The following is a 144,179-nucleotide window of genomic DNA, read 5'->3' on the forward strand; positions in this document are numbered from 1 at the left end:
CCTGTTGCCACAAATAGCATGAATATTGTCTTTGAGGGCCTCCCTGCTGCGGACCAGCACAGCAGCAGGGGGAGGTGCAGCACCTCCCTGGTGGCGCGGGGGTTAAAGTCAGCGCTATCAAGCTATCACCAGCCACTGCAGCATGAGTTTGATTCCTGGCCAGGGAGCTAACTCATATGGTGCAGGAGACCCCTCAAGTCTTGCCCACTGCTTCCCTCAGCAGTGTATTTCAGTAGATCCAACTTTCTGTGCCCCATTCTGTCTCTGGTGAATCCTCTCAACCCTGCACCTCTGGCATATACCTCAGTTCTTTTTTTTTTTTTTTTAAAAGATTTATTTATTTATTTATACAAGCAATGGGTACAGTCAGAAGTGTGGGAGGGTGAGAGAATTCACCAGAGCCAGAGCCGGGAACAAAACAGGCAGACTGGCGAAACACACTGCTGAGGGGAGCAGCGGGTGCAGCAGGAGAGGTCTGCGTGCCATGTGGGACCTCGCCGGTGGCGGGGGAATCGAACTGGTGCTGCAAAGGCTGCAGGCAGCTTCGCAACCCAGCCCTCAACTGCTGCGCCACCAGGGAAGGCCTCTACCCCAGTTCTTATATGCATAACTGAATAAAAATAAAACCTAAAAAAATATATGTATATTGCTTTTGATTGCTGAATAGTATACCTTTTTTGATGTATTCATTTGAGCGCATTTACATTGTTTTCATATCTTAGCTATTGTAAATGGTGCTGCAATGAACATAGGAGTACAGGTTTCCTTTTGAATTAGTATTTTTGTGTCCTTTGGACAGATTCCTACGAGTATAATAACTGGTCGTTTATTAGATCAATTTTCAGTGTTTTGGAGAACAGCCACACAGATTTCCATAATAACTGGATCGGTTTACATTCCCACCAGCAGTGTAAGAGGGTTCCTTTTTCACCACATCCTTGCTACCATTTATTTCTGATCTTTTTAATATGGGCCATTCTCACCATATACAAGGTAGGTGGTATCATTGTGGTTTTGATTTGCACTTCCCTGATAAGTGATGTTGAATATTTCTTAATATGTCTGTTGCCCATTTGTGTTTATTCTTTGGAGAAGTACCTTTTATAGTTCTACCCATTTTTTGATTGAGTTTTTTGCTTTGTTTTTGTTGAGTGTGGAAGCTCTTCATAGATCTTTGATGCCAGTCCTTTGTCCATTGTATGGTGTGCAAATATTTTCTCCCATTCAGTAGGGGGTCTCTTTGTTTTGGTTGCTGTCTCTTTTGCTATATTGATGATTTTTAGTTTGATGTAGTCCCCGCTGCTTATCTTCTCCTTTACTTTCCCTGTTTTTAGGGATGATTCCTCAAAGATGATATGAGGTACATATCATGAAGTGTTTTGCCTATGTTTTCTTCCACGTATTTTATGGTATTAGGTCTTACATTCAAGTTTTTTATCCATTTTGAGTTGATTTTTCTGTATGGTGTAGATCATGGTTTAGTTTCACTGTTTTGCATGTGGCCGTTCAGTTTTCCCAACAACATTTATTGAAGAGGGTTTCCGTGTTCCAATATATATTCTATGCTCCTTTGTCATAAATTAGTTTACCAAATATGTGTGTTTTATTTCTGGGCTTTCAATTCATTTCCATTGTGTGTGTGTGTGTCTGTTATTTTTTTCCCCAATACCATGCTGTTTTTATTATTATGGCTTTGTAATATAGTTTGAAGTCTGTGCATGTAATACCTATGTCCTAACCTCTTTTAGTCAGGAGACCTTTGGCTATTTGGGGTGTTTTGTGATTTCATATGAATTTCAACAATATTTGTTCTATTTCTGAGAAGAATGTTATTGAGATTTTTATTGGAATTGCATTGAATCTGAAATTGCTTTTGGTATATGACCATTTTGATAATGTTAATTCATCCAATCCATGAGTGTGATATGTCTTTTCATTTCTTTGTGTTTTTGGTTTTTTTAATATTTAGCATACAAGAGCTGAGGTGTAGGCCAGAGGTGCGGAGGTGGTGAGAGGATTCACCAGAGACAGTGTAGGAGCAGAACAGGCAGACTGACTGAAATACACTGCTGAGGGGAGCATTGGGCAGACAGGAGTGGTCTGTTGTGCCAGGTGGGTTAGCTCCCTGGCCAGGGATCGAACTTGTACTGCAGTGGCTGCAGATGGCTTCATAGTGCTGAGACTTAACCCCTTGCACCACCACCTGGGAGGCCCTTCTTATATTTCTTTTAACAGTGTTTTGCAATTTTCCTTCCATTTCCTTTCACCTCCTTCATTAGATTTATTCCCAGGTAGTTACTCTTTTTTTAGTACAATGGTAAATGTGTTATTTTCTTAATTCCTTCCTCTTCAGGCTGATTGTTTGCAAATAGGAAGGCTACTGATTTTTCTTCATTGATTTTATAACCTACTACTTTACTGAATTGGTTTATTGTTTTATTAGATTTTCTGTGACATTTTTAAGGTTCTCTCTATACATTATATCATCTGCAAAGAATTATAGTTTAACTTCTTTCCCAATTTGGATTTTTTTATGTCTTTCTCTTGCCTAATTGCTTTAACTAGGACTTCTAGTATTATATTGAAAAGCAGTGATGAGGGGCCTGCCTGGTGGTGCAAGGAGTTAAGCCGCAGCACTATGAAACTGAGCACAGCCACTATAGCATGAGTGTGATACTCAGCCAGGAAGCTAACCCACATGGTGCATCAGACCTCTCCTGTCTCTCCCTCTGCTCCCCTCAGCTGTGTATTTCAGTCAATCTGCCTGTTCTGTTCCCCACTCTGTCTCTGGTGACTCCTCTCACCCCCTGCACCTCTGGCCTGTACCCCAGTTCTTGTAAGCATAAATAAATCTTAAAAAAAAAAAAAAGAGGGACTCCCTGGTGGTGCAAGGGGTTAAGACACAGCACTATGAAGCAATGCACAGCCACTGCAGCATGAGTTTGATCCTCAGCCAGGGACATGACTGACACACATGGAGCAGCAGACCTCTCCTGACTCACCTGCTGCTCCCCTCAGCAGTGTATTTCAGTTAATCTGCCTGTTCTGTTACCCACTATCTCTGGTGAATCCTCTCACCTCCCGTACCTCTGTTCTGTACCCCAGTTCTTGTATGCATAAATAAATCTTTTTTTTAAAAAAAAAAAAAGAAGAAAAGAAAAAGTGATGAGAGTGTATATCCTTGTCTTGTTCCAGATCTTAATAGAAAGGTTTTCAGTTTTTCACCATTGAGAATGTTGTTAGCTTTGGGTTTTTCAGATATGGTTTTTATTATATTATTATATATATTATTATATGGTTTTTATTATATTAAGATATCCAGGTGTTTCAACAATTTTTATCATAAGTGGATATTGAACTTTGCCAAATGCTATCTTGGCAACTAGTGATACAATCATATGGTTTTTATTTTTATTTTTGTTGATATGGTGAATTATGTTTATTGATTTTCAGATGTTGAACTGTTCTTCAGTCCCTGGAATAAATCCCAATTAGCCATGTTGAAGCATTGTTGAATTTGGTTTGCAAAGATTTTATTGAGGATTTTAGTATTTGTGTTCATGGTGGGGAGTGGCCTGCAATTTTCTTTTAGTGTGTTGTCTTTGGTTTGGTGTTAGTATAATTTTGGCTTTGTAAAATGTATTTAGTAGTATTCCTTTTTTGCTCAATTTTTTTAAAGTGTTTTTGTAGGATAAGAACTTGTTTCTCTTTGAATATTTTGTAGAACTCACTTGTGAAGCCATCTTGTCCTGGGCTTTTTTCTTTTGAAAGGTTTGATTACTGTTTCAGTTTTGCTGCTTGTAATTGGTTTAAGTTTTCTAATTCATCTTTATTCATCTTTGGATGATTGTACAGTTATAAGAATTTGTCCATCTCATCTAGATTGTTGAACTTGTTTGCATTTAATGTTCATAGTAACTCAAATTATCCTCTGGATTTCTGCTGTGTCGTAATTTCTCCTCTTTCATTTATGATCCTATTTATTTGAGTTTTTCTCCCTCTTTTTCATGGTGAAACTAGCTGGAGGTTTGTCTAGTTTGTTTATTTTTTTTTCAAAGAGCCAGCTTTTGGGTTTATTGTTGTCTTTGACTTTTATTTCTTTTATTTCTGCTTTAATTTTTATTATTTCCTTTCTTCTACTGCCTTTTGGGTTTTATGTTGTATTTTTTTTCTTTTCTTTTCAAGATTTATTTATTTATGCATACAAGAACTGGGGTACAGAACAGAGGTATGGGGGGTCAAGGGGTGAGAGGATTCACCACAGACAAAGTGGGGAACAGAACAGGCAGATTTACTGAAACACATTGCTGACGGGAGCAGTGGGTGAGTCAGGAGAAGTCTGCTGCACCATGTGGACAGCTCCCTGGCCTACCGACGTTAGAATTCATGCTGCAGTAGCTGTATATAGCTTCACAGTGCTTTGCTTAACCCCTTGTGCCACCAGGGAGTCCCCTGTATTTTTTTTTTTTTTTCTTTTTTCTTTTTCTAGTTCCTTGAAATGGAAGATTCGTTTTTTTTCTTTGGGTTTCTTTCTTGTTTCTTGATGTGGACCTGTATTGGCTATACACTTTCCTCCTAATACTGCTTTTGTTGTCTCCCCTGCATTCTGGAAAGTTTTGTCCTCATTATCAATTGTCTCAGTGTATTTTTTTTTTTTTAGAGGCATGTTTTATTTATTTATTTGTTTGTTTGTTTTGTTTATACATGCACTGGGTACAATCAGAAGCGCGGGAGGGTGAGAGAATTCACCAGAGCCAGAGCAGGGAGCAGAGCAGGCAGAAGGACCCAAGTACACTGCTGAGGGGAGCAGCCGGCGGCAGGAGAGGTCTGCGCGCCATGTGGGACCCTCCTCCGGTGGCCGGGGAGCAGCCGGGGATCGAGCCGGTGCCGCAGAGACCGCGGGCAGCTTCGCAACCCAGCGCTCAACCGCTGCGTCACCGGGGAGGCCCTCTCAGTGTATTTTTTAATTTCTTCCTTGATTTCCTCATTAACCCAGTGGTCTTTTAGTAGCACGTTTTTCAGTCTTCATGTAATAGGAGATCTTGCTTTCTTTTTGTTATTGACTTCTAGTTTGATGTCTGTATGGTCAGAGAAGTTACTTGGTATGATTTTGATCTTCATGTACTTGTTGATATTTGTCGTGTGACCCAGTATGTGTTGATCCTGGAGAATGATCTTTGTGTAATTGAGAAAAGTATGTATTTTATTTGTTGGGGGGTAGTGTCCTATATATCTCTGTTAGTCCCATGTGGTCTAGATTGTTATTTCGGGCTACTTTTATTTGTTTACTTTCTGACTTGTTTATTTTTGTATTGGAGAGAGTGGAATGTTGAAGTCTCCTACCATATATGCATTTTCTCCAATAAATGTTTTCAGAGATGATAGTAATTGTCTAATGTATTTTGTTGCACCCTCACTTGGCAAATATACATTGATGGTTTTATGTCTTCCTTGTGTATTATCTCCTTGATATTATGTTGTGTCCATCCATGTCTTTTTATTTTTTAAAGAATTATTTTTTATTTATGTGTACAAAAACTGTGGTGTAGGCCAGAGGTGCAGGGGGTGAGAAGATTTACCAGAGACAGAGTGGGGAGCAAAACAGGCAGATTGACTGAAATACACTGCTGAGGGGAGCAGAGAGCAAGTCAGGAGAGGTTTGCTCACCAGGTGGGTTAGCTCCCTGGCTGGAGATCAAACTCATGCTGCAGTGGCTGCTGATAGCTTGATAGTGCTAAGACTTAACCCCTTGCGCCACCAGGGAGGCCCTCCATCCATGTCTTTTGTCTTCTTATTAGCTTGAAGTCTAAAAGGATGGCTGGGTGCCCCTGCCTGCTTTTGGGTGGCAAAAGAAGAATTGTAGAATTACTTGTGGAATTGTTTTTTAACCCTTTACTCTTGGTTTATGTTTATCTTTGGAACTTAGGTGTGATTCCTGGAAGAAGCAGAAAGTTGAATTCTGTTTTCTGGTCCAACATGCTGCTGTCTGTCTTTTTGTTGGTAAATTTAGTCCATTAACCTTTAGAGTGATTATTGATACATGGAAATCTGTTATTGCCATTTGTTCATTGTTTTGTGGTTCTACTCAACACCTTTTTCAGTTCTTTTTGTTCATTCCTCTGTAGTTTAAGTATTAAGGGCTCCTTGCAATGGGAGTTTGGTAGTAGCAAATTTCTGAAAATTTTGTTTGTCTAAGTAGGTCTGTATTTTTTTCTCATATAGGAAAGAAAGCTTTGCCCAGTAAATTATTCTTGGTTGGCATTTTTTGCCTTGGGTTTTTTTTTAATATGTCACTCCATTCTTTTCTTGCCCATCATGTTTTTTCAGAGAAGTGTGATTTAGTCAAATCGGTTTACCTTTATAGGTTACCTGTTTCTTCCCCCTTAAAAGCTTCATTATTTTTTCTTTCTTTTGTGCTCTTGGAAGCTTTACTACTATGTGTCTTGCTATAATTTTCCTTTAGTTATGATAGTTTGGCATCCTTCTAGTGTCCTATATGTCTGTTTTCATTTCCTTCTTAAAGTTAGGGAAGTATTCTTCCATTTCCTTGAATAGCTTTTCAGCTCTATTCTTTCTCTCTTCTCCTTTTTGGGTTCCTATGACTATTATATTTCCTTTCCTCATAATATCAGATCATTCTTGAAATGTTTCTTCATTTTTTTCCTTTGTATCTCTTTCCTTTTTGGTTCTTTTCCTATCTGTATGAAGTATTCAAGAATACTTATTCAGGGGCCTCCCTGGTGACACAGGGGTTAAAGTCTCAGTGCAATCAGCTATCTTCAGCCACTGCAGCATGAGTTTGATCCCCGGCTAGGGACCTAACCCACAAAGTACAGAACTCTCCTCTCTGGCCTCCTGCTCCCCTTACCAGTGTATTTTAGTAGACCTACTGTTCTGCTCTCCTCTGTCTCTGGTGAATCCTCTCATCACCATCCCGCCCCTGTACCTCTGGCCTACACTCCAATTCTTGTATGCACAAATAAATAAAATAAATCTTTTTTTAAAAAAAAGAATACTTATTTGTTCTTCCATATTACCCTATTTTCATGGCTTTTTCCAGAATTTTTTACCTCCTGTATTAATCTTTTCACATCCTGCCGTTCCTTTATTTTCTTATTTGAAGTTTCTATTTTGATCTTCTCTTCATCTATTGTTTCTTATAGTACTCTTTTCCTTCTCTGCATCTTCTTGTATTTCTCTGATTTGTTTTTCTGAGTTTTGTTTATGTGTTTGAGATCTTTAATTTTCTTAATTATGACAATTTTGAAATTCTTCATCTGACAAGAATAAGAAATCTTCTGGGTCTCCCTGGTGGCACAAGGGGTTAAGACAACCTATGAAGCTGTCAGCAGCCACTGCAACAGTTTGACCCCCAGCCGGGGAGCTACCTACATGGTGCAGCAGACCTCTCCTGACTCACCTGCTGCTCTCCTCAGCAGTGTATTTCAGTCAGTCTGCCTGTTCTGTTCCCCACTCTCTCTGGTGAATCCTCTCATCCCCTGCATCTCTGGCCCACCAGCAAATTGGATAGGGCCAGAACAGAATGTGGTCAAAGAAGCATCTTGCTGGGCTTCCCTGTTGGGAGCAAGGGGTTAAGATGCAACCTATGAAGCAATCCGCAGCCACTGCAACACAAGTTCGATCCCCAGCTGGCCAGGGAGCAACCCACATGGTGCAGCAGACCTCTCCTGTCTTGCCTGCTGCTCCCATCAACACTGTATTTCAGTCAGTCTGCCTGTTCTGTTCCCCACTCTGTCTCTGGTGAATCCTCTCACCCCCGACACCTGTGGCCTGTACCCCAGTTCTTGTATGCATAAATAAATCTTTAAAAAAAAAGATTAAGAAATCTGTCAGTTTCATTGGGTTCTGGAGTTTGATTTTCTATGGTGTATTGTTCACTGAGGGCTTCTTTGGTCATTTGTGTCTTTTCCTTCTCCCCATTGTTTGCTTTGGATTTGCTCTGTTGTAGCTGGGGCTTTTGTTGTGTATGTGTCCTCCTCCACTGTTCTGGGTGTTTACTTGTTGGATACAGCTACTGGGGTCTTAAAGCTACTGGGGTCTTACTGGGGTGGTACTAGAGCCTTCCCCAAACACTAGGCCTTGTTCTGGTGGTTGGGAAGACAGGGGGGATATTGAGTCAAGAGGCTGAATTGTTGCGACCTCACCTCACCCAGGAGTGGTAGCATTAGTATGATCCCCAGCCAGGCCCTCAGCATTCAGTAGATCTGCCTGTTCTGCTCCCCACTCTATCTCTGGTGAATCCTCTGAGCCCCCTCTGACCTGCATCCCAGTTCTTCTACACAAAAATAAATAAAATCTTTTAAATTTTTTTTTAAATGTGAATGATTAAAGAGCTAAATCAAGAAAGAATGCCATATCATTTTAGATCATATTGTTAGGGGGAAAGGATGTCCTGAGCTAATTACATACAGGCTTTGTGGACTCCACCTGCATTCCAGACCAAAGCCATCAAGACTTTGGGAATGACAAATCCCATCATTACCAAAGGGAGGGTTGCTGGGACCTGAGGGTGGAGTTAAGCAGTCAGGTTTGGTATAAAACCAGACACGTGGGTCTTGGGTTGCTCTCTTGGCCTCATGGCTCTTGGCTCTTTGCCAGCTCTCAGCGTGCCATGGGGATTCCAGGTCAGCAGAACAGGTAGGACGCATTCATGAGTTTATCTCCCTCTTTTTCTCCCTTAGTTATTCATTTCTTCATTTTCTCTTTCTTTTGTAAATAAATCTTTTTATTAACCTTTCATGTGTACCTGCAGTTGAGTATTAGTAAGTCCCATTTAAGCATGCAGGTGAGGACCCACAATCAGGCAACCTATTTTATATCGGGGTTGCTCTGTAACAATATCACTATTCTGTTTCAAAGCTTCAAAGTTCTCCATTGCTGTTTAGTTAAAAACTCCAATTCCTGGGCCTCCTTGGTGGCGCAAGGGGTTAAGACACAACCTATGAAGCAATCCACAGCCACTGCAGCATGAGTTCGATCCCTGGGCAGGGAGCTACCCACATGGCGCAGCAGACCTCTCCTGACTTGCCCGCTGCTCCCCTCGGCAGTGAATTTCAATCAGTCTGCCTGTTCTGTTCCCGACTCTGCCCACTCTGTCTCTGGTGAATCCTCTCTCACACACACACACACCCGCCTCTGGCCTGTAACGTAATTCTTGTATGCATAAATAAATAAATCTTTAAAAAAAAAAATCCAATTCCTGAGCCTCCCTGGTGGCGCAGGGGTTAAAGGCTCAGGCTATCAAGCTATTACCAGACATTGCAGCATGAGTTCCATTGCTGGCCAGGGAGCTAACCCACATGGCACAGCAGTGTACTTGAATAAATCCCCCTCTTGTATTCTCCACTCTGTCTCTGGTGAATTATTATACCTCCGCACCTCCGGCCTCACTCTAACCTTCTTCCCACAGCAACTGTTGCATTTCAGGGAAGAAAAGATGTCTTGTCAATAAATGGTTCTAGTGTTACTGACCTCTATAAATCAGGTTTATGGACCTGATGCCTTGTTAAGATCAAAATTGCTAAAACATCAGTGCTTGAAGCAAAGAAAGATTTATTGCAAATTGGACAAGCAAGAAGACAGGAGAAAGAAGAAAAGCACTTGAACTTGTTTCCCCAATTAAAAAAGGAAATCAGGTTATATAGGCATTGGGGTCAGAGTTGAGAACAAAGGAATTAAATTTTATTGACTGAAAAATGGGTTAAGGATAAAAATGTGGAACTGATTGAAGTTTATTGTTTAGTTCCAAGGCACGTCATACATAAAGTGCAAAGAGGCTTTTCTTTAGATAACTGGCATTTTGAATTTCTGTTGCTGAGTAGCCTCTTCCTGTCCTGTGAGCTCAGTGTCCAGGTAGCCTTGGAATTCAGCTCAGGGTGTCAGATAAATTGTGTCTGTAAGTACTAACCTCAAAAATTACAGTTTACCTAAGTTTTTTCTTTTGTACTCTCAAGATGTACAAGCAATTTAAACTAACCCTTTAGATTTGGTTTTACTAGGTAAATTGGCTATCCATATGAAAACATGAACCTTATTCCCTATATCATACCACAGCCAAAAATGTACTTCAAATTGATCATAGACAAATATGAAGTGTAAAACAATTAAACTACTAATACCGAAATTTCAGGTTTTCAGACCTAGTCTCCCAGCCAGGAACAGACCCCAGGCTGCAGTGGCAGCGCTGAGTCCCAGCCACTAGACCACCACGGGTTGGTGTCAGGAGGAACTTTGCAGACGCTCAGGCAAGCAAGCGAGAAAAGGCAGCTTTGTTTAGAGAAAGAAAAAGTTTATTGAGGAGAAAAGGAATGGAAATAAAGTGGGACTCCCAGGCCGGTGGAACCAGGCCAGGGAGGGGCAGGGAAGCCCAAAAGGAGCCGAGCCTCAGGGAATATATACCCTTTTTCCCTGATTATTCTAAAGCTTCACCAGTCTCTTTGTGATTGAATCAGATATCGGTGGTCTCACTCACTGCCTAAATGTATCTGTGCCCAGAACTAAGCCTCTGTGTCCCAGCCCTTAATTGTCCTTGTCCAGGAATGTCCTGTTGCTCCTAGTCCTAGATTGTTTAATTATTCCCCTTTGGAATTTGTTGCCCTTATCTCTGGAGCCTTCCTTAACTCTCCTGAAGTTCCTGCACTGTCCTTGAGGATGCCTAATTATCCCTAACTTGCCCTAGGACTCACTACCATAAGAAAACAAAGGGAAATATTTTCATGACTTTGGGAGAAGTAAAAATTTCTTTTTTTTAAGATTTATTTATTTATGCATACAAGAGCTAGGGTTCAGGCCAGAGGTGTGGGGGGTGAGAGGATTCACCAGAGACAGAGTGGGGAACAGAACAAGCAGATTGACCAAAATACACTGCTGAGGGGAGCAGCGGGCAAGTCAGGAGAGGTCTCTTTGCAACATGTGGGTCAGCTCCCTGGCTGGGAATCGAACTCATGCTGCAGTGGCTGCAGATAGCTTCATAGGTTGTGTCTTAACCCTTTGCGCCACCAGGGAGGCCCAGAAGTAAAAATTTCTTAAGGAAAACCCAAAACGTAGTAAACATAAAAATTAAAAATGGCTTATTAAATTGGCCTTCATTAAGAATTTCTGGGAGATGACAGCAGCAATAGCAACATATTTCCCTGATTACCAGGAAAAACAAAGCAAATAGAAAAACCAAAACCCATGAAAAACGTTTCTACAACAATAATTGGCAGTGTTTTTAAACTCCAAAATACAAGTGGATAAGAATAATTGGCACAAATTCTAAGTGTTATCAGTCCTCTGTGTGAAAGACAGCAAACCAAGGGAGTACCAGCAGGTGTTCCCTGAAAGATAGAACAAGTCAATCTGAAAATAGCTGAAATTGGAATGGGGTTTCCTAATTCATTAACTGATGAGTTAAGGGGCCCATTGGAATACCCTACAAACTCCTGAATTGGAACTGGCCCCTTCAAGGTCAAGCCCACCTCTCCTCACCCTTCCTCAAGAAATCAAAATTAAAAAGTTTAGGGACAAAAGATCAAGTGAAAAGAAGTCTGGATAAAAGTGTTAAAGGGGGACAGAGCCAGCTTATCTCAGAAAGAAGGTGACATTGTTCAACACTACAAAAAGACAACAATTAAAGAGCTCTCTGAAGGACAAGCACTTCCTTAAATTACAGTTCCTAAGTATTTGGGAAAACTAAGCTCACCTACAAAAAGCATCAGAAAAATCAAGGCCAAATTCCATAGAAAATTATTATAAGAAAGGGCCGCCCTGGTGGTGCAAAGGTGGTCTCAGCACTATCAAGCTATCTCCAGCCACTGCAGCATGAGTTAGATCCCAAGCCAAGGAGCTAACCCCATGGCTCAATAGACCTCTCCTATCTTGCCCACTGCTTCCCCTCAGCAGTGTATTTCTATCACTCCGCCTGTTCTGCTCCCCACTCTGTCTCTGGTAAATCCTCTCACCTCCTGCACCTCTGGCCTACACCCCAGTTCTTATATGCATAAATAAATAAAATAAATCTTTAAAAAGAAAAAAAAAACTAAGGTGTGACATTGTGGTTTATAGGAAATACACTCTTGTCATTCTGTAACAGGGTGGTCTCCAGGAATGGTGGAGGTTCCAGGTTTCCTGTCCCACCCAAAAGGTGGGTGGAGCTGAGCAGGGAGAGAAAAAGCTGCAGAGGAGACAGAGAGAGGAAGGAAGCAGGATGGAGAGCCAGAAGGAGACCTGGAGGAGACACATGGAGCAAAGAGACACATGAAGAAACTATGATTGCCTTTTGGTCATGGACCGGTTGAAATAGATGTGGATGAGAGACCCATGGGGAGTATAACAATGGCAACTTTTATCTTGATTTTGATTTTGCTCTTTTCCTCCCAGACTTGTCTGGTTGTTTCTGATCCTTTTCTGTGGGTTCTCACTGGAAGGTGCTTTAGACTTGTGGCAGGCTTTCGGGCCTTGCTCTGGGACAATCCCATTTATGTGGACTTTCAGCCACAAGTGGTAACTTTGGGTACTTGATTTAGAAACTATATTCTTTGCCTTTCCTGTATTGTTTACTAATTGTATTAAAGCATACCCACTGGCTTAAAGGTTTCTCCTCTAATATTGTCATGTTAATGAAGGTAACTGTTGGAAAACTCAGGAAGATGGTTACCCTGGATACCAACTGAATGGAGCTTTAGAACTTCCAGGCCTGTCCCTCTGACTTCTGAGGAGGGAAAGGAGCTAAGGTTGAGTTCAATTGCCTATGATGAGTAAGTTAACCAGTTGTGCCTACTTAATGAAACCTCCATAAAAGACCAAAAAGTTAACCAGTTGTGCCTAGTTAATGAAACCTCCATAAATGACCAAAAAGGAGGGTTCATTGAGCTTCCAAGTAGGTGAACATGCAATTAGGAGGAGAATGGCGTGCCTGGAGAGGTCATGGAAGCATTGCACCTTTTCCCCATGTTTGCCCTATCCATCTTTTCTTTTTTTTTTTTTAAGATTTATTTTATTTATACAAGAGCTGGGGCTACAGGCCAGATGCACAGGAGGGTGAGAGGATTCACCAGAGACAGAGCAGGGAACAGAACAGGCAGACTAACAAAATACACTGCTGAGGGGAGCAGCAGGCATGACAGGAGAGGTCTGCCGCACCATGTGGGTTGTTCTGAGGCCAGCGGGCATCGAACTTGCTCAGGCTCTGAGACCAGAGACACCAAAAAGCCCCAAAAGGCCAAAAACCAAGAGCTATAACTTAACAAAGGATAGTGCCTGCTGTGAAGTTATCTGCAGCATGAGTTCAATCCCCGGGCAGCCAGGGAGCAACCCACATGGCGCAACAGACCTCTCCTGATTTGCCCGCTGCTCCCCTCAGCAGTGTAACTACATTCTGCCTGTTCTGTTCCCCACTCTGTCTCTGGTGAATCCTCTACCCCTCACCACACACACACATCTGACCTTTACTCCAGTTCTTCTATGCATAAATAAATAAATCTTTTTTAAAAAAGGATAGTGCCCCATAAGAGGACCAGTTATTGTCTGTGGGTTCTCACCCATACACACAATTGCAAGAGACCTTAGACTCCAGGAGCAACAACCATGGGGTTTATTTTACAAACAGGCAAAACAAAGAGCTTACTGTATCCACAAGTGGCCGGCTATCTGACCCCAGGTACCATCAGTGATGGTCACCACTGGTCACCAGGAATATTGGTCAGCACTGGCCAGTAGTGATGGCCACAACAGAGGTGGTATCAGAGACACCCAGTGTTAACAGCTCTTTGTGAGTTGTTGGGTTGTACCAACAATAAACAGCTCTTTGAGACACGAGGCCCAGGGCCTTTGGTGCTCCTTTCAGGCAATGTCAGAGACTGAGGCCCAGTCCGTGATAGAATCCTTCCACTTCTCTTCCCTCCTCGGAGGTCAGCTACTCGATGTGTCTTTTCTTCTTCTGTCAGAGGCTGTAACTGTCTTCTTTTCTTCAGGGGCTGGCAGCATTGTCTCTGGGCTGGCATCTTCTTTCCTTCCAGGGGGCTGGTGTCATCTCTCTCAGCTCTCCCCCACCCTGCCTTATATCCTCTTTCAGGGTGCCCCACCCACAAGTCTGATTGGACCATTTTTCAATCCTGTGGCTGATTGGACCATTTACCAATCAACCCAGACCACCTGTATAGTTCATTCAACAACCCAGGAAGTGCCCTTTACATAAAAGGGTTCTGAGGAGCAACTGCCACAACTGACCTGTGGTGAGAGGCTGGGTCCTGGTAACAAAAGTCTGATTGGACCATTTAGCACCAGTGAGCTCATAGCTCGCACCTGATTGGTCCATTCCACAATACAGGAAGTACACTGTTACATCAAAGTTCTCTGAGGAGCAACTGCCACAACTGACTCATGATGGAGTAGCAGGTTGAAAGAACCCCACTGCTTCTGCTGGCTCCCAAGGCTGAGGCAGCTGGGTTCCAGTAACACTCATTTGTACCCTTTGTTATCCTCTGTAATATATTAGTGATCTAGTAAATGCATTGGTTTCCTGAGTTCTGTGTACTGCTCTAGCAAATTAATTAAACCTGAGGTGGGTAGCCTGGGAAACTCTGATTTATAGCCTGTTGGTCAGATGTAGTGATAATAATCTGGTTTGAGATGGGTACCTGAAGACTGGGGATGGGTTCATGGGGAACTCTGATCTATATACGGATTGGTCAGAAGCATGGGGTATCTGGGGTATGCCACCACCACCTAAAGTAGAGGACAGCCTTGAAAGAGTGAGCCCTTAAACTGTGTTAGAATTGAATTGTATTCTCAGACACCCTGTTAGAGTCCGAAGAATTGCTTGTTAGAGTTGGAAAGTCTCAGTACTCACATACTAGTTGGAAATTAAACTGCAGGACTCCACCAAATATGAACTAAGAAACAGAAATCCAAAGACATAATGAATGGGCCTCCCTGGTGATGTAGTTAAGTCTCAGCTGTCTCATGATATCACCAGTGTGGCATATGTTCATTCTCAGGCCAGGGAGCTACCCACACATGGAGCAGCAGACTTTTCCTGTTTCACCTGCTGCTCCCCTCAGCAGTGTATTTCAGTAGACCTGCCTGTTCTGCTTCCCACTCTGTCTCTGGTAAATCCTCTCACCCCGCACACCTCTGGCCTGGACCATAGTTTTTGTATTCATAAATAAAAATAGGACCTCCCTGGTGGGGCAGGGGGTTGAGTGCAGCACTGTGAGGCTATCCATGGCCTTTGCAGTGTAAGTTAGATCCCCCACCTGGCTGGGAGCAACCCACATGGTGTGGCAGACTTCTCCTCTCTCGCCCGCTGCTCCCCTCAGCAGCATATTTCAGTGCATCTGCCTGTTCTGTTCCCTGCTCTGTCTGGTGAATCTTCTCACCCCCCTGAGACTCTGGCCTGTACTCCACTTCAAAAAAAAATAAAAATAAATCTTAGGGCCTCCTCGGTGGAGCAGGGACCTAACCCACTTGGCACAGCAGACCTCTCCTGTCTTGCTCCTTGTTCCCCTCAGCAGTGTATTTCAGTAGATCCACCTGTTCTGCTTCCCAATCTGTCTCTGGTGAATCTTTTCACCCCCGCATCTCTGTCCTATACCCCAGTTCTTGAATGCATAAATAAAATTTAAAAAAATAGTGCTGCAATATTCATTTTACTATAGTTCTTTTTGAGTTAGTCTTTTTGTGTCCTTTGGGTAGATTCCTAGGAGTTAAATCCTTGGGTCATATGGTAGGTCCATTTTTAGTGTTTTGAGGAATCTTCATGCAACTTTTTGTAGTGGCCAGCCATTAGCACCAATAGTGTAGAAGTGTTTCTTTTTCTTCACATCCTCCCCACCACTTGTTGTTTCTGGTATTGGATAATTGTGGGCCATTGCCACAAATGTAAGGTGGTATCTCTTTGTGGTTTTGATTTGCATTTCCCTGGAAATAAGTGATGATGAACATTTTCTCATATACCTCTTGGCTTCTTTGGAAAAGTGCTTATTTAGCTCTGATTGGGTGAAAAATAACATGGCACTCTTAGACTGTAATCCCAGAAATTCAAATACAGGTTTCTTGTGGGTTTTGAGCCACCACAGTCAGAAATATTACCAATGGCTTTCTGAGAAAGAATACTTATTTCAAAGAGTTGGAGAAGTGTCCTTAAACATTAGAAAATGTTAGAAAGGGGGCATGTTTAAACTTCAGATTTCTGATATGTGGCCCTGAAATCTGCTTATAACATATTCCAGAAAATTTTGATGTAAGCTGCTGACAGATCACACTTTGAAAAACACTGGGTCAGAGGAACAGTTTCATTAACATGTATTTACATGGTATACATCAAGTACATGACAGATCTTGAGGGAGAAATAGATGAATCCACTATTATAATTGGCTTCTTAAAAATTTTTTTTTTTAATCTTAAATTTTATTTTTATATTCCCCCATACAATTGCAAACGCCCCATTCTGACCCCAATCCTTCCCCTCCCGCCCCCACCCCCCAAAAAGTGTCTCTGGTTCATAGTTTTTTGTTGATTTTGATTTTCACTTTCTTATATTCATTTTCCTGGTCCCTTATTTAAGTTTTCTAGATTCCTGCTATGAGTGAAACCATCCGGTATTTTTCTTTTTCTTTTTGGCTTATTTCGCTGAGCATGATCCCTTCCAGCGCCATCCATGTTGCTGCAAATTGCATGTGTTTATCTTTTTTGAATGCTGAGTAATATTCCATGGTATATATGTACCACATCTTCTTGATCCAGTCATCTACTTTTGGGCATTTGGGTTGTTTCCAAAGCTTAGCTATTGTAAACAGTGCTGCTATAAACATAGGGGTGCAGGTGCTCTTTGGAATTGATGTTTCTGTGTCCTTTGGGTAAATACCTAGGAGTGGAATTGCTGGATCATATGGAAGCTCTATGTTTAGTAGGTCCAGAAATCTCCACACAGCTCTCCATAGTGGTTGGACCAGTTTGCACTCCCACCAACAGTGCAGAAGAGTTCCTTTTTCTCCACATCCTCGCCAACATTTGTTGTTGCTAGTTTTTTTAATTTTTATCAGTAATGGGCAGTTCTACATGCAGAAAATGACTAAAGACATAGGTGAACTCAGTAGCACCATTACTCAATGTATGTAATTAACATCTGCAGAGTACTTCATCCAACACCAGAACACACATTCTTCTCAAGACTACAAGGAACATTCAAGATAGATCACATTCTGGGTCTTCAAATATAACTTAACAAATTTAGAAGAATAGAAGTTATACAATGTTTCCTCTCAGACCATAGTGGGAATAACCTAGAAATTAATAACAGAAGATAACCAGAAAACCAAAATGAAGAGAGATTAAACAACATATTTCTAAATAACCCACAGGCCAAATAAGAAATATCAAGGCAAATGGAAAAATATTTTGAACTAGTGATGATACAAATACACCTTATCAAAATTTGGCTGATGCAATGAAAATAGTGCTTAGAAGAAAATTTATAACATCAATTTCATATATTATAAAAGAAGAAAGATCTAAAATCAATTATCTAAGTTTCTGTTTTAGGAAACTAGGGGAAAAAAGCAAGTTGAAGCCAAAGTAAGAAGAATCATTAATAATCAGAAATGAAAGAGGAGACATACATCACTGCAGATCCTATGGATATTAAAAAGGTAATGGAAAGACTATGAGGAACCACTCTGCCCTCAAATGTGATAACCTACATGAAATGGACCAATTCCTGCAAAGGCACAATTTGCCCAAAAGTATGCAAAAACAATTTTTTTTTAAAATTTTATTTATTTATGCATACAAGAATTGGGGTACTAGGCCAGAGGTGTGGAGGTGAGAGGATTTACCAGAGAAAGAGCAGGGAACAGAACAGACAGATCAACTGAAATCCACTGCTGAGGGGAGCACCAGGCCAGTCAGGAGAGGTCTGCTGCACCATGTGGGTTGCTCCCAGGCCGGGATCGAACTTGTGCTGCAGTGGCTGCGGATGGTTTCATAGGTTGCGTCTTAACCCCGTGCGCCACCAGGAAGGCCCTAACAGACAATCTTAATAGGTCTATATCTGTTTTAAAAATAAAGCAATAATTGGGCCCCCCTGGTGGCACAGGGGTTGTCTCAGCCCTATCAAGCTATTGCTCCATCCCCAGCCAGGGAGCCAAACCACATGGCACAGCAGACCTCCCCTGTATAGCCTGCTGCTCCTCTCAGCAGTGTATTTCAATAGATCTGCCTGTTCTGCTCCCCACTATGTCTCTGGTGAATCTTCTCACTCCTCTTACTTCTGGCCTACACCTCAGTTTTTGTATGCAAATAAATAAATTTAGGGCCTCCCGGTGGCGCAGCGGTTGAGCGCTAGGTTGCGAAGCTGCCCTCCACCTCTGCAGCGCCGGTTCGTTCCCCGGCAGCCCGGCGAGGGTCCCACATGGCGCGCAGACCTCTCCTGCCACTCGCTGCTCCCCTCAGCAGTGTATTTCGTCTGTCTGCCTGTTCTGCTCCCCGCTCTGGCTCTGGTGGATTCTCTCACCCTCCCGCGCTTCTGACTGTACCCAGTGCTTGTATAAATAAATAAATCAATCTTTAATAAATAAATTTAAATCTCAAAAAAAAGAGCAATAATTGAAAGCTTTCAAAAACAAAGCGGGGGTATAATGCAACCATCCCAAACCAGGTAGGTTCATCACCAGTTCAAGCAGCCATGTTGGTGTTTTATCTGTTTGCATGTTTGCCACTGTACTTTGCCACACTCCGCGATACTCCACAGTACTCCACACCACACCGTCCTCTACTGCCCTGGCCTTACATGCTCAGTCTCTTGTCTCAAGTGAGCCCACGTACCCATGTCCACACCCTACTCCAGGTGCCCCCCATCAGGCATGCATCTAGGATCCCAGGGATCCATCATTAATCCTAATGGCAGGAGAGCGAAAGCCTGACAATCATTTACCCTACAATCTACCCTCTCAGGGTTTTCTGCTATAGTCTATATATAAGTTATATGCAATTTTCCCTTAGCAAATATAAATACTGCATCCATGGCCCACAAAAGTAAACAGTATACATCACAATATAACTAAGTTCAATTCTCCTAAGTCCAGAAAGATAAAGTTATTGGTACCAGCAATGGGAGATCCCTCCCATCTGGCAATACACACACCAATTTTGTGTCCAAGGATAATATTGTAGCTGGCATTAGTGGCTTCCCAGGTCATGAGTACCACACTGTAAGGGCAGAAAGACCACAGTGCAGGTTTTCTGATCCCATGTAGACCGGGTAAAGGAGGAGTCAGAGTCCTCAGTGGTTTTGCAGGCTTTTTATTGGGGTTCACCAGGCATATGGCAGGCAGGGGTGCTGGCTGGGGGGCTGGGAGGTTGGCAGGCCTCCCAGCCCCCAGCAAGTCTTTATCTGGGCTCTCTGGCGTTCGTTCTGTTTCTGCTTCTCGGCTTCTCTTTCGGCTTCTGCTGCTGCTGCTGGCGTCCCCGTGACGCCACCCTTAAAAGCCCAGTCTTAGCCCAGGTGAATCCCATCTACCTATGCCCACACCCTATTCCAGGTGCCCGCCATCAGGCATGCATTCAGGACCTCAAGGATCCATCATCTATCCTGATGGCGGGAGGGCAGAAAAGCCTGATATTTTTCCTTACCCTACAGTCCACCCCTCAGGGTTTTCTGCCATACAGTCTATACATATATATACAATTTTCTAAGCAAACAAACAATGCAGCCATGGCCCACAAAAGCAAATGCATCACAATATAACAAAATACAACAGAACACAAATAAGTCCGGGCAGGGCACCAACCTAGTGCAAAAGACAATTATTGGTACCAGCAGATGAGCCACCAAATCTGCTGCCGAAGGCACTGCTCATACGAGGGAGGGGAATCACTCACAGCATCTACTATAACACACCAGGAGCCGTCAGGCTTCCTGGCCTTCTTTGGCTGTAGTCTCGGCTACAAGCCACACACAGCATCCACCCCCAGGATGCACTAGCTCTGGGATTGGCGATTCTATTCTGTTGGGGGTAATCGCCAACCCTCAGGGTTTCTGACTGCAGTCGCTCCAACACTTGGCCTTCATAGCCACCAATGCGACTCACAGACCCCTGCACTCAAGCCAACCCACTGCACAAGCACATGGGTTGGGGATCCAAACTCTACATTTGGCTTGGGCTCCACCCCAAGCCACATTCCCCACCTGTCCCCCAAGGACGGGTTCCTCAGCTCCTCACCTTCACTCAAGAATGAGCAGGGCATCACCCACATGTGATTTTACGAGACTCACAGGTCTTCAGCATACTCAGGCTGCTTAACAGCCACTCAGGGCTTCTCAACTTAGCAGCAGCACCAGCTTTTGCCTTCTCGGTTGGCTTTTCTCCTCCACCTGGCTGCTGGGCATGCACAGGCTGCTTTTGGCCATTTAGGCCCACTGGCCACCCCCAGATTCCCATCTCCTGGGGTTTATAAACAAAACTGTTCCACCCCCAGGGTCCCAAAACATATCAACCTGCAAGGTCCTCCGCCTTCTGGCGGGATTGTCAGTCCAAGTTCATCAGTCCATGTCCATCAGTCAAAGTCCATTGGCCTCTCCCTGCATCAGCACTGGCGAGCTCCGAATCATGGTCCTCTTTCCCCAATGATTCTTGCTGCCTCAGGGGTCTTTGTCTGGTCCTTTCAGGTGTCGTTGGCTGGTCCTCTCGGGCGTCTCCTTCACGCCAGGTCTCATCCTGTAGCTCGTGGACGTTGTCCACCTTCTGTGCCGCCATGGCGCTTCCAGCATCATCACAGGCAAACAGTCTGTTCTCCTTAGTCCCTCCAGGTCTTCGGAGGGCTCCAATACCCGTCTGCATGGATCATCCTGCGGACTACGCCAATTGTAAGGGCAGGAAGACCACAGTGCAGGTTTTCTGATCCCATGCAGACCGGGTAAAGGAGGAGTCAGAGTACTCAGTGGTTTTGCAGGCTTTTTATTGGGGTTCACCAGGCATATGTCAGGCAGGGGTGCTGGCTGGGGGGCTGGGAGGTTGGCAGGCCTCCCAGCCCCCGGCAAGTCTTTATCTGGGCTCTCTGGCGTTCGTTCTGTTTCTGCTTCTCGGCTTCTCTTTCGGCTTCTGCTGCTGCTGCTGGCGTCCCCATGACGCCGCCCTTAAAAGCCCAGTCTTAGCCCAGGTGAATCCCATCTACCTATGCCCACACCCTATTCCAGGTGCCTGCCATCAGGCATGCATTCAGGACCTCAAGGATCCATCATCTATCCTGATGGCGGGAGGGCAGAAAAGACTGATATTTTTCCTTACCCTACACACACTCACTTTGCCAGTGAAGAGGCATCAGAGGGCTCTACATGTAACTAGAGTGGCGAGCTCATAATAGGCCACAGAGTCATGATCTGCCACCCCAGGGAGGGTAACACGCACCCGTGGCAGCCACTGTGCAGTCACCCATGGTGTTACTTGTAAATCAGCCTCCAGGCTGTGACTCCAAGGGGATATCAGAGTGTAGGGACAGGAAGGACCACTGAGCAGGTTTTCTGATCCCATGCAGACCGGATAAAGGAGTCAGAGTCCTCAGTGGTTTTTTGCAGGTCTTTTATCTTTTATTTTTTGCAGGTCTTTTGCAGGTTCACCAGGCACATGGCAGGCAGGGGTGCTGGGGGGTTGGGAGGCTTGGCAGGCCTCCCAGCCCCCAGCAAGTCTTCACTCTATCTGGGCTCTCCAGCCTTCTCTGCTTCTCTCTCGGCTTCTGCTGCTTCTTTCTTGGCTTCTCTTTTGGCTTTCTGCTGCTTCTTTTTTTTTTTTTTTTTTAAAGTGACAGTCATTTATTTATTTATTTATTTATTTGTTTGTTTGTTTCTTGTCTATACAAGCACTGGGTACAGTCAGAAGCGCGGGAGGGCGAGAGAATCCACCAGAGCCAGAGCGGGGAGCAGAACAGGCAGAAGGACCGAAGTACACTGCTGAGGGGAGCAGCGGGCGGCAGGAGAGGCCTGCGCGCCATGTGGGACCCTCCTCCGGTGGCCGGGAAGCAGCCGGGGATCGAACCGGCGCCGCAGAGGCCGCGGGCATCCTCGCAACCCAGTGCTCAACCGCTGCGCCACCGGGGAGGCCCTCTGCTGCTTCTTTCTTGCTTCTACTTCGGCTTCTGCTCTTCTCGGCTTCTACTGACGTCGCCATAATGCCGCCCTTAAAAGCACAGATTAGCCCAGGTGAATCCCATCTACCTATGCCCACACCCTATTCCAGGTGCCCGCTATCAGGCATGCATACAGGACCACAAGGATCCATCATCTCTCCTGATGGTGGGAGGGCAGAAAAGCCTGACATTTTTCCTTACCCTACACAGAGCCACCCAGCACATGTGGGGAGCCTTCACAGTCCGGGGCCATTCCCAGTCCACAGTCTGCCCTGGGTCCACTCCAGTTGGGGCTGGCAATAAAATGTTGCCCTGCTGTCCAAATCCAGGCTTTTACATAATATCTGAAGTTTGTATCTGTAATTGGATGGGATGCAGCAACGCCTCCACTGGAGCTAAGCCGACTTTCCTGCCCCTCTCATAGCATGTCACACAGACGTCAGCTTTACCCGGCCAGCGTCAGAGTCCGAACAGTAGCTCTCAGTCCTTGCTTTAGCAGGCCATTATAACACTCTATGATCCCTGCAGCTTTGGGATTATAGGGAGTGTGACACTTCCATTCAACACTGTAGTGGCAGGAATGGGCACAGTGCAGGTTTTCTATGATTCCAGCAGATGGGTGAAGGAGGAATGAGAGAGTCCTGAAGCCCTCAGTGACTTTTCAGGCTTTTATTGGTATTTACCAGGTACATGACAGGCAGAGGTGCCGGGAGTGCCAGGAGGCTGGCAGGCCTCCCAGCCCCCAGCAAGCCTTCACTCTTTCTGGGCTCTCCGGCCTTCTCTCACGTTCTCTCTGCTTCTCTCATAGCTCTGCTCTCTGTTCTCTTTTCTTCTCATGGTACTGCTGGCGTCCCCATGATGCCACCCTTATAAGCCCAGTCTTAGTCCAGGTGTACCAACTTACGCATGCCGACACCCTACTCCAGGTGCCTGCCATCAGGCATGTATTCAGGACCGCATAGACCCATCATCAATCCTAAAGGCAGGAGGGCAGAAAAGCCTGATACTTTACTTATCCTACAAACACCCACGTTCTTGGTCCACTGCTGCACCGGGGCTCCTGTAAAATGAGTCCCTTGGTTGCTCTCCACCTCCAGCGGACGTCCATATGCAGCACATAGGCGTGCCAGTGCTGCCAAAACTGCCTTTTGGTCCCCATGTGGAACAGGATAAGCTGCCAATAACCCAGCAGCAGTGTCCACACAGGTGACCGCATACTGCTGTCCATCTGAGCGAGGTACATATACCAGCTCAGCATACATCTGCCATCTGCTCACTGTCTCCAGCACATCTCCTGCATCAGTCCATACTGTTCATATGGCAGCCATTATCCATTCCAGCAGGGTATGATCGCTCTGGCCATACATCTGGATGTTCTGTAGCCTCTGTCTCAAGGATGGGTGTAAAGTCCACCAGTTCCACCTGGGTGTATGGTCGGCATGTAGTAAATTCTTTCATTTTTGTGCCAGCACCTCACCTCCTGGGGCTGTCGCTTCATTTTCTGAGTTGCCACCAGGCAAGCCCAGAGCATGGGACCAGCCTCCTCCTCTTCTCCCGAGGAGTCTGGCATCTCCAGAGTCGCAGGTTGGTTTGCCACTACTGGATGAGACTCAGGCAAAGGGCCAGTCTCCCTCTCTGCCTCTCCTGAGAAGGAGTCTGGCATCTCCAGAATGGTGGGTTGGTTTCTCTGAACATCTTCCTCCAGAATCCTCAAACGCTATTGCAGTTCTCATGTCTCATCCTGCAGTTGCTGGATTCTGGATTGCTCTTTCTGCCTAGACTTTCGCAGAGCTGTGAGAAACACCCATCCCATAACCCCTGCCACCTCACAGGTGCTGTGTCTATTATCCAGGGTCTCTTCTATTTCACATAGGATCTGTTCCAACTGTAACGGGGATCCACATACCTCAAGCCATTCCTGGGAGGTGATCACTGGGAGAGGAGGCTGGCCACCGAGTACCATCTGCTCATGGCCAGCCACCCCTCAATCCCTCCCCAGGTTTCAAAGTGTTCCATACCTGTCTGCATTGAAGCGTCCTGCTTTGAACCATCCTGCTGATTATGCCAAATATAATGCAACCATCCCAAACCAGGTAGGTTCATCACCAGTTCAAGCAGCCTTGTTGGAGTTTTATCGGTTTTCATCCTAATGGCGGGAGGGCAGAAAAGCCTAGCAATCATTTACCCTACAGGGGGCCTCCCTGGTGGAACAGGGGTTAAAGACAGCTCTATCAAGTTATTACCATCCTCTGCAGCACCAGTTTGATCCCAGATGGCCAGGGAGCAACCAACATGGCATAGCGGACTTCTCATGACTCGCCTGCAGCTCCCCTCAGCAGTGTATTTCAGTAGATCTGCCTGTTCTGTTCCCCACTCTGTCTCTGGTGAATTCTCTCAACCCCCACACCTCTGGCCTGTACCCCAGCTCTTGTATGCATAAATAAATAAAACATTAAAAAAAAAAACACCGATATGCCTCCCTGGTGACGCAAGGGGTTAAGACGAAAACTATGAAGCTGTCCGCAGCCTCTGCAGCACGAGTTCGATCCTCTGGCCTGCCAAAGAGCAACCCACATGGCACAGCAGACCTCTCATGACTTGCCCGCTGCTTCCCTCAGCAGTGTATTTCAGTAGATCTGCCTGTTCTGCTCCCCACTCTGTCTCCGGTGAATCCTCTCACCTCCCCCCCACACCTCTGGCCTGTACCCCAGCTCTTGTATGCATAAATAAATAAATCTTAAAAAAAAGATATGAAAGCACTGGGGCTCAGATGGATTCACTGTTAAATTCTACCAGCCATTTAAAAAATTAATTATAGGGGCCTCCCTTGTGGCGCAAGGGGTTAACATGCAGCACTATGAAGCTATCCTCAGCCACTGCAGCACAAGTTCGATCCCCATCCGGGGAGGTGACCCACATAGTGCAGCAGACCTTTTCTGACTTGCCCACTGCTCTCCCTCAGCAGTGTATTTCAGTCAACCCACCTGTTTTGTTTTATTTTTTAAAGATTTATTTATTTATGCATACAAGAACTGGGGTAAAGGCCAGAAATGCAGGGGATGAGAGGATTCACCAGAGACAGGGTGGGGAGCAGAACAGGTGCTCAACCCCTTGTGCCACCAGAGAGGCCCCCAAATTCTTTTAAAAAGGAGCAAATCAAATCCAACAATGTATAAATAGCAAAATACGTCACAACCAAGTGGTTTTATTTCAGGTATGCAAAGCTGGTTTAACATTCAAAAATCAATTAATATAACCCATCACATCAACAAGCTAAAGAAGAATAATCAGGGCCTCTCTAGTGGCGCAAGGGGTTAAAATACAACCTATGAAGCAGTCCACAGTCACTGCAGCACGAGTTATACCCCTGGCTGGCCAGGGAGCAACCAACATGGCACAGCACACCTCTCCTGCCTTGCCTGCTGCTCCACTCAGCAGTGTCCTTCAGTTGATCTGCCTGTTCTGTTCCCCACTTTGTCTCTGGTGAATCTTTTCACCCCCCACCTCTGGCCTGTACCCCAGCTCCTGTATGCATAAATAAATAAATCTTTAAAAAAAAGAATAATCATATGAACTTATCAGCAGGTACAGAAAAAAAACTATCTGGCAAACTCAACCATGATAAACCCAATACCCATTTCTGATAAAAACTCTCAATAAAGTAGAAATAGATGGTAACTCCTCAATTTGATACTAAGTGTCCAAGATACCTGCAACTCATATCACACTTAATAGTGAAAAGTTAAAATCTTTTCTGCTAGGAATCTAGAAAACCTAAATAAGGGGCCAGGAAAAAGAATAACTATAAAAAAAAATCGAAATCAACAAACAGCTATGAACCAGAGACACACTATGGGGGCGGGGCGGGGAAAGGAGGGATTGGGTTCAAAATAAGGGGGTTGCAATTGTATGGGGAATATAAAAATAAAATAAAATAAATAAGTAAAATAAAAATCTTTCCTGCTAAGTTCTGGAACAAGGTTAAGATACTCCCTCTTCACTGTTATTTAGCATAGTTGTGTAAGTCTTAGCCAATGCAATTAGAATAAAAAAGGAAAAGAATGAAGAAATGAAATTCTCTTTGTTAGCAGATAACATGATTGTTTATGTAGAAAATCTGAAAAATTTTACAAAGAAAACTACTGCAACTAAAAATTAATTCTAGCCTCTGACTGCAGGATAAGGTTAATTTTCAAAAGTAAATCAATTTTTTTACAAACAAATGGAATTTGAAATTAAAACCAAAATACCATTTTAATTAACACACACAAAAAGTACTTAGAGTTATTACTACTGACAAATTAATAAAAAAAAGAAATACTTAAAGATAAATGTAGCAAATTACCTATAAGACTTATGTGAAGAAAACAAATCTCTGATGAATGAAAATACCCTTACTGGATATGGACAGATCTTGCAAGAAAACCACTTAGAATGTATTGAACTCAACAACAGCATTATTCAACTGGATGTAATTGACATCTACAGACTATTTCAAGAGCAACAGAGTAAAATCTGGCAAAATCAAAGAAGAAGGAAATAAAGGAGAGATGTTTTGTGTTCGTGGATAGAAAGTATCAATGTTGTTAAGATGAAAGGATCAATGTTGTTAAGATGTCACTTCTTCCCAACTTGACTTTAGAGTCAATATAATGTCAGTCAAAATCCCAGCAAGTTGTTTTGACATGGACAAATTGTTTCTTAAATGTATATGAAGAGAAAAAAGACCCAGAAGACCAAACAAAATACTGAGGGAGAAGAACAAACTTTGAAGGCTGACACTAGTCAACTTTAAGACTTACTACAGTGCTGCAGAAATATCACACTGTGGTACTGGCAAAAGAATAGACAAATAAGGAGAAGCTGAAGAAGTCTCGGGGAAGTGACTTGGAGAAGCACATGGAGCAAAGAGACATGTGAAGAAGTCCCACTTGCTTTCTTCAGTTTTGTACTTGCACCAGGGACTTGAAGGATATGGAAAGAGACACATGTAATTGAGATATATAGAGACTCTTGGAAGAGACATGGGTGAGAGATCCACGGGGAGGCTGACAATGGCAACTGTTATTTTGATTTTGATCTTTTCATCCCAGACTTGCCTAGTCCCTTCTACTCCTTTCCAGTGATTTCCCTGCCAGAAGATGCCTTAGACTAGTGGCAAGCTTTTGGGCCTCAGAGGCACCACCACTTGGGCTGGGCATTTACCCACAGCATGGTGAATAACTTTGGGTATTTCATTAGAAAATGATTATCCTTTCTATTCTCTTTATGCACACTATCCTATTAAAGTTTTTTCACAGTAAAAAAAAAAAAATAGGCAAGTAGATCAGCGGAACAGAACAGAGTCCAGAAATAGATGCTCATAAATATAGAGCAACTAATTTGATAAGGACAAAGGAAATATAATAGAGCAGAAATTCCTTTCTCAACAAATGGCATTGCAACAATTGGACATTTACATGCAAAATATGTATCTTGACAGATCTTATACCCTTCATAAAAATTAAATCAAATTGGATCACAGACCTAGATGTAAAAGGAAAAACTGCTTAGAAAAAAAAATTGGAGAAAATTCAGATGACTTTTTGGTTTATGATGACTTTTTAGCTATGACACCAAAAGCAAGAACCTTTCAATTCTTTGAAAGCAAGAACTGATGCACTGAACTGCATTAATATTAATAATTTCTGCTTGCCAAGAAAATAAAATGGGCTGTGAGTTTATGAAAAGATGCTGAACATGAAATGTCATCAGGAAAATGTAACTAAACAAAAATGAGCTACTACTATATTTGTATTAGAATGGTCAAAATCTGGAATGCTGATAACATCAAATGCTGGTGAGGATGTGGAGCAATAGGAACTCTCATTCATGGTTGCTGTGAATGCAAATGGTACAACCACTTTGAAAGAGTGTGTGGGGGCCTCCCTAGTGGCACAAGGGGTTAAGATGCAAACTATGAAGCTATGTGCAACCACTGCAGCACTAGTTCGATCCCCTGCCAGGGAGCTACCCACATGGCATAGCAGATCTCTCCTGACTTGCCCGCTGCTCCCCTCAGCAGTGTATTTCAGTCAGTCTGCCTGTTCTGTTGCCCATCTATCTCTGGTGAATCCTCTCATCCCCCCCACACACACCTCTGGCCTGTACCCCAGTTCTTGTATGCATAAATAAATAAATCTTTAAAAAAAAAAAAAGAAACATAGTGTGGCAGTTTTTACCCTTCCCAGATGATCCAGGAATCACACTTTTCCATATTTACTGAATGGTCCTGGAAACTTATGTCCATACAAAAACCTACACACAGAGATGTTTATAGTAGCTTCTCTCATAACTGTCAAACTTGGAAACAAGCAGATATCCTTCAGTAAGTGAGTGGATAAATAAACATCATTGAGCACTAAAAAGTAATGCACTTGTTATAGAGACATGGGGTAACTTAAATGTATATTGAAGAAGATAATCAGAAAATGCAACATATATTATTCCAACTATATGACATTCTGGAAAAGTCAAAACTACGGAGACTGTGAAACTATCAGTGGTTGCTAGAAGTTGGATATGGAGAGGCATAGATAGCCTGAGCACAGAGGAATGTTAGGACAGTGAAAATACTCTGACACTACCGTGGTGGATACATGACATTATAAAATTTCTGGAACCATATAGTGTGCAAGAGTGAACCTTAATGTAAGTATTGGACTCTGGGGGATCATGATGTATAAATGTTACAACTGGGCAAGTGTAGCACTCTAATGGGAGGTGTTCATAATGGAAGAGGCTGTGCATGTGCATATTGGAAGAGGGTGTTCATAATGAAAGAGGGTGTGTGTGGGAGTTTTGTGTACTTTCAATTTTTTTGTGAACCTTAAACTGCTCTAAAAAATAGTCTAAAAAGTGGCAATAATATTACCTATATTAAAAGATTATTATGGCGACTAGTGAGATTATATATATGTATATATATATATATACACACACAATGCAATTAGAATAGTGCCTGGTAGATTTTTGGTTTTCACAACTGGTGCTATTAGGTAGAAGCCAATGATGCTGCTATATATATATATCCTCACAAAAAATAATTATTTGGTCAAAAATGTCAACAGTGGCAAGATTTAGACTTGCACTTATGTTTCTGAGGCACCCAGATATAGATGGCCTGACTGAGGGGAAATGTAGTTAAGGAAGTAAGGAGGACTTAGACCTGTGCTTGTCCAACCTACTGAAGTAAATGTATCTAAAGAAAGACATAACTTAATGTAATAAAGGCCATATATGACAAGCCCATAGCCAATATCATTCTCATTGGTAAAATGCTGAAAGCCTTTCCCTTAAGATCTGGAACAAGGCAAGATGTCCTCTCTACCACTACTTTTTAATGTAATTCTGGAAATCCTAGCCAGAGCAATAAGATAAGAGAAAGACATACAAGTAATACAAAGAGGGAAAGAAGAAGTAAAACTCATTATTCACAGATGATATGATAATATATATAGAGAACCCCTAAAACTCCACAGTAAAACTAATCAAAACAATCAACCAGTTTAGCAAAGTACCAGGATACAAAATCAACATGCAAAAATCAGTAAATTTCCTATATGCAAACAATAAATCTGAAAAAGAAGAAATCAAGAGATCCATGCCTTTTATAATTGAAACAAAAAAATCAAATACTTGGGAATAAACCTAACAAAAGAGGTAAAGGACCTATACAAAGAAAACTATAAAACATTGTTAAATGAAAGAAGACACAAAGAAATGGAAAGACATCTACTGCTCATGGATTGGAAAAATTAACATTATCAAAATGGCCATCCTACCAAGAGCAATTTACAGATTCAATTCTATTCCAATAAAAATTTCAATAATATTCTTCAAAGAAATAGAACAAATACTGATAAAATTCATATGGAGCCACAAAAAAATGTGACTAGCCAAAGTTCTCATGACTAAAAAGGAAGGGAATGGACGTATCACACTCCCAGACTTTGAATTATACTATAAAGCAATAATAATCAAAACTGCATGGTACTAGTAGAAGAACAGACACACAGACCAATGGAATCAAATAGAAAACCCAGAAATAGGGCCTTCCTGTTGGCACAAGTGGTTAAGCACAGCACTTTGAAGCTATCTGTAGCCTCTGCAGCATGAGTTCTCTCTCTGGCTGGCCAGGGAGCTACTCACATGGCACAGCAGACCACTCCTATCTCGCCTACTGCTCCCCTCAGCAGTGTATTTCAGTCAGTCTTCCTGTTCTGTTCCCCATTTTGTCTCTGGTGAATCCTCTCACCCCACTACCCCATGCATCTCTGGCCTGTACCCCAGATCTTTTATGCATAAAAGAAATAAATCTTAAAAGAAAAAAGAAAACCCAGAAATAAACCAACAGATTTATGGACAAATAATCTGACAAAGGAGCAAAGACTATGGAATAGAACAAAGAAATTTTGTTCAATAAATGGTGCTTGGAGGGCCTTTCCTGGTGGCGCAGTTGTTGAGCTCTGGGCTGCGAGTCTGCCCGCAGCCTCTGCAGTGCCTGTTTGATCCCCAGCCGCCAGCAAGGGTCCCACATGGCACACAGACCTCTCCTGCTATGCCTGCTGCTCCCCTCAGCAGTGTATTTCATAAGTCTGCTTGTTCTGTTCCCTGCTCTGGCTCTGGTGAATTCTCTCACCCTCCTGCACTTCTGACTGTACCCAGTGCTTGTATAAATAAATACATAGCTCTTAAAAAAAAAAAAAAACGGTGCTTGGAAAACTGGGATGCTACATGCAAAAATTGAAGCTCAACTACTGATGTCATTTTTTTGGAATGGATTTGGAGTGCAGGGTCCTTGGGTTCACTCTGGGAAAGGTTTCACCAGAGCTCCCCTCTCAGCGGCACGCAGCGAGTTTCCAAGGCAAGTTTTTTCACGAGACAGACACATTAGTTATATTTAAAGAGCTGGTTTATCAGGGAAAGGGACAGAAGAGTAAAAGACAGTTGCATAGACACAAGTGGGCAGGAAGAGCTGCACCGAAAGGGACAGGTTTGCTGAGAGAGGCCCGCATGGTTGCAGGCAGGCGGCCTTGAGGAGAGCTGCCTCTGCTGAGGAAGGTCAGTGAGAAGAAGCCCCAGCAGGTACAGGTCACAGGCAGGCAGGAAGTCGCTGCTCTGCGGTGGGAAAGAGTTGGTGAAAAGAAGCACCTGCATAGTCACAGGTGGGCAGACGGAGTGCTGCCCTGAGCCAGTGCAGAGACTGCACTGATATAGTCCTTTTCTCTTTGGGACGGGCTCACCCCTTTGTGGAATGGCCTGTTTGTTGCTGATTTTGGATAACTAGCCTAAACTAGAAAGGGACCAGAGATTCCAGGACGGGCCCAATCTCCATATCTTTATTCTCAGGTTTGTGTTCCACTCCCTATAGCAGTCTGATCCTTCCTGGGTCTAATGCCTTGTGATAAGGCACTGGAGCCTAAGGGTCTTGGTTTCTATAGCTGGGCTAATGGTCACATTAATCCCCTCTGCCCCCACCTCCTTGTGTGAGTCAGGTTCTGGTCTTGCAGCACCTCCTTTCAAGTTTTTTCACTCTTGTCCTCCATCACTACTACCATACACCATGCACAAAAACCAACTCAAAATGGATTAAAGAACAAGACATAATACCTGAAACCCTAAAATATATAGAAGAAAAAGTAGGCAAAACACTATATAACATAACCTCAGTAACATCTTTAAAGACACATCACCCTAAGCAAAGATAGTAAAGGAAAGGATAAACAGCTGGGACTATATCAAATTAAAGAGCTTCTGTACAGCAAAAGAGACATTAATCAGGCCTCCCTGGTGGCACAAAGGGTTAAGACGCAACCTATGAAGCAATCCGCAGCCACTGCAGCATGAGTTAGATCCCCGGCCAGGGAGATACCCACATAGCACAGCAGACCTCTCCTGTCTTGCCCACTGTTCCCCTCAGCAGTGTATTTCACTCAATCTGCCTGTTCTGTTCCCCATTCTCTCTCTCGTGAATCTTCTGACCGCCCCCCCCCACACTTCTGGCCTGTACCCCAGTTCTTGTATGCATAAATAAAAATTAAAAACTTTAAAAAATTTTTATTTTTTTTTTAAATTTTTAAAGAAAAAAATCTAATGATTGTTTTAAAAAAAAAAAAGAGCGACATTAACCAAAAGAGACACCCCACTGATTGTGAGAAAATTTTTGCACACAAAGATCTACAAAGATCTACAACAAAGTAAATAACTCATCAAAAATGGGCAGAATAGCTAAAAAGACACTTCTCCAAAGAGCAAATGCAAAATGGCCAACAGGCATATGAAAAAATGTTCAACATCACTCATAATCAGGGAAATGCAAATCAAAATTACAATGAGATACCACCTTACACCATTGAGAATGGCACATATCAAAAAAACTAGCAACAACAAATGTTGCCAAGGATGTGTTGAAAAAGGAACTCTCCTACACTGCTGGTGGAATACAAACTGATCCAACCACTATGGAAAGCTGTGAAGGTTATGTTGTTTCTTGGAGTTAATGGATTTGGAGTGCAGAGTCCTTGGTTTCATTCAGGGTAAGGTTTCACCAGAACGCCCCTTTTAGTGGCACGTTCAGAGTTTCCCAGGTGAGTTTCTCCACGAGACAGAGACATTAGTTATATTTAAAGAGCAGGTTTATTAGGGAAAGGGACAGAGAGTAAAAGACACTTGCATAGATACAAACAGGCAGGAAAAGTAACCCTCAAAGGGGCAGGCTTGCTAAGAGAGGCCTGCATGGTTGCAGGTGGACGGCCTTGGGGAGAGCTGCCTCTGCTGAGGGAGGTCAGTGAAGAGAAGTCCCAGCATGGAACAGGTCACAGCCAGGCAGAAAGCTGCTGCCCTGCAGAGGGAGAGAGTTGGTGAAAAGGAGCACCTGCATAGTCACACGTGGCAGAAGGATTACTGCCCTGTGCCATGGAGAGACTACACTGATAGTCTTCTTTTCTTTGGGAGGGGTTTGTGGCAGATTTTGGATAACTGCAGAATCTGAAAGGGAAAGGAGATTCAACAGTGGGCTCAATCTCTATATCTTTACCTTTGGGTCTGCGCAACAGACACCACCTATTGCAGTCTGGTAACTGCTTGTATCTTATGCTTTGTAACATAGGCATTGGCTCCTAAGGATCCTGGTTTCTACAGCTGGGTCAATGGCTATGCTAATCTCTTCTACCCCCACCTCCAGCTCTTGGCATTGTGTGAACCACGTTTCTGGTCTTGTGGCCCCTCCTTTTCAGCTTTTCTATTTTTTTTATAAGATTTATTTATTTATTTATACAAACACTGGGTACAGTCAGAAGTGTGGGAGGGTGAGAGAATTCACCAGAGCCAGAGCAGGGAACAGAACAGGCTGACTGACGAAGTACACTGATGAGGGGAGCAGTGGGCAAGGCAGGAGAGATCTGCATGCCACGTGGGACCCTTGCCCAGCGCCCGGGGATCGAACTGGCACTACAGAGGCTGTGGGCAGCTTTGCAACCCAGCGCTCAACCGCTGCGCCACCGGGGAGGCCCTCAGTTTTTCTATTCTTGTCCTCCATCAGAGGTACCTCAAACTGCCAAAAATGGAGCTTCCATATGATCCAGAAGTTCCCTTCCTAGATATATACCCAAAGGACACAAAAACATTAATTCAAAAGGACACCTGCCCCCTGAAAGGTGGATGCAGGGGCCAGGAATGAGGAAGCCCACATAGATAAAACACAAGATGGCCCTGACACCAGTACCACTGATACCATCAAACCAAAACTGAAGCAATAAACAGGAGAAAAACAACTTGGCTCCCCGAAAAACAACTTTGTTCCACCTAAACCTGTTTCTAGCCCTGCCAACCCAGTTCTCCCACCTAACCTCTTCTCACGCTATAAGAACGACCCTCCCCCTGACAACAGGCACCACTTCACTGACCCCTACTTTGAGTCGGTGAATCTCACCTGGGGGCACAATAGTTTCTGCCTGTTAGAAACTGGCCTGGGTCTCCTTCTCTTTACCGCGCCAAACTTTTCACCGCCTCCCCACCATGTTTCTTGCAGCACTATTTACAATGGGTAAGCTATGGAAACAACCCAAATGCCCAAAAATAGATGACTGGATCAAGAATATGTGGTATGTATACACAATGGAATATTACTCAGCAATCAAAAAGGATAAACTCATGCCATTTGCAGCAACATGGATGGAGCTAGAAGGGATCATGCCCAGTGAAATAAGCCAGAAAGAAAAGGAAACATGCCAGATGATTTCACTTATAGAAATAATGTAGAGGATCCAAACAAGGGATCAGGAAAATTAAAGTAATTATAATAAAGTCAAAATCAAAGTCAACAGGCAACTATAAACCAGAGACATTCTGCAGGTGGGGAGAAGAGAGTAGGATCAAAACAGGGGTGGGAAGAGCACAAGGGACTATGGTGATGGTACACGGGTGAATCAGTGGTGGGAATTTCACAGGGACTATAACTGAGATGAGAAAGCATACATTGTACAAAAATGAAGAATGATGGAAAAATGTATAAAATAAAATAAAATAAGCAACACCAAGAGAGGAGAATAGTATAGAAGACAAAAAGGAGGTGGGAAGTGACCGATAATAACAGTAACATTTATGGTGCCTATATACACATATTTAATATTAATTTAGTATGCTCATACCTGAAAAGTAGGTATTATTTCCATATTATATATTGTGAAACTCTTGCACAGACCAACAATGTCAAATGCTACTGAAAGTTGATTGTTGTAGCTGAAAATGTGAAGGTTGTCACCCACTGTGACAAGAGAGGTTTCAGAGAAATGGCAGCAGTGAAGCCTCCCTACTGGCACAGGGAATAAAGTCTCAGCGCTTTCAAACTATCGCCAGGCACTGAGGTATGAGTTCAATTCCCAGCCAGGGACCCAACCCACACGTGCAGCAGACCTCTCCTGTTTTGCCCACTGTTCCCCTCAGCAGTGTATTTCAGAGATCTGTCTGTTCTGCTCCCCACTCTGTCTCTGGTGAATGTTCTCACCCTCTTTCCTGGCACTGCGCATCTGGCCTACACCCCAGTTCTTGTATATATAAATAATTCTTAAAAAAAAAAAAGAAATGGGGGCCTGCCTGGTGGTGCAAGGGGTTAAGCACCGCACTATGAAGCAATCCCCAGCCTCTGCAGCATGAATTCCATCCCCGGAAGGCCAAACCCACATGGCACAGCAGACCTCTTCTGTCTCACCTGCTGCTCCTCTCAGCAGGTATTTCAGCCAGTCTGTCTGTTCTATTCCCCATTCTGTCTTGGGTGAATCCTCTCACCCTCTGCTTCTCTGGCCTGTGCCCTAGCTGTTGCATGCCTAAATAAATAAATCTAAAAAAAAAAAAAAAAAAGAAATGGCAGCAATGAACATGTGATTAGTGTGACTAAAGAAGAAATCAAGTGATGAGCAAATGGAGACAGAAAACTCTTAGAGATAGCTCTTGTTTTCTTCCCTTACTTTTTTTTTAAAAGATTTATTTATTTATGCATATAACAGCTGGGGCACAGGCCAGAGGTGCAGGGGATGAGAGGATTCACCAGAGACAGAGTGGGGAACAGGAGCAACGGGCCAGCCAGGAGAGGTGTGCTGGGCCATGTGGGTTGCTCCCTGACCAGCCTGGGATTGAACTCGTGCTAAGGTAGCTGCGACAGCTCCACAGGCTGCGTCTTATCCCCTTGCACTACCAGGGAGGCCCCTCTTCCCTTACTTTTGAGAGGAAAGAAATTGTAGTTAATGGGTGTGTGACTTAGGATGATTTTTAAATTTTCTTTCCTTTTATATATTTATTTTTAAAAAGATTTTATTTATTTATTTTTGCATAAAACTGGGGTGCAGGCCAGAGGTGCAGGGGGTGAAAGGATTCACCAGAAGACAGAGTGGGCAGTAAAAGAGGTAGTTTTACTGAAATACACTACTAAAGGGAATAGCTAACTCCCTGGCCCAGAATGGAACTCATGCCAATGCAGTGGTAGCACTGAGATTTAACAGGTAGGCTACCAGGGAGGCCCCTCCTTTTTTAGAAAAAGATGGAAGGTATATTAGCTGTTTGTTTTGCAGACAAGAACAGTTCAGTACATATCAAGAAATATTCATCCCTTAGTAGTATACTTTGATTTAGTCTTAGAGGGGATTATTGGCAATTCATTCATTGTGATGGGAGGGAAGATAGTGTCTATGGCTATTTGTTAATTTTTTATAAAGGTTTACTTATACATACAAGAACTGCGGTACAGGCCAGAGGTGTGGGCGGAGAGAGGACTCACCAGAGACATAATGGGGAACAGGGGACTGAAATCCACTGCTGAGGGGAGCAGAGGGCGAATCAGGAGAGGTCTGCTGTGCCATATGGATTGTTCCCTGGCCGGCTGGGGATCGAACTGGTGCTGCAGAGACTGGGGATAGCTTCACAGTGCAGTGCCTAACCCCTTGAGCCACCCAGGAGGCCCTGGGTGATTAGAATTTGAATGGTAATTGAGGTAAACAAGGTTTAGTCCTGAGACAATTAAACAAAATTAAACTTTTTTTGAAGTTATAATTTGAATAACAGAATATTTGACTCTTTTAGTGCAGTTCTCCCTACTTAGTAGTTTTATTTTTATTTATTTAAAAGATTTATTTTTATTTATTTATGTATGCAAGAGCTGGGGTGTAGCCTAGAGTTGGTGAGATGATTCATCAGAGACAGAGTGAGGAGCAGAATAGGCAGATCTATGAAATGCACTGCTGAGGGGAGGAGCAGGTTAGGCAAGACAGGAGAGGTCTGCTGAGGCCCTGTGGATTAGCTTCATAGTTCTGAGACTTAACCCCTTGTGCCATCAGGGAGGCCCCTACTTAGTTTTAACAAATACATACAATTGTGTAGCTACCACTGATGGAGGATAAGAATAGAAAAACTGGAAAGAAGATTCAAGGTCAAAAATCTAACTCACACAAGGAGGTAGGGGTAGAAGGGATTAGCTTAATCCCTTAACCCAGTTATGTTAGGGGGAAAGGATGTCCTGAGAAAACTCCATAAAGGCTTTGTGGACTCCACCTCCACTCTATCAAGACACTGGGAACTACAAATCCCATGATCACCAAAGGGAGGGTTGTGAGGACCTGAGGGCAGAGTTAAGCAACTGTGTTCTCTATTTGTGTATTTAACTGGCCCTTTGGCCAGGGGTTGCTCTCTTGGCCCCGTGGCTTGCTCAGTTTTTCACCAGCTTGGTGGGTCATTGGGATTCCGGTCAGCAGAACAGGTAGAACGCACTTACAAACTTATCTCCCTCTTTTTCTCCCTGAGTTATTCATTTCCCCATTTCCCCTTCCCTTGTAAATAAACCTTTTATCAACCTTTTTTGTGTGTCTGCAGTTTAACATTAATAAGTCCCCTTTAAGTGCGCGGGTGAGGACCCACAGTTAGGCAACCCGTTTTATATTGGGGTTGCTCTGCAACAGCTATAAAAACCAAGACTCTTAGCCAACAACACCTAGATCAGGAGGCGCAACATCCAGAAACTATCAGACTGCTACAGGGGCACAAACCATCCACCCACAAAAATGAGCCCTCCCTGAAGATGATAAAACCTAACGCTGCGCCCACAATGGGGCAGCACTCCGTCTGCCCACCTGTGACTATGCAGGTGCTTCTTTTCACCAACTCTCTCCCTCCACAGAGCAGCAGCTTCCTGCCTGCCTATGACCTGTACTGGCTGGGCCTTCCCTTCACTGACCTCCCTCAGCAGAGGTAGCTCTCCTCAAGGCCGCCAGCCTGTAACCATGCGGGCCTCTCTCAGCAAACCTGTCTCTTTCAGGGCAGCTCTTCCTGCCCGCTTGTGTCTATGCAAGTTTCCTTTATTCCTCTCTTTCCCTAATTAACCTGCTCTTTAAATATAACTAATGTCTCTGACTTGTGGAAAAACTTGCCTGGGGAACTCAGTGTGTGTCGCTGAAATGAGAGTTCTGGTGACACCTTTCCCAGAGTGAACCCAAGGAACCTGCACTCCAAATCCACTAACTCCAACCACCTCTTCACCACCATGATCCAGATATATTCTATCATTCCAGAAATTTTTATGTAGTCAAGTCCCTTCCTATCTTCCTACCCTTTCAGCTCCTGGCAACCACTGATCTATGTTCTATACTTGTAGTTAATCTTCTTCTAGAAGGTTATATATACAGCATGCAGCCTTTTGAGTCAAGTTGTTAAGTCATAGTTTATTCCTTTTTATTGCGGAGTAAGTTCTTTTATATGAACATACCACTGTTGTTTTTTTCCCAAAGATTTTATTTATTTATGCATACAAGAACTGGGGTATATGCCCGAGATGTGAGGGTGGGTGAGTGAGCGGATTCACGAGACAGTGGGGAACAGAACAGGTGGATTGACTAAAATACACTGCTGAGGGGAGCAGCGGGCGAGTCAGGAGAAGTCTGCTGAGTCATGTGAGTAGCTCCCTGGCCAGCCTGGGGATTGAACTCATGCTGCAGAGGCTGTGGATAGCTTCATAGTGCTGTGCTTAACCCCTTGTGCCACCAGGGAGGCCCCTAAATGTACCATTGTTCATCCATTCACTAGTTGAACATGGTGGGGGACAGGTGTCTTTTTCCTTGACAAATCCTTTACAAATCAAAGGACATGAGAAACTGCTCATTTTTTTAAAAAGATTATTTATTCATATAAGAACTGGGGTACAGGCCAGAGATCCGGGAGGTTAGAGGATTCACCAGAGACAGAGTGGAGAACAGAACAGGCAGAATGACTGAAATATATTGCTGAGGGGAGCAGCAGGTGAGTCAGGAGAGGTCTGCTGTGCCATGTGGGTTGCTCCCTGGCCGGGGATCGAACTCCTGCTGCAGTAGCTGCAGATAGCTTCATAGGTTGCGTCTTAACCCCTTGTGCCACCAGGGAGGCCCGAAACTGCTGATTTTTTTTGCAGTGTGATTTAATTTCATTTTGCACTCATGCACACCCATTTTGTTCAAGGAACCTGGGCGAAATTGAGTAATTTGGTAGATACCCTATGGCTTGCAAATCTTAAAATATTTGGACCTTTAGAAAAAATTGTTTATTGACCCTTGTCATAAACTATGGTTCCTGGGAATCGTGGTCAGGTTGTAATGTTGTTAGGGGGAAAGGATGTCCTGAGCAAACTCCATAGAGGTTTTGTAGACTCCACCCCTAATCTAGACCAAAGCCATCAAGACACTGGGAACTACAAATTCCATCATGACCAACGGGAGGGTTGCTGGGACCTGAAGGTGGAGTTAAGTAAGCAGCCAGGTTTGGTATAAAACCAGACATGTAGGGCTTGGGGGTGTCTCTCTCTCTCTCTCTCTGCCTCAGAGCTCTTGGCTTTTTTGCCAGCTCTCAGGGTGCTATTGGGATTCCAGGTCAGCGAAACTGGTAGGATGCATTTACAAATTTATCTCCCTCTTTTTCTCCCTGAGTTACTCATTTCTTCATTTCCCCTTCTTTTGTAAATAAACCCTTTATTAGCCTTTTGTGTGTGCCTGCAGTTGAATATTAATAAGTCCCTTTTAAGCATGCGGGTGAGGATCCATAGTCAGACAACCCATTTCATATCAGGGTTGCTCAGTAACAATACTACTTTCATAAGGAATTTCATGGAGTCCTTCTCTGAGGTCAACAGTACATTTTATATAATTGGATTATTTCATTAGGAAATATAATAAACACCTTGCTCTTGAGAATAATGGAGGACAGGAATAGAAAAAAACTGAAAAGGAGGCGCAACAAGACCAGAAACCTAGCTCACACAAGGAGGTGGGGGTAGAAGAGATTAGCATAGCCATCGACACAGCTATGGAACCCAAGATCCTTAGGTGCCAATGCCTAGATTACAAAGCATAAGATCCAAGCAGGTATCAGACTGCTGTAGGGAGTGTCTAGAGCATAGGCCCAATGGTAAAGATGTGGAGATTGTGCCCAACAGACCCCAAAGGTAAAGATATGGAGATTGAGTCCATGGTCCCTTTCAGATTCTGCATAGTTACCCCAAATCAGCAACTAACCTGAAGGCTCACTAGGAGTGAGGCCCTCCCAAAGAGAAGACTGTATTAGTGTAGTCTTTGCAGTGGCTGGGGACAGCATTCCCTCTGTCCATCTGTGACTATGCAGGTGCTTCTTTTCACCAACTCTCTCCCTCTGCAGGGCACTAGCCTTCCTGCCTGGCCGTGACCTGTTCCATGCTGGAACTTCTCTTCACTGACCTCCCTCAGCAGAGGCAGCTCTCCTCAAGGTCGCCCGCCTGCAACCATGCAGGCCTCTCTTAGCAAGCCTGTCCCTTTCAGGACAGCTCTTCCTGCCCACTTGTGTCTATGCAAGTGTCCTTTATTCTTCTGTCCCTTTCCCTAATAAACCTGCTCTTTAAATGTAAGGTCTCTGCTTGGTGGAGAAACTTGCCTGGGAAACTCTCTGAGTGCCCCTGAAAGGGGAGCTCTGGTGAAACCTTTCCCAGAGTGAACCTAAAAACTCCAAACTCCAAACACCACATGAAAACGAGCAAAAACAAATGCTTTAATTATTTCAGTTACTGGGAAATATCTTGTCATTAAACGCTATGGATAAAATTTTCAAGTTTCCACTTTTCCATAGTCATTGAACATTGAGCTATTTAACTGTCTGAATGTTCCTCCAAATCATGGACCTTCACACGCTGCTACATACATCACACAATTTTCTCCATAAGCACAACCAAGCGGCTCCTGTTTTAGATGCTTGGGAAACTAAGCAGATAGGACGGTAACGCTTTTTACCTTGTGCGCATGCGCTGGCTAGGAAGGGGTGGGCCGTTGGCGCCGCAAATGCGCACGCGCGTTACTCCCTTCCGGGCCTTTTCGGAGGGGCGGGGCTTACATGCGGCTTCTCGGCGTCTAACTGCGGCTGGCGGCGGCGCCATTTTGAACGTGCAGCCGCCGCGGGCGTGAGTGTGGTGTGGCGGCGCTGCTGGCTCGAGACCTACCTATCCTCATTTCCTTTCAAGAGGTGTAGCTCGGGATATAGACCCAGGCCTAGGGGCCCGTTAGTTATCGAAGCGAATTCGGTAAGATGATGCTGAGAGGAAACCTGAAGCAAGTACGCATTGAGAAAAACCCGGCCCGCCTTCGCGCTCTCGAGTCCGCGGTGGGCGACAGCGAGCCGGCAGGCGCCATGGCGCTCGCGCTGGCCGGTGAGTCTGCGCCCGCCGGCCCCGCGCCCCCGGAGGACCACCCGGACGAGGAGATGGGCTTTACTATAGACATCAAGAGCTTCCTCAAGCCGGGCGAGAAGACGTACACCCAGCGCTGCCGCCTCTTTGTGGGGAACCTGCCCACGGACATCACCGAGGAGGACTTCAAAAGGCTCTTCGAGCGCTATGGCGAGCCCAGCGAGGTCTTCATCAACCGGGACCGCGGCTTCGGCTTCATTCGCTTGGTGAGTGCGGGGCTCCGTGTGTGGGCTGGGGCGGGCGCCGCGTCGCGGGAGGGAGCGCCGGTCCCGGCCGCCTCTCTGGCCTGTGATGTGAGGGTCGCAGCGCCTCCGGCCCGCCTTCCCGCGGAGCTGGTCGTCTCCCCCCTGGCGGCGGCGCGGCGCCCCGGTAGCGGGCGTCCCGGACCCGGGCTCTGGTCGGCGCGTTGGGCTCTGCCGGGAAGGCGGTCGCTGCCGGCGCCGGGAAGGGTCTGGGTGCGCAGCCGCGTTTGGGGAGAGGTCCCCCCATCGTGTAGTGAGGAAAGCTGACGGATTGAAACGGAGACGTGGGTCCTGCCAGAATTCCCCTAGGCGGATACAAGTATCCGGATCGTGTCCGTAGCTTCCTGCCCTCGCGCCTTTGGCTTGAACCGCGGCCCCGCTCCTCTCCGCCCTGCTTCCTCTGCCAGGCAGTGGGGGACGACGTTGAATTGTGTGTCTGCTGTGTTCTCGCCTCCCAGGCGTGCTTCTGGAGGGTTCCACGTCTTTTTTAGAGGGAAAGATGAATTATGGACTATTACATTCCGGAATAGTACGTTTCCCCATAACACGCAAACCTTGGTCTTTGTTTTTATTTTTTTAAGGATTTATTTATGCATACAAGAACTGGGGTACAGGACAGAGGGGTGTGTGTGCGTGGGGGTTGTGAGAGGATTCACCAGAGACAGTGGGGAGCAGAACAGTCAGATATACTTAAATACACTGCTGAGGCGAGCAGTGGGCAAGACAGGAGCGGTCTGCTGCGCCATGTGGTAGCTCCCCGGCCGGCGCCGGGGATCGAATTCGTGCTGCAGAGTTGCGCTATGCTTAGCCCCCTTGTGCTACCTAGGAGGCCTTTGGTCTTTGTTTTTAAAAGAACTTGAAAATGAACGTTTACATTGAAGGCCAAAACACCTTAGGCTTTCCTGCTTGCTGGGGGGAAGTGGGGAACCCGTCAGCAGTGCCAGTCACACTGCATTGTTGTGATTTTTGTTCGGATAATGGGTTTTGTTTTTTAAAACCAAGAAGATAGATACCTTTTTTCAAGGGGACTTTTTTACGAAACGCTTGGTTTTTTTTTTTGTGTGTGTGTGTTTGTTGTTTTTCTAGTTTGACCCGCAGTTTTTACCTTTGTTGCAGTTTTCAGGAGCTTTTATTGGAATTTTAGCTTTCAAAATTCGGTTCCCTACGTGAGTGGGCAAGGCAAAATTTTAATATGAAGAGAAAACTGATTTTAATTTAAATGACGCTATGACAGTATTTCAGCATCTGAATGACTTCAAGAAAAGAGAAAAGCTTTACAGATTAATGAGATACAAATTTTATTCAAACGCCCCATAAGTAATAGGGGCATTTTGAGCCTAGCAAACATTTAACTATTTTTGGGACATTAGCAAAACAGCCTGTTATTTGATAGTCATTTTTAATATAAACCCAAAAGTTATCGTAAAGGAAGTTAGATATCTACAATTAAGTATTATAGGTAACTTTTAGTAAATTTTGCAAAAAGAGACTACCATTTTTATCATTAGCTACTTAGATTATCTTAGTTATTCTGAAATTCAATTGATGAAGGAAGAATAGTTGGGCTGTGTATCTCTTCTGTTTTAGACGCCTTAATGCTTAAAAAGATGCCAATAAAATACTGACACAGAAAAATCCTTTGCCCTTCTTTCCCCCTTCCTAGTGTCAAAGCCCCAATAATAGTTAACTCTTTAGTGTACTGTTAGTGCTGTCCAGTGTACTGCATTGCTGAAAATGTGTGTATCTGTGTCCCAAATGGTAGGCACTAGTCCCTTAAATCACTGTTGGAACTTGAAATGTTGACGAGTGTGACTGAGGAGTTGAATTTTGTTTTATTTTTAAATGTTGTTTCTTGTTTTTGTGGTTTGCGTGTTTTCTGTTTTAAGATTTATCTATTTATGTAAGCACTGGGGTACAGGCCAGAGGCACTGGAGGGTGAGAGAATTCATTAGAGACAGAGCAGGGAGCAGAACAGGCAGAAGGACTGCAATACACTGCTGAGGGGAGCTGCGGGCGAGACAGTGGCGCCATGTGGGAATCCCCAGGCTGGACGGGAATCGAACTGGCAAACCAGCGCTGCGGACAACGGACAACTAAACAGCCCTGCGCCACTGGGGAGGCCTTGCATGTTTTATTTTTTAAGATTTATTTTTAGGGGCCTCCCCGGTGGCGCAGCGGTTGAGCGCTGGGTTGCGAAGCTGCCCGCGGCCTCTGCGGCGCCGGTTCGATCCCCGGCTGCTCCCCGGCCACCAGAGGAGGGTCCCACATGGCGTGCAGACCTCTCCTGCCGCCCGCTGCTCCCCTCAGCAGTGTACTTCGGTCCTTCTGCCTGCTCTGCTCCCCGCTCTGGCTCTGGTGAGTTCTCTCACCCTCCCGCCGCTTCTGACTGTACCCAGTGCATGTATAAACAAAAAAACAAACAAACAAACCAGCAAACAAATAAATAAAGCATGCCTCTATAAAAAAAAAAAAAAAAAAAAAAAAAGATTTATTTTTATTTGCATGCAGGAGCTGGGGTGTAGGCCAAAAGTGTGGGTGGTGAGAGGAGTTGCCCGAAACAGAGTGGGGAGCAGAACAGGCAGACTCACTGAAATACACTGCTGAGGGCAACAGTGGGCAAGACAGGAGAGGTCTGCTGCACCATGTGCGTAGCTCCCTGGCTGCCAGGGGAATGAACACTTGCTGCAGTGGCTGCTGATAGCTTCAGTGCTGACACTTAACCCCTTGGGCTACCAGGGAGGCCCCTTAAAGAATTTTTCAAAAAATTATTTATTTTTAAAGATTTATTTATTTATACAAGAACCGGGGTACAGGCCAGATGTGCAGGCGAGTGAGAGGATTCACCAGAGACAGAGCGGGGAATAGAACAGGCAGACTAACGAAATACACTGCTGAGGGGAGCAGCGGCAGGAGAGGTCTGCTTCGCCATGTGGGATTCTCGCCGGTCAGTGGGAATCAAACCCCTGCTGCAGAGGCTGCAGACAGCTTCACAGTGCGGCGCTCAACCACCTGCGCCACCAGGGAGGCTCTAAAATTTATTTTTTTGGAAGAAGAATTGGGGTGTAGGCCAGAGGTGTGGGTGGTGAGAGTCTTCGTTGGAGTAGGGAGCAGAATAGGTGGATTTAGTGAAATACACTGCTAAGGGGAGCAGTGATCAAGAGAGGAGAGGTCTGCTGTGCCATGTGTGGGTTAGCTCCCCGATAGGATTTGAACTCAGGCCCTCCAGGTAATAAGTGCTGAAACTTAACCCTTAGGCCATCAGGGAGATCCACAATCTGGTTTTTAACCAGCCCTTTTTGTTATCTTAATACTTGGCTAAAGTTTGAGAACTTCTGTTCTAATTAAAGAATTAAAAGTGAAATGAATTTACTTTTATTTATCATTAGAGACTAAGGCTCTTCCCCTTGCTCTTTTGTAGAAGGCTGAAGTAATGGAGAAGACATTGCGGAATGTATCCTGGACTTGTCCAACATATAGTTTGAAGTTGTCTTTTATTTCAGGATTCTTTTAAGTTATAATTTAAACATTATCAAAAGATCTTCATCCCTTTATACTCTTACTAATAAACATGATCACCATTTAACCTTTACGTAATTTTCTTCAAAAATAAAACCATACTTTGGGCCTCCCTGATAGTATATGGTTTAAAGACACAGTGCTACTGCCAGCTACTGCAGTAAGAGTTCGATCCTGTGCAGACCAGGGAGCTAACCCACAAGGCACAGCAGACCTCTCCTGTCTTGCCCACTGCTCCCCTCAGCAGTGTATTTCAGAAGATATGCCTGTTGTGCTCCCCACTGGTGAATCCTCTCACCTCCCGCACCTCTGGCTTACACTCCAGTACTTGTATGCATAAATAAATAAATCTTTAATTAAACCATACTTTTTTTTTTAATTTTTTTTATAGAGGCATGTTTATTTATTTGTTTGTTTGTTTTGTTTATACATGCACTGGGTACAGTCAGAAAGCGCGGGAGGGTGAGAGAGTTCACCAGAGCGGGGAGCAGAGCAGGCAGAAGGACCGAAGTACACTGCTGAGGGGAGCAGCGGGCGGCAGGAGAGGTCTGCACGCCATGCGGGACCCTCCTCTGGTGGCTGGGGAACAGCCGGGGATCGAACCAGCGCCGCAGAGGCTGCGGGCAGGTTCGCAACCCAGCGCTCAACCGCTGTGCCACCGGGGAGGCCCTAAACCATACTTTATAACTATTGTGATTTGAGTTTTTCACTTAATATATCTTTAACATGTTTTTATGTCATTAGATTCTCCATAATGACCATACTGTATTTCATAGTATGAAGCTAGGTGTTACTTAAACAACTTTCTTTTCATTGACTTGAAGGCAATTTCCATTTCTAATCAGTGGATTTCCTTTTCTTTATTAACTTAGTACTCATCAGTGGGAAATCATAAACTATTAACAATGAAAGAAAAGCTGTGCTCATTTGGAAAGGGCTCAATGGAAATCATTAAATCCTAGTTACAGCAGTTTCTATCTGGGCTACTCATTTTTCTTCTTTTTTTTTTTTTAAATTCTTTTCAGTTCAGAACATACAGTTTTACTCTCTTGTGTGCCCAATAATGCAGGGATACTAGTTGGGAAGCAGGATTATGGTGTATTGGGAAGAGATTGTGAAATATGTATAGATTCGTATCAGCAATTGTGTTGTGACTTTGGGCAAGTTATTCAACCTCTCCAGAACATTTCTCTGTTCAACCTCACCAGAACATTTCTCTTCTGAGGTGAAGATAGTGGCATAACTGACCATGAGATAGGTGGTGAAGAAAATGAAAGATAATGCATATGATATGGTAATGAATGGCTGGCATATAGCAATTCATTTTTTTAAGATTTATTTATTTATTTATACAAGCACTGGGTACAGTCAGAAGTGCGGGAGGGTGAGACAATTCACCAGATCCAGAGCAGGGAAAGAACAGGCAGACTGATGAAGTACACTGCTGAGGGGAGCAGCGGGCACAGCAGGAGAGGTCTTTGCGCCATGTGGGACCCTCGCTGGCGGCCGGGGATCAAACCGGTGCTGCAGAGGCCGTGGGCAGCTTCGCAGCCCAGCATTCAACCACTGCACCACCAGGGGAGGCCCTGGCATATAGCAATTTCTTGGTAACAAAGATATATTATTCTGAGGTATGAAGTAAAGAAATCTTCGGTTTCATGTCAAATACATAATTTTAACTGATTTTAAAAATTGAAGTACAGACACACTTCTGTATGTGTATCTACAGCAGTGATTCTCAAATGAGGTGATTTTGCTTTCCAGGGCAATTTAATAATGTCTGGAGATATTTTTGGTTGTCAAAAATGCAGGATTTTTTTTTCTACTTTTATACAAACTACAGTGCACAGAACAACCTCCTCCCCCCAAACAATCTTACTCATAATAGCAGTAGTGCTGTGATTCACAAACCCTGATTTAGAACTCTTAAAAACCATGAAGAGTATAAGCTTTGAAAAAGGATTATGACATTAAAATATAATGTTAGCATTATATTTGGCCAAAAAAAGGTAGTAAAAATTAAATTCATTGCCATCAGTTTAAAAAAATTGCTGATTTAACAACAAAAAAATTGAGATTTCTTGTTTGGGGGGGTGGCAGTATGTGATGTGACTGTTTCTGACTGAATGGAAGATGTACTTTAGAAATAATCTTAACTTTTACAAAGTCCTGATCAAGCTTATCTGTCTCCATCCTCCCAAGCATTTTATTATGGCACCCATATTATATAATTAAATTTTGCTCTGTATGTTTTTTTCACATATCTGTTCATCCCTGTTCATCAGTCCATGACAAACATTTTGACATTCTTTTTTTTTTTTTTTAAAGAGATATTTATTTATTTATACAAGAACCAGGGTACAGGCCAGATTCGTGGGAGGGTGAGAGGATTCACCAGAGACAGAGTGGGAAACAGAACAGGCAGACTGATGAAATACACAACTGAGGGGAGCAGCGGGCGCTACAGGAGAGGTCTGCTGAGCCATGTGGGACCCTCGCCAGGATTGAACTGGCGCTGCAGAGGCTGTGGACAGCTTCACAGCACTGCGCTCAACCGCCTGCGCCACCAGGGGAGGCCCCATTCTGGTGTTCTTACAGTAACTAGAGTACAAATTTTTTTAGGTTATTTGTAATCTATATACATATTAAAAGTGTAGTGCTTGATGATTTCAGACAAATGCATACATCTGTTAATCTAAAAATCATACCAAGATACGGAATATTATTGTCCCTTCGTGAAGGTTTCTCAAATCCTTTCTCATTCCTCATCATACTGAACAGTATTTGAATTCAAAACTCCATTCCTAAAATTTGTGTCTCAGTGTTGGAGTATGGGAACAATTAGGTACAAAGTATCTGTTCATTGTTAGATATTCATTTAATATTAAATGTTTTCTGGTACAGTTAAGAGTAATAAAACGCACATTTTGTGTATACTTAAGGTTCATTTGTCTTTGTAAAATGAGTTCTGTAAATATTTACCTAAGGCAGTAATTCAAAGTTTTTTTTTTTTAACGATTTATGCATAAAGAACTGGGGTACAGGCCAGAGGTGGGGGGGGGTTTAGAGGATTCACCAGAGGCAGTGGGGAACAGAACAGGCGGATTGACTGAAATACACTGCTGAGGGGAGCAGCAGACTAGGCAGCAGAGGTTTGCTGCGCCTTGTGGTCACCTCCCTGGCAGTAAATTGAACTCTTACTGCAGTGGCTGTGGATACCTTCAAGGTGCCACCAGGGAGGCCCCTAAAGTTGTGGGTTTTTTGTTTTTTTTTTTTTAAGATTTATTATGCATGCAAGAACTGGAGTACAGGCCAAAAGTATCCCCGTGAGAAGATTCACCAGAGGCAGTGGGGAACAGAACAGGCAGATTGACTGAAGTATACTGATGAGGGGAGTAGCTGGCAAGTCAGGAGAGGTCTGCTGCGCCATTTCGGTAGCTCCCTGGCAGGATCTCAAACTGGTGTTGCAGAGGCTGCAGATAGCTTCATAATGATGTGCCACCAGGGAGGTCCATATGTTGAAGATATAAGATTTTAAGTCCATATGTTGACGATTTTAAAGATGATGCTGCTGTGAATATTTCATAGGTGGTAATTGGTTAATGAACAGGTATCTTTGTGATGACTTTTTGTTTCAGAGATTTAGTTATGCATGGAAGAAGTGGGATACAGGCCAGAGGTGTGGGGTGGGGTAAGAGGATTCACCTGAGACAGAGTGGGGAACAGAACAGGCAGACTGACTGAAGTACACTGTTGAGGGGAGCAGTGGGCAAGTCAGGAGAGGTCTGCTGAGGTAGCGGGTAGCGCCCTGGCTAGCTGGGGATTGAATGTGCTACAGTCACAGCAGTTAGCTTCATAGTGCTGTGCTTAACTCCTTGCGCCACCAGGGAGGCCCCCATGTCATGACTTTTATTTTTTTTTTAAAGATTTATTTATTTATTTATTTATTTATTTATTTATTTACTTATTTATTTATTTATATAAGCACTGGGCACAGTTAGAAGTGCAGGAGGGTGAGAGAATTCACCAGAGCCAGAGCGGGGAGCAGAGCAGGCAGAAGGACCAAAGTACACTGCTGAGGGGAGCAGCGGGTGGCAGGAGAGGTCTGCGCACCATGTGGGACCCTCCTCCGGTGGCCGGGGAGCAGCCAGGGATTGAACCGGTGCTGCAGAGGCTGCGGGCAGCTTCGCAACCCAGTGCTCAACCGCTGCGCCACCGGGGAGGCCCGTCATGACTTTTAATAGGACAGTGGGCTTAGGACTTTCTACTTAAAATGTTTAAACTTATTTATCGCTGAACAATTAATAAAATGCAGTTTTGCTAACAAAACTGAAAGACACAAAATGACCCTGTTAGCCATTTCCTAAAGTTAGCCAACTCTGCTCCTTAGAAACATAGCACTGTTGGGCCTCCCCGGTGGTGCAGAGGGTTAAGCGCTGCCCTTTGAAGCTGTCCGCAGCCTCTGCAGTGCAGGTTCGATTCCCAGCCTGCCAGGGAGAAACCAACATGGCATGCAGACCTCTCCTGCCTTGCCTGCTGCTAGCCTCAGTAGTGTTAAAAAAAAAAAGAAACATAATACTGTTTTAAGTGTTTTTCTGTTACTATTATTTATTTTTTTGTTAAAGATTTACTTATTTATACAAGAACTGGGGTACAGGCCAGATGCGCGGGAGGGTGAGAGGATTCACCAGAGACAGAGCGGGGAACAGAACAGGCAGACTGATGAAATACACTGCTGAGGGGAGCAGCGGGCAAGACAGGAGAGGTCTGCCGCACTATGTGGGTCCCTCCCCGGCGGGCCGGGATTGATCCGGTGCTGCAGAGGCTGTGGACAACTTCACTGTGCGGCGCTCAACCACCAGCGCCACCAGGGGAGGCCCTAGTATGTTTTTTAAAAAGATTTATTTATTTACTCATATAAGAGCTGGGGTGCAGGCCAGAGGTCGGGGGTGGGGAGGATTCACTAGAGACAGAGTGGGGAACAGAACAAGCAGACTCGCTGAAGTACACTGCTGAGGGGAGCAGCAGGCGAGACAGGAGAGGTCAGCTGCCCCATGTGGGTTGCTCCCTGGCCAAGCTGGGGATCAAACTTGTGCTGCAGAGGCTGCGGACTACTTCATAGGTTGTGTCTTACCCCCTTGCACCACCAGGGAGAGGCCCTGTTACTATTATGTTTTAAAATTTATTTTTCCTCCTAAAAAGGAATCCAGAACACTGGCTGAAATTGCAAAAGCAGAGCTGGATGGCACCATTTTGAAGAGCAGACCTCTCCGAATTCGTTTTGCTACACATGGAGCAGCCCTTACTGTCAAGAACCTTTCTCCGGTTGTTTCCAATGAGCTTCTGGAGCAAGCATTTTCCCAGTTTGGTCCTGTAGAGAAAGCTGTTGTGGTTGTGGATGATCGTGGTAGAGCCACAGGAAAAGGTTTTGTAGAATTTGCAGCAAAACCTCCTGCAAGAAAGGCTCTGGAAAGATGTGGTGATGGGGCATTCTTGTTAACAACGTAAGTTTTAAACATCTTGTCATTCTATCATTTACATATTTCTGTTTTGGAATTCTGTCTTTCCTTGTAGTTCGTACAGTTGACATATGGTAAGTAGATGTTGAGTAAATACTGAGTGACTATAAATGACAAATTTTTGTGTACCTCTAGGAATCAGAAGTCAGGTTTCCAAACTTGAGTATATTGATTCATTCTTGAATTTTAGGGATGTTTCTTACTGTGATTTTCATTCAACTTACCATCTTTTGTTTGCAAAGCATAATTTTGTATTGAACGGTATTTTAATCATCTCTGCTGAGGTATAATATATACATTAAAATAACACCCAACTTTAAATACTGAGCTCGGTGTTGTGAGCTTTAATGAATATAGTCATCTAACTTTTCACCATAGTCAAGATAGACAACATTTGCATCATCCCAAAGATATCCCAGAGATATTCCCCATCCTTTGTCCCTGTCCTAGATCGCTCTTTTTTTTTTTTTTTTTTTATAGAGGCATGCTTTATTTATTTGTTTGCTGGTTTGTTTGTTTGTTTGTTTTGTTTATACATGCACTGGGTACAGTCAGAAGCGCGGGAGGGCGAGAGAATTCACCAGAGCCAGAGCGGGGAGCAGAGCAGGCAGAAGGACCGAAGTACACTGCTGAGGGGAGCAGCGGGCGGCAGGAGAGGTCTGCGCGCCATGTGGGACCCTCCTCTGGTGGCCGGGGAGCAGCCGGGGATCGAACCGGCGCCGCAGAGGCCGCGCGCAGCTTCGCAATCCAGCGCTCAACCGCTGCGCCACCGGGGAGGCCCCTAGATCGCTCTTGTTCTTTCTGTTGGTATAAAGTAGTTTAGTTTTGTTTTTTCAGTTTTTCATATGAATAAAATTATGTTTCTTTTGCATAATGTTCATGAGATTTCATCTATCATATCAGTATTTTGTTCCATTTAATGGCTGAGTTGTATTCTTTTTTTTTTTAACTAATTTATTTATTTATACAAGCACTGGGTATAGTCAGAAGCGTGGGAGGGTGAGAGAATTCACCAGAGCCAGAGCAGGGAGCAGAGCAGGCAGAAGGACTGAAGTACACTGCTGAGGGGAGCAGCAGGCGGCAGAAGAGGTCTGCGCGCCATGTGGGACCCTCCTCCAGTGGCCGGGGAGCAGTCGGGGATCGAACCGGCGCTGCAGAGGCTGTGGGCAGCTTCGCAACCCAGTGCTCATCCGCTGTGCCACCGGGGAGGCCCCTGAGTTGTATTCTTTTACATGGATTTAACCAGTTTGTCTAGTGGTTTATCGATGGGACTTAGAGTTGCCTCTACTGACCTACTGAATAATACCATTATGAAATTTTGTGTGTAAAGCTTCTTGTGAACATTGTACTTTCATGTGGCTTGGGTAATTTTTAGTAGTAAGTGGCTGTATGTTCAACTATATAAGAAATCGCCGAACTTTATTTTTCATTGATTATACCATCGTACCTTCCTATCAGCGGTGAATGAGATTTCTGATTGCTCCATATCCTCACCAACATTTGGTATTTTCAGTTTTTAAGATTCTCGTAGGTTAAATTTTGTTTTCCTAGGGACTAAAGATGAGCATCTTTTCTTGTGCCAGTATTTTTTATATCTTTTGTGAAGTACCTATTGAACTTCTCTGCCAGGTTTGTAATTGAATGGTTTGTCTTGATGAATCAATGAAGTTTCAGATCTGTATTAACTCATACTGTTCCTAATCTGGGACTTTTAAATTTCCTTAATAGTGTTCTTCTAATTTTTCTTTGTTTTGTGTTTTTGGTATCCTTGTATGCAATACTGGCCTTTCCTAAGGTTGCAAACTCTCTCATGTTTTCTTGAGTTTCACATCTTTTTTATTTATAGCTGTATCACATTTTGAGTTTGATGTGAAGTAACAATTTTTTATGCAGTTACCATTTATTCTAGCATAATTAGTTGGAGGTTATCATTTCTCCATTATATCTTTGCACCTTTATAAAAACCCTGAAAAAAAATCTACACTCTTTTCATTGATCAGTATATTGACACTGCACTGCACTTTTTTTTTTGTAGTTTATCAACATAAGTCTCCCTCCACATTACCCAGGAACCAGCACCATAGTCCCTTGTGCTCTTCCCTACCCTTCTCCTCCTCCTCCCATGCTGTATGCCTCAGATCTGTAACTCTGCATTTTCTTCATTTGCCTTAAGCATTGAGATTGTGTGGTACCAATTTGTATTCTTTTTTCATATTTGTTTTGGCTAAATTAGCAATTTGTGGATCCTTAATTTTAATTAGAAGTTCTGCTGGGCTTCCCTTTCTCTCCTGTCCTCAATTTCTTTTTCTTTCTTTCTTTTTTTTTTTTAAAGATTTATTTTATTTATGCCTACAAGAACCGGCGTATAGACCAGAGGTATCGGGGGGAGGGAATGAGAAGATTCACCAGAGAGAGTGGGGAGCAGAACAGGCAGATTGGGGCAAGAGAGGAGAGAGGTCTGCTGATAAGAGAGGAAAGGTCTGCTGTGCCATGAACTCCAGTGCTGCAGTGGCTGAGACTTAACAGACTTAACAGACCTAGTGCTGAGTCTTAACCCCTTACACCACCTGGGAGGTCCTGCCCTCACATTTCTAAATATAACTGACATGCAGTCTGTGGAGCTTTTGATTGGAAGTGTGTGTAGTCTATAGGTCTTTTAATAGTTATTACACCTGTTGCTGTTATTGATGTGACTTTCCTTTGCTAGTTTGGAATTTTATAATAAATTTATAATATCCATTTTTAGTCTCAAACTAGATTTGATATACAAGTTCCTTAGTTGACTGTTGCATTGATTTCCTTTTCTGATAATTGGCCACCTCTGACATTTAATTGTGTGGTATTATTAGCTATTGGTAGGGTCCTTCAAATATTTTAGGGTTTGGAGAATTGAATACAAAGATAATGCAAAAAAATTGTTTCCTGGTCCCATGGAGCTTAGTTTGGGGATTGATAAAGCATGTATCACTTTATTTTGACTGTTAATAATTAATGCTAAAGCTGTAGTTCATGTTGTATCTGCTATTTTACAGAGTAGTCAAGTTGGTTTTCTCTCTCAGACTTCAGTCTTGTTCCTTTTGCTTAGAGAATGCCTCTCTAGATTGTCACAGGACTAACTCTTCACTTTGTTCACATTTTACTAAGATGTGATCTCAGAAAACATGACTATTTTATCTTAAAATAGCCATTCTCTGTGCCCATCACCGATGCTTTACTTTACATTTTTATTCATAGCTCTTATTGTTTTAATTTGTATGGCCTTCTCTGTAGTGGAATGTTACCTCCATAAGGGTTTGTTCAACATTATAATCCCAGGACCTGTATTCTAGTAATTCCTGGCCACATAATAAATTTATATTATTTAATGAATGGGTAAAGGAACTAGAATGACAAGCAAGGCATGTATGTGATTAGAATTTTTTTCTACTGCAAGCTTTGATTAACTAGTGTTTTTTAAAGTTACAGCCAGGAACCAGCCACAGTGAGGAACTAGGCAAACACTGGCATACATGGACAAATGGAAGATCAAGAAGGATTCTTAACACATTTGGCAAAGTTAGAGGATTTCCCAGGATAGCTAAGAATGAGTCTTCTGATGTAGGATGCATCAAAGACTTTGAAAGCAGTGCAAAGTCCATGTTAAATGGCCAGTGGAATGTGAAGTTCAAAAAGGTCACCCCTGGGCTAGTATTCTTGTGTTTCATGACTATAGACCTTCATCATGTTTTCAGGGGATGGTAGTTCCCAGAAAGGACAGGAGTAAGGATCTTCAAGGAAGGAAACCCAAAGATAATTGTTACCAGACCTTATGTCACTCCATCCTAAAAACAACTGCCTGAGTTTACAGTTGCAGAAATTGCATCAATTTATCGTGTTGCATGTGGCATCCTGATTGGAGTTGTTGGATCAAAGGAAAATAAAAGCAAGTGTGAAACTGAGAATCAACATTTTTATGATGTCAGTTAATAAACAAGACCATAAAGCTACTGCATCTGTCCTCTTTGAATATCCCTTAGGGGCTATAATTGATTGGCTCAGCTCTCAACCAACTCTTCAGTATCTCAGCCCAATTTTCTGAGAAAGACCTCATGGACCAAATCCGAATAGTTGCTAAAAGACCTCAGATGATAACATACAGCACCTCCATGTGTTACCGCAATCATTGTGTGGATAGAACAATCCTAATTAGGTCCGTGGTTTGTAGATCATCATTATGAGGAAGTAGACCAAGTTAGAACCACACTGGAGGGCCTCCCCGGTGGCGCAGCGGTTGAGCACTGGGTTGGGAAGCTGCCGGCAGTCTCTGCAGCGCCGGTTCAATCCCCGGCTGCTCCCCGGCCTCGGGAGGAGGGTCCCGCATGGCGCGCAGACCTCTCCTGCCGCCCGCTGCTCCCCTCAGCAGTGTGCTTCGGTCCTTCTGCCTGCTCTGCTCCCCGCTCTGGCTCTGGTGAATTCTCTCTCCCTCCCGCACTTCTAACAGTACCCAGTGCTTGTATGTATCAATCAATCAATCAATAAATAAATCTTTAAAAAAAAAAAAAAAAGAACCACACTGGAGATACGGTTTGATTATGCTGATTATGCTGGTGCTATAAAATAACAGGAAGTTACCAGGCTTACACCCAGGTAATACCGAAACCTCACAAAAGCTATAAACTACTGTACCAAATGAAGCATACCTTCATTTTCGGAATTTGCAGCTCCAGGATGCATTCCCAACTCTGGTGATAATACCTCTCTTAGGAACCACCTTAGGCTCGTTGAGAGGAGTCAGTGAGATTCCCAGGGGTGTCATGGCTGCGGTTTCTCTTATGGGTGTTACTGGCTGTGACTGAAATGAACTTGTCCTAAAAATAGTCATAACCAGGCATAAGGATTTATTCTCCTGGATAGACAGAAAGAGAGAGAGAGATCAACAGACTGACAGACCGACAAACAATTTCTATAGATGGCTTTTAAGGTAATTTAAAAACAATTGTGAAGCATAGGCAAGGCGTTGAATGTTACCTCTTATGTATTTCATAATCACAGTTTCTTCGATTTCTGTGGCAAAATTTGGTTAGTTAGTCCATTTTTTATTGGGAAAATTGGTCCCATGACGTTAATTTCCTGATTGACCAATAGTAAATGATGGGATTACTTTGATGCCAAATCCCTTGCTTTCTATATTGATCTACATGTGGAGTGGCTTGTTATTTTCTGTGGACTTCTTGCTTAGGAAGTTTGTTGTTAAACCTTCTCTTGGAATTCAAGATGCTCTTCTTGCTGCTGTTTGAATAGTTCATCTCAGCTGATATTTCACTTCATGGAGAGGATTTTCCTGTCTTACCTGAAGTGGGCTCCCTGTTACTTTCTAACAGCATTGTTGTTTTTCTTGTTATCACTTAAAATGATTATTTTATTTGTTTGCTTTTTTTTTGTCTCTTGAAGATTTTAGTGATTGTTTTGTTTAAACTTGCTTCCCTAATCCCAGCTATAATCTTGGTATATAGTTGGATAATGAAATGACTGAGAATCTTGCTAACTGAATCTTGGTTATCTAAGAATATTAACTGATTGATATATGGTATCATAGGTATGAAATTCTAAATCTTGTATAGTTAAAATTTGTCTTGGAAATGTCTTTAAATTGTAATAAAATGCTGTATGTAGCATTCAGTAACTGATCTTGTTCACTGTATAATGATTAACACATTATGCAAAAGCATGTAATTCACATATTTCTGCTGTTCTGAAGTGACAAAAGAGGCATGAAAGTTGAGGGGAAAGGAAAATTAAAAACTTCCACCTATAATAATAGTGTGTTCGCATTTTCAAACTCGATGATCTGAACTTATGTAGAAATTCAGTAGGCATAATGATAGATGCTAACATTAGTTAAATTATTCTCTCTAAGCTTTCTTTTTTATTTATTTAATTTTTTTTTTAATAGAGGCATGTTTTATTTATTTATTTATTTGTTTGTTCGTACATGCACTGGGTACAGTCAGAAGCGCGGGAGGGTGAGAGAATTCACCAGAGCCAGAGCGGGGAGCATAGCAGGCAGAAGGACCGAAGTACACTGCTGAGGGGAGCAGCGGGCGGCAGGAGAGGTCTGCACGCCATGTAGGACCCTCCTCCGGTGGCCGGGGAGCAGCCGGGAATCGAACCGGCGCCGCAGAGGCAGCGGGCAGCCTCGCAACCCAGCGCTCAACCGCTGCGCCACCGGGGAGGCCCTAAGCTTTCTTTTTTAAAAGCTCATTACAGGTTAAGTTAAATGAAGGTATAGTGGTCTGGTTTTGCCATTTTCCACCTGATAACCCTAAAAATGATGTTGGTTGCTTTTGTAGAAGCAGAAAAATGTGTGTTTCCATTTCATTTAGAATTAGGTCCTTTTCATGTTAATGCAAATGATATCTTTTTACTTGTTTTTGTTCAGTGTAGTATTCAATGACCATACACTGCATTCAATTATGTCTTTAATTTCCTGTTATTTGGAGTAATTCCCCAAATGACAAAATGGTATCTCGACCTTTTGAAGAGCTTATTTTGTATTATTTTTTTAAAGATTGATTTATTTATGCATGCAAGAACTGGACCAGAGGTGTGGCGGGTGAGAGGATTCACCAGAGACAGAGTGGGGAACAGAACAGGCAGACTGAAGTACACTGCCGAGAGGAGCAGTGGGTGAGTCAGGAGAGGTCTGCTGTGCCATGTGGGTAGCTCCTTGGCCAGGGATCGATCTTGTGCTGCAGTGGCTGCGGACAGCTTCATAGGTTGCGTCTTAACCCCTGTGCCTCCAGGGAGCCCCCCATTTTAAAGAGTTTAGCATAATTTTTCAGAATGTGCTTCAGATTGGGTTTGTTTCCTTGTAGGCTTTTGCGGTTTATACCATTAATTGTTTTTTAGCTTTGTAGGAGAGAAGACTCAAAGACATTTCTTTATTTTTCTTATACATAACTGTTTTATTTCCTTTGGGATTTATTTGTTATTTTCTTACAAAATTTTCCCTACAGTAGTGTGAATTTTTGCTCCCATCAATAAAAATGCTACATCATATTTCATTGCAGTTATGCCAATGTAACTTCCTTTATTGGACATTAGACATTACTAGATGTTTAGTTGTTTTCCCCTTTTTTTGCTAGGTGATTAACCTTGTGACAAACATGGTACATAAATGTTTGGTCATTCCCTTTCCTGGGTACAGATTTTTTGTGGGGCAAATTTATTCCACAGTTTCCTTGAGAAAAGCATAAATAGTATCTAAACTAATTGAACTTTGGTAACCCAGAATATATTTGGAAGTCAAGGATTCAGAAGTGCTAGATTAATTGTTAAATCCTTAAATTAACATTTTTTCTGTTTGTTTTATGTTTCTCAAATCCTTCATTTGTGCAGAATTAGTTTATTTGCTAATTATTTGTCCCTTTAATTTTTTCTTTTTGGGGGGAAAATAAGTAATTTATTGTTTCCATTAGCCAGGTTTCCTCTGACTCTTAAGTTGTATTTCTTTAACTCAAAACTGAACGTTTGTGGCTTTGATAATTTTGAAGAGTGACAGGTACTTAGGTTTTTTTTAAAATGGTAATTAAAGACAAACTAAAACTTAAAAAAAAAAAATTATTGTATTGAGAAAGATGTAAAAACTCCCAATAAAAGTAAAGCCATGTGAACTTCTTTTTTTTAAAAAGATTTAACTATTTATTTTATACAAGAACGAGGGGACAGGCTAGATGCATGGGAGGGTGAGAGGATTCACCAGAGACAGAGCGGGGAACAGAATAGGTAGACTGACGAAATACACTGCTGAGGGGAGCAGCGGGTGCTACAGGAGAGATCTGCGCGCCATGTGGGACCCTCGTCACCTGGCCGGGATGGAACCGGGGCTGCAGGCTGTGGACAGCTTCACAGTGCTGTGCTCAACGGCCTGTGCCACCAGGGGAGGACTTTTATAAATCATTAATTTAACAAGTTAAAAAAATAACTAGATATGCTGTAACCCAACTATTGTGTTAAAGAATTGATGAGGGAAAAAAGACTGGAAATAGGGCCTCCCTGGTGGTGCAAGGGGTTAAGACGCAACCTATGAAGCGGTTCGCAGCCACTGCAGCATGAGTTTGATTCGCGGCCAGGGTGCTACCCACATGGTGCAGCAGACCTCTCCTGACTCACCCGCTGCTCCCCTCAGCAGTGTATTTCGGTCAATCTACCTGTTCTGTTCCCCACTCTCTCTGGTGAATCCTGCCCCCCCCAATCTCTGGCCTGTACCCCAGTTCTTGTATATATAAATAAATTTTTAAAAAAGATTTATATATTTATACATGCAAGAGCTGGGGCACAGGCCAGAGATATTTATGTGTGTGTGGGGGGGAGGGCCCTTGGTGGTGAGAGGATCCACCAGAGAAAGAGTGGGGAACAGAACAGGCAGACTGACTGAAATACACTGCTGAGGGGAGCAGCGAGCAAGACAGGCAAGGTCTGCCTACCCATGTGGGTTTCTCCCTGGCTGGTCAGGGACCGAACTCATGCTGCAGAGGCTGCAGACTGCTTCATAACACGGTGCTCAACCCCTTGCACCAACAGGGAGGCCCAATAAATAAATCTTCCCCCCCCCCCAAAAAAAAAAAAGATTGGAAATAAAAATGAATGTCAGCAGAAGTTTTATTTGATTAGTGCATTTATTGGTTGTCACGGGGGCTCCATGATTACTCCTGTATTTGGGGGTTCACTGGAAGGATTCAAATCCCACAGTTAAGATTTATTACAATGAAGGAAAAATGCACTTGGGTTGGTGAATTAAGTGTAATCTTCTGAAAGTCCTTATCAGAGTCAGGTAGGACTTGATTAATTCTTCCAGAAACTCATTGAGACAACACAGTGTTTACCAGGGAAATTAATTCAACCATAGGAGAAAGAGACAGACACAGAAAGATAGGCTGATGGATTTTTAAAATCAAAGATAACAATAAGATCCTAGTGATTTTTTTTAAAAGATTTATTTATGCAAAGACGAACTGGGTTACAGGCCAGAGGTGTGAGGGGATGAGAGGATTCACCAGAGACAGAGTGGGGAGCAGAACAGGCCGACTGACCGAAATACACTGCTGAGGGGAGCAGCACGCGAGTCAGGAGAGGTCTGCTGCGCCATGTGGGTAGCTCCCTGGCCGGATATTGAACTTGTGCTTCAGTGGCTGCAGACAGCCTCATAGGTTGTGTCTTATAACCCCTGTGCCACCGGGGAGGCCTCTGATTTTTATTTTCTAAAGAGCTATTTGAATGAGTGAGGAAAGGTCAGTCATAAATACCTTAATTACTGTATCATTATAGAAGTTGTGGAAGCCTTAAATGCATACCAATTGGCAAGGTTAACACTTATGGTAAATATATAAATCTAAAATATTTTGTGCCATTATATATTGAGTGACATTTTTTAAGTTTCCAGGGAATTATCCCTCTTCCCCCCCCCCCCCCAACGTATAGGAGTCTAGTGACCTGTATTCATTTGTTTAAACTTGAAAAATTATAGTTGTAATCCTTGGCATTATTTGACAGTATACAGAGGCGTCATATTCTCTAATTTTGTTCATCTTCCTTTATGTCATAAAATTAATCTTGTTAATTCCAAGTAATTCTGTCATCTTCTGAGTGATAAATTATCTACTTAGTACATTTTCCTTCCTGGGTCTCCTGATTTTTCTCTTTGGTTAGGTAGACTTGTGATATTGAATGGGATTTTGAGTTTCTGTCTTTGTTCTCTGCTCAGATTCAGTTCTTATCTGGCCCTATTACAATTTTAAGATTTGTGGTCCTGCCATGGCTTCCAGTGGTGAACCATGCAGTGTATCACCTTCATTTTTCATCCTGGGCACCTTTGGTTCTTCCTTTTAGAATTACCACAACTCAAGCTGCTTCCTTGTACCTCACTGGGTTGCATGTACCCCTTGAGAGTCTGTGTTTATTCATTCTTTGTTACACTTCTGTTGTTATAGATATGAGATCTCACCCTGGACATTGAATCTATAAGTCCATTTTCTTTTGGGCTCTCTCTCAGTTTATCTGATGAGGTTTCTTATTCTCTCTTACTCCAGGATATTCTATACCTGCTTTTAATTGTTTTTTCTTTTAAAAAAAAAAAACTTTTGTTTATTAATGCATACTAGAGCTGGGGTATAGGCCAGAGGTGCCAGAGGGTGAGAGGATTCACCAGAGACAGAGTGGGGAGCAGAACAAGCAGATTGATTAAAATACACTGCTGAGGGGAGCAGCAAGACAGGAGAGGTCTGCTGGGCCATGTGTGTTAGCTCCCTGGCTGAGAATTGCTAATAGCTTCACAGTGCTTAGACTTAACTCCTTGTGCCACTAGGGAGCCCCCTATTTTCCTCTTAAATGTCTCCAGTAGCCTAGGAATCACTTTTTTTAAAATTAAATTTTTATTGAAGTAACTTCAGTTTACAACACTGTATGTTTACACCTCTACAGATGTATCTTAACATACCATATCCACTAGCAAAGCACCAATAATCCTCCAACATAGCCCACTGGGCAACCACTTCTTTCTTGCTTTCATATGCCCCATCCTCTCTTTTTGGTTACCTCACTTTTGCAGTCAGGTTTCAAGGGTTTGTTTTGGTTTTCTTTCTGCAGGAATCCTTTTTTTTAAAAAAATTTTTATTTAAAGATGATTTTGTGAGTTTCACTTCCTCCAGGGATTACAGCCATTTGTTTATTTAGCTATTTATTTAGCTGTTTGTGTGTTTGTGTGTTTGTTTGTTTATACAAGCACTGGGTACAGTCAGAAGCGAGGGAGGGTGAGAGAATTCACCAGAGCCAGAGCAGGGAACAGAACAGGCAGACTGACAAAATACACTGCTGAGGGGAGCAGGGCGCGGCAGGAGAGGTCTGTCGCACCTTGTGGGACCCTCGCCAGCGGCCGGGGATCTAACCGGCACTGCAGAGGCTGTGGGCAGCTTTGCAGCCCAGCGCTCAACCGCTGCGCCACCAGGGGAGGCCCTGCGGAAATCACTTTTAAATGATCATATTTTCTTTCCTTCCTCTGCAATTTAGGATTTAAAGTCTGTTGATCTCTGGAGGTTCATTTATTTGTTGTAAAGGGAAGTTTCTGGAATCTAGGAAGCCTCTTCATCTCTTCTGTTAACACCTCAAAAGTTAATAGTGTGTGTTGTTTCTCTCTGAAGCATCTGTGTTCAGAAGGCAACATAAATAGATTTTATCTTGTGCCTGTTGAGAGACTGAAAACAAGGATAATTTTAACATAGTATATTTTCTACTTAATTTCTTTGTCTTTTCCCAATGAGCTCCACTTCCTCTTTTACTAGGGAAAAGATTAAAGCAAGCAATATGGATTGGCAGGTCATATCTTTCATCACCCACTCTTCTTGTCTCACCCCTTCTCCCCCAACTTCCTCCTCAAATGTGTTGTCTTCTCCTGCTCCTTTCCTTTTGTTTGGCTGGTTGGTATCATTTTAGGTGGTAGAAAGACTTCTGAACAAGATTAGAAGTCTTGTTAGAAACTCTGTTAGAAAATAAGTGGGTTAAAGTTAGAAAGGCTGCTAGGTAAGCAAGGATGTGAGGGATGGGAGGTTAAGGTGTGGGACATGGGATGATGATCCCACATACATAAAACATAAGTTACATACTCCTTTTGAGCATACTTTGTAAAACTTAACTACAATGGTTATGGAATTCAGAGTTGATTTACTTTTCCATCGTCTTAAATAAACTGTTGTCTAAATAAGTGTCCAGGGCCTCTCTGGTGGTGCAGGCGTTGAAGTCTATTGCCACCCACTGCAGCATGAGTTCGATCCCTTGTCAGGGAGCTAATCCCATGGCTCAGCAAACCTCTCCTGTCTCGCCTATTCTGCTCCCCACACTGTCTCTGGTGAGTCCTCTCACCCCCACCACCTCTGGCCTACATCCCAGTTCTTATATGTATAAATAAATCTTGACTTTGATTTTGTTCACCTGTGTCTGTTACAGCAAAAAATGATGGAATTTATGAATAATGATACCTTCTTAGGCATTTTTGTGGAGAGAAAATTTGCAATTATATACCACGGAGTTATAATTATAAAACTATTCAAATATATACCTTGGCAGGGGTGTATTTATTATAAGTTAATACCTAAAAAACTTCTAGGAGGATGTTAATTCACCTATACTAATTCTCACTAACCTTTTTCCATATCTAGAACGCCTCGTCCAGTTATTGTGGAGCCTATGGAGCAGTTTGATGATGAAGATGGCTTGCCAGAGAAGCTAATGCAGAAAACTCAACAATATCATAAGTAAGATTTTATTAATTAAAGGCAGTTATGTTCTGTGAAGGGTATTACTTCATATGTTATCAAATACTGGGATTATAAAGTGTTCCTTTTTGTGTAGTCCTGGTTAATGAGAGTGGACTGGTCTACACAAACGGCTAGTTTCCTTTTTTGCATGGGGAAACAATTTTGCTTAGGAGAGTCTATGCCTGGGGCAAGGTGGGCATATAGGAGGAGGTCAGTAATATGTTAGAGAAGCAATAAAGTCTAGTTATGTTTAGGGGTATTATAAGTTAAGAGGAGGCTTTGGGGAATAGAGTAAGGAAAGTCCTAGTTAAATAAACTGGCACAAGATAAGAACTCCTTAGAGAAAAAAGAAAAAAATGGTCTATTAAAGTGGTCTATTTTCAAGATGTTGTTTATTAGTAGCTTTTTCACTTGCCTTTTCACTGTGTTGCAAATGCTTTTTTTTTTTTTAAGACTTATTTATTTATGCATACAAGAACTGGGGTACAGTCCAGAGGTGGGGGGTGAGAGGATTCACCTTAGAGACAGAGTAGGGAACAGAACAGGCAGACTGATTGAAATACACTGCTGAGGGGAACAGCGGGTGAGACAGGAGAGGTCTGCCGTGCCATGTGGGTAGCGGCTGGGCATTGACCTCATGCTGCAGAGGCTGTGGATAGCTTCATAGTGCTGTGCTTAACCCCTTGCTTTTTTTTATTTAACCAATCACTATAATAAATAAAATATTTAAAAATATTGGAGTAGCTTTGTCCAGACACTGTTCAAGGTGCTGGCAGTGCAACTTCAAACTGTCTTTGCTTTCAGGATGCTTAATTTTATAATAGTGGAGATAACTAAACAATGAGACAAAGACTATAAAACATTATTAATTAGTGAGAGACACTATTGTTAAGAAACCTACTCAAGTGTGGTATAAAGGCTTAGATCAAAGGGTGTGCATATTAAAATTGATTAATACTAGTAATGGCTCTATAGAAATATACTAGTTTATACTTACAGCATGTATAAAAGTTTATTTTTTTAATCATCCTGATCAAATAATGGATGTTAGGATTTGAAGATTTGATCGTTGGGCCTCTCTGGTGGCGCAGCAGGTTGAGCTCAGTGAAGCTGTCCGCAGCCTCTGCGGTGCGGGTTCGATTCCTAGCCAGCCAGGGAGATTCCCACATGGTACGGCAGACCTCTCCTGTCTCGCCTGCTGCTTCCCTCAGCAGAGCCTTCGGTCCGTCTGCCTGTTTTGCTCACCTCTCTGTCTCTGGTGAATCCCCTCACCCTCCCTAGTTCTTGTATAAAAATAAATAAATCTTCAAAAAAAAAAAACCCTTCCATTTTAAAAAAAAAGATTTGATCGTCTGTTCACAATGGTATTTTATGCAAGTTATTTTAATTAGCATTCTTTGATTTTAGTGCAGTTGAATATTTTTCTTTGTAGTTGATTTAAATGACAAATATGAGTGCTTGTTGTATGCCTAGAGATGTATTGATGAACAAAATTGACCAGAAATTCATGACACATGTAGATAGGAAGGGTAAAAAAACTAAAATAAGTAAAACAATTATGGTGAAAGACAGCTAAAAGTGGGTGTTGGGGAGCAGAGGAGTGAGGCTCTTTTATACAGATAGTTAGGGGAGCTTACCTAAGAAGGTCACATGTGATTAATATCTCGAAGAAGCGGGGAGGAAAAATGCAGCCATCAGAGGTGGAATAGAGAATAGTCATCTCAGCAAAGGAAGGAGTAGTATAAATAAAAGCACGCTGAAGGAGGTCTCTTGTCTGGCATGTACTCACAACAGTAAATCCAGTTTAGCTGGAGCATAGTGAGTAAGGTTGGAAAGTGTAATAGTAGGGATGAGATAGAGATAGGACCTGCTAGGAGAAGTGAAAACTATTGGATCTTGTAGGCTGCTGAGAGGAAGTACCTGAATGTTGACTTAAGTTTAAAAGGAACATTCTTGCTGTAGTTTTTCCAGTAGTTTGTAAAGAGCCACTGGTATTATTGGGAAGATAAGTTAGGACCACTGACATGGAGTAGTCATAGTGGTGAGATGAGAAGTGGACAGATGCTGGATATAGTTTGAAAATAGACTGGGTTTTGCTGATGGATATGAGGATATAGAACAGAGTGTGAAAAGGATAATTGCAAGATTTTTGACCTAAGCGTATGGAAGTATAGAAATTGCCTAGTGACTGATGTGGGAATGCAGTAGGAGGAATATATTTGGGGAAGGAAAATCAGGACCCCTATTCTGCATGTGTTTAGTTTGAGATGACTTTTGAACATCTGGGTAGAGATGTCAATTAAGCAGTTGGATTTGCACCTGGGATTCAGATGAGCTGTCTGGTCTAGAGTTAATGTCAAAGAGAACTAGGTTGAGGGACTGAACCTTGGGATATTCCAATATATAGAAGAAGTTGGGAAAATCAGGGGAATCAGCAAAGACTGAGAGTGTGAGCGATCATTAGAGTAAGTGGAACAACCAGCAGAGTGTGTCCTGGAAGCAAGGGAAGAAAGAAGTACAATTTGTAGGCAATATTTGTTTATGTAGTGATTTAGCTGTCCCACGAAGTCTTAAAAAGATCTGGCTATATTCCCAGTTTTATTCAAATTCATTTTCTAATTTCCAAATCCATATTGATTCAATAGTGTTTCCCCTGGGAGAAAATTTAAAATTTAAAAAAAATCATGATTACAGTCAATGTCTGACTTAGGTACTACTGACTGATAATTTTTTTCAGGAAAATTAGTGAGTCCTCTTTTGCCCAGTCAGTGCGTTAAAAAGAAAAAAAAAAAAAATCAAACTTGATTTTTAGATATGGAATAACTAGGTCATGACTGATTTTCCTCATATAATTTGAAGCTGCTACTTGTTACTACAGCTTTCCTTTTGTGACAAACTACCCCATTATTTCACAGCTTTGTATTACCCACTGATTTCTGCCCCACTTCAAATTAGTTTATGATTGTAAGGCATCTCTGCTTTTATTGGTGAATTAGGGGTTGTGTTCCTACCAATACTGTTTATAGAAGCTGTGATAGGCAACCATAATTGAATTTCTTTTAATTTCAGGTATATTCATAGGCATTTATTTAAAAAAAACATTGTTCATCATGTAGTCATTAATCCAAACAATAAATGTATACAATGTGCCAATACAATAGATAACTTGAGGTGTAGCAATTAACATTTCATGTCCTCCTTGAGTTTATGATCTAGTAAAGGAAGTGGTCCAGTTATAGTAAGTTAGACCTTTACTTTTTGGTCTAGCCAATTATCCTGGCACACAGCATTCGATAAACTCTAATTGCTTTTAGTACTTTCTCTAAAAGTTCATTTTAGAGGGCGGAAAATACTTGATTCTATACTATTTACTTAGGGCACATTTGATTAATACATTCCAGGCTGTCTTTCATAAATTTGTTGAGTAAAAATCAGAACCTTTTTAAGTGATAATTAGGGATGTGTGGGTTGTAGCATCAGATTGTCTAGGTTTGACTCCATTCCATTACTTAGGTGGGCATCCTTGGGCAGTTTCTTAAACTCAGGCTTGTTAAAACTTGCATCATAATTTTGTCATGAGATCATTCACATACTTGCCTGACATAGTACCATGAACATTGTAAGTACTCACTAAAGCATAATTATTGTTTTTTTTCCTTCTTGTTACTATTTTTTAAACACACATTCCTGTATATTTTAAAATGTAAACTTAGGGAAAGAGAACAGCCGCCACGTTTTGCTCAGCCTGGGACATTTGAATTTGAGTATGCATCTCGATGGAAGGCTCTTGATGAAATGGAAAAGCAGCAACGTGAGCAGGTTGATAGAAACATCAGAGAAGCCAAAGAGAAACTGGAGGCAGAAATGGAAGCAGCTAGACATGAACACCAATTAATGCTAATGAGGCAAGGTAAAAATGAGTTTTCATGTAGATTTATCCCCCCCATTGGTTCATTTTAATTTTCCATTGATACTGTTTAACTTGCCAGCTAAGAGTTTAGAGACAGAATTTGGTATATTAGAAGCACACTTCTCCTTACCTAAGTAGTATTGTTGGAGGTAATTAAGTTTGTTAAAATTTTACCAGTAGCAAATACATTATTTTGTTGGCATAAAGAAAAGCACGTTGGAGAAGTATTGGTAGATACAGCATAAAGTCACATAACAGATTTTGTTTGGTGGAAAGAAGAATTAGGACAAATGCTGGCTATAAAAGATGATTATTACATGTTGAAATATTACACATTATGGCTAGTAAGAGCCATCATCACAGGTGCTAATTTACTGTTGTATTCTCTGGTCAAACAAGTAGCCACATGACAAGATGCTTAAATGTATTTCAAAAGCTCACTTCTGAGCCCTTTTCCTTAGCCTAGGTTTCTTTTTATATCCATCTGTATACTTTATCATTTTTTCTCTTGTATTAATTCTCCAGGTAATTTTTCATGGTTCTTATTACTCATCTTTCTCACTATCTGCAGATAGTTTTACCTTTCTTTTTTTTTTTTTTTTTTTTTTAAAGATTTATTTATGCATGCAAGAACTGGGATACAGGCCAGAGGTGTGGGGATGAGAGGATTCACCAGAGACAGAGTGGGGAACAGAACAGGCAGATTGACTGAAGTACACTGCTGAGGGGAGCAGTGGGTGAGTCAGGAGAGGTCTGCTGCACCATGTGGGTAGCTCCCCTGGCCGGGGATTGAACTTGTGCTGCAGTGGCTGCGGATAGCTGCATAGGTTGCGTCTTAACCCCTTGTGCCATCAGAGAGGTCCCTTTTTTAAGATTTGTTTTTATGCATATAAGAACTGGGGTGTAGGCCAAAGGTGCTAGAGGTGAGAGGCTTCATCAGAGACAGTGTGGGGAGTAGAACAGGCGGATCTACTGAAATCTACTGTTGTGGTAGTGGCAGGATGAGACAGAAAAGGTCTGCTGTGTCATGTGGATTAGGTCCCTGGTGGGGGATGGGGAGTAGCTTGATAGAACTGAGACTTTAATCCCTGCACCACCAGGGAGGCCCTTGTTGTTTTTTTTTGTTTTGTTTTGTTTTGTTTTTTGTTTCACTTCTTAAAAAAATATTTATTTATTTATTTATACAAGCACTAGGTACAGTTCGAAGCGTGGGAGGGTGAGAGAATTCACCAGAGCCAGTGGGGAGAGCAGAGCAGGCAGACTGAAGAAGTACACTGTTGAGGGGAGTAGCGGGCGGCAGGAGAGGTCTGCGCGCCATGTAGGACCCTTGCCCATGGCCGGGGATCGAGCCGGCGCTGCAGAGGCTCTGGGCAGCTTCGCAACCCAGTGCTCAACCGCTGCGCCACCAGGGAGGCCCTGTTTTTGTTTTTTAGAGACGTTTGTTTACCTTCTCTTGACTGGCCTCATTGATTAAGGCACCACTGATGCAGCTCTTGGTTTCTGTAGTGACCTCTTTTCTGGACCTGACATCTAACCATGGCCTCCTCTAAACCGTGCTTTATATTTATGCTAGAGTCAGTAGTTCTTTAAAGTGAACTTTTAAAAAACTTAGCCTCACCACAAGAACATTTTGATTTTTGAAGCAAAGTGATTTTGCACTACAAGCTTTACGTTTGTGTGTTTATTTATAACCCTTATTAAAAACACATTGCTGGGCCTCCCTGGTGTTACAGGGGTTAAAGTAGCTCCACCTGTTCTGCTCCCCACTGTCTATGGCAAATCCTCTTCACCCCCACACCTCAGGCCTACATCCCAGTTCTTGTATGCATAAATAAGATAAATCTTTAAAAAAAACAAAAAACCACTTCACTTAGTGTTTTCTACTCCTAAGCAAAAATTTAAAGGTGGTAAATTTGTTCAAGCGTTAGTTTGTTAAAATTGAAAAAAGAATTACAACTTTATTTCTTTTCTACAATTCTATATTTCATCCAGATTTTCTAAGGGTGTGTTTAGATGGGGGAAAGACTTAGTAATCTCAGTTCTGTGGCTCAGAGAAACACAGGGGTTGCTCTAATGGATGTGTGAAAGTAGGTTAAATATCAAATAGTATAGAAATAGTGTGTCCTCACCTGACCCAACTTTGTGTTTTCTTAGAAGAATCAGTTTCTTCTGTATTTTTAGTTTTTTGTATCTTTTAAAGCAAAAAAAAAAATTGTAGCTTATATCAGTAGATGAGTGTGTGTATTTAAAACTTTAGAAAATCCTATTTATTTTTGCACCTTACTGTTGTACAGTAAACCTCTCCCTTATTCTGTTAAATGGGTATAACTAGTATAGTTCCTCTACACTAATGAGTGCAGTGAATATTTTTGCCATACATCGTCACAGATTTTTGTAAATACTGATTCTTATTAGACTCAAAAGGATTTTTTAAAAAGTTGTTTAATTTATACTTTGCTTAAATTTGTTTAGTCCTTACTAGTTCTATTGCATTTATAGGTTGTTTCCTTCTCCATCTGTTTTTGATCATTAGTCTAGGAAAGAGTTCCTGAATTTTCTTCATGTTTGTTTTTGTTACCTTTGTTACAGTAACTTGTATATAATTCTCATTAAATATTAACTGCCTTGCATTTTGCTATTACTCTGTCCTATTCCATTACGGGATTTTTAATTTTTTTATTATGTATGTATCAAGTAATAGAAGTATATTTCTTTTAAATGATATCTTTTGTGTTCTGATTAACCAAGAAATAAACCAAGGAAATAAGGGTATCAGTTCGTGCTCCTTTGCTTTCCTCTCAGTGAATTATTTATTTTGCTTCTGATTTGTCTCGATTGATGACATTGACTTAATGTTTCTTCTTTTAAGTTTAAACATCTTTTTCTTGTAAGATCATTTAAGATGTACTCGGCAAATTCAGTTATATGAAAGTGTTAGCAACTGTTGTCACTATGTTGTACATTAGCTTAGCCTCTCAGATCTTATTCTTGCAGTAGAAAATTTGTGCTCCTTTATTAAGCTTATTTCTTCTATGTCCACTTTTTCACTCCTTTTTTGTGAGGTTATTTTTTTTTTTTTAGATTCCACATAGAAGTGATAGTATACAGCTTATGTTTTTCTCTGACCTGTTTCACTGAGCATAATGCCCTCAAGGCCCATCCAGTGTCACAAACAACAGTATTTTCTGCTTTTCATGATACTGAATAATATTCCATTGTATTATTTGACCATCTCTGTCCCTCCATTGATGGACACTTAGGTTGTTTCCATATCTTTGCTATTATGAATATGGAAATGCAAATATCTTTGATACCCTGTTGTTATTTCTTTAACCAAAATCCTCCTATGTGCTTAAATCTTAACCCTATTGTAAATAGGTTGTCATAACTTTTCTGTTCATCATTTGATTATTGGATGTGCCTCATGATGTCTTTATTTTTTTTTAAAGATTTATTTATGCATACAAGAACTGGGGTACAGGCCAGAGATGTGGGGGGTGAGAGGATCCACCAGAGACAGAGTGGGGAACAGAACAGGCAGACTGACTGAAATACACTGCTGAGGGGAGCAGCGGGCAAGACAGGAGAGGTCTGCCTCGCCATGTGGGTTTCTCCCTGTCCAGGGATTGAACTCATGCTGCAGAGGCTGTGGATTGCTTCATAGTGCGGTGCTTAACCCCTTGTGCCATCAGGGATACCCTCCTCATGATTTCTTTAAAGAGTTCACAGAAACATTTGTTGCATTCTTTTTTTAAAATTTTTTGAAAAATATTTATTTATACATAAAAGAACTGGGGTACAGGCCAGAGTTGTGGGGGTTGAGAGGATTCACTAGAGACAGAGTGGGGAAGAGAACACATCGATCGACCGAAATACACTGCTGAGGGGAGCAGCGGGCAAGTCAGGAGAGGTCTGCTGCGCCATGTGGGTATCTCCCTGGTTGGAGATTGAACTCGTGCTGCAGTGGCTGTGGTGAGCTTCATAGGTTGCGTCTTAACCCCTTGGGCCACCAGGGAGCCCCCCCAACATTTGTTACATTCTTATGTGTTCTAAAATATTTGTGATCCTTGTACTTTAAACTGTCAGTTGAATGGTATAAGCTTCATGTTCTTCCTCTCCCATCTTGTTTTAAAATTGGAGTGTATTAGACACACAACCTTATATTAATTTTTGTATACATTGCAAAATAATCACCATGATGTGTATTTATAAATTTTTCCTAGTATATTTTAATTTGCAGTTTTATTGACTTGTCCCTCTGTTGGACATTAATCTTATTGTTTGCTCACCCTTTCCTTTCTTAAGTATTTGATAGCATGTTTCATTGTCTTCTAGCTTTGAATTTTTTTTAAAGATTCATTTATTTATGTGTACAAAAACTGGGGTACAGATCTGAGTGAGAGGATTCACTAGAGACAGTGGGGAGCAGAACAGACAGTTTGACTGAAATACACTGCTGAGGGGATAAGGGTTGAGCCAGGGGAGGTCTGCTACGCCATGTAGGTCAGCTTCCTGGCTGGGGATTGAACTCGGGCTGCAGTGGCTGCATATAGGTTCATACTTGAGACTTACCCCTTCAGCAGCCCCCAGGGAGGCCCCAAATAAATAAATTTAAAAAAATAAATAAAGTTGAGAGAATTTTCAGATATTTATTTTATCTTTCCATCTGTCCATTCTTGTTTCCAAGATTGATCTTGTACACCATAATACTTCAGCTTTTCCTTGGGACTAGATAAACTCTTTCATTCTGTAGATTCCATTGTACATCTATAAAGCAGACTTGTTAGATCAGAGAATATTCTGTTTTCAGACTTGAAGGATATAGAGAAAACACTTCCTCACAGCCTCTCAAGTCAAATTTTAAATTTATCTATATTGTTCTCTATTCTCTTTTGCTGTGTAACCCATCCTTTTAATGGTGTATTGAAATTGTAGTATAAAGTTTCATTTTTATCATTAACTTTGATATGTAAGCATTTTAAAATGTTTCTTGGTCTACTAATAATTGGTAATGGAGTTAATATCTCCATGGCTATAGTACCTTTGGGTTATTTTTTAAGAAAAATCCCTACGAGAATAACTATAAGAAAGTGAAAATCAAAATCAACAAAAAACTATGAACCAGAGACACTTTTTGGGGGGTGGAGGGCAGGAGGGGAGGGATTGGGGTCAGAATGGGGGGTTTGCAATTGTATGGGGGAATACAAAAATAAAATTTATTATTTAAAAAAAAAAAGAAAAGAAAGAAAAATCCCTACGAGTGTGATACTATGGAGTCAAAGGATAACAGTACCTCTATATATATTTGGTAATTTTTCCCTCAAAAGGATACTACCATAGAAATGTATAAATTTATAAGCTTTAGTGAAATTTCAGGAACTTTGGCAATTTAAAAAGAGATAATCTAGTGAACATACAATGACAGTTTTGGTAGCACTCCCGAACAGCACATTTACTGCTTATCTGATAATGTGATTGTCAGATCCCTTGTACTGATTATATCAGTGTTAGAGGTGAGGAAATAGGTGAGGTTTAAAGAGCTTTCTCAACTGGCAATGGTTAAAAGGGGGAAATACAATTCTCAGGAAATAAAAATTCATGTTCTCTTCATGGAAAAAAATAATATACATCTTCATGTTATTATATATGGTAATTCCCGTTTACCTACAAAACCATGATAAAATTAAGATACACTGGATTGATTTTTCTTGAATAATAAGTGAAAGGACACTTTGCATAATTTGTCTTACAGAAGCATTTTCTCTTAGGAATGTAAGTAACACTAGGTTGCTGAAAAAGTCATAACTTTTTTCCTATGTTTTTCAAGCAAAAATGCATCATGACTTTCTGAAAAAATATATTTTTGGTCTTTACTGGGTTTCTCTAGCTACATTACTTATATGACAGTTGTGTTTTTATTAATATTGGTTGCACAATGGATTCATTTTAGGGGAGCTTCAAAAAAATATGTTGATGTTCTCTCTGCATCCCAAGAGATTTTAATTTAATTGGTCTGTGGTGAAAAGATACTTAATTCTGAGTAGTAAAGGTTTACAATTTATTGTTATAAAGATTGAAATCACTGTAGTCATGTTTGATTGTTTTTAATTAAGAGAAGTATGGTATGTATAGTAGGGACCGGGTGATTTGGATAACATTCCAGTTGAGAAAACTCAGCCCCATTTACCAAAACAGAGTTTACTGAGCAGAGTTCCAAAATATGTTTTTTTTGTTTGTTTTCCCTTAAGTTTCCTAGGTGAAACTTCCTAGGGATACTGGCACTTTGGAAAGAACTTTTGAGATTTGGCTGTGTATCCCACTTGAACTGTGTAGTAGCTGGATGACTAGAGCCCATTTATAATTTATCTGTTTTTTCTTTGATTTAATTAGATATAATTCTTTTCAGTATGTCAAATGGGAAGGTTAAATATACCTTGTTAGGGTTATGATGTCTGCCTTGTTAGGATTTATTAAGATCATTGGGATATAAAATGTTAACCATAGCTGTTTATTAAGAAACATTTGAGATAATTTTTGTTCATCTTGGAACTTTCAGATAATATGGTGAAAGAAAAATAAAAGCAAATAATTGTAGTTCCCAGAATATTCCAGTGTTTTTAAATAAATCTATTCTTACATGCTCACATAATTTGGAAAAATACAAAGACTTTCAACTCCCGGAAAGTTTTTACTGACTTCTCAAATGTGCAAAGCAAATATACTGTTCATTATTTTAATCTCTCCTATTCCGGAAACCCTGTTCTTGATGACAGTTACAAGGATTGGCAGGAATGTTCTTGTTTAAAATAACTTTCTAAACAAGACCATTAAGTACTAAGTCTAGCTCTGTTTCCTCAGAGGTTCATACAGTAGGTTACTTAAATTTTTAACATCCATGCTCTTTTTTTTTTTTCTCTCCACTGACTCATTTATGTTTTATGTAATATCCTTTTTATAAGCCACTTAAATAACACAAAGTAGAGTGTTTAACTTATGTAGAATGCTTTATTTATTGGGGTAAGCAGAAATTATTCAATTTATTCAGCTTTTTCCCCTTTTCAAGAATTCTGGCTGCTTTCTAGAGTACATTGACAGTGTTGAAGGAATCCTGTACATATTGTGTTGGGAGGGACAATCGTAGGGTTTTAATTCAGTGCTCTCTCATTACTCCTATTATTTGTCTATTTTGATTCTTAAGTGCCCTTTCTTTGCTGATGTCTCCCTTCTGCTTTGTGCTTGCTGGTGAAACAAATGCAGATTTGTTTTAAAGGAATAGAAAAGAAAATGAGTTCATATAGCACCATTCTGTTTTCACTGTATTCCAGAGCTGATGTTAAAACAGTTTCTATCCACGTTAATTTTTAAAATAAGATGATTATTATTCTCTTCATGACATGGAGAAACAGGCTACAAAAGATGTTAACTTGATTACAGTTTATAGTCTTTCATCATAAAATAAGACAAAATGAGAAGCTAGGTAAATGAGTATAAGTTACTAACTATGTGTGTAGCAATGGAGAATCTGCTTATTGGTTTAAAAATACAAAAAAGGAAGCTAAAATATTAATGTGTAATTAATACTTCATAGATCTAATGAGGCGTCAGGAAGAACTCAGACGCTTAGAAGAACTCAGAAACCAAGAGCTGCAAAAACGGAAGCAAATACAGTTGAGGTAAAATACTGTAACGTGAATATATGTGCTTTTCATTGTGTGTCTTTAATTCCCCACTGTGTTATAAAAAAGTTATGGAAGTTGGAAAATACAGGGAAAAAAGCCACAAAACTATCCATTTTTGTCTACATGTAGGGAATAACTCCATAGTTGTAATTTTTTCATGATTTTCCAGCTGGTTATGGACACATTGTATATACTGAACTTATGATATGAAGGGGTAAGCATTATTGCACATAAATTACAAGAATGCACTATAATTTGCTGGACAGTTTTTTCAGAGATGGAGAAATTGTGAATGGCTATGCATCTTTGTGCTTCTGATATTTTGTTTAAAAAAGATTTCTGACAGAATCAATCCATACTAAAAGGGGAGCATATAGGGACAGAAATTCTCAGTACATATAAATAGCACTGTGTTAGTCAACTGAAAATCTTTTAGGTTAAGTAAGGGAGTTTGGGCGATTGGTTGGTTCAAGATATATAAGCAATATTTGTGAACTATAATGGGATAAAGTTACTTTTGAAAGTTTTAAAACTCAAATTAATTAGGATACGTTATAAACAAATCTGTGGGTAAGCAGACTTAGAAGCAAAGTGCTCATGGGAAATAAGCTGAGAAAGTAAAATTTCTTCACATTTCTAGGGATAGATAGTATTCCATAAAATTTGGTGTATTTTTTCCAACTTTGTCTTTATATCTGATTTGTATCAGTGTCTGCATATATTTGTTTCTTGGATTTAAACTCTGATTTTACACTAACCTACTTATTCTCAAATTAGGGTCCTTGGACAGGCATCATTAACATAACCTGGAGAACTGTTAGAAACTATCAAATCTCCCTCTGGAGCTTCTCTGAATCAGAAACTGGAGAAGTAGGGCCCAGTCACCTGTGCTTTAATAAATCTTCCAGGTTATTCTTTTGCATCCTATATTTTGAGAATCACATTGTACACAACTCTCCACATGAATTGCTATATTAGGGATCTTATTTTCGCCCCCCTCATTTTACAAAGAAAAGAAAACCTCCTCTGTCCTAACATAAAACCCTATTTGAGCTCTAGCCTTCTCCTCCTGTATTTCTATTTGATAGCCAGGATTTTAAGAATTGCACCCACGCTTTACTCTCACCTGGTGGTGCAAGGGGTTAAGCACCTCACTGTGAAGCAGTCTGCAGCCTCTGCACCACAAGTTCGATCCCTGACCTGCCAGAGAGCAACCCACATGGTGAAGCAGACCTCTCCTATCTCGGCCGCTGCTCCCCTCAGCAGTGTATTTCATTCAGTCTGCCTGTTCTTTTTCCGCTCTTTCTCTGATGAATCCTCTCACCTCCCACATCTCTGGCCTGTACCCCAGCACTTGCATGCATAAACAAACAAATCTTTAAAAAAGTATATATATAACATCACACCAAAAGAAATGAGAAAGTAAGTAAGGAACTTAAGGGTCTCCATGGTGGTGCAGGGGGTTAAGTCTCAGCACTATGAAGCTATACGCAGCCACTGCAGTACCAGTTCTATCCCTGACCAGGGAGGTGACCCACATGGTGCAGCACACTGCCCCTGCCTTGCCCGCTGCTTCCCTCAGCAGTGTATTTCAGTAGATCTGCCTGTTCTGCTCCCCACTCTGTCTCTGGTGAATCCTCTCACCTTCCTTACCTCTGGCCTGCACCCCAGCTCTTGTATGCATAACTAAACAAATCTTTTTTCTAAAAAGGAAGGAATCTAAATTACTGGAAAACAGTATATTTATTGACTGAATGACAAGTTAATGAGAAAGAAGTATATATAAATTCTGTAAAATTGTTAGTAATTGTGTTTCTCACAATGATATTATGTATATACTTTTCTCCTTTCCTCTTTGAGCTGATTTTTATGGAAAATAATGTATAAAATTAATTTTAGGTGAGCAGTTTTTTATTTATTTATGCATACAAGAGCTGGGGTTTATGCCAGAGGTGCAGGGGGTTGAGAGGATTCACCAGAGAGAGTGGGAGCAGAACAGGAGGATTGACTGCAATACACTGCTGAGGGGAGCAGCAGAGCAAGACAGGAGAGGTCTGCTGGGCCATGGGAGTTAGCTCCCTGGAGGATCAAACTCTTGCTGCAGTGGCTGCCCATAGCTTCATATTGCTGAGACTTACCCCCCTACACCACCAGGGCTGTCCCTAGGCGAGCAGTTTAAATTAGTATATGTAGGTAAGGAGACCCAATATTATCATTGTAAGAGAAAGGCTAAAATTAAAATGAATCCTAAGGCATTGAATTGGGGTTGGAGGTATCAATGTATTTAATTTAGGTAGATAGAGAATATAGATAGGTATATATGTGAGGGTTAATATGTATATTTATATTGCATAGTCCTAACCACCAAGAAGGCTTCAGTAATAATGAGCACATCTAGTATTCAGATTTTGGTTGTTTGTTAAATATTCTGTGTGCATGATAATTTTTCATTATGTTTTTTCACTAATATTTAATACCCAGGGACTAAGTAAAACTATCTCAACAATTTGGTGGTAATTTGACTGGTAATATGCTTAATGTATTCTAATGGAACTAGGCAGTGATGAAAATTTTTACAATCTTAACCTGTGCCTCATGCCTAAGAAGTTTCATTTGAAAGTAACTTTAAGAATCTTGACTGGGAGGGCCTCCCTGGTGGCACAGGCAGTTGAGCGCTGCACCGTGAAGCTGTCTGCAGCCTCTGCAGCACGGGGTTCGATCTCGGCCGGCTGGCAAGAATCCCACACGGCACAGCAGACCTCTCCTATCTGGCCCACTGTTCCCCTCAGCAGTATTTCAGTTGTCTGCCTGTTTTGCTCCCTGCTCTGTCTCTGGTGAATCCTCTCACCCTCCCGCGCCTCTGGCCTGTACCCCAGCTCTTGTATTAAAAAAAAAAAAAGAATCTTGACTCAGAAAATGTGAACAACTTGTCTTAAAATTGAGTAGTTTTCCAGCATGTTATGGAGAAAGGGGGTGTGTGTGTGTGAATGTTGTGTCTAAGACCTTACTAACAATTGTCAATTATACTCTACTTACATGACAAAGCAAATAAAGCTATAGCAGTAAAACTGAAGAGTCTGCTACCATCTAAGCTTTTAAGCCAGATAGTTTAGATTTTGCCTTTCTGTTTGTTTTTTTTTTTAGATTTTTTTTTTAAAAGATTTATTTATGCATACAAAAACTGGGGTATAGGCCTGAGGTTCAGGAGGGTGAGAGGATTCACCACAGACAGAGCGGGGAGTAGAACAGGCAGATCTACTGAAATATACTGCTGAGGGGAGCAGTAGGCAAGCTAGGAGAGGTCTGCTGCACCATGTGGATAGCTCCCTGGCCAGGGATCAAACTCGTGCTGAAGTGGCTGCTGAGAGCTTCCTAGGGCTGAGTCTTAACCCCTTGTGCCACCAGGGAGGCCCTGCCTGTTTGTTTTTATTTTAGTGGGAAAATAGAAAAAACTGTCTTTGGAAGCTATATTTTGAGAGAAATTTAATCATTTACTTAGAGCACACACTTTCTGATTTTCCTTTCAGTGCTACAAATAAATTAGTTTTTTAAAAAAGATTTAGTTATTTATGCATACAAGAATTAGGATACAGGCCAGAGGTGTGGGGGCAAGAGGATTCATCAGAGACAGAGTGGGGAACAGAACAGGCAGATCTACTGAAATACGCTGTTGAGGTAAGCAGCGGGCAAGCCAGGAGAGGTCTGCGCTGTGTGGGTAGCTCCTTGGCTGGGGATCAAACTCCTGTTGCAGTAGCTGCGGATTGCCTCATAAGGCTGCATCTTAACTCCTTGCCCCCACCAGGGAGGCCCAACTTAGTTTTTCATGAGTTACTTAAATCTTCAGAGACTGGAGTTGTGCAGAAGGAAGACCAGGATGAGGGGCGATGAACTGGTTCAAGCTGTAACTTGTTCATTTGTTTTGTTTGGTCATTTATTTTTACGTTCCTTTCACTACTCTCCTACTCACACTCCTACCCTTTCACACATTCTTTCCCTCTTTTTGTCATTGGACAAATTATTCTATAGATGTTATGAAATAAGAACAAAGTACAGCAGGACATTTTGTTTTTGATTAAAATATATGTTAAAATTTTAGTTCTTTTTTTTACTTAGTTTATCTATATACCAGAATGAGTGAAATCATACAATGTTTTTCTTTCTCTGCTGGTTTATTTCACTAAGCATAATATTCTAGGTCTATGTTGTTGTAATTGGCAGAGCTGCATTGTATCAGTACACCACATTTTCTTTATCCATCTGTCAATTGATGGACTTTTTAATCTACTAGTCATAGTGTTGCTTAGTGCTTCAAATCTCAGTTTTTTCAGAGTTCTGCAAATGATGTTAAATAAATTCCTATATGCTGTTCATAAATTTAGTGTATGGAATTGTTGGTTTGGTTTAATCAGAACTTAATTTAAAGCAAAGTAGAAAGTATGGAATTTATAAAGCAATGGAAGGGGGAAAAGAGTTTAAAGTTATCTTACCATTTTACTATCTTTTTCCCTATTGATTTGTAAATCCATTCACATTTTATCACCAAAAAGCTTTTAATAGCTCTTGTAGTTCATAGAAGTTCACTTTAGATTTTGTGTAAAGTGCTTGATAAAATGTGATAGTATGTTTAAAATGAACTCACATGACACATATATAAAATGTAAAGGGCAGTGTTCCTGTTCCTTAAATTATTCCCAGTGTGATATAAACTTTATACCTTCTTCTCTGCTTATATAAATGATGTTTAAAAGCAGTAATGGGAACACCATTCTTTTGCTTTTTTGATAGCTGTACCTTAGTCTTTCATATATCTACCTTTTGTAACATCTGTATTGTGTTCATTGGCATCAGTGAACCACAGTTGTTCCTCTTTATAGCTGATTAAAAGATCTTCAACAACTAATACCATAGTGTGTACATATACCTTGCACACTTGTGTAGATATTTCTTTTTTTTAAAGATTTATTTATTATTTGTTTATTTATACAAGCACTGGGTACAATCAGAAGTGCGGGAGGGTGAGAGAATTTACCAGAGCCAGAGCAGGGAACAGAACAGGCAGACTGACGAAATACACTACTGAGGGGAGCAGCGGGCGAGACAGGAGAGGTCTGTCGTGCCATGTGGGACCCTTGCCGGCGATAGAACTGGTGCTGCAGAGTCTGCAGGCAGCTTCGCAGCCCAGCGCTCAACTGCTGTGCCACTAGGGGAGGCCCGCTTGTGTAGATATTTCTGTTTAGTTTATTGAAAATAGATTTGCACATTTAAAATTATAGTACGTGCTCTAAGTTGACCCCCAAGCAAGTCATTGTTACATTTCTGAAAACCAAAAAATGCTGAAAATCATTAAAGCTTTTTCTTATAGCATTTAGCATCAGAATCTGATGTGAGTCTGTTGTATGGCAAAGTTTGATCTTCACTTATGTTGTTGTCATACCAAATCTTCATTTCCACAGATGTGAATGTTTATCTTACTGCAGGAATACTAATGTGGTTGAATTTGGGGTCACGCCCCAGATCCTACTTGGGATATAATAATAATGCAGTGATCCTTTTTAAAATTACAAAAACTCACTTTAAAGGTATATTTGGCCTTAGAGCATTTAAAATAAATGAACTTTTGGGCCTCCCCGGTGGTGCAGCAGTTGAGCTCTGGGCTGCGACGCTGCCCACAGCCTCTGCAGCACCAGTTAGATCCCTGGCCGCTGGCGAGGGTCCCACATGGCGCACAGACCTCTCCTGCCGTACCCGCTGCTCCCCTCAGCAGTGTACTTCGTCAGTCTGCCTGTTCTGCTCCCCGCTCTGGCTCTGGTGAATCCTCTCATCCTCCCGCGCTTCTGGCTGTACCCAGTGCTTGTATAAATAAATAAATAAATCTTTAAAAAAAATGAACTTTAATCTGTACCTATGTATATTTTCAGCAATATGTGAATGTAAATTTTTCTTAAATGTAATATATATTTTTTTAAAGATTTATTTATGCATACAAGAGCTGGGGTACAGGCCAGAGATGGTGGGGGGCGAGAGGATTCATTAGAGACAGAGTGGGGAGCAGAACAGATAGACTAACTGAAACACTGCTGAGGGGAGGAGAGGGTGAGACAGTCTCGAGAGGTGTGCTTTTGCCAGGTGGGTTTCTCTCTCAGGCCGGGAATCAAACTCATGCTGCGAATCAAACTCATGCTGCAGAGGCTGTGGATTGCTTCATAGTGCGGTGCTTAACCCCTTGTGCCACTAGGGAGGCCCATAAATGTAATATTTTTGAGTGTATTAATGTACAAGAATTGGATTAATTTACTCGAATATTCAATTTACTTGAATGTAAATAGAGTTGTATTGTGAGGACTTACGCAGAACTCCCACAATAGTCCAGATTTGGGTTGCAGCCCCATAGGAATGTTGTCTTATTTGCCTGTGGTCTGACATGAAGTCCTTACAACCAGGTTATTTTTTTTGAAGATTTATTCATGCATACAAGAACTGGGATACAGGCCAGAGGTGTGGAGGGTGAGAGGATTCACCAGAGACAGAGTGGGGAACAGAACAGGCAGATTGACCGAAATACACTGGTGAAGGGAGCAGCGGGTGAGGCATGTGGGTTACCATGTGGGTTACTCCTGGCTGAGGTTCAAACTCGTGCTACAGTGGCTGCAGACAGCTTCATAGGCCACATCCCAAACCCTTGCGCCACCAGGGAGGCCCTCAACCAGTTTTTTTTGCTGGCTGTACAAGAAGTCATGTATCTTGTAATTTGTGAAATTGTGTTGAGGGGGACTGTTGTCTAATAAACTACAACAAAATATCTTGAAATTCCAGTATTATGCATCTCTCCTACTGGCCTGTAATATTTTTATAAATTTTCCCTTTGCAAAGGAGCAAGAGCTTCTCTCTGCCCATTGTTTTCTAGGCAGCTGTCTCTCTTCTTCCTTTTTCCCCCCTAATAAACCTGTCTTTTAAAATGTAAAACAACAGCAACAACAACAAACCAAAAACCATGGAAATTTCTGCATTGCATTTACTGTAGAAAGATGTTTTGAGAGTAACCTGGAAAAGATGAATTTCAAAATAATTTCATTAAATGAAAGAAGTTAGATAAACAAAGGAGTAGATATTGTGTAATTCATTATATAACATAAATGCAAATCTGTAGTGATACAAACCATCATTGGTTGCCTGGGGGAAGGGCAGGGATGGGAGAAAGATCATAAGGGACCCTGAGGAAACTCTTGGTGATCAATATATTCACCAGTTGGTGGTGATTGTTGCAAGATAATGGACATAACTCAATAAAGCTGTTGGAAAACTTGAAAAATAAGAGAGAATAATCTGGAAAATGAGACACTGATGGGACAGCAACTTTATATAGTCTTAACTATTTAAATTTTTTCTTCGGGTGGAGAGCGTGTATATTTGAAATTGCATTGGTTTAAATGCCAATATAATTGTGATTCTATTACTTCAATTTTTTTTTTACAGCTAAACTGAATGAAATTTATTTATGAATTATTGTTTCATATCTTTGTTACTATTTTGACAGTTTAGGATGTCTCCCCTCAGGTGAGGTCACTGTAGCTCTCCCACCACCAAAGCCCCTGTTGTCCTCCACCACAGTCCATTGTGCCCTCCCTGCCTACCTCCCCTCCTCCCTCTTCACCCCCTGCCTCCCTTTCTCTCACTGGATGCCTCAGATCTATGAAATTTTGTTAATGAAGAACTAATTACAAAATATACACAATTCTATTATTTCAATATTATTTTATAGGTTTACTTGAACTATAACTACTAATTTAATAGTAACCCTTTAATAGAAAGGTAATGTTTGCTTTGTGTGTGTGCACATGCACGTGTTTCTTTTTTTTTATTTCCTTGAATGTACCTCTAGGGCAGAGCTTGGTAAACTTTTCCTGGGAAAGAGCTAAATAGTAACTAAACCTTGCACGTCTTCAGTTCTGTCCTAATTACTCAACACTGCTCAAGCCTGAAGGTAGCCACAGACAATAAGTGATTGTCCTCTAAGACTTAATTTACAAAAAATAAGTGCTACTTATTACACCTGCTCCAGGGGATGTCCTCTGGTTTGCTGAAATGGGAGACAAAGGGCTTGTTAAAACTTCTTTCCAACATTGTAGAATTGTCTAAGCAGCATGGTTCTATGGACTGGTTTATCTTGGGATGGTTTTGCATGTGTTTAACCACTTTGCTCTACCAGTGATATGTCCTAGGCTTTTCTTTCTGTACTAATAGGAATTGAGATTTGGATTCTCAGTTTCTTGGCTATAACCACATAACTACCGTAGTCATAATATGTTGTTACTTTGTTTGAATCACCCTAGTTAATTTACTTTGATTTTTGATTATTTGTTAAAAGGTTAGAGCAAAATAGAAGCGATAGAAGAGTGGAGATAATCTAGTAAGCTTATCATTGTTTCTATATTTGTCATAATGTAACTTGTATAAATCATTTTGTTTTACCTGAAATAAAATAACAGATTATAGCTTACTTATCAGCCACATTGAAATTTTTATTACAAAATCTTTCAGGCATGAGGAAGAGCATCGTCGTCGTGAGGAAGAAATGATCCGACATAGAGAACAGGAGGAACTGAGGAGACAACAAGAGGGCTTTAAGCCAAACTATATGGAAAATGTAAGTAAAATGCTGGTGAACTAAAATAATTTTATATTGTCAGCAAGAAGATACATATTTATAATTCTTTAGATTTCGCTTTATGCAGAAGTAATTTTGTAATTTTCTGAATTTGTGATGTTTGTTAAACTATTACTCTGCTTTACCTCTTACAGGTGATTAAATGTAGTTATTGAAGATAATACTTATATTTTAAGAAATGAATGTTAAGTTTTTGTTAGTTATTTTACTTTATCTCTTTTTAAAATATATGCTACCAAATTAAAATCTTGATAAACCCATCATTTCCTCTTGACAGATTTTTACCATTTACTGATAGTGAAAAGTCTTTATTTTGGAAGGTTCTAAACATGCAAAAGTGCACTACTATGTGCTCATCACCAAAGTGTAACAATTATGAACACACAGCTTTTTTAAATAAACTTTCTGTTATTATTTTGTATCAATCTCTAACTTCATATGATTTTCAAAAAATATTTCAGTTTTCATCTCTAAAATATAAGGACTTTACCAAAATACCTTTGCCATACATTAAAATTATTAATATTTTAACATTAACTAGTTTAAGCCCAAACTCACTCAGGTCTTTTTTTTTTTTTTAAATAAACATTTTTGCACTTTAAAAAAAAAGATTTATTTATTTATACAAGCACTGGGTACAGTCAGAAGTGCGGTAGGGTGAGAGAGTTCACCAGAGCCAAAGCGGGGAGCAGAGCAGGCAGAAGACCGAAGTACACTGCTGAGGGGAGCAACGGGCAGCAGGAAAGGTCTGCGCACCATGCGGGACCCTCCTGTGGTGGCCAGGGAGCAACCAGGGATCGAACCGGCGCTGCAGAGGCTGCGGGCAGTTTCGCAACCCAGTGCTCAACCGCTGCACCACTGGGGAGGCCCTCGCTCAGGTCTTATTAAAGGTGTTTTAAAAATTATTTTTATAATTGTTGTCTTGGACTGTCTTTGATTTTATTTATTTTTAAAGATTTACTTCTGCATACAAGAGCTGGGGTGCAGGCTAGAGATGTGGGGTGGTGGTGAGAGGATTCACCAGAGACAGACTGGGGAGCAGAACAGGCAGATCCACAGAGGGGAGCAGCAGGTGAGACAGGAGAGTTCTGCTGGGCCAGGTGGGTCACCTCCCTGGCCAGGAATGGAACTCTTGCTGTAGTGGCTGTGGGCAGCTTCATAGTTTCATCTTAACCCCTTGTACCACCAAGGAGGCCCTTTTCTTTGATTTTAAATCCAGAATTTAAAAAACATTTTTGTTTTAATTTTATTTTTTGGCATAGAAGAATTGGGGTGTAGGCCAGAAGTGTGGGGGTGGTTTAGAGGATTCACCTGAGATAATGGGGTGCAGCACGGGTGGATTTACTGAAATATACTCCTAAGGGAGCAGCAGTACTGTGGATCAAACCCAGGCCATCGATGTGGTAGCGATGAGACTTAATTTGTAGGACACCAGGGATGCCCAATATAGAATTTTTAATCCGTTGGTTTTCTTTCACTTTTTAATTTTTTTATTTTTTAAAAATGCATTCTTTTGTATACAGTGTCTCACCTCATGGATTTTGCTGAATGTGTGCTTGAAATGATGTTTAACATTTCCGCAACATATTTTATCCCAGAATTCTCATGAACTGGCATTAGTTCCAAATAGTTGATCTGACTTAGGTTTTTGTATTGGTGAGGTGAATAGTGGGGCACAACAATATTTTAAATATGCTGAAGTATGCACATTCACAGTGACTTGTTTATGATTCAGCAAGTTCTCATTTACCTTATATTAAATGCCTTAGATTATTAAAGTTTAATAACCTATTATTCTGAAAGATAATTACTGGTATTTTTTCCCTCTAACTGTTGAAAAGCCACAATTCTTTAAAAAGTTTCTTAGGCTAAAATAATACTTCTGAAGTAAAAAAGCAGTGGTGCCATTTTTTTCTGACCTCTGTCCCTACAGAAATTTGAAATGTTTTTATTTAAAGGATACACAGTAAAATAAATCCTGATTTGGTATAGCAATAGGACATTTTTATTGTGGCATTCAGTAGCTTTTGAATGAACATTACAAGGTATTTAAATTGTTTATTTTTATTATTTATGTCTTAATAGGTTTAGTTTACTGCATCAAATAAGTTGAAGAGGTTTTTTTTACGTAAATTTTTCTGAGCAATTTGTGCATTTTGCAGTTCTTTTTTCTCACATACAGATCTTACTTGGTGAAATATTTTTAAAGTATGGCCTTAGGGTTCTGGTTGTTACACTTAGTAACAATATTTTTGTTGTTACATAAACAATTATGTATCTTTGTTTTTACGTTTGTTCTTTACATAAATCTGTTGCATTTATCAATGTGAGGATATTTTGTGATGTTAGAAAAGAATGGAATTAAAAAAGAATTTCATATTTTGAAAACAGATGATTAGTGTTTAAAGCAAACGCGATAAATTTCTTAAGGACACTTAATTTTCTCTGAGGATTTGGAAAATTTTCCTAGTCCTTTTTTCTGTCTGAACATTTCCTTTAGTAAAAATTTCTTGGTTATAATAAAATCAGTGGACTTAGCTTGTTTTACTGGCATAAATTTTACATTCTTTGAGCAAATGTGTAGCTATTTGTAATAGTGTCATGTGTAAACATTTAGGAAATTCAAAGGAAATCATTAAGTAAAATGCTTTCTGCTACTGGCTGTACCTTAAACTCATTTGTAGACCCTATTCTTTAAATCATTACACAATTTTTTAAATACTTACCAGTGTTTTTCACATGGCTCAACTGGTATTTAGAACCCTATCGTTGATGGACAGTTTAATTTTTACCTTTTATTTAAAATCTATTTAAAATAAAAATACTGCAAATTTTTGTTTTAATTTAAAAACATTTCTATGGTTATAATTCATTTTAATGGTCGCTAAAATATTCAGATATCCCAGTGAACTTCGAGAATAAGTGGATTTATAAAATACACATAGTGGATTTATTGGCACTCCAAAAATCAATCAGTACTATGCTCTTAAATAATGATTAGACGATTTTAACATTAAGATAATTTGTTTTCATGTTAGTTACTTAAAATTTGAGCTTTGTATTTAAAGTATAAGGTTAATTTGGCTAGAACAGAGGTTTGCAAAGATAGCCCAGGACCACCTCCCGTTTTCTTAGCATCTATATAGAGCTCTAACGGTGTTTGTATTTTCATTGGGCTGATGAATAAGAAAAGACAATAATAGATGGAGACTGTTAACCACAAAACCTAAGATACTTAACTCTTGGGCCTTTACAGAAAATGTTTGCTGGAATATTTGTGATTTTTTTTTTTTTTTAATTTGTACTTAGGTTAGCTAGGCTACAAAATTACTCTAATAAAATTCTGAGGCACACCAATCACACTTAACATAGTTTATTTAAAAAAATAGTTTGTAGGGCCTCCCCTGGTGGCTCAGCGGTTGAGCACTGGGCTGCTAGGCTGCCCGTAGCCTCTGCAACGCTGGTTCGTTCCCTGGCCACTGGCGAGGGTCCCACCAAAAAAAAAGAAAAAATTGTAACAATGGAATTCAATTTTTAGGGGGAAATAGAGCCTTTATTTTCAGAGTCTTTTTTTTTAAAAAAAGATTTATTTATTTATTTATACAAGCACTGGGTACAGTCAGAAGCGCGGGAGGGTGAGAGAATTCACCAGAGCCAGAGCGGGGAGCAGAGCAGGCAGAAGGACCGAAGCACACTGCTGAGGGGAGCAGCGGGCGGCAGGAGAGGTCTGCGCGCCATGCGGGACCCTCCTCCAGTGACCAGGAGCAGCCGGGGATCGAACCGGCATTGCCGAGGCTGCGGGCAGCTTCGCAACCCAGCGCTCGACTGCTGCGCCACCAGGGAGGCCCTATTTTCAGAGTCTTTTGATAGTAAAAATTATGAATAGTTACAACCTTTTCATTGTTTTAGTGTCATATTTTTTTGGTTCCTACCTTCATAATGTTTGTTTAATATAAACTAATCACGAACTAAGACGTATTAACAGAAGCTTTTTACAGGTCTTGACTATTTTGTGTTAACAAAAAAATTGAGGCAATTATTGTTATCAATTATTCACTTACTTTGAAAACTGTCTTTGAAAAAAATATTGAACATTTTTAATGTTTGTCTCATTTTAGAATCTTTGAAATTAGGCCCTCTTACATATTTTCTTTTTTTTCTTATTATTGTTCAGTTTAAAGGGAGGAATCAAATGGTAAGTGTTAAGCTTGCCCAAACAATAAGAGTAAAGTAAATCTTGGCTTATTATAAGATGCCATCTCTCATTCCTTTTTAATATTCCTCTTAGTAATGGTCAGTGTAATTAATAGTATGGCCTTTAAAGTATTAAGTACGGACTTCCATATTTTGTCTTGAATAAACTTTTTTAATGTAGCAAAAGATGAGGGAAAACATTATGTATGGTCAGGTCTTAAGAGTTTTAAGGCTATGACAGCACTTAATCGATGAGAAGTTCTCATTTTTATTTCATACTGTAATTTTCCAATTATATTAAGATTTATCTTTATTATAGGGTAAAGTGTATTTAAACCTTTTTTCAAATAGTATTTACCAGGGTGAAATTTTCTACTTACAGCATCACGCCTTTCATAGCAGAAGAGTTTATTCTGGAAACAATAAGAATTTACAAGACTGTCTGTTATGATTGTCCTCTAATTGTTTTCGTATTGTTTGTCTACTTACTGTGCATTCAGTAGCTTAAACACTTAAGTACTGCAGTGTGGATTTATTTGTGGATAAACATTGGGTTAGAGGTTTCATTTAAAATAATTTCAATTGCAGTTTCCTAAAGTAAATTTTACTTTCTTGAGAAAATGCTAATATAACTTAAATGTCAATCTAGCTTTAGTGTTTGTATTATGTAGTCATAACAATGTTATTTAAAGTTGGCAGTTTAGATTGAATGGTACTTTGTTTTAAAAATTGAGAAATCTTTGTGCTTTTTTTTTAGTTAAAAAGACTTATAGTTCACATTTGTTTGAAAATAAGTATATGACTTGATATTGAAGATTTTTTATTCCCACTTATGTAGGTGGAACTAGCCTGGATCATTGGAATATGTGTTCATAGTAACCTTGAAAATGAAAGTAGATTACATAGTAAGGTTTTGGTTTGACCCGATTATGTTCCTTCATCAGAGCTGTTCCATTGTAGTTCCCCAGGATTTTTAAATAGCAAGACCGAAAGCATCCAGGAGATGTAGGCAGAGGCTCAAAGGGTATGATCCTTCTTCCAAGGTAATGTTTTTTGAATAATTAGGGAACTTGTTTAAAATGTGGGTTCTTAGTTTTCCAACCTAGAAATTCATTCATTTTATGATCCCAGTAGAATCTGATGTGTTGTCTACTAATCACTTTTTGGGGGTGTGTGGGTTGGTTAAATTTGATAGTGTTCAACTCTTGCCACTCATCGTTGGGAGTTTAAAAAAGAAAAATGCACCAGATATTTTGATACTGTGGGTCTTGGCTGGACCCATGAGGTCTGCATTTTATAAGAGCTCTTCAGCTTGCAATGGTTGAGAAAAACCAGTGGTCATACATTGAAGAGACATGTCAAAATAAGAATAGTGACAGTTGATATTTTTATGGGACCTGGGGAGTTTGAGTGAATGGAGGACTCAGTCATTTCAAATGGATTACAAAATTCATACTTTTACCAGTATAAATATAACATTCTATGCCAGTAGTATGCTCTGTGGAGTTTTTGTGTGACAGGCTTTATAAAAAAAAATACTTGGTCTGGGCTGGGTCGACAAACTAGGTAGGCCAGACACAGACCACATTTGAATGTTTTGCAATAGTTTCATTAGAACATAAACACATTTGTATCTTGTTTATGATTTCTTTGCCAAAAAGTGGCAGAGTTGATGAGTTGCAAAATAATCCCATGAGACTACTTCCATATTATATGGCCTGGAAAGCCTGAGATATTTACTGTCTAGCCCTTTAACCAAAAAAATTTGCCAACTCCTGATCTAGGGCTAATCTGAGGGGGGGGGGGATCTATAAAAAGTGACTGTTAATCAAAGTCAAAAAGAGTTTTTGAAATAAAATGCAAGTTTATTAATTTATATGTTCTTTTACAGTGTTTTTAGCAGGCTCACTGAACAGAGCTCCTCATACAGTAGAATCAAGGTTCCTGAAGAATCCAAATTAGTATCCAGAAGGTTCATTTGTAGTCATAGTTTTAAATAAAAATAAGTTATGGGAAGAAGTGATACAGCATTACTGCCCCACAGCTAATTATCTTGGATTTTCAATTCTTTTTTTGTTTTAGTCAGTAGAGACAAAACATTCTTTCAGATGTTACCTACTCTTGATCTATTTGCCAAATTTGACCTTTTATTTATTTATCAGCCACTGACATCTGTTTTCCAGCTACTTGAATGGGCATTATTTCTCCTATATACCCCATCGATTTACTTATATAAATTGAAGTGCTTTGTATAAAACTCAAAATAGAAACTCTTGTCAGTAATAAAATTTCATTAATAGGTGCTGCAGATAAAAATGCTGCTTACTGTTACTTACCAATTAGTTAGGTACAAGTATGTTTTCTAAAATAGCTTGTGATTTTTTTTTTTGAGGGAAGTTTCCATTTTGTGGTCTCCACATAACTGCCACAATCTCTCTTTCTACACATTATTAAGCTCTAACAAGTGATTTGATTATGTTGATACAGAAGATTTTTTTTGTAAAGTTCAATACTTGAAGCATTCAGACAGGATGTATTTCACAAGGGATTCTTATGGCTTTTTCATTATCCTATGTAAATAACTAGAGATTAGTTTATAGTATGATGTTGTGTCAGTTTAGGTGTGATCTGCTGGTTATTACATGTTGCTTGTGTAATGGCATTCTAGGCCCAACACTTTGTACATGATGGTCAAAATACGAATGGAAAATAGCAGTTACATGGTACTGTGACTAGTTATTCCTGGATTTCCTTTATTAATTCACTAAAATAATTTCTAATGAACCAAGAACTTCATTGAATATTTGGGATGGCATATAATTGGAAGTTGACAGATAAATGTTTACTTTTACTTTTGGAAATGACACTAGGATATTGAGGATGGAGTTCTTGAGTTGAAGATAATGTGTCAAATTTAATTAGCTATGGAAAGTTTTCATCACATCTCACTAATAGTTCTAATATCTAATAATATTGAGGGAAGATTTAAAATGTTTCATTTAAACTGGGATAGGTGAATATGAGTACTATTTAAATTTACTTTTTATACAGCAGACATAAAGTGAACTCTGTCAAGTAAACCAAGTGACCTACCCATGTCATATAAGTAGTGTTTTTCTTTTTGTTTTATGATTTCTATTTTACTCTCTTCTGAATTAATCTAGATGGACATAATTAACTAAATTATTTTGCATATTTCATCAGAGGACACTGTGTTATACTTATGTCATGTGAGATGACTCTAGTGTCTTTTCTTACCTTCCATTAGAGTTTCAGAGAGAGGCTCGTAATCCTGAAAAATTTATTCCTTCTTGACTATTCACTCCAGCTATGATCCTGTATCATTGTTTTTTGTTTTTTTTTGGATGATCCTGTATCATTGTTAATGTAATTATTTTTAAATTCTTATCAAGTAACTTTGTTTATTTTCTGACTTTGTTGTCCACTACTGAGGTCAGTAATCTAACATATGACATGTAAGTACTTAGATGTAAGCTGAGAGATTTCACTGGTTATTTGAGATCTTGTTTTTTTCACCCCAAATATTAATGCAGCTCAGTCGCATGGTTTTCAGTGTTCTTTTGATCTACTGTCTCTTGTATTTATCTGATTTATCTTAGTGTTTATCTAATACTAATGTCTCAGGAGTTAAACATCGGTTTTTGAAGTACAGTACTACACTGATGCATTTTTGTAGACTTCAAATGAAAGTAACATAATAAATTTAAGGTTAATGAATAACAATTCTTTGTGGTTTGTTTTTAGTCCATCTAACTTTTCAATATGCAATTCCCACTTGAATATTCCTTGAATATTCGACTCACAGGAAGGCTCCTGGGTTTCTAGTTAATAAGAAAAGTTTGTTCACTTTTGCCTATGTTCAAAACAGTGCTTAGTATCATAGAGGAAAGAGGTGGATCAGAGCCAGGGTCTTGTCTTTGAGGATTTTTGAGTGTTTTAGATACAGAGTATCTATGAAGAAACGGTTTAATAAGGTCTGTGTTGCCAGAAAGATCCTCTGTTACGGAATGCCAGGAATATTTATCATTGAGTAGTCTTAGCACTGTTGTAGAACTTTTTAAATTGATGTTTGGCTTGTTATTCCATGGATATAGGTATTCCTCATGTCTTTTCATTTGAAATGGTAAGTTTATCTAATCTTACTTGGTTCAGAATGCATAATATCTTAGTTTTAGGTAACATTTACTGCTTATTTTGAATGGTTAGAGAACAAGAGAATCATATTGACAAATAGTATCTTTTTTTGAAATGTCTGATGTAATTTATCAAAAAAGAATTCTATTTAATTAAAAAATTGTTGCAATTAATAACAGATTCTGTCAGGACACATTACTTATTGTAAATTTAGAGTCCTCTTATAAGGTGATTATATTTTTAAAAATTTTCGTTAGCCCAATTTGTATTTATAACTTCTGTAACTTCATATAAAGGGCATGAAGGTTTTTAGTATCACTTGATGTTAGACTTTTATACCAAATCAAACTAGATAAATGTTACTGTCAATGTCCATATGTAACTATTAGCTACCTATTAAATAGTAAGGAGTAGGAATTTGGGTTGTAATCATGCTCTGCTGGTAACATGTATTTTTTTAGACTTAAACTGTTAATAAGTCACAAATTTTCAAAGACTTTTTACAACTTCAAATAATTGAACGTGTAAGGGTAAGATTGCTTCTTTGTCTTACCACATCTTCCACTATATTGTACACCACGTTTAAACCCCTGGCTCTTTGGGTCATAAGTCTGCCATATTTTTCACAAGATAATGTCTTCATTTGGCACATTACTGGTTTTTCTAAACCCTTATTTTTAAATAATTGACATCATTGTAGTAGTTTCTCTTAAAATTGTAAATTTTAAATAATTACTTAAATTGTATGTAGTTACCACTTAAATGTTTTAAAACACTATTATATACTGAATTTTTCTTTTGAGTTAGCAATTTAGGAAAAATACGTAATTTGTCAAAATTTCAAAGCCTTTGGTAGATCGTTAAAATACTTTTTTTTTAAAGGTTCGTATCTCAAACATAAATATATGCCTTATTGTATATATATTTAATTCCTTGTATTTTGGACCGCATATACTTTGTTTCTTTCACTGCTTTCTTATGTTCATGGAATTACTTGTGCAGTTTATTTTTTTTGTTTTATCTTTTAAACATTCATCTGAACAGTTTATGATAGTTATTTTGACTTTGTTAAGGAAATATACTGAATAAGAGATTACATATAAAGAAAACAAACCAGTCACCAGAATTATATCAACTTTGGTAAAATACTATTAAAAATACTGTGTGTTGCAGCTGATAACATTGCTGTTTTCCTTTAAGTTTGGGATAAAACAGCTCAATTTGAGGAATAAATATTCTTAATCACTTTCAGTTTTTAAAAGCACCACTTCACAGAAAATTTGCCATGGCAATTGAAAATGATGATCTTGAAATTTTCCCTCAGGTATATAGATTAAAAGAAATACTCTCAGCTAAAAAGAAATTACTTTCAAAAATTAATGTTTAAAATACTCATTTTCTTCTCTTGATGCATTGTGAATTATGTGTAATGGCATTTACCTTCACTTATAAAGCCACCCTATGATTAAAAAACAAGTTAATTTTGCTGCATTGTCAGTAGAATTTAATAGTGGCATCAGAACATTCTGTTTACTAAGTTACTGGAAATAGACCTTGAAAATATAATTATGAGTCAGTGTATTGATAGTTTACTAGGTACTTGTCTAGGTTAATGAATAGTGAGCTAAGAATGAGTCGGCCTACTTCTATTTGTCCCTCTATTTTTGATTTCAGAATTTAACAAGTAACAAATATTTATTATTTCATGACTTACATCAGTGACAAAAACAATTCATTATTCATAAAGCAACATTTTAAAAGATTCTTTTAAGACTAAATTTAGTTTCAGATTCACAGCAAATTTAACAAAGGGGACAGAGATAACCCATATACTTTTTTCTACCACTTACATTGCAGACTTCCCCACTATCAAAATTCCGTACCACAGAGTAATAGCAGGTTTGTTCAAATTGATGAACCTGCATTCATATTTTCTTATCACCATTAGGTTTCTACAGTTTACATTAGGATTCACTCTTGGTGTTGCATATTATGTGGTTTTGACAAATGTTTTTGATGTACTTACCATTACAGTGTACAGAATAGTTTCACTGCCCTAAAAATCCTGTGTTCTGCCTCTTCACCCCTCCCACCTTCCTATCCTACCTGGCAATCACTGATTAACTGTCTCCTTTTGTTTTTCCTTTTCCAGAATGTCTTATAGCTGGAGTCTCATATTATGTAGCCTTTTCATATTGGCTTCTTAGTAATACATATTTGTTTCCTGTATATCTTTTCATGTGATAGTTCATTTCTTTTTAGTGCTGAGCAATGTTCCATTGTTTGGACATCTGCAGTTTGTTTATCCATTCACTTACGGAAGGACATCTTGGTTGCTTCCAAGTTTTGGCAATTAATAAAGGTGCTGTAAACATCGATGTGTACGGGTTTTTGTGTGGACATAAGTTCTCAACTCCTTTGGGTAAATACCAAGGAGCAAGATAGCTGCATCTCATGGTAAGAACATGTTTAATTTTGTAAGAAATTATTGCACTGTCTTCTAAAGAACATATACCTTTTTGCATTCCTACTAGCAATGAATGAGAATTCCTGTTTCTTTCACGTCCTTGATAGTATTTTGTCTTATTCATATTTAGAATTTTGACCATTTTAATAGGTGTGTTGTTTCTCATCTTTATTTGCTATTCCCTATTGATATATACTGTAAAGTTCGTTTTAGCAATCATAAAAGTGAGGAACATTTCTCCAATATTCATGGGTATAGATATTTTGGGCTGCATCTGTTCAAATTGGGGGAGGTGGGAGGGAGTCACCATAAATTGTATGATTATCTTTTGTTACTAAGAATATTTTTCCCTCCCCCATCTCTAGCAGTGAGTGACAATGTTTTGGAAATTGCTGTTTTTAATTGCCTGAATTAAAAATATTAAGTCTTATGGACGTTCTGTTATGTTGAAAAGTTTGCATGCTATTGTTTTATCAATGGGAACATGTCTTATTTTCCTTTTTAGTTTAAAATTATTTATATCTATTAGGAAAAGATGGATGATGTACACTTCAGTATCTTAGTATTTAAGCAACTGAATGCTTTATTGACAATGATGTTTTTTCTTTTTAATTTTATAACTTTTTCATATAATTGATTTTTGTTCCAATCTAAATATGTTGCAATGTTACTTTGTATTTTTGCATACTAACAGCTTCTGTTTAATTTTTCCCATGAAAGTTTAACTGACTACAAATACTCATTCTTTTATGGAAGCTTTTCTAGTGACATAAAAGATGTATTCCCAGGTATAAAATATAATTTATTCTTAGGAAGTATTTTAGGTATATTTAATAATAAAAAGAGTGAGTCTTGTTACTTTTCAGAACTTGTATATTACTTCTCTAGATTTGTATTTTCTTTAGTGGATTTAGATGTTTTATGTCAGTATTATATGAAGACTTAGCATTTTCTTTATTAAGTTAGGAAATTTAAATGGTACATGGTGACTTGTAGACAAACTTCAGGTTTTCTTTAGAGACAGGAGTCTTTCCAAAAAAAGAATTATGATTATGGCCATTTAAGATTGTGTTCACTCAAACAAGAATTTAGATTGATCAAGTGTTGGCTGAACCTATCTTTTCATTGGTTGAAAATGTTCTTGAAAAATGATATGTGTTAAGTCAGTATTTATTCAGTTTCCTAAACCTTAAGCTTTCAAATTATCCTTAATTTTTACCTTTTATTTGTATGAAGTACTTCCCTTTAAATTAGGTGACATATGAAAATTTTTTTTTTTTTTTAAGATTTATTTATTTATGCATACAAGAGCTGGGGCACAGGTCAGAGATGTAGGGGGTGAGAGGATCCACCAGAGACAGAGCAGGGAACAGAACAGGCAGATTGACTGAAATACACTGCTGAGGGGAGCAGCGGGCGAGACAGGAGAGGTCTGCCTCGCCATGTGGGTTTTCTCCCTGGCCAGGCAGAGATGGAACTCGTGCTGCAGTGGCTGCGGATTGCTTCACAGCGCGGTGCTTAACCCCTTGCGCCACCAGGGAGGCCCCATAATGAAATATTTTTAAAATCATAGTTTGATACTGAAGTAGAAATATTGGAGGGGGGAAAATTCATATTCTATGTGATGTCAAGTTCTACACTTTGGGAAATAATGGTGTAATTAATTTACATTAGTGTGAATTTTCTTTTTCTCTACGTTTTCATGAAAGAATAGTGACTTAACAGTGGTTTCAATTGACGCTTTAGTTTCAAAATCCCTTACATTATTAAAAATTAAAGAAAAGATCATGATCTTTAGTTTATTTTTGTGTTTACCATATTAGAAATTAAAAAGTCTGTAAGATAATGTGTGGAAAGAATGGCTGACTTTTACATTTTTGCCTATCTCCTTAGTTTTTAATTTTAGTGGTTGAATCAGAGGTTATTCCTTTGCTGTTTGGTAAATTAGTTTTAATATTTGACTTCTTCGAAAGTGACTATCTTCCCATACTTGTTTGCATTCCAACTGTTGCAAAATGCTCTTTTGGTTAATGTGCAAGAAGAAAACCTGGCTTTACTCAGATAAGTAATGAGTAAATGAATACAAATATATTTTATCCTTTTCAGATAATTGTGGATATTCTTTGATACTGTAGTAAAACTTGAGAAACTGTAGATTTTTTAAGAGTACTTTAGCCCTTAAAATCCTTTAGTCTTTCTTGAATCTTGAAACGTGATTTTATAATGTCATAGCATCCATCTTTAGAATAGTTTGGTCCATGTAGTTATAAATGTATTCCAAATTTTAATGTGTTATACAAAATTAAAAACAGGTATCAATAGTATCAGTCACTAATCTCATCAGAAATATCTTCCAAATCACACGTAAGTAATCAGTTTGTCAAATGATGTTTTAAATAAAGATTATCTTCTAAGAAAAAAATCATTCACTTTGCAACTTACAGCAGTGTTTTTTCCTGGAAATAACAATCGTACTTTAGAATGCAGTAGTAGCACTTTATGTATTCATTCTGTTTTGTGCATAAAATATTAGAAAAGATGTATCCAAGGTTAGCAGTTTTCAAAATTATTTTTATTCCATGTGGATATTCATAATTAAATTTTAAACTGCAGTTGTATGCATGAGAAAAATATCATGCTAATAGCAAAAATTTGATGCAAATGCCTTGATAATGTGCTAATAAACACCGGGTTTTTTGCCCTCCATTGCTTTTGCACCATTCATAGAAATGTTGATAGAGTGAAAACCCTAATTAGTTCATATTATAAATAACTATACTTTAGTGTTAATAGTAATAACAGATTTGATTTTGTGTACTTCCTGAACAGGTTTTGGGGACTCCCCAAATGTGGTTTTATGAACCACATTTGAGTACTACTGTTTCAATGCAGTGCTGATTTGAACCGCAATGTGGTTCTATAATTTGCTTACCTTTTAGTTATCTGAATTTAAGCATATTTCAGTGACAAGCTTTCAGTAACACACATGCATAATTGCTCTAATGGAAAGGCACACCTTAAATCATTGTAACAATAAATAAAAAATCTTGTCCTTTTTTTAGTTTGTTGGAATTCTTGAAAAATGAAAGTGCTTTGTGAAGATGAAAATTTTATATGAACTGTTGTCAGAATTCTATGGATCAGTTCAGCCTGTATGTTTACTTAATAGCTTTATGCCTCAATTTTATGATCTCTAAAATAGAATAACACACTCCATAAGAGAGGTATGGAGATTAATTGAATTAATTAAATTAAGTTTTCATCACAACTCATTAGACTGCAGTGTTTTGAGATATTGTTCAGTGTTACTTCCTTTTAAACCACAACTCTTAATTTTGATAAAGTATAAAACAACATTAAATTTTGTATGATATAAGTATCACATTAGGTACCAGTTCTAATTGAAAATATATTAGAGGTAATTCATAGCAAGGGCCTTGTGTTTTCTTTTTGAATGGGGACAAAGTTATAATGAACTTCAAGTAATTCTCCTTTTTGATAGTTGGTCAAGATGTAACGAGGTATTGTTCCTCAGATATAATCTTCTCTGAAAGTATGAAACATTCTTATAGCAAATAACAACCTCAAGACAAGACTACAAAGCTAAAACTCCTTTTGCTCTTAAAATAGTTGGAAAATGATGTGTCAGTCTTAATTATGTTATCCCTTTTTCTTAATCTTACGAATGAAACTATATAAAATTGTACTGAGTAATTTCCTTTAAGGAGGTATTAGTAGAGTACATGTATATTCAGTGAAAAATGCTGTAACATATAGCATGAATTTGTGATTTAGCATAGTGATAATGCTGCATTAATTATCGTAAGACATCTCATTTAAAAGAGAAATTTTAGAATTGAAACCAATTTATACAGCATCAGAAAGAATTTTGATGAAGTTTTAGATCTCTTTAGTACAGTTTTCCATAAAATTCCGTTGCTGAGGAATGCAGATTTAAGAATAATTTTTAGAAGTTCTTAAGTTCAAAAAAGTACTAAATATTACTCCAGAAAGTGATAAGTAAACTGAAATTATAAGCGACAATAATTGATTGTTTCTCCTGTTGCTCCTCCCAAATGAATGGATTGATCATAGGCATCCTCTTTGGGTATATGAAAATTGAAGACTTGAACAGTAAGACTGTCACAGTTACTCATTTAGTAGTTAGATGTCACAGTACTAATTTTAGTGAAGGGAAATCCAAAAGTAAAAATAATTATAAATTAAACTTTCAACCCTTCCAAAATGTCATGATCATAAAACTCATGTGTTTTGTTCTATAGTACTGGAATACAGTCATCTTTTCACAAATACCTGCTGTAAATAACACCTGGAAGATTTGCATATACGGAAGTACTATATACTATAATAAAAGTTCTGGTGATAAGGAAATGACAACTTGGTTTGGATTTTTTATGGTAGTGCTAGATGTGTTCACAAAATAGTATTTTCTATATAAGTGGAAAATTACGGCTTGAGGCAATTTTATAAAAGTGAGTTTTTTGTTGGTATCAATCAAAAGAAGAGACATTTTTCATTAGACATAACTGTGAGAATGATTTGGCATTTATGTTTTCTAAGTAATAGGACAAAATATTTCTTTATGAAGCTTTGTAAACAGTTTTTCTTGTATCATAACTTCACTAAATGTTATCTTTTTAGGAATTGCCATTAGGTTAGGTGGGCATTTGACTTACTGTCTCTACCATCGGTTTCTAATTCCTTTCTAACTTTATAAGGGCCTTTCACCATTAATTTTGTTGTTAAATGGAAATTTAAGCATTTTTATTAATTGCTTTTAAAAGTAATTATGCTTTCTTTAAATTTAAACATTTTTTCCTCAGAATACATGTAAGACTGGAAAAGATCCAAGAACAGTGGAAATTTCTATTATAATGTTGAATATTTTCACTTAGAGATTTCATTGAGGCTATTTCTGTGTAACTATTGTTAGTAAATGAGTTTTCAGAAAGCAGCTTCTGTGTGGAAATTTAAAACATTTTGAACATTTGTGTTGCCTTTTCTATCAGTTAACCTCAAGAGCATTTTGTTTCAGAAGCTGTTATCCTTGCAATAATATTTTTATTTAGATTTCTAAGTAAAATCCTCATTCAAATAGAGGAAGGGAGTGTTAATGTTAAACTTTCAATAATTGCTTGTATGTTTATGGTAATAGGTCCTGGATGAAATATAGTATTTCAAAAATGAAAATATGTTATGACTTTATTTTTAGATTAGTGCCCCACCACTGTTTGTATAGTGTATTTGAATATATAAGAGATAATAGTCATTTCTGTTTGAAGATTTTAGTGACCTTAGAGGAAAAATACAGTTACTCATGGTGGTTACTATTACTAGAATTTTCCTTGTTTGGAATCTAAGTATATTTCTTTGATCTATTGGAATAAAATCTGGCTCATTGGTCATTTAGCATATAAACTGGGTGTTCTTAAGCACTTGTGTTTAAACTAGGAAAATGACATTTCTTTTCAGTGTTCTTAGTAAGTAAATGACATTGGAAATTTAAAATTTCTTTAATGGAAAGTGATGTCCCAATTTATTCTTTTCTTTTTGATTTTAGATGGGAATTGTTAAAGTCATAAGATCGATAGGTTGACTGTGACAACTATGTTTACTTACAGAGAGAACAGGAAATGAGAATGGGTGATATGGGTCCCCGTGGAGCAATAAACATGGGAGGTAGGGATTTTTGAAGCAAAAGGCTTCTGTAACTTACTTGTAATTCTTGGGAAATTGTACATGCTGTTTGTGGTATCTACGTATCAGTAACTAAAATAGAACCAACATTTGTAATAGTGAAATCTCATACATTTATTAAGTTGAAAAAATATGTGGTTTATTAAAACATGCCTATGAAGAACATTTTCATTTTGTTTATTTAAAGGCTAAGATGTATTATGTGTTAATGGTCTTAATGAATTAAACCTGTAACCAGGTTTTGATACAACCTGAAATCTGTTCAGTGATTGCATAGTTATGTTGTTATATTAAAAGAAAATCAAATCTCATGCCTTCATACTGGCTTTTTTACCTGGGAATTATTATAGTTTCTGAGCTGTAGTGTTTTAAAACTTTTTAAGAGTATTTCATAAATTTCTATTTTAAGGTAACCTGTTACGTAACTTTGAAGCTATTTTTTAATTAATTCTCACTGAATATTTAATGTATTTTTCTTTAACCTACAGTGTTGTACAGAGAAATGCAATGTTTTGGAACATGTGTTACTATCAAGGAAATGATATGAGCCTTGCACATTTAGGCTAATGCGTATCTTTAAGATTGATACAAAGTTTTTAAGAAAGTGCCCAATATTAGTACTTCAATATTGACTGACTGCACAACCAGATTGTCAGGGATATATAGTAGATTAGTCAATAAACAGGGAAAAATAAGTGTGGGGTATTAACATAGGTCTTTTAAAAATATTATGCATTTAGAAATCAAGCATTTAAATTTTATATATTTTACATTTCCCACAAAAATTATGAAGTTGAAATCTTTACATGAGTTGTGTGTGTATTGTTGTAAAGATTGCATTATCTTGATATTTTGATATGTGTAACTTGTACATTCACCAAGAAAACCCAGATCGTACTTAGAATATTCAGTGTATGGACTAAAAGAATCTAAAATGTAGAACATTTTCCACAATCAGACTCTCTGCCCCATGACAGTTTCCTTGTTACTGCCAATCAGATAATTTAGAGTCTTCTATTGGTGAAGCATAGTTGAGTATAATATTGTGAAGTAGGTCAGTATTTTGTCTTTTTCAGAGTAAATTGTGGGGTGGTGTATAATATAATTGAAGTGGTTTTGAAGACTAAGTGTTAGGTTATGGATTATAGGTAGTTTGAAATGCCAGTTATAATTATTAGGTTGTCATTAATGTTAGAACCAAACTTGAAATGTTTTTAATGTTGCATAACCTCAAAAAATCGTCTAATTGCTTGATTAGCAGTTTTATCAGAAGAAAAATTAAGAATATGCCTTTAGATTCCTTATTTAGTTAGGAATTTAAGAGAATTAAAAATATTTTATGACATCTTATTCACCAGAGAGCACTTAATTCCCCCAAAATTTAGCACTTAATTTAGCACTTACATTTAGCACTTAATTCCCCCAAAATCCAAGCTTTTTTTTCTGTTTACAATTTATTCAATGTGAGACTTCATTTTAATGGCTAACTGGATTTATGAAGCATTACCATACAGTTGAATGTCTGTTCAGTTGGTAAACTGGCATATCTTACCAAGTTAACAGTGATGAAATGTGACAGATTTTCTGGTATATTATCATTGTATATACAAGTGAAACATAGGTTATAAGACTGCCATTCAGGGAACTAGAGAATGCTTACATTTCTTAGATTTAAATTTAGCTTAATTGCAGCTGTTTGGTAGAAGTTATAATTACTAAAAATAGGATTCTTCAACTGCTGACAGTTGGAAATGTATTTTTTAATTTAATATTCTTAATATATCCATAGTTATATTCCTAGGGATTATCTCCTAAATACTGTTTCCACCTTGGCTTAATTTCCATTGTGGAAGATGTTGAATCTAGTAAAAAAATGTTATTTATAACTATGCTAAGGGAAATTGAAATATTCTTGGATAATTAAAGAGTGGGTCTATCAGCAGGAACATTTTGGTATTAAGGAAATAATTCTTTCCCTATGAAGTTGCTGAGTTATAGGGGAGTGGGTTCAGAAAGACCAGTAGTAAGTAGTATGTGGCTTAGGAAGGGAGACTTCTCCTTCTCTACATCTCCCTGGACTGAGACATGTATGGAGTTCATCTGAATTAGATCCTATATGAGTTATGGGTTTGAATGAATCTTCAGCTCCTGATGTAATGTGTTTTTTGAGAAATATATTTCAAGACTATAATAAAATTAACCTACACAATGAAATACTATAAAAAATTAAACTGGAATCAGCTTTTGATAAGAATTATTAATGAAAAACAAGTACAAGTACTTAGAAGTGAAAAAAATTCAATGAAAAGATCTGAAAAATGTACTTGAGGCCATTTGTAATTGTAGTGTTACAGCTCAAAGACTATTGCAATTAGTTTTAGGCAGGTAGATGTCCTTTTCATGAAAAAAAATTTTTTTGATGAAAAAATTTGACCAATAAAACTGATTGTTACAATTTCCGTAATTTCAGCATGTCAGAAATTCAGATAGCTATATTAATATTTTATGTATTTGGTTGTAGTTGCTTTTAAAAGTTTCATGAGTCATTTTAGTTTTTGTTTGGTTTGCTTTTTTCTATATAAAGTTTTAAAATGTTTACCTCCTATAATTTTGTGAGGTATTCAGTAACTATGAAAGCTGAAAGTTTAGTTACAGTGAATTTTATATATATATATATATTTTAACTATATATATATATGAGATGCTTCCCCACTCACAGCTTAGTGCAATTTATATGCTGCTATTTTTAGTCATAACTTTAAGAAACAAGTGCTAATTTTTGCTGTTGAATTAAGTAATGTCACCCTTGTTAGGAGCTATTTGGTTTAAAATCACACTCACAAGTAATAGTGATTTTTCAGGAAGCTCTCAAACTTTTATTAAAGTCTAAGATCCTTAAATATCAATAATTGATAGTTGTCTCATTTATTTTATGTTTGTTTTGAGGATGAAAAGTCTACAGGGTTGGTAATGCTCTGTTACAGCACAGATAATTTGGGTGTCCCATTCTCAAGAAAGGAAAATGACTTGATAATAATTTTGCTATATAGATTGCATAAGTATTGTTAAATTTTTAATATGTACTCAACAAAGATAGGACAGCTCTAAGTATAGATTGTTTTGCATAGATGCGTTTAGCCCAGCACCTGCTGGTAACCAAGGTCCTCCTCCAATGATGGGTATGAATATGAACAACAGAGGAACTATACCTGGCCCACCAATGGGTCCTGGTCCTGCCATGGGACCAGAAGGAGCTGCAAATATGGGAACTCCAATGATACCAGATAATGGAGCAGTGGTAATGTATCATAAACATTATTTTGATTACATATAATACATCCTTCTGCCCCAAAGATAACTTCACACTTATAATTTGGTATCATTTGTGTTGTCAGTAAAGATTAATGTCCATTAAAGAAATAGTAATTTTGTAAAGTTATATGTTGATTTATGAAAGGCAGGTTTTAAGTATCCCAAGAGTTAAGAGACTGTAATATCTACCATCCATGGCATGCTTTTGGATTAAAATATATAGCAAATATGTTAATTTCATGTTTCAGTGCTTATCTGTTTCAGTGGTCAAGTATTTTACAATTATGTTCTTACCCTGTGCGTACTCCTTATCTTTTGTGGGAAATAAAACTTCCATATGTGTGAAAGCAGAGTTTTTGGTAAACATTTTAATAAAAAGAGTAGTTATGATTAATTTCAGGGAATTGTTTTAATAGTAAAATTATTTAAAGTATGAAATGTTTTAAACTTACATTGCTGCATTCATATTACAGAATTAATTACTAATTACATTTGTTACTAAATTTAATGTAGGCAATTTTACTGGTTTGAGAGTGTGAAGATATCTTTGTGTGGTTTAAATACTATAAAAAGTTGAAGTTATAATTTTCTTTATATTGGAGTATCAGTGGCAAGATTGGTGTCTATATCATTTCCCTTAAAGTTTATTACTATTTAAATGGTAGAACATTTTATTATTTGGTTTTTGTTAATAGTTGTTCTAGGTGGTAACATTTAGAAAAAGATGATTGATTATATTTTTAGAAAAGGCAGTTTAGTTTTAAAACAACTACATTAAATCTTAAGGTGCCATTGCTGCTAAGAAAGAAAAAGCACTGCCAATTAAACTCATACATATCATCAGTTATGAGTCAATCCTGATTACAGAGATGTTAAAAGTGAATGTGCATCTCAGACTTGATGAATGCAATGCTTTATTATGTTAAGATTTATTTACTTTAAATGCAGTATTTTAAGAATTTGGAAAATTTGGATATGCCAGCAGTTTATTTTTTTAAATGAATGTGTACAGTGAGATAAAGAGGCAGTGTCATAATAGCTACTGTAATTGGGTAGTGCATAGTATAGTATTTTATTCAGTATACGCTTTATTTTATAGTTAGATGGCTAAAATCTAGTAAAAACTTACACTGTTGTAAGTTTTTGTTTAGCATATAATGAAAAATAATTCAGTAAAATTAACAGACTTTTTCTACTTCTCCTTTGAAATTGTAAACTCTATTTAAACATTATTTTTCGTTTGCTTAGCTCTGAAAATTTACTTAGGTGGTTCTATTCAATTTTTAAGATTAGCATATAGTTATTTTGATGTTTTCCAAATGCATTTTTCAGATGTTTAATTGTGCTATTAGTAGTATATGTTAGTAAGTTATCAATTTTTAAAAACTGAATCTATTTTCCCAATAAGTCACTCCAGATAAAAACCTCGAAGTTTGCACGTTGAAATTATAATTGTGTGTGTACTAGTACTTTCTATGTTAAAAGCATTGCTGTTGAAATTTAGGAATGTAAAACAGTGAATGTGATACTGTTCCCCAGTTTTATCTGATTTTTTTCAAAAAGCATTTTTTATACATAGCAGTTATATGTAGTATAAACCAAAAAAAGATTGGAATAGTATCATAATACTGATTAGGTTTAAGAAGGCTTTCACTTCATAAAATTAGTTCTTTTTCCATGAAATTGCGGCTTAGCATTAGAAATATGTAGTTCTTCAGATGCTTTTTTTTTTTTTTTTTTTTTTTGAACATAGTAACTAATTAAATTGCTCCTTTCTTCCTTCTATGTATGATCCTGATTCTGCTGGACTTTCTGCTGAACTTCATGACACCACCACTTGGGATTTTGCCAATTTTTCTTGTCACTTATATTTGGCGTGTTCCAAATGGACTTCATATTATGTGTATTTTAGCACAATGATAGATTTCCACAAGGACCACCATCTCAGATGGGCTCACCTATGGGGAGTAGAACAGGTTCTGAAACCCCTCAAGCACCAATGAGTGGTGTAGGTCCTGTTAGTGGTGGTCCTGGTGGTTTTGGTAGAGGAAGCCAAGGGGGCAACTTTGAAGGCCCTAATAAGCGTCGTAGATATTAAACATTCTTTCATTTCTCACTTATTTAGAGGGGAAAAAAATTCAGTGGTAATGCCTTTACACTTTAACCTGTTACCTGGAAGTAATGGTTTTATTGTTGATGTATGTAGACTTTAAAGTTTTTCTTTTGTAAAATTTCAGGTTTTTGTATTTTTTCTTTATTCATAAGCTTTGTAGATTAGAATGATAATGATGATGCTCATCATTGTGAATGTTAAAATGTTTGTGACTTTAGCTTTTAATATAAGTATGCCATAGTACTGTGAAATCTGTGTAGTCAATTTCAATAAAGAAATCATTTTGGATAATTTTAAAATGTTACTAGTGGTATTCTATAATTTTACTTAACTTTGCTGTTGCAGTAGTACTTTGGTTGCTTTGATCCAGTCCATTTAAAAAGGAAATTTTCTGCTTTTTAGTTTGTGCAAGTAGCACTTAAGATAGCAGCTCACTGAAAGCAATGTCAATAAGGGGTAGATAGAGTAGTACATTGGGGAGGGATGGGTTATGGGTGTTCACATTTGTAAAACCATCGATGTTCTGTGAAATCAGAGTTGTTGTCTTCATATAGATTCTGAATATTCTGAGAAGGAATATTAAGGATATCTTTGTCCTGTTCTGATTTTTTCCAAATAAATCTTTTGAATCTTGAAAAAACAAACTGTTTGAAGGCAAATCTCTTTTGCTCATAAAAAGTCTATTTTTTAATCTTATTTGCCATTATTTATTTGGTTCCAATATCTAGATCTTCCCCTTTAAAAATTCTTTATACCAAACAATACTCTTAGATTGGATATTTAGTGAGGATCCACTCTGTGATTTAGAAAAATTTAAGCAATTCTTGAGAATGTTGATTTCTAGAAGTATTAAAGATGACTTGACTCTTCAGCATTATAATTGTGTTTTTCTAGTTTAGATATGTCTTCAGTAAAATTTGATTGGCTTTGTGTTTTTGTTTTTAAGAAATATAATTCAAGCGGTGATTTTTCAAAAATAGGATCATTGGAATCAGATTACATACCTGTACTCCTAAATACATATTTTGATTTTCACTATGAGGAAGAACTGATTTTGTCACATTATGATATATATGACATGATATATATGTTGTTGTTTCCAAAAACAAAGTAATCGCTGTATTTGAAATTTTAGCTACCCATATATAATTTAACTTAAACCATAAATATAGTTTATCAGTCACGGATCATAGTTTTTCGTATAAGTAACATTTCAGTGTTTTACTATATCATGCTTTCAGCATTTTCCTGTGCTATTTTAAATAGTATTTAAATATTACCCATTAACTTTGCATGGTTTCTGCTGGACAGTATACTTTGGAAAGAAATAACTGGTTATTTGCAAATCTTGCATAAAAACAGCTTGGTGTAAAGCACAATTGAGATGCATTCTTTTGTATCAATTAAATTTTTCTTATGTACTATTTCATGTTCTTTTTAATAACAATGGGTGAAAGTATCTTCTAAAATTTGCACTATTCTTACAGTTTTGTTTTTACAAATTTTTTAAATCTTGAGTTGGGGATTGTAAAATAATAGTTTCATCACTTTCCATGAGTATGACTGATAATGGAATTTATTTCAGTTTGTGGCATTCATTGCAGTGTGGGGAGTTTGAACATGAACTGTAGTTTTCAAGTGATTGAACTTATATACCTTTCCCATCATCTTTATTTTATTCACATAATCCTTAGGTGGTTTTTAGCTTTGTATTTTGCTTCAAAGCTGAATTAAGATTGGGAGAAATGTGCTCTTTTGATGTTAATATCAAGCTCTATTTGGCCAAGGCTGGGAAATTCCTTAAGATTCAAGAACATTTGAAAACCCATGCATACAGATGTCTTAATTTCCTGAACATTCTATTGTCCGGCTCAACTCTGGCTCCAAGAATAGAGTTCTGCACACCTTTTTCCCTGCATCAAGAAAATTCTTGTTCCAGTTCTTAATACGTTTACCTGGGAATCAGTCAGCTTCTGAGTGACAAATGGAGCATCTGTGAACTCCTAGTTATTCAGTTTTCAGTGGTTTTGTATAGTTAAATTTATGACTGTTTCAGTCATTTTTTCCTTGTGAATTAGAATAACAAAGATTTTTAATGTCCTTTGGTTAAAAGTGATAGATATTTTAGAAACTAAAAGCTCTTCTAAAAAGTGTGAATTTATCATGTGCTACTGTAATTTTTTGCTTAAAAAGGTAATATGAAACAATTGTAGGATTATAATAACAATATTGTTTCTTTGTGTGTCATAATTGGAAACATTGAGTTTAAAGGCTGTAGGATTTAGATTTCATATGCTTTTTGTAATTAATATGCATAAAATAAAGGACTATCCATTTCCCTAGTTTTATTTTAGCGCTTTATTTTGTCAGAATTTACCTATTTTTTGTTTATTTTGAAAATAAATGCATTGGTTTTCTTGACAGATCCCAGTATTTGAAGGCGTATTGGGTATTACGTATTGGGTATTACTCTTTCAGTTTTTGATTTTCTATTTAAAATCAGTGCGGAATATTTAGTGGAAAAAGTGAAGTATCAGTAATATGTTAGTGGAATACTACCTGTTTTACTTGGAATTGCCATGAAATTCAATTAAAAATTTTCGAGGACAACCACTGAAACATTGGATCTTGTTTTTCAAATACTAATTGAAATAGCTTTTGTATTTTATTCAGAGACATACTTGAATATTTCATTGTCTTCATTCTTACATGTAAGATGTGTAATAGTTGCTAATTATCAGTAAGACTAACAGTAACTAATTTATAAGTGGATTAAATTGGTAATTACAACCTACATGCTGAAGGAGAAAAAACATTAATGTGCGATTGAAAGGAAGTAAGTTTTGTGAAAAGTGATCAAGTGTATGGTTAAACTTAAAAGTATTGAAACTTTGTGTCAAATGAGACTAGTGAAAAATGAAAGGGACACATTATTTTTCAATAAAAGATGGTTTTTTGGAGGGTACTGTGGTATTTAAATGTTTTGTTTTATAAGAGTAGGTTACAGTAGTTAATGATAAAATATATTTCTGAAATTTGGAAGGGTAGCAATGACTCAAGCTAAACAGTATTTTCAAGAATAAGATAATACTCAAAAAACTATATAGTCATGTATTTCCAAGATTCAATAGTTGTGAATGTTTTCCTTCCTAGTTACGTAGATATTTTTACACATGAACTCATTTTGGGGGAGCGGGGTGGTGGTTCAGGAGAGGGACAAACTACTACAAAGTAAGTAGGAATTCAGTTTTTTCGTTATATAGTTTTTAGTGTGGCCTTCATTTTAAGCAAATCTTGATCAAAAATGAGTAATTGTATACTTTTCAAGAACATTATTTACTTTTCAACTCCCTTTATTACTAATTTTTTAAAAATAGGAAACAATTTTAGCATGCTCGCTTAACAAACTATTTTTCCCAGTTAGTGTAAATGAGGGATGCATACAGATTGCCAGTGGAATGTGGTCAGATACTTGTAGAACTTTACTTTCAGAAAATAATGAAGAATTTCCCTATTTTTATAGCATCTGTTATTTTTAAAATAATATCTCACCTTTAAAGTCTTGAGAGTATGCATTAAAATATTATTAACTGCTCTACCAATGAACTTTGTGTTATTGGAAATGTTATTCGACCCTTTGTCATTTTATGTAAAACCATGTTTATTCTCTCCATGTTCCTTTTTTGATTGAAAAAGTTACTCCTTGATTATATTTCTTTATGGAAGAATTTTCAGAATATACTTTGCATTATCATGAAGTTTTCCTTTTCAGTGACATGAAACATATTTTACCGATAGAGGAAAATATTTCTAAACATAATTTAGCCAAAGTTTATACATAGCCATTAAAAAGAAACCAGAAAAACTTAAGTCTATTTGTATTTTAGCACTTGAATTATGGTTATTACTAACTCCCTCTTTGTTTTAAAGAACTGAATCTTAAAACAGATGTGTTCAACTTAAACATGTAAATAAAATTTTAGTTCTGTTTTTTAAAGTATCCAAATATGTATGAAGTTCTGTCTGAAACTTTAGATATGCATTAGTAAGATTAGGGAGAAATAAGCTTGAAGTATATTGCAGAAGTGTATTGCTTTTTAAAATATTGCCACTAAATGTAATTACTGATAGTAATGTAGGTGGACTCTGTTACTCTATGTAAATGAGGTTTTGGTGGTGTAGAAGCCTTTGGAATTAATATTTACCTAAAGTATGTTTATAGTCCTGAAATTGTTAATTACAGAATCAACTTCACAGTTTCGTATATGTGTATGAGGTAGTATCAAAAATTTAATGAGTAGCTACATTAATGCATTGTTATATCTGAGTTGGCTCTTTTATGCAGTATGTTAGCCAGTTTGTGAATACAAATGAGAATCTCGTGAAAATAAAGAAAACATTTTATTGCTCATTTTACCACAATGATTAACTTCTCTTTACGCTTCAGATTATTGGATAATGTCAGTCCATATCAAATATGAGAAATTTAGATTTGCAAATGTTGTTTTGTGTTTTATGTAACAAGAAAAAGTAAAACCATAATTTTACAAAAAGTAAAGTCTTAATAATGTCTGATGTTTTTAGTGTTGAAGGGAGCAGTTATTTGCCAGATGGTTATTTACTTTGTAATATTAATTATTTAAGTTGGTTAGAATATTTACTTAACTGTCGATTTGACAAGAATATTTCAACCATTAGGATTATTTGGCCTTAACAGTTTAGCAAACTGAGCCTAAATTGGAGTAATTGCCTACCAAATGATACTTTGTCATATTGATGCTGTGAGGAGCCAAACCATTCAGAATTTCACTATCAATTTTTCTCTTGTGCCAGTATGTACTGAGAGGCCCTGTGTACTGTACCTTTTTTAGGATGGAGATATAGCAGTGGAAAAACAAAATCCCTGCAGTAAATTAAAGGTCAGCAACCGTTAACATTCTTCTAAATCAGTGGTTCTCACCATTCTTTGTGCATTTAGTATCAACTGAAAAACTAATTGAAACATTTCTTGGGTCCTACCCCACTTTCTGACTCAGCAGGTCTCAGATTTGACTAACCAGTATTATTTTAAATATATTCTTGGGTAATAGTCATGTTGGGTTTGGGTATTCCAGTTTGAGAAGCTCTGTACTGTAATGTTGCTCAGGAAAAGTAAAATAACATTTTTGGTTGGTCAATTTTAGTGGTGGTTGGCATAGATGAGTGTTCTCTAATATATGAATTTTTTTAAGGATCTTTGCCCAATCATTGACATAATACAAAACACCCCAAGTTTTCACAGCTACTGACAATTTACAAATGCTGCAGAAAGTCATAATTTTGACTAGACAATGTCATGGTTATTGTGGGCTTTTATATAAGGTCTCTATGATAAAATTTCTTGAATTAGGTTTGTATTGTGTTCACAAGCCTACTTAATTTAAGTGAAGAGGGACTATAATAGAAATGTAATTTTGAGTATTTTGTGAAAGTTTTTCACTTAACTAATTCTCAGCTGTCTATGCCAGTAAGAGAAATGAAACAGTGGCGTGATCAGATGTTGTATTAGTATATTTGAACATACTTATGCTTGAAAGGGTAAATATATTTAAAAAACTGCCCTGGTCTTTGCTATCCTTGTAATTATGAATGTGATGATGCCACTTTGATGGATTCAAATAACTGCCCAACCTTTTGTGCAAGGTCATCTTTTGCTTTTTTACATTGAAGATAAAGGTTTGATAAATGTATAGTCAAGACCATGAATGTATTTATTAAATGTAATTTGCAGCTTTATTCTTTGTTAGTCACTTTAAGAAGTAACGTTTGTCAAGTTCAATAAATGGGAATGGTTAAGTAATTTTATGGTGAAAAGTTATAACATGCCTTGTGAGATTTTACAAAGATTTATGCAACGTGTGTATGTGTGTATTTGTATATGAATGGTTCTGTTTCAGAATTCCGCAGTGCATTAAGATAAATGGGTCTATAATGAAACCACATAGATGCTATAGTGACAAGTTTTTTTCCAAAATCGTCATTATTGTAACTGAAGATTTGCAGCTTTCTAAATGTCTTAAAAGGTAGTTTTTTGGACATTGACTTTGGTCTGTATTTACTATGAATATCTGTGTCTAGTAAACAAATCTATTTCGTTACAATTCAGTTGTCACATAGGGATCTTTCTGTCCTTTCCCTATAGTATCCTAGTTTAGCATTTTTTCAGTTTTCCTAGGAAATCAACTGACTACGATTTTGTGGTTTTGGTAAACTAGAGATGAATTTGTCTCTGGTTGGGCACATCATCTGTGATCAACAAATTTATCTCACCTACCATTTTATCTATTTAACATTGCATCAACCCACCTCTTCCCCCGCCCTTTTTTTCCTTTTTCATATTTTCCTTGCTCCTGGAAGCACGGGACATAAAGAGACTTCACTTCTATCCCAAGATGACTTATTAACCTATCTTCCAACTGAGTAGTTCTCATGGAGCATAGTGTAAAATAAAATGAAGTAAAATTTTCATTTCTCATTTTTTAAAAAAATTTATGTGAATATATTTCTTGATACATTTGGTTTTGTTTCTAGTTATGTTTTACTGAGGTAATTGGTTTTTACAACAATGTTTATGATTTTAGGGGTGTTGGTTCACACCACTTCACACACAGTATACCCATTACCAAAGCACCCATAATCCTTTACCATAGCCTATTAGGCCCCCGTGTCCTTTTTTGGATTCCCTCACCCTCAAGGCTGTCCTCTAATTTGGCTAAATTTTGCAGTCAAATTTCTCGATTTTGTTTTGGTTTAGCTTCATCTGTTTCTTTTTTTACTTATATTCCGCATTTGAGTGAGATGATCCATTATTTGTCTTCATTTGACATTTTGCTTAGTGTAATCTAATTCCATGCATGTTTGAAGTGGCAATAATCTTCATTTTATACTTGAGTAGTATCCTGTTGAATATATATACACCACATTTTTTTAAACATTTTTAAAATTATGCATACAAGAACTGGGGTATAGGCCAGAGGTTTGGGAAGATGAGAGGATACATTAGAGACAGAGTGGGGAGCAGAAAAGGTGGATCTACTGAAATAAACTGCTGAGGTGAGCAGCCGGTGAAGCAGGGGAGGTCTGCTGTGCCATGTGACAGCCAGGTATTGAACTCAAGCTGCAGTCGCTGCCTGGCGATAGCTTGATAGCGCTGAGACTTTAACCACTGTGCCACCAGGGAGTCCACTACACCACATTTTTTTTAAAGATTTATTTATTTATGCATACAATATCTGGGGTACAGGTGTGGGGGTTTGTGTGTGTGAGAGGATTCACCAGACAAGAGTTGGGAACAGAACAGGCAGGCAGGCTGAAATAAACTGCTGAGGGGAGCAGCGTGTGAGACAGGAGAAGTCTCCTGCTGCGCCATGTGGATAGCTCCCTGGCTGGCTGGAGAAAGAACTCCTGCTGCAGAGGCTGTGGATAGCTTCACAGTGCTGTACTTAACCCCTTGTGCCACCAGGGAGGCCATATACCACATTTCTTAATGCATTCATCTGTTGTGCACAGAGGTGGTTTCCATAACTTTGCTGTTTTAAATAGTGCTGTAATGAACGTAGGACTGCTTATATCCCTTTGAATTGGTACCTACAAGTTGAATCACTGAATCATATGGTAGATATACTTTTATAGGGGCTGTACCGGTTTCATTCTTGCCACCACTTTTTTCTAGTCTTTATGGTATTGGATAATTTCATGTGTTTTGTATCATCGTGGTTTCAGTTTGTATTTCCGTGAGAAGTGCTGATGAGCAATTTTTCCTTTATTGGCCACCTGTATGTCTTCTTTAGACAAGTGTCTGGTTAGTTTTCTGCCCATTTTTTTTGGGTGGATTATATGTTTTCTTAATGAGTTCTTTGATGTATGTCATGTATGATATGTACAAATACTTTTCCTATTTAGTCAGGGCATCTTTTTTTTTTTAAAAGATTTTATTTATACAAGAACTGGGGTACAGGCCAGATGTGCGGAGGGTGAGGATTCACCAGAGACAGAGCAAGGAACAGAACAGGCAGACTGACGAAATACACTGTTGAGGGAGCAGCTGGCGAGGCAAAAGAGGCCTGCCGCGCCATGTGGGATTCTCGCTGTCTGGCTGGGAGCGAACCTGTGCTGCAGAGGCTGTGGACAGCTTCACAGTGCGGTGCTCAGCTGCCTGCGCCGCCACGGAGGCCCAGGGTATCTTTATTTTTAATGATACAATTAGTGATAGGATTTCAGTGTACAGAAGCTTTTTACTTTGATGTAATCCCACTTTTTTATTTTATTTTATTTTGTTTCCATTACCTTTGGAGTTACAGTTCCCAGAGAGATGAAGCCAATTTCATGGAGTGTTTTGTTGGTGCTGAATTCTGATCTACTTTAATACTTATGCATGTGGTTATCCAGTTTTTATGGACAGCATTCACTCAAGATAACTTGGTCAATTGTATCCGTGCCTCTTTTGTCATAAATTAACTGTCCTTCAAAATATGAGTTTTTTAAGGCTCTGAATACTATTCAACTGTGTGTTTTTATATCAAAAGCATACTGTTTGAGTTGTGTATCTCGGTAGTATAGATTGAAGTCAGATAAGTGCTATTTTTGTCAGGTGCCTTGGCTGTTAAGGGTCATTTGTGGTCCATATAAATATGTTTGCTCTGTTTCTTTGAGGAAAGCCACTGAAACTTTGATATGGGTTACATTGCATCTGTGTAGTGTATTGCTTTGGGCAATATTGCCATTTTTTTTTTTTTATAGAGGCATGTTTTTTTATTTATTTGTTTGTTTTATTTATATATGCACTGGGTACAGTCAGAAGTGCGGTAGGGTGAGAGAATTCACCAGAGCCAGAGCGGGAAGCAGAGCAGGCAGAAGGACCGAAGTACACTGCTGAGGGGAGCAGCGGGCGGCAGGAGAGGTCTGCGTGCCATGTGAGACCCTCCTCCGGTGGGGTGGCCGGGGAGCAGCCAGGGATCAAACCTGCGCTGCGGAGGCTGCAGGCAGCTTCGCAACCCAGCGCTCAACTGCTGCGCCACCGGGGAGGCCCAATATTGCCATTTTAACAGTTTTAATTGGGAATATGTTTCCATATATTTGTATTTTTATTTAACAATGCCTTTCATTTGTACAGCTCTTTAACCTACTTTGTTTATTCCTGTTTATTTTAGTGTGACTGTAAACTGTATTGTTTCCATGATTTCTTTTTCTACTTTTTTTTTTTCTTGCCATACAGAGAATGTAACTTTTGTATATTGATTTTTTTTAAATATTTATTTATGCATACAAGAGGTGGGGTACAGGTCAGAGATGTGGGAGGGTGAGAGGATTCACCAGAGACAGAGTGGGGAACAGAACAGTCAGATTGAAACACACCGCTGAGGGGAGCAGCAGGCGAGACAGGAGAGATCTGCTTCGCCATGTGGGTTGCTCCCTGGCCAGCTGGGGATCGAACTCGTGCTGCAGAGGCTGCACATTGCTTCATAATGCGGTGCTTAACCCCTTGCGTCACCAGAGAGGCCCCTGTATATTGATTTTGTAACCTGTCACTTCACTCTACTGATTTACTGTTGGTAAGAATTTTTTAGTGCGATGTTAGGGTTTTCTATGTATATTATGTGTTCTGCCAATAGTGATAGTTTAACGTCTTCCAATTTGCATTCTTTTTATGTCTTTCTTGCTGGAACTTTCAGTACACTATTGAATAATAATAAAAATGGACATCTTTTTCTTCTGCCTTATCTTGGATGAAAAGCTTTCAGTGATTCACCATTGATTTTGATGTTAGGTGTGGACTTGCCATAGCTTTATTATGTTGAGGTATGTTCTTTCTATCCCCATTTTTGGGAGATTTTTAAAAATCAAATGGATGTTGAATTTTGCCAGATGCTCCCCTCCCCTACTTATTGATAGGATTATTTGATGTTCTTTTATTGCTGTGGTGAGTTAGAAATAGTTGATTTGTGTGTTGAACCATCCTTGCATCCTTGTCATTTGGTCATAATGTATGATTTCTTAAAATACTATTGAATTTGGTTTACAAGATTTTTTTCAGTATTTTTGTATTTGTATTCATTAGAGAGATTGGTCTGTAGTTTTTGATGAGCCATTGGTTTGCTTTTGGTATCAATATTGTTGGCCTCATAAAATGTAAGTATTCCCTCTTTCTCTAACTTTAAAGGATTTGACGATAGGCACTATTTTGACTTTGAAGGTTTGGTAGATTCCGTAGTTGAACTGGTCTTGGACTTTCATTTTTTGGGAAACTTGATCACAATCTCGGCTTACTTGTTTGTAGTTGCCCTGTTCAGATTTCTGTTTTCTTGGCGGATTCAGTCTTGTAAGGTTGTATGTATCTAAAAATTTGCCCATTTATGCTATGTTATACAATTTATTGACATAAAGATGTTCATAGTAGTTTCATATTGGTGAGATGTTCATTTTGTTTCTGATTATTTTTGAGTTTTCTCTGTTTTTCTCTTTGTTAGCTTTTAAGTTTCTGCTTAGTTTATCTTTCAAAGAGCCTTTCCTTGGTTTTATTATCTTTGTACTTTTTTTTGTTTTTGCTATGTTTTTCTCTACTCTGATTTTTATTATTTCCTCCCTGCAAGTAGCTTTTGGTTTTGTATGTTCTTTTTTTTTAATTTCCTTTAGTTTCCTGTTCCGTGATATGGCCTGTATTGCTTTATACTTCTCTCTTACTACTGCTTTTGATGTGTCTCGTATGGTCTTGTAGCTCTTATTTTCATTTTCATTTGTCTGCAGATATTTTAAAATTTTTCCTTTATTTGTAAATGCACTCCTCATTCAGTAACAAGTTGTTTAGTCTTCACATATTTGAGGTTTTCTCCACTTTCTTTTTGTGGTTGATATCTAGTTTCATACCATTGTGATCAGAGAAGATAAATACTTGGTATGATTTTAGTTTTTATGAGTTTATTGACATTTGCGACTCAGCATGAGGCCTATCATTTTATGTTGCTGTCACTGTCTATTTTGGGGTTTGTAATTGTTACCTTACATATTTTGATTCTCTTTATATATATATATTTAATATATTGATTAGTACTCTTCATGTATTGATTTCTTCGTCAATATTTATTACAATATCCATCTCTGTCTCCTGTTACCACTGATAATTGGAAATCTGTGTTAAAATACCTGCCCTTTTTAGGGCACCATTTGCTTGTACCATTGGTTTCCAGCCTCTTCAAGTTTTTATCTTTAAAGCTCAGGTGAATCTCTTGGATACTGCAGCAGAAAATTGGGTTTTGCTTTCTCATCCAGCCAGTCACTGTGCCTTTATTGGTAAGTTTAATTATTTGCTATAAGGGTCATTATTGATGTATGAGGGCTTGCTGCTGTTATTTTATCTTGATCTTTTTTCCTTTTACTTATTTCCTTCTTCAGTTTTTTGGGGACTTTGTTTTCTGATTTAGATAAGAGCGTCCCTTCCAATATTTCTTATAGGGAAGTCTAGTATTGAACTCCATCTTCAGTTCGGGAAGGACTTTATCAGAGTCTTACAAGATGTAACATTTTTGACTGGCGATTTTATCTCTTGACTTTTTTTGTTTTGTTTTGTCTTGGTTTTGGTTTTTTTTAAAGATTTATTTATTTATTTATACAAGCACTGGGTACAGTCAGAAGCGTGGGAGGGTGAGAGAATCCACCAGAGCCAGAACGGAGAGCAGAACAGGCAGACTGACGAAGTACACTGCTGAGGGGAGCATGCGCTCCATGTGGGACCCTCGCCCAGTGGGATCAAACCGGAGCTGCAGAGGCTGTGGGCAGCTTCACAACTCAGTGCTCAACTGCTGCACCACCGGGGAGGCGCTATCTCTTGACTTTTTTTAAGCTGGTCATTCTCCTTGCCTTTGGTTTCTCCTGAAAATTTTGATGAAAGCCTGACAGAAGTTCCATTGTTAAGTTTTTTTCTCCCTCTGGCTTCCCCTTTTACCTGCCTCTCCTCCCCACCCCCCCCCCAGCTACTTTCCATATTCTTGGAACTCTTCAAAGTTACTTCTTGACAGTTTATTGTATTTGCATAAACAGGTGTTCTTTTAGCTTCTTGGACTTGAATATGTTTTTTTTTTTTTAACTTGGATTTAGGGATTTTTCCTGTATTGTTTCTTTGTATAAGCTCTCTGTTCCACTGTGTCTTCTTCCTCTTCTGTTTATACTTTTGTTGCCTTCCTAGTGGAGTTAAGGTAGTTTGGAAGTTTTTGTTTTTTGTTTTGTTTTTTAACATTTTATATCTTGCTCTTATTCTACCAGGGCCCTTTTTATATGATGCCATTTGAAGTTGCTGATTCTATCCTCAATTTGGTCTAATTTGCTTTCATAGTTTTCTTTGGAATTTTTCTTTTTAATATTTTATTTATACATCCAAGAACTGGGGTGAGGGTCGGAGGTACAGGGGTGAGAGGATTCACCAGAGACAGAGTGGGGAACAGAACAGGCAGATTGACTGAAATACACTGCTGAGGGGAGTGTTGGCCAAGTCAGGAGAGGTCTGCTGTGCCATGTGGGAACTCTTGCAGTGCTGTAGTGGATGCGGATAGCTTCATAGTACTGTGACTTAACTCCTTGCACCACAGTGGAGGCCCTCTTTAGAACCTTTGATCTCTGTATCATTAATCTGTTATTTTAACTTTCTTTTTTAAAGCTTCAGTTTCTACTTTCAATAGTTTTATTCCTGTGCTCATTCAATTTTCTGAATTTTGTTGTAGCTCTTTCATTAGATTTTCTGAGTTTGCTTGTATCACTTTGCCTTGCCTTTTTTTTATATTTTTTTCTATCAGTTTTGTGGGGTTTTTTTGTGGTTGCTGTTGTTTTTTGCGTGGAAGAACTGGTGTGTAGGCCAGCGGCGCAGGGGAGTAACAGAATTCACCAGAGACAGAGTGGGGAGTAGAACAGGTGGATTCACTGAAATACACTGCTGAGGGGAGCAGTAGGCGTGACAGGAGAGGTCTGCTACACCATATGTGAGTTAGCTACCAGGCGGGGCATCGAACTCAGGGAGCTGTGGTGATAGCGCTGAGAATTAACCTCTAGGCCTCCAGAGGGGCACTCTATCAGGTTTGTTTTTTTTTTTAAATTAGCAATTTTTAAGTATCTGATTGAGAGAGATACTCTTCCATGTTTTTATTGTTGTATTCTGTAGAGTTAGTCTCTTCTTTTGGTGTCATAGTCCCTTGAGGGCTTATTGTGCCATGTGTTTTATTCTCTGCCCATTTTGCTGCTGTAAATTTCTCTTCTTAAAGATACCCGTCATGGTAACTTGAGAGTTGAATTACTAATCCTGCTGCTGATGGTTTGGTTTGGTTTGATTTGATTTCTTTGACTTTTGTTGGTTTCCTTAACTACTGAGTCCTATTTTTTCCAGTTGTTGTTTGAGGTGACACCTGGAGGGTATGGGTCCTGGAGAAGTCCAGCTTTTGATTGAAAAGTGCTGGGATGGGAGGTGGGGAACAGGTGGCATGTGTTTATAGCAGGTCTGATTAACTGTCCTTTGTGGAATTCCAGAGCTGAGATTCTGGAGTCTGTTAGATGTTGATGCTCATTATTGACATTACCATTTCCAAGGGAAGTTAGAGGAGGGGATTATAGTGTATGTTTTACCTTCTTTGTTCTTTCTGGCAACCCTACCACTGTATGACAGTGTTTACCCCTGTTCAAGGTTTTGTGCCTCTACAGCAATTTCTGCTCTCCCTATTCTAGGGCCTTTAGCTGCACCACACCCCTGGCCTGAGTGTGGATCATGCCTGGGACTGTGACCTCACGACATTTCTGACCACCCAACTCCTATTCAGTGAAGTGTGAGACTCTTTTCTGTGCAGTCTGTGTTGGTCTCTAATATCAAAGGTGTGTTTTAGTTTATTTTGAGCCACAGGACTGATTCCATGTAGTGTTCCTCTAGTGAGCGGTTAGAGATCTTCCCTTCAGAAGCTAAGACAGGAACTCACTCAATTCCCATTGTGGGCCATTCAGAAATTTAAGATCTTTCTCTCCTTTTGGTTTAGGCACAATCATATTCTCTCCCTGTCCCCTATTTCCCTTCCTTTACCAGTTCTTTTCTTTCACTAATAGTCCACTATTCCTATAGTGGACTCTGATTTTCTGAAGTTCAAGTCTTCATCTTCTAGTTAGTCTTAATGTAAAATAGAAATAGTCATTTGTATCTCTACAAAGCTCTGGTCTTGGATACCCATAGGAATGATAATTTTCGTTTTTCCTCTTCATTTATTATTAGTTTTCTTTTTTTTTTTAAGATTTTTTTTTTATGCATACAAGAGCTGGGGTACAGGCCAGTGATGCAGGCGGATGAGAGGATTCACCAGACAGAGTGGGGAACAGAACAGGCAGACTGACCGAAATACACTGCTGAGGGGAGCAGCCAGTGAGACAAGAGAGATCTGCCTCGCCATGTGGGTTTCTCCCTGGCCGGCCAAGGATCAAACTCGTTCTGCAGAGGCTGCAGATTGCCTCATAGTGTGGTGCTTAATCCTTGCGCCACCAGGGAGGCCTTATTATTAATTTTCTTAAAAAATTATTTTAACTTCATTGAGAATATTTGGATATTGCATTGTTTTATCTCTACAAAAATCAGTGCTTAATTTTGTTCATAATGGCAGAAAAACGATACATTTTGAAAAGTTTCTACAATGTTTCATTCTATAAAGAGTGGTTGTTTTCTAATATAGGTTATTTTTATTTTATTTTCCTCCTTTTTCCACATTTCCCCTTCCCCATACACAGTTTACTGACCTAATTATTATGTTACTAGGAAGCCATAAAAGTTTTAATTATACTTCATCTGTTGCTGCTCTTTATATACATCCTCCTGTTTTTCTCAGAAAATTAAGTCCTTTTTTTGGTTATTTTTTTATTATCTCTCTAATGTAAGATAATGGATCCTTTATATGGAGCCATGAGATTTTTTTAAATATTAGTAAGTGGAAGATCAAAAGTTATTCGAAAATTACATACTCTGGATATTGGGGATGGAAAGTGCAATAGAAAAGATAAATGTTATGTTTCTTAATTCCTCTTATAAATTTTTTGTGCTTTCATTTTTGGAGTAATAGGTTTATCTAAGACCTGATATTGGTGCTATAATTGTTAGAGAAAAGGTAAACTAGGGTATAGTTGTCTATAATGATTTTTGGGAAAGATTATTTATACATACAAGAACTGGGATATAGGTCAGAGGTGCACAGGGTGAGAGGATTCACCAGAGACGAGTGGAGAGCAGAACAGGCAGATCTACTGAAATATACTGCTGAGGGGAGCTGTGGGCGAGACAGGAAAGATCTGTTGTGCCCTGTGGGTTAGCTTGAGAGTGCTGTGTCTTTAACCCCTGCCCCACCAGGGCGACCCGGTGTATAAAGATACTTTAAGACCTATGAATGGATGAAGTATTCCCTAGGTTGAATGAAAATACAAGTTTTACAAAGTGAATTATTTTTTTGTTATTTGAACAATATAAAGACTGCTTGTCATAACCAGTTTCTAGTCATTTTTCATGTTGAATAGTTTAGCAATATTTAATACACTTTACCGGTTTCCTGTGGTTGCTTTATTTACAGTTTCTTGATCTTTGGACCCTGGATACAGCTGTGTGCAAAGTACACCAACACTTAGTTCCCATGGCATTTGTGTTCTACATAGAAGAACAATGAGAGTTGAAATGTCCTGTCATGTAGTCGAAAGGATAGAGAAAACGACCACTGCTATTTGAGATCAGGGTACTAGAAAATTCCATAGGAGATGAAGGGACAACATCCTGTTTGATCAGTCTGTTCTGGTAAGATGAGTTGTGAAGAATTCGGGGGTATACAGTAAGTCTTTTTGGAGCCGTGCTATTCAAATGTTGGCCACATACAGCTTTGTGTCTGGAATGGGGCTAGTAAGATTTTAACTGAAAGTTTTACTATAATTAAATTCAGTTATCAATACAGTGTTGTGTATTTGGTGTGACCTGGGCATTTGGTTGTATTTTTTGATCTTTTTTGTAATGAAAAGTAAATGTAGATAAGTATTGATGTGTGAGATAGACACAAGATTGCCAAGACTTTGAAGAAAAGAATGTAAAAAACTTTTTATATGAATACATGTTGAAATAATATTTTGAATATGTTGGTTTATAGAACATGTACTATTAATCTAATTTCACCTGTTGCTTTTTTCCCAAATTAAGATAACTTCTAGAATATTTTCATTTTCATAGGTGGCGTGTGTGTGTGTGTGTGTGTCTCTCTATATATATATTTTGTTTTTGTTTTGTTTTTTGTTTTTTGGACCTTGCTGGAGTGCTAGCATCAGATTTTTATTTTTCAGAATTTCATCTGATGTATAACAATGTACTTAGTTTATTTTTATCTTTTTAAATGAATAATTTGACAGTGAACATTATGGTTTGTTAGGTACTCAGTAACCATTAGATGTCAGGGTACAGGATAGAATTCCTGTAATATATTTACTTGGTTTTATGAGTAGTATAAGCAAGGAGGTTGACCATCCAATTTTCAGGAAATACCTTGTATAAGTTGTCATTTACATTTTACTCTCTTCACTTTTTTCTGTGTTTTGGTGTTTATTAATACTTGATATTCTTTCCATAAAATAAGTAAGCAGAAATTATGTAAGTCCTGAAAAATTTTTGTGACTTCATTGATTTGTTTTACTTCATTACATTCAGAATACTAGCTGTTGAAGAATACTGATCTTACCATTTAGTAATTTGCCCTTAATTTCTAACAATTCCTTATTAAATGTTTGTTTAGTGAATAAATTATGCCAGCTATTGGGCAAACATGGTATTACTAATGAGAATATAAAAATTAGCAAATGCATTTTTGGGTTTTGGATTTTATTGTGTGTGGTACTCTAAGCAAATTGTTAGAATAATTGGTCATAATGCTCTGTAAATCTAGAAATAAATATCTGCCTGTGGGTAAGACTTCATTGAGATAATATTTAAGCAATTCTTAAAGGTGAGTGTTTGCTAGTTGTAGACATTTTTGGAGGAAGATTAGAGATGGTTGTGGGATGATGTGATATGGTCAAATGACTAATAATAATGTCAATGAAGGTTGATAGTGAGCAGTTAATAGCTTCCGGGGGAAGAGGGTAAGAGTCGAAAAGGGAAAAAGTAAAGTATAGATCAAATTGTGATCCAAGTTAAGGAGTTTTGACCTTTTTAGGTGACTAGTAGTAAGGACAATTCTTTTAAGTTTAAGTGATTGAACCAGAAATAGAAAACAGAGAGACTACACAGATATTGATCCACCCCCACTATACTCCCAATGGATTAGAAAAGGTCTTGAGTAGCACCGAGTTTTGTTCAGATTCTAGACCTGAGTTATTCAGAAGCAGAGTGAATTTATCTGTCCTAGTATATTGGTGGGAGGAAGAGACACGTGAAATCATCTAGGAACTTCTAGTATGAATGATGATGTCATTACATAATCCATAGGATTTTGACCATTCTGGATTTGAGTACATGTGGTGTTTTGTTGGGATTTTAAATACTAGAAAAACTGTACTTGATAAACACATTATTTCTGAAGGCAGTATCATTTATTACTGAAGGTTTTTACGGTACTCACTTCACTTGTCCTGCTTTTACTTTTCTTTTGCGATTTGTTCTCATAATATCTAGGACATCTTTTCAAAATGCAACTTAGCTCTTGGTCCTTCATATACAGTTATGTTGTATTCATCTAAATTATACTGTAGACCACAACTTAATTTGATCTTTGTTGTCTGCTTTTCCAACCTCATCTACCTTCCATCCTGAGCTCACTGAAACACTAAGTTGGTTTCTTTGTGTCTCAGATATGTTTGTATGTCTCGTAAGAGCCTTTCTCAATAGGATTTGACATCAACTATTTTTTCATTCATGTAACTTTGTCAGTGTATGATACTTACCTTTTTGTTTCTATATTTTATTCACCTTAATGTTCCAGGTGTCATAGCATGATATATGGCCCTCAGTATTTCTTGAACTTTTCTGAGAGGGAAAATCCAGGAAAAAATTATGGAATAATGGCATAGATATAATAACAGTTTTCAAACCAGTTAATAGTATGCAGATGAGAATTCCAATAAAGCAGGATTTCATCCAACAAATTACTGCGCTTTTTTGTTTCGGCTTATACATATAATAGTAAAAAAAAAAAAAACATTGTATTGGTTTCTTTCTTTAAACTTCGAAGTCTATTAGATGGCAAGAAAAATAATGGGATAAAATGATAAATGTCAGAGCGTCAGAGCAAGGAGTCCCTGCAGAGAATGTGAGTGAATAGCATAGTTTTTGTTTTTTTTTAAGATTTATTTATACAAGCACTGGGTACAGTCAGAAGTGCGGGAGGGTGAGAGAATTCACCAGAGCCAAAGTGGGGAACAGAACAGGCAGACCGACAAAATATACTGCTGAGGGGAGCAGCAGTACTGCAGGAGAGGTCTGAGTGCCATGTGGGACCCTCACTGGCAGTCAGGGATCGAACCTGCGCTGCAGAGGCTGCAGGCAGCTTCGCAGCCCAGCAGTCAACTGCTGCGCCACCAGGGGAGGCCCGAATAGCATGGTTTTTGAGATATATAAAGGGAGTAATTTGGGATAGATTGGTGGCAGTCAAGATCGCATTCTCTAGGATGGAGATTAGATGGAATAGTGGTGTGGAAGAAAACAAGTATTTGACAATTGAAGTAAATTTTAAAGCAAAATGATTACAGTATATGCTTTGTGATTTATCTGTATCAAATACTGTGGTGTTTAATGTTGGTGGAACCCCACGTATTCAGGAGACCAGAAGAAATTGTAAGTTTTTAAAGGACTGCTGAAGGTGTCTAAGTCCTATTCATATCTCTTCAGGGAAGTAGTTTTTTCTAATTGAGTGTTAAATGAATGCCACTGGTTTTTAAAGTTTACATACTGTTTGTCACTTGCATTATTTCTTTTTTAAAGATTTATTTATTTATACAAGCACTGGGTACAGTCAGAAGTGTGGGAGGGTGAGAGAATTCATCCAGAGCCAGAGCGGGGAGCAGAGCAGGCAGAAGGAGGGAAGTACACTGCTGAGGGGAGCAGCGGGCGGCAGGAGAGGTCTGCGTGCCATGTGGGACCCTCCTTTGGTGGCCGGGGAGCAGCCGGGGATCGAACCAGCGCTGCAGAGGCTGCGGGCAGCTTCGCAACCCAGCGCTCAACTGCTGTGCCACTGGGGGGGCCCTGCATTATTTCTTATTATGGTACACACTAAGGAAAAGATTAGAGGCATCACAAGTGGAACAGGTTGGCTGTTAAGGGCAGCTCATCAGGAATTATACAGAAAGATAGTCTAGGAAACATCCAGCAACATAAGTGCATTGTTGGATTTATCCACATATACACTTTTTTTTTTCATATTTACACTTAAACATGATCATATACAAACACTAAAAGTCTAATTGTTCTAGTTCTTATAATCAAACTTTATAAAATGACAAAATAGTTTCAAGAGATATTCAGTGCATATTCAGTACAATATGCACATTATGTTGGGATGCCCTAATCACTCACTGCCTTTGAGAAATAAGTTGGGTATTGTACCAAAGAGAGAATAAAAAAACTTTTTTGTGCAAATACTGTAAGTTTGAAGCAACATTTCCCTTATTTGATATTTTAATAGTTCCTACTTAAGAGTAGTAATCTAATACTCTAAAGGATTCTCAATGGGAGATTTATAGGAATTTTAAAATTACTTGTAAAATAGACATTGGTTGTTTTTCTGGATCTGTTTTTTATGGTGACTTACATTAACATTTTGCATTTTGGTTTCTTTTGGTAAATAGGTACATCCTTTTGAGTATTTTGTGTATATGTTTTATAGTAAATGCAAATATGTATATGTTAGATAGAATGGGAATGTTGCCAGATAGGGGGATCTCCAAGAAAAAATTTCCTGTTATGGTATTTTTTCTCTATTTGACTTCAGAACTGTTGGAGGTTGGGAGATTAATGTATTTTGCAACATTTGGGAAAGGAATTCAATACTTTGTAAGCTGATGTTATTATTTTATTCAGTTATCAGTGATAAATACCTTCTGAAATTATTTGGAGCACAAATATAAGGAATCAAGTAAGCCAAACTTTTAAAGTTAGTTTTTGGGATTACATTTTTGCCCCTTTTTATGTGCACATGTTCCATTTTACCAGTCCACCTGTGACAGCACCCCAACTGCTTCTCTAGTAGGCCAAACTTAGTATAATTTTTTCTATGTAGCTAATAAATAGCACATGAATATAAATATATTCTAAGGCATTTGCTAGAGCCATAGGTAAATTTCCTTTTCATTTAGTAGTGTGGAAAGAGAATTGGTTTTTAACATCATTAATTAACAGTTTCAACTGTTGTATGTACTTTGACTGTTTTTCCTCCAGTATTCACTATATCGTATTTCTTTTTGTGCTATTCTATTTTTAGTTTCCCTCTTTATCCAAGTTCCCTCTGGGGACTTTTTACTGCTCCATTCTAAGCTGTTGCTGTCTTGAACAGCTGCAGCAAAACCATACCTCTTAGAACTCCATCATTATTCTGAATTGAGTGTGCTCTTGCCTGGATTATCAATTAGTGAACATTGAGAGTTCATTTTGACAGTTAACTGTAAAATTATCTTTCACTTGTTAATGTCTTTTTGGATAGTGCGTGAGCACAAGTCTGTACTCAATAGTATAGGTACTGATGTAGGGGTATTACAATGACTGCTTATTTTTAAAATATCACATCCTTAAAAATAATTTGGTTATTGAAATGTTAAATGTACATGTTTTGTTGCCATATGATACTTGGATCTATGTTAACAATGTATTTGGTCAATAAAACAAATTTTTCTTAAGTGTACAGCACCTCTGAATGGATTATAAGGGATTTATATATCATTGTTATACTTCAGAAGAGCCTAGTTTAGATGACAGTAGATGTGGTCATATAGAGGTCGAATGACTAATTCTGCAGGAGGTATGGGTGAAATGACATATCATCTCCATTCAGCAAGTGTTTATGCAATTGAGGATTAAGTCAATCAATATGGAGTAAATAGAACAGGCTCCTGTTCTTCAGCAACTCCAGACTAGTGTACAACACCCATCATAATAAAATAGAAAAGCCCAAAGGAAAAAATGAAAAGGATGAGGTAAGCATAATTGGGGTAGTAAGCTATAAAAAAACAACTTGAAACATATTTTCATGAACTCAAGGTAAAATAAAAAAGCACATACGAATACAAAATAGGGTTTTGTTATCAATCAAGAATGTTGGAGCATCACATGACAGGTTACTAGTATTCCATTACCCATTTTAAATTATCTGCTATGTTACAGCTCAGTAGTACTGCTATGTCTTCTTTGGTGACTTTGACATATTACATACACATGAAACCTCTTACCCAAAATTAAGTGTTAAGCAGTATGATGAAAAGAAATGAATATAAGAGAAAGAAATGGGGAGGGCTTTCTTTTTTACCATTTCTACTTTAGTTAACCTCAGAACTGAAGGAAGTTGGAAGATTAATGTGTATTGCAACGTTTGGAAAGGATTTACATGTTTTTCTGGTTTACAATACGGTATAATTTTGGTTAATCACTTTACAGTGACATGGATCTAACTTACTTTGGAGCACAGATAAGTGAAATCAAATAAGCCCCAAATTTTTCATTGTGGACCTACATTTTTGCTCCTTCATATGTGCATGCTGCACTCACCCTCACTAAAACACCTGTGCCATTATTCCATCTGCTTCCCTCCCCTAGCTAGCCAAACAGTGCAGTTTTTTTTTTTCCTATATAGCTAATGCATAGTATATGAACATAGATATTTTTACTTCACAGTGTGGAAAAGGAATTGGTCAAAATGAATCTAGTCTGAAGATCTTAGTTTATGATAAAGATCATTAGGAATTTTTGGACAAGAGTGACAAACTATTGACTGAAAGATAGCTATTATAGATTGTGGGAAGGGTATATTCATTAGTGACACAGAGTACAAGTAAGAAAACCAGTTGAGATATGATAGTAGAATTGGAGAGTAGAAACAAGACATCAGTTAACTAAAAAATGGTCAATTGATGACTGAATATGGGGGTACTTTAGGTGAAAGAAGAGTAAGATTACTAATTTTTTTTAAGAGATTATGCATACAAGAACTGGGGTACAGGCCAGAGGTGTGGGGGGTGAGAGGGTTCACCAGAGACAGAGTGGTGAACAGAACAGGCAGACTGAAATACACTGCTGAGGGGAGCACCGGGCGAGACAGGAGAGGTCTGCTGTGCCATGTGGGTTGCTCCATGACTGGCAAGGGATTGAATTCGTGCTGCAGTGGCTGCGGGATAGCTTCATGGGCTGCATCTTAACCCCTTGTGCCACCAGGCAGGCCCTAAGATTACTGATGCTTAACCAAATGGCAGGTAATTTTAGTTCTACAAACTTCTAGAAGAGTAGGGTCAGGATGAAGACTTAAGTTCCTTGTGACCTCAAGAAAGTGTACGACACATAAAATCCTGATTCTTGAGAAGAGTTCGTAGCTGGAGAATTATCACCAACAATGTAATCAACGATGGGTAAATGTTTGAGACCAGTGCAAATATATATAGGCTAGGGTATGAGATTCTTTCAACATCTATAGTTGGGGCTATTTAATAAGACCCTGAGGACTTGATGAGTGTCTTGCTAAAGGACAATTTAGCCTTTAAGACTCCATAGGACTATTACAGTTACAGAAACAACCAAAGAAATGGGAATTTATTAAACATTCATTGTATTCATACTTGGTCATTGACCCCAGCAGTAAAGGTGGAAACCAGAGGTAGACTAACACCTATTTTTTGTCTTCTCAAAAGTTACCTGTATAGACCTTGCAGCCATTAATCAAAATCTTTGAGATTTAGATATAATCCTTAGAAAAGTATTAGCACCTAATAAAAATAAACTGGCCTTCATATGCTAGCGATGCATAAGCTATTTTTGAAAAAAAATTTAATAGTGTCGAATTACAAAATGGTCTGTGTAGTGAAAATAAGTCTCATGTTATTGCCCAGTCACCTAGCTTCTGGATCCAGGGCAGCCATTTTTAATTTTTCTTTTAATATTTATTTATATGTATAAGAGCTGTGAGAAGGGGGTGGGGAGAGTGAGAGGATTCACCAGAGACAGAGTGGAAGCAGAACAGGCATAATTGAAAGACTGCTGAGGGGAGCAGCAGGCTAGACAGGAGAGGTCTGTGCCATGTGGATTAGCTTCCTGGCTGGGGATCAAACTTGTGCTGCAGTGGCTTTTGGTAGCTTCACAGTGCTGAAACTTAACCCCCTCTGCTACCAGGAAGGCCCCATTATTAATTTCTTGTATATTCTTCCAGAGGTTTCTGTGCATTCACAGGCATATATGTATACATTCCTAATATGTATGCAAGCACATATCATTTTATCATTTATTTCCTCACAGAATTTTGTTTTGGAGATTGTGCCAAATATTTGCATATAAGAATTTCTTCTGATTACACCTATTAGTTAGGTTTTTTTAGGTGCAAACCAAATCTTTTGGTTTACCTTTCCCCCATATATATAGTTGGACTTGTGTTATGGAATATATGTATGAACATATAAGACAAAATTTCTATTAGTGACTTGTATATGTGGGCTTTTAAGTTTTGTTTTCTTTCCCCCCAAGATGCTGCTTATATTATGGACTATGAGAACTTAGCTTTATTCCCTGAAGTTAGTAAAGACCAGAATTTGATTAAAGCTTAGGGGATTATTACTAGTAATAGTAAAAATTTAGGAATAGAAATTATTGCTCTTGGGAGAGCTTTGAAGAAGTCTAACGTTGGCTGACAATTACAAGAGCAAGAAATCTAAAGACTTGTGATTTAAACATTGCATCAAATTATATTGTTACATACATTAAGTAGATGCCTGTTCATTAAATAAACTATTAATGTCTCTAATATGCTTTCAAATGAAATGTGAACATTAAAATTTGCTACAAGAAGTTTTACTTTGAGTGGCTTAACCTTTGTGATAGAGCAGGAGGGCATTAAATTCCCAAATCATATCTTTCATTTAAAAAATTTATGTTCTTATGCAGTGGGAAAGGGCATTATTGGCATTGCTGTGCCCAAATACCAAATAGTTTTATTTCTTACATTAAGGTGTACAATTGGTTTCCGTAGTGTAGTGGTTATCACGTTCGCCTCACATTAAGGTGTATTAGAGAGTCACATCTTGTATTATTTGCAAGTCCTATAGGGGGTGGGTGGTTGGACATAAATACATTTATAAACCAAAAATGAAACACTAGATTTTAGGTTACATGGAATTTAAAAATTAAAGTTCTCTTTATTACCAAAAGTTGGTAATAAATACAAATTGTGAGTTATTATGCAGTGCATTACTTGAAGACTTCTTAGCAAAATGAAACTTTTTAAATTAAAAACTTTATAACTTTAAACAATATTGTTTATCCAAGGAATGAGTGCAGTTTACTATTTGACATGAAAATCTCCTTGATCAGGGCTCTTTTATTCCATTTCATACTTATTTGTTCATTGTAATTGTGAATTCTCTCCAAGGTATTGTACAATAGTTACTACTAAGAAAGATTTATTGAGCAAATACTCAATACAGCTGGGTGTATTTATATTACTGTGGCTGATGGAAACGTCTATTCTATCCAGGATGGTCAGGGAGGCCTCTCTGAAGAGACATTTTAGCTGAGACTTTATGACCAAAAAGTAAACTTTAAGAGTTGGAGGTGAGGGGATTTTTATTTGAAGAAAGGAAGAGGAAAATACCCATGGTGGCCGGAATTGTGTCAACAAGACGAGTGTTTCTCAAACCTTTCGTTGTTCCTTTTGCAGAAGCTTTCTTAGACTTTGTTTTGCTAATCGAATCTCCCTCCAATTAAATTTTAACACCACGTACTCTATACACAAAATTAGTAGAGATTTTTGTCCTGCCTTGTTCCCACCTCTTATTTTCTCACCCTTGAGGGAAGGGGGTTACTCATCTCACCAAGAATACAAAATGTAGAACAATGAATGCCATGGTAAATAAGACTTTTTTTTTTTTTTTTTAAAAAGATTGATTTATTTATACAAGCACTGGGGTACAGTCAGAAGCGCGGGAGGGTGAGAGAATTCACCAGAGCCAGAGAGGGGAACAGAACAGGCAAACCAACAAAATACACTGCTGAGGGGAGCAGCGGGTGGCAGGAGAGGTCTGCGCCATGTGGGACCCTCGCCCAGCAGCCGGGGATCGAACCGGCGCTGCAGAGACTGCGGGCAGCTTCGCAACCCAGCGCTCAATCGCTGCGCCACCGGGGAGACCCAAATAAGACTGTTTTTACTTGATAGAATGAAAAATTGTTTGAAAGGCTTGATCCAGGTAGTGAGGAGATACAGTTTTTTTTAAACTAATTTTGGAGAATTTACTTAAGGAGAATTTACTGAAGGAGAGCCAGAATAAAAGGAGACAAACAAATTAGATCAATAAGAATGATGGAAGTTAGTGGTGGCTAGTCTGCAAAGATTACTGTTGAGGATATAGATATAAAAATAGAGAAACAGAATGAGTATTTGCATTAATAGTCATAAATATGTCTCTATGTAATAATGACTGTGGGGAAATGTCCCACCAGACACACAGAGAGGATGCCTATGGAACCCTCTGAATCATGGGAAGGAAGTGCATTGGGAAATGAATGAAAAATGGTCTGTTTTTAAGAGTTTTCTAATCTTCGGTTATTTGGGTGTAAGTAGGTGATTGCAAAAGAAAATAAATAGAATGGTTGAAATGCAGATTTAATCTCATTTCATCTCACTTGCAATGTGTCCCTCTCCAGTGTTCTGTGTAATCTATTCTAAACTTTTTGCTGGAGAACCTAATTCAAGCTTACTATCTTTCTTATTCTCCTACAGTTCTAGTGATTATTAGTAAGAATATTTTCATTTAAATTCTAATTATTCTATAAGAAATAATTCTTACATAGTTCGTGGACCCTCTTATGTATTAAAGGACGCTATTGTGAATTCCCTAAGGCATCGTATGTCTAATACAGCTGCTTACTGCATCTTCGTTAAATCTATGACAGTTTATCCAGGGTCACACTAGAGTAGAATAAAAATGAGGGTTTTTGTTTTTAAGATTTTATTTATTTTTGCATAGAACTGGGGTGCAGGCCAAAGGTGTGTGGGGGTGGTGGTGAATGGATTCACCAGAGATAGTGGGGAGCAGAAGAGGCTTTTCTACTGAAATACACTAAGTGGAACAGTGGGCAAGACAGGAGAGGTTTGCTGTGCCTTATGTGGGGTATCTCCCTGGCCAGGGATGGGACTCAGGCCTTCGTGGTGCCTATGTGGTGCCTTTGTGGTGGTAGTGCTGAGACTTAACCCCTACACCAACAGGGAGGCCCCAAATGAGGATTCTTTATACTACACAGATAGGCCTCAAAGTTGAGGGTTATCAGTACAAAATTATTGCTAGTGTTTTAATAAGCCATGATGGTAACTGAAAATGGGAAATAACATAGATGTTCTAAAAAAGTAACTGCAGGATGATCTAAGGTTCACACACCATTTAGGAGATCCTGTTATGTCTTGGGTAGTCATTAATTTTGTAGTGATTAGTCTCAGCTTTGAGGCATGTCTGTGTGGCTTAAAGAATCCTCATTTTTACTCTACACCAGTGTGATCCTGGAAGAACTGTTCACAGACTCAACAAAGATACGGTGAGTACCTCTACTAGAGACCTTATGCCTTAGGGAATACTCAATATCTCAGAGGGTCTACAAATTACATATTAGATAAAAATTATTAAGACACAACTTACTGCAGATAATCTAGCTTTTGCTTGGGAAATGCAATATTTATAAGTGAGGTGACATGCTGTTTGAGAGAGCGCCGAATCCTAACCACTAGACCACCAGGGAAAGCCGACATGCTGTTTGAGAAGTGAGATGCCATATGCTTTTTTATGCCTTACTGTGTTGTCTGTTCATCTGACTTGTATAGTCTAAATTTCTCAAATCTGGTGATAACCATAAACAGGAATTTTTGTATATTTTAAAATGGTAACAGTTTTTTAGTCTCTTGTGGACTTTCCAATCCTTTTTTTTTTTTAAGATTGATATATGCATGCAAGAATTGGGGTACAGGTCAGAGGTGTGGGGGAGTGAGAGGATTCACCAGAGACAGAGTGGGGAAAAGAACAGGCAGACTGACTGAAATACCCTGCTGAGGGGAGCAGCGGGCGAGACAGGAGAGGTCTGCTGCTCCATGTGGGTTGCTCCCGGGCTGGGGATCGAACTCGTGCTGCAGTGGTTGCGGATTTGCTTCATAGATTGTGCCTTAACCCCAATCCTTTTTTTTTTTATTTGCATTTTGTAATCAGGACAAATTTAAATAAACAATAACAAAACAGTGCATATTATGCTTGTTTGATGTTTGAATAATTTCTCCCCAAAACAGCATTATACAATTTACTGCATATGACTATATATTTGATTCTAATGGAATGTTTTTCCTCATAAATTGATTTACATACTACCTTCACAAGTAACAGTTGCTGTTTTTATGTGTGGGTTTTTTTTTTAAAGGTTTATTTATTTATTTATACAAGCACTGGGTATAGTCACAAGCGCGGGAGGGTGAGAGAGTTCGCCAGAGCCAGAGCAGGGAACAGAACAGGCAGACTGATGAAGTACACTGCTGAGGGGAGCAGTGGGTGCTGCAGGAGAGGTCTGTCGCGCCATGTGGGACCCTTGCCGTTGGCCGGGGATCGAACTGGCGCTGCAGAGGCTGTAGGCAGCTTCACAGCCCAGCGCTCAACTGCTGCGCCAGCAGGGGAGGCCGTTTATGTGGTTTTTAAGAATATGATGAAAATGTAAGGTGTTATCATTTGGCAATTTCCAGTGCTTTTTTTTATTACAATATGAACATAGTTGACATTAAATAAGTGGGGTCCTTGAATATGGCAGTAATTGGCTTGTCATATTGAACTTTTAAAAAAAAGGCCACATAGGTAAGTTAATAGTAATCATCTATTAACAAATTTAAAACAAAACTTTATTATTTTTAAAAATTTAACCATGATTGCGCATACAGTAATCAAGGATAAGTTTATTAGTGGTTTTTTGTTTGTTTGTTTGTTTGTTTGTTTTTTGTGGCTGGTGGGATGGAGGGAACTTGAGAATTCTTATATGATCATAGGTGGATAATGCTGCATTCTTTAAGTTGAAATTTCTTTATAGGTATTTGGGAACAAAATTAATTTTGAAAGATCTCAGTGCTATCTTTCACTCCCAAGCCATTTGTGTTTGTTGTTTTGCATAGAAGATTTAGGCCAGAGATGTGTGTTTGGGGGGCAGTGAGAGGATTGGCTACAGAGTGGGGAGCAGAACAAGTGGATTTACCAAAATACACTGCTGAGACAGGAGAGGTCTGCTGTGCCATATGTGGATTAGCTTCCTGGCCAGGTATCAAACTCAGGCTGAGACTTAATACCTAGGCCACCAGGGGAGCCCCCCAAGCTATTCTTCATTACAATTGTCTTGCAAATATGGCAAATACATGTGAGTCTGGACATTGGAATTTCAGTTAATTTTAGAAGTTATTAATTGCATTTGATAGGAAAAAAATTGTGCTTTATTTGTTTTCATGTTCTTGCTGAATCTTCTACTTCTTTGATAATTACAGTAAATGTTACTTCACGACCTTTAGAGAAAAAGATGGTATATATGTGGATAACTTATTTATTGGAAAAATCTAGTCCTTTATTAAGCTGGAAAATATAAAAATAAAAATGCCTTGTGGCTAAATAAGATTATCTGTTTTCAGTGTGTTTTTGGATTCTATTGTTATTTAATATTCTAAATTAGTAATTCCTACCTGTTTGCTTGAATAAAACCTTATTTTATGTACTTAATATTAAGTTGCTACATGAACTTTTAATTTTTTTCCATACTGTTTAGTTAAAGAAACTTAAAAATCTGGCTTTTAAAAAAATTTGTATTAGTCTTATTACTGATGCAAAATTTCTCTCATTTGTTTGGTTTGACTGCCTTAGTTTTAATAAACTTACATCAGAAGCAACCACTATTTTGTTTTAATCACCATAGATTAGGTTGTTTTTTTTTTTTTTAAGATTTGTTCATTTATGCATACAAGAACTGGGGTACAGGCCAGAGGTGCAGGGGTGAGAGGATCCACCAGAGACAGGAACAGAACAGGCACTGAAATACACTGCTGAGGGGAGCAGCGGGAGAGAAAGGAGAGGTCTGCCGCGCCATGTGGGTTGTTCCCTGGTCAGCCGGGGATCGAATTCCTGCTGCAGAGGCTGGGGATAGCTTCACAATGTTGTGCTTAACAAACCCTTGTGCCACCAGGGAGGCCATCATGTATTAGTTTCACCTGTTTTTGAACTTCATATAAATGGAATCTTACAGTCTAAGCTCTTGGCCTTTGGTTTCTTTTGCTGTCAAGACTGTTTTTGAAATTTGGCTATGTTGTTGTATATACCATTAAATAAATTGACGGATTTTGTCTAGTCTCCTATTAATATAATGTTGGAAAACTTTCTAATTGGGGGTTATTGTAAATAAAACTGTTGTGAACATTTTTGTACCAATCATTCACTCATTCATTTTTCTTGGGGAAAATAATCTGGGAGTAGAAATCCTCAGTGTAGGTTATGGTACTTGTTTCTTAGAAACTGACAAGCAATTTCCATCCTACTTTATACTCTCATAAGCAGGTATATGATTTCTGTTGTACTGTATTCTTGCCAGCACTCAGTATTGTCATGTGAATTTTGGACGTGATAGTGAGTGTGCAGAGTTTTCTCATTGTGGTTTAACTTACATTTTCCTAGTAACTTCTTTACCTTTTCATATGGCTTTTTGATCATTCAGATGTTTCTTTTGTGAGGACTTTTGCTGTTACCTCATCATACTCTCTCTGTTTATGATTTGTTTGTGATGTCATTCCTCTCTGATGTAAAACTCATTTATCTGTGTATAAGCTATAATGTGAAAAAAAATTAAAATACCAAAAGGCTTGGGTAGCATAATTAGAATTCTGAAAAATCCAGCTGACGTTGGGAATCCAGATACAATTTTTTCTTCTTGCAATATATCAACTCAGTTATTATTAAATCTTTGATTATGATGTTTAGTGTATTAACCTGGGTAGCAGATCCAGAAATATCATAAAAAAATCAAAGCCTTTTTTACTATTTTTGTTTTATTGCAGATTTTCAATTGAAGAGTCATATGAAAATCAAACATGGCTCCAAGAAAATTTTAATTTTCCTCTAACTTACAAATTAATTGTTCAGTATTTTGAAATTGTATTCCCACATGTTATATCATTTGTTCATCTGTCATAATTGTGTTACACAAAAAGCAGGATGAAGTCATGGATATATTGTGAAGTTGTTTTTTTTTTTTTTTTTTTTAAATAGAGGCTTATTTATTTATTTGTTTGTTTGTTTGTTTGTTTATACATGCACTGGGTACAGTCAGAAGCGCGGGAGGGTGAGAGAATTCACCAGAGCCAGAGCAGGGAGCAGAGCAGGCAGAGGGACCGAAGTACACTGCTGAGGGGAGCAGCGGGCGGCAGGAGAGGTCTGCGCGCCATGTGGGACCCTCCTCCGGTGGCCGGGGAGCAGCCGGGGATCGAACCGGCGTCGCAGAGGCTGCGGGCAGGTTCGCAACCCAGCGCTCAACCGCTGCGCCACTGGGGAGGCCCATATTGTGAAGTTTTTTTTGTTTGTTTTGGTTATAGATTTACTGTTTAGATTAATTTTCAAGTTTCATTGTTGGCTTTTGAATTTTTGATTAAATACCACATAGTATTTCCTTATATATTCTTTGAAGATAGGCCCTTTGTTGCATAAAGAGAATTTATTAGTTGGCACAGAAATAAATAACTTCAGTAAGGAATATTTAACATATTTGACTGTTTCAAATTGGTTATATATATAGCATTTATTTTTAAACAAATTTTTTTTTTTTAAGATTGATTTATACAGTAGCTGAGGTACAGGCCAGAGGCGTGGGACAGTGAGCGGATTCACCAGAGAGAGCGGGAAGCGGAACAGGCAGACGGACCGAAGTCACTGCTGAGGAAAGCAGTGGGTGAGACAGAAGAGCTCTGCCACGCCATGTGGGTATCTCTCTGGCAGGCCAGGAATCAAACCTGCCCTGAGAGGCTGCTGACAGCTCCACAGCGCTGCACTCAACCCGCTGCGCCACTAGGGAGGCCCTGTAGCATTTATTTATATAGCAGTTAATCAGATTTAGTTTGGGGACCTCCCTGGTGTCGCAGGAGGTTGAGCACAGCACTGTGGAGCTGTCTGCAGTATTTCAGGGCTGGTTCTATCCCTGGCCCACCAGGTAGCTACTACGTAGCCACATGGCAGGCAGACCTTTCTTGTCTCTGGCTGCTCCCCTCAGCAGTGTATTTCAGTCAGCCTGCCTCTTTTGTTCCCTGCTCTGTCTCTGGTGAGTCCTCTCACCTCCCGCACCTCTGGCCTGTACCCCAGTTCTTGTATGCATAAATAAATGAATCTTTAAAAAAGTTAGATTTAGTTTTGAATACTATTCTATTGAAGGTGATATTTAATAACATGGAACTTGTTCCTTCCCTCCCTTGACTTAGAACATGTTCTCAGAAGGGAAGCCCTGCCATTGAATAATGAACATGCTTAATTGAGTCTGATTTCTTTGATTTGATAGCACAGTGGTCTGCTTCAAAGGAAATCATTACCTAGAGCCTACTAATAGGTTCATTTCTGACAAGGCATTTTTCAACATGTGCTATTAAAATCCTACTTGTTGGATTTTTCCAATTCATACATTGTAATGTGAATAACTGTAGAACCCTAAACTGCAAATGAATACCACCTCCATGGTTGCTGAATTACGAATGTACTCCTTTTATTCATATGTTATATAAATACGGTAGATGACAGATTTGTGGATTCTGGGAAAGGATACCTTTTTAAACCCAGACTTGGGAAGAAGCTGAGTACATTGTTACATAGTTGACTGCTAAAGGAAGGTCTGTATATTTAATACTCTTTAAAAGTCATTAAATATGTATAAATAGTATTAGCTGCTTAAATTTCTGAATATGAGAAACCTTAGGCTGTGTTTAGACTATGAACATTTTTTGGTTCTCTTTTAACATGTCATATATTTTTGCATTAACCTCTTGTTCATCCAGTTTTACCTTATAATTAATTACAAGAACCTCTTGTGTAAAGTGGTATCATAATCTTGTCAGTTATGCTTTAAGGTTTCTTGTTATGCAGTTACATGCTTTGTTTCACATTTGACACCACATTAGATGGGTATTCATATTCAGAAAACGTTAGCCTGTCAACTTTCTAAGACTTCATAAATTTTGAATTCTAAATTAATGTGTATCGTTGAAGGCATATGTGTGGTAGCTCACAATAGTTTTTTATTAGTACATTAGCACATTTATTAATTAGTACATTTTATTAGTACATTTTTATTATTGACTACATGCCAGTGTACAATAAACCTGATTACTTCTTTAAACAGTACTCATGATGGTTCTTGAACATTAAATTCAAATGTAAAAGAGTAAATATTGGCAACTAGAATTTGGCTAAATTCTGGCAATTAGCTATCCAGATTTCAGTGAAAATAATGCTTTATTGCGATAAGTTGCATGTTCAGTTTTGAAAAGTTGAGAAGGCTTGATATGTTTAATACTAGTATCACTCTGCCATTAAATAATCCAGTTGTCCACTGGTTTTTTGCTTTTTGTCAGTCTTATAAAAGCAATATATATAATAGTAACAAATTTATAAAACCAACTTAAAAGTGCTGATGACTTTAGGAGCAGATACCCAACATTGCAAAGTTTTCATTGCAAGCGAATGCTAGTTTCACATGGAAATTTATGAATTTTTTTTTTTTACTTAGAAATTCCTCATATTTAACGTTTTAAGAGTTGGAATGCACATATTGGATCACATTGTATTTATATTTTTTACATAGGTGATTTGCGTGGAGGGGGTTCCATATTTTATTTCTTAGGTGAACTTGAGAGCCAAATTATTTTGGAAAATAATACTAATGTGGCAGTAGTGATTTCTAGTATTTTGTGCTCCCAATCCTCTAATTTAAAATTGAGCATAAATATGTGTATCCATAAGTTATAATTGTGTATAGCTTGTTACTAGTATTTCAGCTATAACAATGCACACATTTCGTGAGGATAACAAACATAAGCCTATATACCCCAGTGAAAATATAGGGTGCATACTTTCTCTTTGGAGAACAGTGGTCAATGGTGTTAATAAGGTGGAATAAAGAGTTGTTTTCTTGTAAAGCACAGCAGATATATGTGTGCTGTCTTTGTACAAGTAGGGTAAATTGTGTGGATAAGGTATCAATCAAAATAACTTTGTAGGGTTTTGAATTATAATGTCTCAAGCTGTGGTATGCCGAGGGACCAAGAACCCAGACTAGTCTTACTTATGGAAATAAAAAGAATTTAGTAAAATACTCAACATTTTAAAATCATTAGCAGACTTGGAGATTTAGTGTTTAGGATTTAATGCCAAAACAATATTGATCTGAATTTCTAGTTAATGGTCTTGGAAGAAATTAATAAAAAGGAAAATCCTAACTGGATGAAATCATGAGATTTTAAGTGGTATATTAGTGGAAAATGATCAGTGATTAAGAAACTTTTAAGAACTTTTTTTAATTGATTATTGAAATTGGTTTTTTAAAGGTTAATTATGACATTATTGTATTTATAGGAGGATAAAAGAAAACATGGATAAAACTACCTGGAATTCAAGCTTCCTGTATGAACCAGAAGGTCAAAGACTAGGAAATGCCAGTCATTCCTTTCAGGTCAGTCAGTTTTTCTTCTAACAGCTTGTTCCTTGCTTCTTAGTTTCTTTTGTCCTTCTTAGTGATGCATACTATTGATTTAGAGAATGTATGTAATGATCCCTGTGCTTCAAACATAAGTGAATAGTTTTTCTGTTGACATTGAAACCTGTGCTGCTTTGCCTGTCTAGTCTACTCTTGGTTTTCTCAGGGTCACTGCACTTTAGGTTGGAGTCTAGTTTTAGTTCTAAGTTGTCCTCTTTTCTCAATGGTAGTAATGTGTATGTCCAGGTAAAACTGGCCTGAAAATAGAAGTGACCTATTTGCCAAGAGAAAAAGTACTTCCTTCTCGTTTTCAGTGGTCTAAAACTTTCAATTTTAGACATAGATTCCTCTGGAAAATGTGTCGTCTTAAAAATGGTTTTATATCACAAAATCAGATCAGTGCTAGGGGTACTAGCTCTGTTTCGGCTCTGGTACATTATAAAGCTTAATAAACATTTATATGATCTTTATGATAGAATTCTGATGGCATTGTTATCCTAAAAGATTCAGAAAGTATTAAGTATATTTTTTTCCTAACCTCCATATCTGGTGATGATAATCATTTGATTCACAAATGTCTGGGGACCAGGAGCATCTGCTTGAGAGCTCCTTGAAAGTACAGAATGTCAGGATACAGCAGAACAACCAAACAGACTGCCCATATTAAGAGCCCAGGGACTTGGGGGCACATTGTGAAAAACAGTAATGTCAACTTTTTAAAGTATTTGACATTTAACAGAGCACAAAAATTTGACAGGTTTGTTTTGCATAATGTCAACCTGGGCAGTGCTTCTCAAAGCTCACCTGTATGTAGGCCAGTATCATTACCACATGGGAACTTAGGAATGCATATTCTCAAGTGCCATCCTTTGTCACCTGGGTCTAGGGGTGGGATTTAGAAATGTTTTATTAGGTGCCTCCCTTTTGGCACAGGCGGTTGAGCGCAGCACTGTGAAGCTGTCCACAGCCTCTGCAGCGTGGGTTCGATCCAGGCTGGCTGGGGAGATACCCACATGGCGTGGCTCTCCCCTCAGCAGCGTATTTTAGTCAGTCTGCCTGTTCTGTTCTCCGTTCTGTCTCTGGTGAATCCTGTCACCCTCTTGCACATCTGGCCTGTACCCCAGTTGTTGTATACATGAATAAATAAACCTTAAAAAAAAAAAAACCTGAAAATGCAAAATGCCCTTTGAAAGAGAACTAACTTTAAGATAGTCTTTCTGGTTACAGATCAGAAGTATGGCATATGTGGCCATCACAGATGTTAGAAAGTATCGAATCTGTTTTAAGTATTTCCAAGTTAATTTTGGCAAAAAATGAATATTGTTACTAATTTGAAATAACTGCTTTCATGACCAATTCTATTTTCTAGTCAAAGAGGGTCCTTTCAGAAGGGTACTAGCTTTTATTATCTTCACAAAATTTAACGTCAAGTATATACACTGGTTCTAATACTGGGAAATAGCTTGACAGATTCCTTTTTTTAAAAGATTTATTTTATTTATTTATACAAGAACCGGGGTACAGGCCAAATTCGCAGGAGGGTGAAAGGATTCACTAGAGACAGAGTGGGGAACACAACAGGCAGATTGACCGAAATACACAGCTGAGGGGAGCAGCGGGCGAGACTGGAGAGGTCTGCTCGCCCCTCTTTTTTTTTCTTAATAGTTGAGAGTAATGCAGCTCTCCTGCCCACCTGTGACTATGCAGGTGCCTCTCACTTTCTTTCTTCTTTCTTAAACTTGTTCTTTTAAAATGTAAAAAAAAAAAAAAAAAAAAGAACCAAAACACTGACTATCCTCATGTTGTCCTTTGAAACAGTAGTTCTCACGCCTTTAAGTGCAACAGAATTTCCTACAGGATTGTTTTAGTACATACAAACTGCTGGGCCCTAACATTGTATGTTAGAGGGCCTGAGAATTTTTATTTTAACGAGTTCCCAAGTGGTTCTGCTCTTAGTGTGGGGACCACAGTTTCAGAGCCATGGCTTTTACAATAGTAACGTGTTTAACTCTTAATCTGCATATGAGCTTACTACATCATACCGGTTAGAAAAATAAGGAGAATATTGAAGAAAACTTTACTGGTCAAATATATTCAGTTCTGGAATATTTTTTTAGACCAGCAATTTTTTTATACCTGAAATGTCTAAGTTCTTCCCTTAGAAAACATACTATGACTATTACTGTTTACTAACAAAGAATTTGTCTTGTTTTCAGGTGAAATCACTTGTGGGAGAATCTTTTTACTGACCCACGAGAAATAAGCCAGAAAACAAATCTTACTTCATTTATGAAATTTATTGCTCCATCCAACAATATGGATATATGAGTAACGCCTGACATTTAAATGTTTTGCCTCATGGACAGATTTTCTATGTTTAAAATGGTATCTCTAATTTTGCACACTTTCCAGTTTCATTCATCTGCTTGATGTTGAAAAGTACTATGGTAGCTGCACGCACACACAGAATCAGCTATACACCACACAATCCTCTCCCGCTCTCTCCCCCCCCCCACCCATGGGAACTATAGTTTTAACATACCCTGCAGTTTTATGTCAATCCCCATAAGAAATTTTGTAATGTTGAGAGAAAGATATTCACTTAACTCTATAAACAAGTATGGGGGATGAGCAAAGGCAGAGAGGAATTTGTATTGGAAAATAATTTTTTTCCAAATTCATGCAAATATTAGTTTCCAGATGATGGTCCTTTGAGAGCATAGGAGGAAATGATGAGATTATTCTCAATTTTGTTTTAGTTCAGTCCTGATTGACTTGTGAACCCACATTGTTACAATTCTCTTGCTTACTAGTAAAACTCTGCTGTACTTGGAGGTAGAAGTCAGGATCTTGGACATAGAAGTCAGGCCTAGAAATGTTAGATTTGTTATGAAAGGGTCATTATCTGCATGTCAGACCAAGACAAGAAAGCAGTATGGATGCTGTCTGGATTTACTTAAGAAAGTTTTAAAACAAAAACATCAACTGCATTAATTTTACTAATTTTAAAATCATAAATCACTTTTTGATATACTGGCATGTGTGTCCTATCTTCCCTTGTATTTGTTAACCATTCTTGCATTTTTAAACTGTTTTTCTTAGTCTGTTTCATTGTTAATATTTTGGATGCTAAACTGTACCAACACTAGCACATTGTTAACCATTAAGCGGTGTTACCATTAAGTGTAACACTGAGTAGAATTCTGCTTAGCTGAACCTGAGCTTCAACTTGTAAACCACCTGCCATGCCACAGAATATTCCACATTCATAAATTAAGATGGGAAGAATGAGAACATAATGTTCAAAACAATAATTTCAACATTTATGTGTTCTACTAAGGTACTAGTTATCTGCAGACAAAAGTGCATTCTCCTATAGCCATAATTATTAGAATCAACAAGATTTGAATTACCTCAGTATATAGATAGCTGGAATGAATGGCTGAGTGTTTTTTAAAATTCAGATAAAGTTTGTAGTAACAGGTATATTAATTGCTTTTCTGGCCAAAGAACGATACATCCCATTCATATTGATCCTCAAGACATCACCAGGGCCTTGATTCCTAAAATGCTTAAAGAGGCATTTTGTGTTGTATACACTCGAACTTAAGTTGCAGTACTAACCATATCTAAGGGGAAAAAAAAACTGCTTTAAGTAAGGAGTCAGAATAACAGCATTATCTGCAGTAACTGATCAGATTAGATGAAAACAATTATTTGATAGCTCTGCTATATTCCCAGTAGATATGCAAATGCACATAGTATTTACCACCACATCTACGACAAAGCTGGTAAAAGCTAATGTAGACAACTCAGGTAGTTTCCTAAGGGTATCTCAAACTTTAATGTACATTTCCTGAACAGTCAAAAACAAATTGCCCACTTCACCTGTAATTAAGTTTCACTTGTTAGTTCTTTGCTGTCTAAATAGCTTCACAGCCTAAACGTTTAAGGAACCTGTGTAAAGATTTTCTATTTGGGGCCTCCCCGGTGGCGCAGTGGTTGAGCGCTGGGTTGCGAGGCTGCCCGCGGCCTCTGCGGAGCCGGTTTGATCCCCGGCTGCTCCCCGGCCACCGGAGGAGGGTCCCACATGGTGCGCAGACCTCTCCTGCCGCCCGCTGCTCCCCTCAGCAGTGGACTTCGGTCCTTCTGCCTGCTCTGCTCCCCGCTCTGGCTCTGGTGAATTCTCTCACCCTCCCGCGCTTCTGACTGTACCCAGTGCTTATATAAATAAAATATAAATAAATAAATCTTAAAAAAAAAAAAAAAAAAAGATTTTCTATTTGGAGTCTGTCCTAGACACCTCTGCCACCTTCATATACATTGTATCTTCTAATGTGTTCTTGTAGGGCTGTTATAAAGCATGATTTTGAAATGATTAAACTCTAAAAACCCGTTTTTCTTAACGGATAATGGACTGAACATAATGTTCTTGATCTCTGCACTGTTACTTTTTTTAGTTGTTAGAAACCCTTGAAATCTGATAGTGTAGTAGGTGCACAATTTAAACAGTTCAGAAATTTCAGTACTAAATGTCATTTAGCTAAAACATTACACATTTACTACCAACCTTGTTTTGAAGTCTTGAGACACAAAGAAAATAGACGTGTTTTACTGAGAAAACTAGGAAAATGCAACTTCGGGATTTAAAGTAAAGAAGGGTACTAAATCAGAGCAAGTGTTGGGTAGGTGTGAGGAAAAAGGAACCCTTCATACAGTGCTGTGGGAATGTAGACTGGTCAAATTAAAAATACACGAGCCAGTAAACACACACACACTTGGAAAGTGAAAATAAATTTGAAGGGCTGTATACACTCCTATGTTTAGCACTGTAACAGCCAAGTTAGGGAAACAACCTAAGTGCCAACTGATGAGTGGATTCAGAAGATGTGTGATATAAACACAACAGAGTGCTCAGCTAATAAAGATGCACTTCTACCATTTGCAACAATATAGGTGGAACCTGGAAGGGGTTAAGCCGGGAGAGAAAAACACCAGGTGGTTTATTCAACTGGAATATAGAAACAAAGGGGCAGATACAGCTGCTAAAA

General features: G+C 38.9%; 1 protein-coding gene across 1 annotated transcript; it reads left to right on the forward strand.

Annotated features, from left to right (window-relative positions):
- The first annotated feature begins 41,047 nt into the window (after window positions 1–41,047).
- Window positions 41,048–114,353, forward strand: PSPC1 (paraspeckle component 1). Its single transcript, XM_037527378.2, has 9 exons — window positions 41,048–41,587; window positions 50,342–50,643; window positions 62,847–62,942; window positions 66,659–66,855; window positions 74,444–74,528; window positions 83,073–83,178; window positions 99,658–99,715; window positions 102,862–103,031; window positions 104,958–114,353. Exons 1-9 carry the CDS (start codon window positions 41,222–41,224, stop codon window positions 105,141–105,143), a joined length of 1,566 nt encoding a protein of 521 aa, XP_037383275.1. The 5' UTR covers window positions 41,048–41,221; the 3' UTR covers window positions 105,144–114,353.
- Window positions 114,354–144,179: the final 29,826 nt, after the last annotated feature.

Source organism: Talpa occidentalis, unplaced genomic scaffold (genome assembly GCF_014898055.3).
Source record: "Talpa occidentalis isolate TD23 unplaced genomic scaffold, MPIMG_talOcc4v2.1 talOcc4.5, whole genome shotgun sequence".
Taxonomy (NCBI): Eukaryota; Metazoa; Chordata; class Mammalia; order Eulipotyphla; family Talpidae; genus Talpa; species Talpa occidentalis.

Bases quoted from the DNA above. Each gene is read 5' to 3' on its own strand.
- PSPC1 (XM_037527378.2), top strand. From the start codon at position 41,222: ATGATGCTGAGAGGAAACCTGAAGCAAGTACGCATTGAGAAAAACCCG. The intron at 41,588-50,341 runs GTGAGTGCGGGG...CCTCCTAAAAAG, and splicing joins GCTTCGGCTTCATTCGCTTG to GAATCCAGAACACTGGCTGA. The intron at 83,179-99,657 runs GTAAGTAAAATG...GTTTACTTACAG, and splicing joins AGCCAAACTATATGGAAAAT to AGAGAACAGGAAATGAGAAT.